The 144,179-nt window shown below is 38.3% G+C and overlaps 5 protein-coding genes and 1 pseudogene across 5 annotated transcripts in view; all 6 read right to left on the bottom strand.

The window, feature by feature from the left end:
• The window catches only part of LOC139730335 (TBC1 domain family member 1-like), a 102,112-nt gene extending 97,853 nt beyond the window's left edge, over nucleotides 1-4,259 (bottom strand). The window contains exon 1 of the mRNA XM_071641202.1: nucleotides 3,455-4,259. Coding sequence (XP_071497303.1) covers nucleotides 3,455-4,129 — 675 coding nt within the window. The 5' untranslated portion in view covers nucleotides 4,130-4,259. The remainder of the gene's footprint in view (nucleotides 1-3,454) is intronic.
• Nucleotides 4,260-17,704: 13,445 nt separating this feature from the next.
• Nucleotides 17,705-38,433, bottom strand: LOC139730334 (sushi domain-containing protein 2-like). The gene is made up of 18 exons (XM_071641201.1): nucleotides 38,400-38,433; nucleotides 37,300-37,454; nucleotides 36,420-36,737; nucleotides 35,112-35,264; nucleotides 34,308-34,479; nucleotides 32,740-32,997; nucleotides 31,687-32,017; nucleotides 30,816-31,133; nucleotides 29,965-30,278; nucleotides 28,365-28,520; nucleotides 27,403-27,570; nucleotides 25,796-26,062; nucleotides 25,275-25,523; nucleotides 24,510-24,680; nucleotides 23,279-23,426; nucleotides 21,964-22,650; nucleotides 18,231-18,277; nucleotides 17,705-17,748 (listed from the first exon to the last, which is right to left on the bottom strand). The coding sequence occupies exons 1-18, from the start codon at nucleotides 38,431-38,433 to the stop codon at nucleotides 17,705-17,707; spliced, it is 3,990 nt and encodes a 1,329-aa protein (XP_071497302.1).
• Nucleotides 38,434-49,060: 10,627 nt separating this feature from the next.
• Nucleotides 49,061-58,011, bottom strand: LOC139730299 (acetylcholinesterase-like). The gene is made up of 10 exons (XM_071641176.1): nucleotides 57,850-58,011; nucleotides 56,601-56,780; nucleotides 56,112-56,271; nucleotides 54,774-54,851; nucleotides 54,156-54,274; nucleotides 52,865-53,032; nucleotides 51,696-52,141; nucleotides 50,951-51,145; nucleotides 50,458-50,639; nucleotides 49,061-49,176 (listed from the first exon to the last, which is right to left on the bottom strand). The coding sequence occupies exons 1-10, from the start codon at nucleotides 58,009-58,011 to the stop codon at nucleotides 49,061-49,063; spliced, it is 1,806 nt and encodes a 601-aa protein (XP_071497277.1).
• A 3,130-nt stretch (nucleotides 58,012-61,141) lies between these two features.
• Nucleotides 61,142-98,861, bottom strand: LOC139730298 (acetylcholinesterase-like). The gene is made up of 10 exons (XM_071641173.1): nucleotides 98,700-98,861; nucleotides 98,287-98,466; nucleotides 73,609-73,768; nucleotides 72,372-72,449; nucleotides 71,413-71,531; nucleotides 68,254-68,421; nucleotides 67,296-67,756; nucleotides 65,190-65,384; nucleotides 63,683-63,864; nucleotides 61,142-61,257 (listed from the first exon to the last, which is right to left on the bottom strand). Exons 1-10 carry the CDS (start codon nucleotides 98,859-98,861, stop codon nucleotides 61,142-61,144), a joined length of 1,821 nt encoding a protein of 606 aa, XP_071497274.1.
• Nucleotides 98,862-103,361: 4,500 nt separating this feature from the next.
• LOC139730297 (acetylcholinesterase-like) lies at nucleotides 103,362-116,053 on the bottom strand. The gene is made up of 10 exons (XM_071641172.1): nucleotides 115,892-116,053; nucleotides 115,438-115,614; nucleotides 113,842-114,001; nucleotides 111,945-112,022; nucleotides 111,014-111,132; nucleotides 110,408-110,575; nucleotides 108,477-108,922; nucleotides 107,211-107,405; nucleotides 104,726-104,907; nucleotides 103,362-103,477 (listed from the first exon to the last, which is right to left on the bottom strand). The coding sequence occupies exons 1-10, from the start codon at nucleotides 116,051-116,053 to the stop codon at nucleotides 103,362-103,364; spliced, it is 1,803 nt and encodes a 600-aa protein (XP_071497273.1).
• Nucleotides 116,054-124,966: 8,913 nt separating this feature from the next.
• Nucleotides 124,967-142,705, bottom strand: LOC139730333 (fatty acyl-CoA hydrolase precursor, medium chain-like; annotated as a pseudogene).
• Between the last annotated feature and the right edge of the window lie 1,474 nt (nucleotides 142,706-144,179).

Raw genomic sequence — 144,179 nt, 5'->3', positions numbered from 1 at the left:
CACGTGTACCTACATATAATGATGTGAACTGCAGCCCCAATGTTATACAGTAAGTGTACTTCATTTGATTTCTAAATTATATTAGAACTAAATACGTGACTAAGATGTATACTGCAGACAAATATAATAGAAGCAAACTTGAGAGTACTCCTCTGTGTTAGATCCAAACCACATCGATCCATGCAAGTTTACTATATACATTCGTACCAAGGCACTTGTTACAAATTCTAGTCACGAGTGCTTTCCTGGTCACACAAGACATTGATAATGTTCAAAGTAAATGCACTTCCGTGTCACGTTTTAGAATGTGAGAAGAATGAACTACAGTAGGAACATGAAGAGCACTGCACACTGCTTTCAATACTGAAAACAGCTTGACATGGATTACTTTTCTTGATGCGAACAAAGAATGCTAATAAGCCTGCATTAGCACAACTACAATATATCACTGTAAGAGAGATGTGTATAAGAATCTCAATCTCAAATTCAGCTGGCCAAAAGGCAGACTGTGGCACGGTATCTTAGTGTCAGATTGTGTTTACCAGTAGTACAGATGTAAGTTCACATATTGACACTGGCTCTGTTTTGTGACATCAGGTAAACTACTATGTACATGTAACATACAAAGAAAATACAATCTATACAAATTGTAATATACACAACATGAAAAAAAATATATAAACTTTGTTTTGGTAACCTAAGTGGTCAGGACTGGTTCCTTCAAGCCCTCAATCAGTCATAGAATTGTGTACTATTGTTTATCACATAATAATAGAAAATAACAAAGTAAAAGAAATGACGAAGACACCAGGGAATATTGGATAAGGAAAATAAAAATTAAAGAAAAAAAAAAGTGCCCACACAGCATGTCGCCCATTGTTGTCTACATAAAGATATAATAGACTGCTACAGACCATAACACTGTATGAGGAAGTCTCCCAATAGCCTGTAAATGTTAAACCAGCGGGTAAACAGAGTGCCAATGAATGGCTGTCTGGACCAGAAACACGCCCACAGAAGGATTTGCAGCTCCCAAGCAAGAAAAAAAAAAAAATGGGCTGCTGGTAAGTTCCTGTTTCCAGGGCAAGCAAACTGGCATATCACACACTTACCAAACTGACCCACAAATGATTCACGTAAACAGGCAATGCGCAGAGTCATAGCATTAAGTTTCTAGTTTCGTTATGGCATGTTGAAACTGTTAGTCTATTTCAAGATAATTGATGGTGGTAGCAAAAACAAATTGAACCAAAAAAAAAAAAATTTTGTCAGTCAAAATGACGGCAAATTCACAAAATGACACCTACATGTCTGCTTTGATGCCTACTATAGAGTCATCAGAAGGTGATTTGTGTGGAGTATGACTGCATACAGTAATTACACACTGAATAAATCACCACCAAAATTCTACTCTCTGAACATTTGTCTGGAATACAGTAAACATTGATACTTTTGCGTGATTAATTTTTCTCACTGAGTAGCTAAAAACATATTCTCAGGCTCTTGAATTCGCACTGCTTAATTGTCAACCCATGGTTATGCAGAGAAAGTTGTGACAACATTTTAGTGGTTTAAGAATTCCTCCCCATGAGCAGTATGAAATACACGAAAATCAATGTACAGTGGAAATTTCTGCATTTACAGGGTTAGTTTTGTTTGATCAAATTCACACATATGCTACACTTTGTAACTCGTCATAGTGTTGATCAAGGTGACTGTTACAGCAGAGTAATGGCATTTTTCATTGCCATAAATGCACGTACTGTATACACGTTGTATGTTATCCCATTTAGTATTTATTTTGCTGCACGGAAGGCTTGGCATATTAATTATGAAATATACAATTAGAACTTCAAACACATCTACAATGTTTACACATTGTATACAGTTGCCTGCATACACTGTATGTGAGAAAGCTTACTTTGTCTATAAAATGCATTTTAAATCTGATAAACAAATAATATCATCATGTTAGAATTTTAACAAAAACAAGTGTTGTACTGTCGCATTACTCTTAGCTCTTTTACCTATGTACAGGAAAATGTACCCAAGTCTATACTGTATTAAGGAAGAAGAATTGAATACCGATACATGTACCAATAAAGGAATCATAGTTGCATTCAAACTACAGTGAAGTCAAAATCCACAGAAAATCTGAAACTACAATACAGCAATAATTAACATGTAGCAAAGATGTGTTTTTGTACGTATTATCTATCACTATCATTAACAAGGAATGACCACTTACATTGTATGATATGGTCTGCACTGCTTATTGTTGCTGACATACTTTTCTTAAAAACATTGTAACAGTGCAAGAGCATGCATTTCAGTCTGTTTTCACTTGCATCTAAACATCACTACCAGCACTTTAGTTCTTGGTCTCAATTGCCTACCACGTGGTATATGATGCGACAAAACCTTACTGCCTGGCACAACTGAAACTCACTAGCCCCAGTCAAACTCACAAAAACTCTTAATCAAAGTTTTGCCAGTCGGAACACAAACTTCTCGAAAAACTTTTCCAGAAACTTTTCCAGAAACTTCCCAAGTCTAAAACCAGGAAAATTTCCTGAACCCCCATACTAGCTAGTACTACCATAATTATATCTTCATAAAGTTTGTGCTGTCTGAATGCACACAGCTGAAATGTTGGAACTTTGTGAAGTTTGTCACATGACTAGTTGCGAGTAGTATCTAGTCACTGCATTCATCAGTAAGCTGTCAGACAGCACAATTACCTGTATGCTTTCTTTCTTGTTGCATATGGGCACCAGTGATCAAAAGTTTGAGACCTTATCAAGAACGGAAACTAAAAGTTTGGCTGCCAGTGTAAATAGTTAGAGGGTCAAACTTCACAAAGTGTTCTCAAAGTTAAACTTCTCAAAGTTTTGCCAGAGAAGTTTCATCTGGTCATTGCAACTATACTTCAGAGGCAATCCTGGGTTTTAGGGGGCTAAATTATTTTAGGCTTCTAACTTCAGCACAGCCATACATACAGACTATGGAAAGCCAGGCAAGAGTTCATATGTACCCCAGCTAAACTTGGAAACAGGGTTTAGGGTTAGAGTTTAAAGTGTGACCTTAGGGTTTTTAGGGTAACATGATGCTATGTTATGTATTGTATGGCTGTGCCTGTGTTGAAGTTATAAGCGTATAATTTAGCCTCCTAGATCCCGGGATTGTCTAAGAAATATTTGCTCTGTCTGCTCAGAAATTGTTTCATAGATACTTTCTGAGGTTTTGATGGATTGCAGCAGGCACTCTCTATCCTAACCCCGGGGCACTCCACAGTTGTAATCTGTAGTGTAAGTAAGAAATTCTGTGGGAGTGTTTCACGTTCGGGCTGATCGCAGTTTCTTATAGGCACAGTTACGCAAGCATGTTCTAATGAACACAATCAAATCTAAAGAAGGAGAGAGGAATAACAAAAGTAATATAAATTGAAACTCACCATGTCATCATCACTTGCACGGAATACAAAACATCTGAAGTTCTCATTGCTGTCTGGTCGCCATAAATATCCAAAGCATTTTTTGTCATGTCCTCTTGCAAACCTTGAAATATTGTGCAGACGATGTTCAAAGAGAATGGAGCCTTTCCTTTCTGAAATACCAAGTGCACCCTTGGAAGAAACTTGTAAGACCAGAGCATGTCCCAATCCGCCATTTCGTCGTTTTTCCGTAACAATCCATGGTAGCATTGGCTGTGTGATTCTGCGATCTAACACCACGTTCCCGTAGTAAGTCAGTTCATACACGATTGGCTTTAAGTTGTCTCTCGAATTAGTGCTGGCCCGTGGTCTTGGAAACTGGAGAGGGGATAAAGATTTGCCGTCAACACTTGACATCTTACCAGATTCTGATGCCGAAGACTGAGAAGGGGAAGAAGATCTAGATCTAGATCTAGTAGTTGTAGTCTGCTCTGCTGTAGCTGTGGTACCAGCTGCAGACGGAGGCCGACTGCGAGGTGACGGAGCGATCGCGGGCTCCTCTCCCGAAGCGACGACAACAACGGGCGGTGAAGTTGGCTGAGCTCCTGCTCGTGCGGGTGAATCTGGCTCACTTTCAGCAATTCCAACTCCACTTTCAACTGACGGGTCTCTATCCACAGCACTGCTCGAACTCATAGTGACGGTTGAAAAGGTCTCCAAACCACAGAGTAGTTAGTAATTTAGGGGAAATATTTATGTTGGGTTAACAAAAGTGTCTCGAGCAGCACAGAAACATAGCATTGCTACCAGTACGTCTACGGATCGAGCGGGCATTCACATGCAGCACCAGAGCAGCTCAGGCGCGGCGCTAGTCGTGCAACACGATAGTGGATTGATTGGTAGCGGCCGCGGCGGATCGCATCATCACCGACCGAGTTTGGTTCGTATCTTAGCTCCTAAAGGCAGTACGCATGCGTGAAATTTCCGCCAGCTGATAATGAGTGTATCGATACTTGTAGTTGTTATGTTGCCTGTTGGCAGAAGATGATGTGCTTACGAAGTGATTTAGTCAGATTTCATGGTAAAAAAACAACATCTAATGCAATAATATTCAACAAATTTAATTTCAATATGATTTATGAAAAAAATTATTTCAATCCTTTATTGACCGAGTTAAATCGAATTAAATAGTAGAGAAACTTTGTGTCAGTAGTCGGTTCGACTCTCCAAGCAATGTAACTCGACGGACTAATAATTGATTGGGCGGAATGTCTCGCGCCGAAGAATAGCTATGAGGTGAGTCACTCAACAAATTTGGCAGGGGACAGCTCACCACAGGCAAATCAGTGGGATTCCCCCCTGACAGTGAAATTGATGAGGAGACAGGGAAATATTTCACATCTGGACAATTTGAGCGCACGAATGGAAGCTCATTGCAGTGTCTCCTTTCCACCTTCTCTCTCAGTCTGATGAAAAAACACTGAGGTGACTCAGCTAAGTGCGTAGGTAAAGCCCTCCTCCAACAACCCAGACGTTCAGCGTCGTATTAAAAACAGCTTTCGATAATGATGTCATTTTACTATAATATTCTGCATAATTTATGTACCGCGTATGATGTGAACAATTGACACAGCATGAGATGTCTTCTTGGATTTAAATTATAAAGAGTCTCATAACTACATGCATCGCATAATTTGGATTACGAAAATAGCAGGAGGGGGATATGAACAGAAAAAATATGACTAATAAAAAAGACACCTCAGCTGAAAACAATTTTATAAACACCCATGGTCAGAAAATGACGTTTAATGATGATATTTGCATTATGATTAAGGCTCAGAACCAAAGAACGTCAAATTTGATGTCCAGACAATGGAAAGATGAATCACTTTGTACAAGAGCATCCAGTGTCATGAGCCTTACAGAGATTCAATAGGACCTATACCTTCCACAATGAAAACGCCTGTCTGTGTATGACCTTCTATATCGCCTATTCTTGGATTCTGGTTTATTAGTTCGCAAATCATACTTATCTCTGACCGATGTAGTAGTCAATGATACTCCAGTAAATCAAGAGGCCCGACAATAGGCACAGAATGAGGAGGATGTGAAGAAGAAGGAGGAGGTGGTGGAGGAGAAGGTGAAGCTAATAATGATTGAAATAGGAAAACCTCTCAGAATGTTTTCTAATAACTATAACCATTATACATGATGAACAATTATGTACTTGCAAAGTTAGATATGAATGAGGGGAACTACATCTTACTCTCTTTTTTTTTAGAAGGGTGGGGGATACGCATGTATTTATACTTCACACGTGTATAGCGTGCAACAAAATACACAATTTCCTTCATCTCGTTTGCCCTCTTCTTATCTCGTCTATCTAGTATACACATCACACTTTTCCTACATCCTCTATCACCAATCCTGTGATTTTCCTTTGTGATATCTATGGTGTATCGTAACATGTATGTGTTAACTCACATCATGATGCAAATAGCCTATACTTGCATGCATGTCTTTTTAATGTGTAAATAGAGCGTATATATATACAAAAGATAAACCCTCTGGCTATATGCTTCCTATCGGCTTTCTCCTTCATGCCTCCTTCTGCATTTCTCCGTCGGTTTCTCTCCCATTCCTCTCTTCTTCTTGGTATGTCCATGGTATGTCTGTCCTTCTCGCCTTCTTTCATCTCCTCTCCTTCATCGTCAAAACACTGCTGCCCGCATCATTGAAAAGCTCCCTCAATTATAGGCGTAATGAAATCTCACGTATTTACCTTTAGAATTTTATACTCAACTTCACTGGCTTCCCATTGAAAAGCGTCTCTTATATTTAAGATTCTCCTTTTTGTTCATAAAGTGCAAAATGGCATTAGTCCACATTATATTTCTCAAGGAATTAGTTATATACCCCATGCACCTGTCCCCACACGTCATCGCAGATCACAAGGCATCTACTAGTATTCCTTCTCAGGCCTTAATTCTTTCTAAAGTTACTACAAAACTTTAGGGTGATAGGACTTTTTGGTTGCTGCCCCATATAGGATTATGGAACTCACCTACTACAGCATATCCGTCAGACCTCTACATCCTCTTTGAAGTCTTATCATATCATTTGTAAAGTAAATCGTTTCTTTTTCTCCTTTTTTTTGTAAGTCACGTGAATTGACGAGTACACTTTATGTTGTGTTATTTTCTCTGTTTTTAATATTTGCCAACTTGCTTTTGTGATAATGTGAGTTTAAAATGGATAATAGTTATTGTAAAGCGCAAAGGGAACATTAATTTGTTATATGCACTAAGGAAGTTTAATTATTATCATTATTATTTTTACCCTTTTCTTTCCCTCCTCTTCTTCCTTCCATCTCCCCTTTTCCTCCTGGTATGCTTCTCCCGCTCTTCCTTTTCCCTCTCCGTGTCTGCTCCTTCCTGTCCTTCATAATCCCCATGAACTCTTCTATTTCCTCTTCTTATTATTCCACCTGTCCTCCGGTACTCCATTCTCTTTCCTCATCCCCTCCTCCTCTTTCACGTCCTGCGTCACTCCTAATCATCTCTTCTCTTATCCCCCTTCCTTCCTCATCAGCTCTCTTTAACCCTTTGTGTACCAGGGACTTTAGGCAGTGTGTACAATGCTATGAAGTTGTCTGTGCCAGTCCGCACTCAAAGCATGTAAAGGGTTAAAACGAAACTAATTCGCTAGTTCTCACTTCTGCACCACATTTTCTTTTACACCAGTTCTCCTCACCACCCCCTCCTTTTCTCTGTCTTCTACGTAATTCTCTCTTGTTACTTCTCTTAAAATCATTGGTACACACTATACACTACCTCTCTATAATCTAAAAAGAATCGTATTGGTACAATAATTGTATATCAGACACAAAATGGGAACTATGATATAATAATAATGATGATGATGATGATGATGATGATGATGATAATAATAACAACAACAACAACAATAATAATAATAATAATAATAATAATAATAATAATAATAATAATAATAATAATAATAATAATAATAATAATAATAAGGTCTTATTTACACACGGTAGCCTCTTCAGTGTTGCCACTGCTCTACCAGAGGGCCCTGCTATTATTGTACCCTATGAATTGTATATAGCTAACGCTGGGAAAGGGGAGATTGCAATAGGAAGAAGAGAAAAGTGAAGAGGAGGATTATGATAATGATTGTGATAACAAGCTCTTCTTTTCAGTTGATCACTCTTTTTTCATGATTTTATTTTACTGAGTATTTGATTATTTTCTTTTGTCGTCCTTGCAAACTATGCATTGATTCTTTCAGTATACATTTATTTGTACATATGCTTATTTCATTGTTAAACAATTTAATTTGTCAAATGTATACTTTGTACATAATAATACATATATTACGTTGTATTGGATGGAAATAAAACATTAAATTGAAGAAAGACTGCGATCATTCATACGGTGATTAGGATTAATGTAAGTTTTACAGCCTTTGTCTCTGTAGTTGATTCCATTTTTCCCATCCACTAACTTTTCATTTTGTTACTTTTATTTTCTATATTCCCATCTTCATCGTGTCTAATGTATTGAGCCGTAGCAATATCTCGTGAGATAATGGGAGATATAAGAGTTTTGTTTTGTCTTGTTTTGTTTTGATGTTAGTTTACATTTGTGTGTCGTATATTATGAAGTGAAAATATGGGGCTTGGATAACAACATGCAACCACAACAAAAACACTATTATCAATTGGACATGACTGGGACAGCTGACATTGGATGAGTTTGCTCGAATTCTAGGTCAGTTCTAATGAGTGAAGCGACCTCAGCAGCATCCTGAGCCCATAAAAATAATATTCAAACAATGCACGATGGAAACATAATATTATGCCGATGAAATATTGATGATTACTGATAAAAGTATAGGGGTAGATACTAAGGTTTTTCTGATACTTTTATCTTTGTATCTCACTAGTGATATCTTCATTTTCTTTTCTTCTTTTTTTCATGTAAAATTACTATACTATAGCTCAATGACCGCTTTATCGCACTTAACAGGGTTCACATGGTTCTATCATTATTTTGCACAATGACTGTGATTTAGTGATGGATTGGAAACGTTATTACCTTTCGAGGCACCCATATGACTATTGTGGGAAAGACAATTACTGAGCTCTGTATTGCAATGATGTATACGACCGTCCCTCTCTATGATCAATTGCTGTAGCTGACAAAACTGCAGTGGGCATCGAGAAATAGTTATTGTCACTCACCTTTTGATCTTTACGTCGCGCTTAAAAATAGACGCGGGTGATTCGGTGACCCAAATTTGATCGTCTGTCGGGCGGGCAGTGCGGATGATGGCCGCTTCGCTCATTTTACACTCTTGTTTTCGTGAACAGCGATGGCCTTTGGGGACTTTGTTCTTGAGAGGAAAGACCATAATAATGTATGTGGAATGTAGTAAGGACGTTGGGGATAACAAGGACGGCGAGATATAGGGCATTGCGGACAAAATACACAAGGTTATATTAAGATGAATAGACAGCTCAGTGATGGGTTGCTATCTTCATTTTTTTAAATTGTTGATGTTTAATCTCACTGCAATTTCTTGACTGATAAACGCGTCCGAACGATAGAGACTTTCATTACTTCCTTTGCTTTTCCACTTCTATACATCGGCATGTTTGTTTGCTTGTGTTTAGGTGTGTTTTTGTGTGTATTTTGTGTGTAGACATTCTTTGAACCTGGTATGTTTTAGACATTGAATATTGATGAACATAATGCTCTATTGTCTTCTTGAAAGATTTACCAACATAACAATAACCCACGCCTTAATCACTTTGACTCAATTAACGTGCCTTCAAATTTCGCTTCTACGTTGTTTTGTGTTTTCTGTTAAAAAAACGCTGTGAACATAGGTTGTAATATTCCATCGACATGAATTGATAATGGTGGTATTAAAATAACAGACAATTAAGGTAATTAGTTATGATGAAATTACATTCTTAGTGATGCTTACTTCACATTATACAACAGAAAGTTGTTCAAACGCATACATACACAGGTTTGTAAACGGTTGGACGAGTATACAGATTTATACTTACTTAGAAACACAAAACAAAGCAAAGCACAACATAAACAGTTTCCTTTAATGGTCTGCATGTATATCTTACTCAATGGCGAACTTAATAATCTTTTTGAATCTTTAACGGCTCTTGTTTGTTTCTTTGTTTGTTTGTTTTCGCAGTGAGGAGCACTTTAATGTTGTGTCAGCGGTGCCTATACCTGCCTGTCAATCATTTAATGATATAATTTTGATGAAGAAAATATTGGCAGTAAAACTATTTACAACCATGCATGTTTGAAAATAGAAAACAGAGACGAAAACATGGTTGCTTCCGAGCGGGAATAACACATTCTCTATATACTTTTCGATAAACGAGCAAAACGAATTACATGATTTCGACTGATAAATTTTCAGCAGAGAGCTATTTTCTCAATAAAGTTGTAATGACACAGAGGTAAGGATGTCTGTGACTTCATGATAATTAAAAAGGTGTTTGTGTGTATTCTGTTCTGTTCTGTTTTGTTTGTGATTTACAAGAATCATATGGACCTACTACTCGGGTAGTTAGTACGTATATACAGACCTCAAAAGCTATCATGAACATGCCGCTGCGGCAACATGATAAATCATGATCTCCGAGCTATAGAGTTATAATCATCGCATACTGTAAGATACATTGGCAAACTTTAACCCGTTCCTTACGGGAACCTGGTGGCCTGCGTATAAAGTCTATGGATATTTCAGAATTCAGTATGGAACAGTTTAAAACAGGTTAACTGAACGCCCTGTGCAACGCGATCTCCACAGAATGAAACCGGAAAGCCGTATCAGCCTGTTTCCTCTTGTTCTAAATGCCGAGAAAGCGTGCATCGAAATGTGATAGGGTTTCCACGTTCTTACTGGTATAATTATCTCAACGTTCGAGCCTTGGTGAAGACATCGCAACTTGGATGATTGATGGATTTAGTATTTTTCTTGAAACAAGCAGAAAAGAAACATAATACCTTCTTATTGGACCATAAAGGACCCCCCCCCTTCCCCGCGTTGACACTTATCTCTATCAACAACTGTGTACTTATTGGTTTGTGAATTGAAGTGAGATACAGCACCATGATAAAGTTGGCTTTTATTGGAGTAAAATCAGGCCGGCAAAAGAGGTTCTTTAATCAAAATTAAATATTAGCCTATAAAACATACATTAGCCTTCATACTCAGAAACAAGAAACGTGAGGACATGTAAAGTTCCGCACGTTTACATGAATCCAAGATATAAGTTTGGAAATGCAACCACATTATTCGAACTGACGAGAGGATGTCATCACAGCTACAGACAGTCTCCTTTTCTTTGACATGAGATCGATCAGACTTAAAGGACAAGTTCACTTTAGTTCGTATTCACGTGAATGCAGCACCATAAGTAGAACACATCAGTGAAAGTTTGAGAAAAATCGGACAATCCGTTCAAAAGTTATGAATGTTTGCAGTTTCTGCGCAGTAACTGCTGGTTGAGAAGACTATATTGATGATGTAACATGTATTGTGTAGAACGATATAAGGAAAATATTATAAAGAGAATTTCATAAAATGTAATTTTTAAGAAGTACACATTCCCTCCACTTGTCACTGATGCATGTTAAATTAGTGATTTCCATGTCTTCCGGAAGATGTAAGTCAAGTGCTCCAAAAGTGTGGCAAAAGTGAAAACATGGTAAATTTTCTTTAGAATTTGACATCCAACCTGTAGTAGTCTTCTCATTCAGCGATGGCGGCACTGAAGCTTCAAAAATTCACATCTTTTGATCAGATTTTCCAATTTTCTTCAAGCTTTCACTGATGTGTCAAAATATTGCTGCATTCTCTCAATTCACATGTATATATGAAGGTGAACTTGTCCTTTAAAATTATCATTCGCATATAACATTATTCGGGTCTTGCAGTGACTTTGCAACAAATACAAGGTGAAAAAAGAGGTTGCTAACTTAGCGATCATGTTTGTGATACAATTTTCTTTACAAACCAATGAATTGATCCTGTAAAACTATGTATAACAGACTAAGTAAATGTTTTGATAAAATAAGTAATATGAGTGAATGAATGGGATTAATTGCCAATTTCTTATGTATTTGGTGAAAACACTGAGAAAGCTGAAAATGCCACAACTGTTATATTCATGTCTGATTTGGGTGAAATTTCTATCATCCTGTTCGTTATATGTACAACTGAAACATAGTGTGTGGAGTTGAAGAGTTTCCATGCAAAAACCTACATCCATTTTTATCAACTTGAGATATTTGATATTGAAAAACTGCAGGAAGACAGAGAAAAATAATACAATATAAGTGATAATCTTAACATTCAAAGGTCTCTCGTTATCCACGAGTGCGCTGTCATCGAAATTATCATTTTTTTTCTCTATTTGATGATGATAACCTTATATACTTTTAAAAAAACAACTGTAGACATGACGTTTATCTGTTTTTTCTTTTCATTCAAAGTCTTCTGTTGTATACTTGAAAAGCAAAATACAAACACAAAACACAGTGATTTGAAGGTAATCATATCCTATAACAATTGCACATCGAACATCTTATCATGTGTCATGCAATATTTAGGCTACCTGTTGTTGCCTATACGGTTCTGTTCCAGAGTGTTCATCGATGACAGTTTTGGTTCTGGTATTGTAAAGGTCTTGCCGCAAAAGAGAAATAAGACGAATGCGACAAAAATAGGAGAAAAGGAGAGAAGGATTGTGAAGATAAAAGAAAGAAAAGAAATTGACGAATTAGAAAAAAAAGAATAACAGAAAAAAGTTATGACGGAGAAGAGGGAGAAGAAGAAGAAATCATGATGGTTTATTGTGGTGAGAGCAAATAACTCGTTATAGCTGATGTAAAATGGTCTTTGATGATTTGGAAATTACGATGCTATCTGATAATTGATTGCAATTGACCAAAAACCTCTTTTTATGCATTTCTCAACAATCACTTGACGCAAAGTTATATGGCTTTCATCTTATTTCTATACAGACATGTTTAATAATCTTTTTTCGTTCCTTGTTTATGAACAAAAATCCTCCTCCTTCTTTGTCTTTCTCTGTGACTCTAGCTCCCCCGGCTCCTCTTGAGGAAATTGCGTCCTAAATAAATTTGCACTAGTTGGTATCAAAAATAAAAATACCAGTTGTGTCATGTGAGATTAATCATAATCGGCAGTGTGTGGTCATCTCCTCCAGATATGACCCGCCTGGATTGTACACAACTATAGATGGCGCTGAGTAAGGAATCACAAGAGTGCACATTAAAAATACTACAGTATTTTCGATAGATAAGTTATTTTGTATTCAGTGTATGTATTTGAGTCTTCATTTAGATAATTGTTTCTATTTTCAAGCTCTTTAAAAGTGTTCTGTGATACTATACTGCAAGCTTGCTAGAATATGATAAAAAGCTAAGGCAGAAACACGATATTTTGAAGGAAGTATCTCATTATTTTATATCCTCTTTTTTAAATACGCGTATGTGTGCAAGATAATAAAACTTATGGAGCACAACGCAAATAAAACATAGAGCGAGATGTGCAAGCTGTTGCCTGCTCTTTGTTCATTAACATTTCCTTTTTTTTTCCTTTGGTACGAGGATTCATTTCAGGGGTCTTGAATTTACAAAAGCATCAGCTAATAAACTTACACTTCATGTGGGGGCGCTGTTGCATGAAGGATAATGAATCCCTTTATTATGCCTGCAATAAAGGGCTCACACCTGTAAATAAAATGGAATGTCCCAGACCCCTTCACAAATTCGTACCAAAGATACCAAAATAAATGAAGAAAAAAAATAATTAAAAATCAATGATGTAGTTTGGTAAAAAACTGAATAACTATATTGCATTTTGGTTGGAAGATGAAAGCTTTTCTGATGGAATTTGAGCGTACTATATTTCATTGGGTACGTGTACGGAAAATAGGTAATTTTTTGAGTGACAAGAACTCGCAGTCTGGCTTTGCGGACCCTTGGACAGAATTTGAGCCGAAGAACCCATCCTGGAAATTTAACGGATGAAAGGGTATATCTCACTTATCCAGGTTAGTGAAGCTGAAACACCTCATTTCTCCCTGTTATTTTACAATTTTTTTTTTTTAAATTTGAATTTTAACACACGTCTCTATAGGGAATTATTTACCCGTGTGACCCCTATAGGGCTCTGGTAGCTGTGAGAATCCAGACTCCTTCCTAATCGGAAGACCCGAGTTCGCTTCCAGCCCAGTGCTTACGTCCTTGGAAGAGATGTCTTTACCCACCATGTCCCTCTCGAACCAGGTGTATAAATAGGTACCTAGCAATGCTATAATAGGTTGTTAATAATGGCAGGGCTCTCTGGTAGAGCAGTGGCAACACAATCATGAAGAGGCTACCCTGGGCAATTAAGACCTTATTATTATTATTGTTATTATTATTGTTATTATTATTATTATTATCATTATTATTATTATTATTATTATCCAATTTGCTGCCCTTCGGCTCCCGTGCTTTGCTACACATCAACATCAGAAGGCCTTGCCTATATAATATATCTGTCTCTTTCGTGAAGCTCCATTACGATGTTTATAACCACATATGTTAAGTACTCGATAATTACAATTCTCGGAAAAATGTTCCACAACAACAACTACCACGAAGACGACGATAGCGTTAGCAATGGTTTACATCGACATACCACACGTCAGTAGTAAATAAAAGCTAGTTTTCTTCGTGAAAACACAATCTTTTTTAAAGCTTCACTCATTATTTTATCTCCATTCTACAACGACACTCTTTGACAAGCTTGTGAAGCAACGCCTGGACAAGAAAGACACAAGACTCTCAAGACACGTATCTCCCGTACATTACCTAAAAAAAGATTTGGGCTGTAAAAAGTGGATTACTTTTTATGAATTTCAGGTCTTTTGTGATGCTGAACAAAGACATGGGTGTGTGTGTGCGCGTGTGGATACCAAATCGATTTAGATAAATTGGTGTAATTCTAGACATTCCATCACACAACATCAAACGCAGAACACAGTCATCTCCTTAATGATAAAATATTTTATTTTCTACGTTGTGTCATATTTCATGGCAAATTCAGTTCTGCCTACACCCATATCAATCACAAACTATTACATCAGGCTAATATTTGGCATAATGAACTGGAAAAAAGAGTTAATACACCTAAACGTGTTCCTAGCATAATCATCTAAACTGCCATGGTATACGTTGGTATAAGAGCATACGAGAAACCCGTCAACAAGAGACCAATTAGTTATAGTGTCAACAAGCGACAAAGTCGAGTTTTACAAAAAAGGTATTATGAAGAGATAAGTTGCCCCGAAACTCTATCAAAAGACAAGTGTGTATGTATTCATATATGTTATATCAGATTCCATACAGGGAACACACGGATATCAGGAGCTCTCAGCAGCACTGCCGATGCAGTACTTTTTCCAATGGACATGATGGGGTCAAATTGAGCCATATACAAAATGGTAAGGTATTTGCATTTACCTCTCTTCCAAACGTTGTCTATGTGCCTTTGCAACACGCTTACAACATGCTTTTCAATTCAGTCGTCGATACAAAAGATGTTATGATATCCCTTTCCCTCGCTTTGGCCAGTATATAGACCATCATGACTGTATATTCTACTTTTACGGACATTAGTTGACCCTTTTGGTATATGATAGAAAACATTATCTTTCAATATACGATCGAGAAGATCTCGATCTCGAAGAGACATTACCTCCTTTTAACCGAGAAGACAGTTCGTTAACTATGTAGACCAACTATCTTCGGGAGGCCGGAGGATGTCTCGAGCTTTTGCGCCAAAAAACAAACAAACAAACAAACAGACTAACAGACAGCAAAACACACAGACATATAATATTACTTGTGAACAAATAAAAGACACAGATCAAGTGATAGAATATCTTAATTTCCTTCCCAGCAGGGGCAGCTTACTCTCTAAAAAAATCGAGTGAAAATATTCACTCTTAAAGGAGTGAATACAAAAAAGAGTGAATTTAGAGTGAAATTGGAGTGAATTTTGAGTGAAAATGTTCATTTTCACTCATTTTGGAGTGACCTCAGGGATCACTCGAAGATTTAGGAGTGATCCCTGAGGTCACTCCAAAACGAGTGAAAATGAACATTTTCACTCAAAATTCACTCCAATTCACTCTAAATTCACTCTTTTTTGTATTCACTCCTTTAAGAGTGAATATTTTCACTCGATTTTTTTGAGAGAGAATAATTGAGCTGAAATCTCATATGAAATATACTTCTGTGCCATACATCCACTCGTCATGATATCTAATATTGTTCAATCTTCAGGCTGAGTTTTTTACTGACTCCGAAAAGACCACTGCTTCATTTACTGGGAGCTTTGTTTACCATGTGTCATTTCACACGACATGAAATAAGATTAAGAAAAAGCAAGTATATCAATTCATAGGTATTCATAATATAATCATATAATCACTCTGATCGAAGAAGGCATTTTACTTCAATTGAATTGAATCAATCATATTGCACGGGTCTGAATTTCACTATGCACTTTTCAAGTCATTTAACTGTGATAGTCCTCCAGGGAATTTGTCATGCAGTAGATGTACATGTATTAACAAGAAAAATGTAATCAAATCACTTCAAAGATCGATCAGTATTTTACCACGGCACTATTCATGGAAGGGCATCAAATCATTAAGTATAATGAAACAAAATAATGCAGAGCTCACTATTCGATGCTACATGATTTTTTTTTTTCAGCTCATTGTTTTAAAGTCGATTTACCGCGAAGAAGGTTGATTACTGCTCAGATATACAGGTTTGTTAATAGCGAAAGTACAAAGAGCAGAATATCCAGCTAATAATTAACAGTACGAAATTGTCTGCTGTGCTATATACCCATTTTATTTCTAGATTATGTAAAACCTACCCCTATTACATCTCTAAAATAGATAAATTTTGGGACGCAGGTCCCATATGGAATCAAAAAGTGAACGACAGATTTCTCTGCAGGAACAAACTGACGGAGATAAATTAATAAATATCCTGATTCTTTCATATGATTGGTCCAGCCAACATCGTTAAAGTGCTCCAATTATGAACACACACCACGAAAATTAGATACACTGGCATCCTACATTTCAAACGGTACAATATTATGTAACCTCAAATACACAATGACAATCAAAAGTAACTAAAATTAAGTAATGAGTCGCGTACAAAGCAAAATAATGAAAATATTGTAAATAGCATAATCATAAAGCCATAGATAACACTATCCTTTGATCACACGTGATTGTTATTGAGTAAGTTTTAACAATACGTGCACTGTATAAGGAAGGCTATGATAATGACAGCAAGAATGTTGATTATGATCTATAGATATCTCACACTTGTAAGCAATCATTTCCAGACACACGTACTAAAAACAAAAATGAACGTTTCATGAAATACAAGAAAATTCAAATGTCTCTCGTGTTTGATATGTCAATAAATCACCTTGTTTCATTACACTAAAATGATGCAATGGGGATTTATCCCTTTAAACTTATCCGATCAGCTAGAGGCCTTTTGAGGTGGAAGACAACTATTTTACCACTAAAAATATGCGTGTCTTCTGAATCTAAGCCGAAAGAAATGCAGTCCTTTTGAGTGCAAAATGAGGATTAAGTATCTTTGGTGTGTTAAAAGATATAGTGTTTGAACTGGTCTAACCAGGTAGTCCATTCACAGGTGTGAAACCAGAAGTGCACGGAAAATGGATAGATCTTACACGCCCTCTAGTGGGTTCGATTTGTACAATGTGCAGCATTTGTTAGTGAGATACATCAAGGAGAGAGGGAAAGAATGGAATGAATCTGAGATTTCACAGGTTATATAAATCTTGAAAATTTTCATAGTGACAGATGAGATTAATAGGCTACAATTGAAGTGAACCGATTATTGGACAGTATAAATTACCATGGTCCAATATTGTAAGGATAAGTTCATTGCAGGGGCCTAGGACTACAATATAATTACAGAAGAAATACGCAGAACATTGAGATGTTTGTTGCATTTCACGAGCGAAGTAAAACGTATCAGATCCATAAAACAATTTGCTAACAGATCAATGACACAACATAATGTCATAAGTGTCCTTGAAGACGATGACTGTAGACCCAAGCATCTAGTACTGTCCATTCTCTTTTTCCATCTCGCGTCTTACTTGTGCTGTTGGGAATGCAGAAGAAGAGGAAAAAAACAACGTGTGAAGTACATGTCCTTATATATACCATAATAATTTTGTTTAATTCAACTCCAATTCAAAATTAGGTGAAAAAACTTCATTGAAACAAGCTTAAAGTTATATCATTCCAAATTACAGTGAACATGTATTGAATTCATGAGAAATTTGATTCCATCCATCAGAGAGTTATGACTTTTTTATATTCAAAATGTCCCAATGTTTCTATTCAAAATGTCTTAAGAACTTATTTAGTTATGTGCATCCCTCAAAATCTTTTAAAGGGATTTATTATGTGGCCCATACACTTTGCAGATGTGTCGGCAGTACTGTAAGGATAAAGATAAATAAACGTTGTATAGGAGCTTATTTCCGCAAGGGATTATGATTATGAGGTGTATGAACTTTCCATCACCATGTCATGCTCGCAAGGTTCAAACGGTACATCTATAATAGCGATGAGGATTACCTTTGATATTTGCGATTTCGTCGTCACTTTCATCGCTCTCATGGTCCCTGTAGGAAAAATAAGACGTACATCTGGTGAGTGAGTTCTGGTCTGAGAAGGAACATCGATGGAAAAAGTCAATTTCGCAAAATAATTAAAACGTGGTATAGACTGCAAGGTTGCGATATCTTCTAATTCATGTAAGTAGCTGGTATATTCTTTCACACTAAATCTTCGTGCAAATCATTTGCATCGTGTGAATATTCAGCCCCGAAATCTTGTACTTATATCACCCCTTGCCCATAGTGATTACATTCATTACGAATATTTCAACAACTACGAATTGGAATTAGCAGAATAAATTGTAAGGTACTTTTAATTCAAGTTATTTGCCAAGTATTGCTCTCCAAAAGGTTGATACCTTTATTGAAGAAGAAGAAGAAGAAGAAGAAGAAGAAGAAGAAGACGAAGAAGAAGAAGAAGGAGGAGGAGGAGGAAGAAGAAGACGAGAAGATGGAGGAGGTGAAGAAGAAATGTTTCATATCATCAGATCATGACACAGCGAGCTTCTCCAATGACGTCAACATCACCCATACAAGACTGCATAATAATAGGGCACAAGACACACGTGGGAACAGTGGCATAAAGGGAAAACAAATTCCTAAAAATACAGTTCGCACAGGGATCACCACTTTACAAGATTACAGGCAAATGAATATCAACATTGTCCATTGTAATAAATGGGCATCTAATCCGTAGAGAGTACAAAAATGACTTACTTATAATTTGTTACCATGCAAAACAGACTTTATATCACAAAATATATAGCATGGACTAACGTGGATTTTAGTTAAAGCAAACAAAACATTCTAAGCAACTTTTCTCTCGTATGAATTTGCTGTAAATTCTTTTAAAAGTCCTAAATTATTAGGAATGTGTAGCATTCAAATAATTCATCATCTACGTAATCAAATATTATATTCGTTTATTATCATGCGCTTATCAATATGGACACAGATTGAAATTAGGATACAAATACCAGTTGACATTACGACAAGTGGGTACCGTTCCACTATGGTTGACGATACACAAGTTGCGCAATCTGAATCTGACAAACAAATTGGTTTGTCAGATTCTGATTTATGTACCTTTTGTTTAGATACAACCGAGACAATTACACATTTGTTCTGGGAGTGCCCTTATACTCAACGTTTTTTGAGAGAGTTCCAAAGACAAGTTTTGAAAGACGAAGTTATTCTCACATTTAACGATTTCATATTTGGAATCTTAAATGGTCCTTTCACTACATTGAATTCTGTTTTTTTATATGCCAAATATTACATATTCGCCACGTAAGAACGGTACATTATCTTTGGCGTTATTTCAAAAAGCTTTGAAACATTATTATGAAATTGAAGAAATTATATATCTAAAACAAGGTAAAATCACTGTGTTTTTAGTTAAATGGAGACATGTTCAACTTATTTGAACTGTCATGTTGTTTCGTTAATATAGTGTATTTCATGTTTCTTGATGATTCAAGGATGGGGCTGATGCAACACTTTCATTTGGTTCGTAGTCAAATATATGGAGGTATTTTCTCTCGGAAACTGGTAACATTCGATTTTGTTTGTAGAAAATAATTCCATACTTGGAATCCACCTTGCATACATTTAGTTGTTGCAACGTCAGGTGGATATTGACGTGTTTACGGGTTGCCTGGAGCAACCTTTGCCGGGGAGGTATGCATGAAAATAGTTTAAAGGTCTATGTACCCGCGAGTTTCTTTTAACGTTGTTATGATGTAAGTTTATTTATGCATGCTTTCGGGCAGGGTATGTTCGTGGCAACCCGGTGGCTTTCTAGGAGCCTACCTGGGTGTGGCGTGTGTAATGTAAATGTATACACTGTACATACTTTCGGGCAGGGTGCATCCTTGGCGTTCCAATGGCTTGCCGGAAGTCCGCTGGGGGCCTGCCTGAGCGCTGCCTGAATGTTGTTTGCTAATTTCTAGATTTTCTGTCCATGGGGCCTATTAGTATTTACGAATTTCCTTTTATTAGCTGTACATTGCAATGTGGCTGTGCGCGGCCCTGTCGCTGTGCTCAAGTGTTACACTTGTGTACGGCGGCGGGGCTGTGTGTAGTCAATTGCAATGGTCCTGTGGAAGTTATTCAATGTGCACTCGTCGTCGCCATGTCGGGCGGGCCTGGGCGGGCTTTCGGACTGCCAAAAGTTATTTTATCCTATTTTCGCATTCTCGCATGTACGACCCTTTATAGTATGTTTTTTAGTAAGAAGATATTTAAATATTTGAAAAAAAAGTATAAAAACACAGATATGTGTTTAAATTGTTTGTATCAAAGAAATGTTTTTGTGTTGAAGTAATAACTTTGTAATTCATTTATCCTCTGTAAAATTATGTTGCTTCGAGAAATCAATAAATTCTATCATTTGAAAAAAAAAAGTTGCGCAACGTGAACATGCTTTTTCTAATATCATATCTTATATACGGATATAAGCGCTCATAATCTCTTTTATGACATAGAATGACCAAAGTACACTCTATTTACAATGTCCTCATTTCAGCTATTTGATAAGAGTATGCATATTGAGTGGACGGTTATGACAACATGATATTCTTTGCCTTCGTTAGCATGCTCTGAAAATAGCTGTTCTAAATTAATAATAATTATGCACTACATATTGTTGCAAAATAATATATGCTATGGATTATACACTTGATCAACTCTAACGAATAGCACAGACTCTGTCATGCACAAGTCAATACTATATAATACAGCCATTCAAAGCGCATATCAACCACACCTCACTTTTTTTCTCTCTCTATAGTACTTGGACTGACTATCATTAAAGTCTTCCATGTTACAATGATATTGCTTAACGCATTCGACATCACGCATTTTCATGTAGCAGCGTTTTGTTTTGTTTTGTTTTTCTCTTACAGAAAATAGTCTCTGCTATGAATACGCTGGTAAAAAAAAAACAAAAACAAAAAAAACACGAACTTAAATTCCTTCATAGGGTGCACGTGGATACAAAGGTACAACAATACAGTATGCAAGCGCACGAATTTGCACTTACGCAATTCTTACCTTTGGCCTTTGGAATAACTATCGGTTTAACAAAACCTTTCGAATATCGATATGGAAAGGAGAACATGAAAAGTTAAAGGAAAAACTCACATTTACAACATTTAGACGCAGCAAAGTGAAATGTGAGAATATGAATTCAATTAGGCTTTAAGCACTTCCATTCTCTTCTTTATTCTTGATTTAAGGAAGTTTCTTTTTTTTTAAGAGCAGTCGTTTCCTAAAATATTCATTTTAACATTAATAGTTTGAAATTTCAGATTTTAAAACGACATAGTTACGTGGTACTCGATCAGCGGCACAAACTCGATATTGGAAAATATTACACCCTGGAAAATATTAGTGAGTCCATAGCTCTTGCTGAAAAGTCGTAATTCCAATATATATCATGTCACATCAACGAATTTCAATCAGTACGATACAGTGTTACATCGTAAGATTAATTACCAGTACACACTAGTACACAGATCATCACACACAGAAGAAGACACACATTCATACACACATACTACATTTTATACAGCAACGGTGTATCCAGATAAAAACACATTCGTTTACTCTTTACGAGAAGTACTTATCTCAAATTGCAAATGAAATACACGCATAGGTTGTTAATGGTATTGAAAGTGCTAAATACTTACGTCATGAGTGACGGGATCTGTTTCCGGTATTTTGAAAGCGTCTCGTAGTCAGAGTTCTCCATCTTTGTCTTAAAGCTTGCCGGCAGCATACCGTAAGGATTTTCCTTCGCCTTTTTCTTTGGGGTTTTGGAGACGGGCGGCGCTTTCCCACTGTACCGGAAGGAATCTCTCGACATCCTTGGTGAGTCGTCCCGACTTGTCGAAGGACGGGCACGGCTGGAATCGTTCGCTGTGGACGCTAATGACGACTCACCCGCCTCGATGGCTGCAGGAGCAGCGGCCGGTCTATTGTCGTAAACGGCAGTTTCGTTCCTACCAGCTCTTGACGCACTCCCGTTTGACTGTGCCGCGTTTGAATTGTCGTAGATGGGTCCGTTACCAGTACCACGATGTCCGCCAGCTCCGTCAACTCCGTTGTCGTAAACGGCAGTTCCGTTCCTACCAGCCCTTGACCGACTTTCGTTTGACTGTGCCGCGTTCCGATTGTCGTAGATGTGTCCGTTTCCAGTACTGCGATGTCCGTCAGCTTCGTCAACGTCGCGTACAGTGAGTACGACGTCCACTTGTCCGTTTCCGACGCCATTGGCGGTTGGTGTAGAGCCATTAGAACCAATTTTGGCGTGTACGTCACCATTAGAGCTGTACGCAGCGTTCTGGTATTCCCGTATGCCGGCGTTAGATTTAGACCTGTACGGCCAACCAAAAAAGAAATAAAGTGGGGAGAATGGGAAATGAAATGAGGAAAAAATAAGACCCAACATTTCACATCTACCCACATGATATGTTTCGGCATATATTTTCGGCACCAATTACTATTAACTTCGCCATTTAGATAATACGAGAACTGATTCTGATGGGCTTTAATACCGGAACTGCAAAATTTGAATTGCAGAATACTCGAAGTCGAATACGCAGTTTAGGAAGCACAGAGGTGGCAATTTAAAAAAAAAAATCCCAAAACACCCACAAATCATCACAAAAGCACCATTCAGTCAAACTGAAAAATAATCCAAGCAGATCTTTCAAAAGGGAAATCTTTGCAGAGGAATACTCATCTACATTGATATTAAGACTGAAAAACAATGTTTTGTGTGATAGGTCACACTCACTATTAAACAGCAAAAATGAAATTGCTAACCCCTCCCTAAAAAGAAAGAAAGAAAGAAACAAACAAACAAACAACAACCAAAACAAAACAAAATCAAACCAAAAAACAAAACAAAAACAAAACAAAACAAAATCTATTTTCGAGAGAAGAATCGCTGGAATACTTTCAAGGCTTGTCTGGAATCACTGAAATGATTAGCTTATATACCTCAGCTCGTCGTCATGTTTATCATCTTTCCTCCTCCTCTTGACGATGCAGACGGTACAGATGAGCAGACAGGAGAGTATGATGAGGAAGGCGAGCACGGCTGTCACGATGTAGAGAATGAGTTCATCTCGTGTGTCCTCCACTTCGACTAAACAAGGAGGATCCATACATTGTACATTGGGGATGTGGTGTTACACAAAGATTTGTCTCTCAGATACAGGAAATTATGTTACAGAATAAAACTCAATATTATTAGAAGTATTTCTATTCCTTGTTCTACAGAAAACCTTAAGTGTTACAATGTGTGTGTTTTTTGATATGCAAATTATTTCATATTTTCTGCCAGAAACAAAAAGAAATCATTAAGATTTTTGCCAATTTTGTCATTCTTTTTTAAAGCAAGGGAAGAAAGCAGATGAATATAATTATGTCAGGAAAAGCTAAAGGTTTTGTATCCAATATTAAGTGGAATCGAATTCATGTTGTATAGACTGTATGTAGCTGCCTGTCATATCGGATTATTTTGTTGTATGTATCATGATTATAATGTGACCTTTGTACCTGAATGTTGACATGAGAATAACCTTTCTTTGTGAAAAAAAGGAGGATGAAAAACTATAGAGAGACAGAAAGTATGCGAGAGACAGGGAGGGTTGAGAGAGAAAGATAGATGTATAACTATATAGAGATATGTAGATGCATAGAAAGACAGAGAGAGGAAAAAAAGAGAGATATAAAATCTGTAAAGTTAAGTGTAGTCTCAAACCCGCTCTCATAGTTCTATCAATTCTTCCTAGCCTCTTCATCCTTAGACCATTATGCTCTCTCTTGAAGCTTTTTAATGTCAGTGATGTTTTAATCTGTTCATAGTGTCAACTGAATTTGCAATACCTTGCTAAAATGTATAGCGTTATGTGAGTCAAGAATATAGGAAGTGATCTATAAGAGATCATAAAGAACTTGTAAATATCTACGAGTGATGATAGTTGCAACAGTTTTATATCCTTGTTCGTTTTTATTAACCCGAGGATTCTGCGAAGTAAAAGGTGAAAGATAAAGATACAACAATATGATTACTATATATTACGTTGATCCCAGCATCCTTGAACACACATGTTTTCATCTATGACTAATCATCCCATTCCATCTTGTGTGAGTGATGACATAATAACGCCAGAAGAATATAACTCTCTCTTTTTCAATCTCTGCTCATTCCAACTACCCGACTTACCACAGCGGGTCGTATTGGCTATCCAGGCCCCGCTTGCCCCGCACTTCCAAGTTTTAGTCCCTTCCAATTCATAGCCCGCGTCGCACATCATAACGACCAATGAACCGGACAGATACACTGTTCCTTCCTTGGCACCGTCTGCAGGGGGTGGCAGGTATCCGCAACTGATCACTGTCAAAAGATGAAGACAAAAAAGTAACTTTGGTGTAAAAAGGATCTTCGTGACTACAATTTTATATGCTCATACAACCAACTGAAGAAACACAGATAGATACTTATCTAATATTTTTCATGAGTGTGGGCGCCAGGGTGGGTTTGTTAGTAAGAGGGAGAGAGATACACGAGAGACGAAATAAAGGGGGGGGGGATCGAAAAGGGTGCTTCACATTCTGGTTGAATGTATGTTATCATTATTCTCCATCACCTAAGGAAAAAAAAAAGAGAATTATATGAGTACAAGAGAACTCTTTTTATTTATCATGCGATTTTATACTCATACCTACTTTGAAAATAATGTACGACCCGACAATACAGAACATCTATACATGCGTTGTAAAATGTTCATTTGGCTAGTCAATGTATCTCTAGTCAATGTATCTCTAGAGAGAAAAAAAAACAAAACCAAATTTGTCTGTATTTTTTCCTTCCTGATATTTCAACAGAATCCACAATATGTATAGCACAGAAATTGACCACTATACCACTGAGTTTGGGTAAAAAATAAATGCGTGGAACAACAATTTGATTGACGTCTCGTGGGCCTACCGTCTTGCATGTTGTCACGCGCGCGTTTCCACGACTCGTGCGCGTACGCAGAAGCCCTTCCGAAATCAGGGTCGCCGGTTTTCTGGTAGTCGTAGCGGCAGAAGTGGTCGTCGCCGCATGCGTCGTCGAGTTCCTCCTCGGTCTGAAAGTTGGGGAGGTCGTAGACTGGCTGGAAGTCTTGCTGGTTGATGATGGAGTAACTGGAGCCGATTTCGTACCGGAAGAGCGTTTCGCTTTCGGCCACATTCCCTGTATGCGTAGGAATGTTGACGGTATATTGTAAGCGTCTAAACAGAATAAATATCACTTTGCGTCATGTCATAACGAAGAAAATTTCAATACTGATATGACTGGCATGAATATTGAAATATAATAATTTGATTGAGCATGATATCCTAGCTGTCACAATGATAAGTTCAGCAAGTATGAATTGAAACGGGGACAAAATGAATGAGGGAATGCATACAGTTTTCTTTGTCTCTTTTAAAAAATTTCCAGTGCAGATCGTTTGACACACTTACACTCCTCTACAAAGAACTGGTGGAGAGTCCTGGGAGAGGAGCCCGATATACCCCGTCCTGACGGGGCGGTGAAGTCGTCACTCGGGCGGTCGTTCCACGTGCCAAGAAGCCCCGCAACTTTTCCCTTCAGTGTCGGAGGCAGATGGACACGCACTGCCATCGCCGTGCTCTCCGGCGGCTGCTCCAGCTCCACGGCGATCCCATCGCCAAAGTTCACCGAGAACGACTTTCGGCCGTCAGTGGTTTGGGAAAGCTCAATGGTGAAACCTTATTTACCAATCGGGAAAGAGAGAGAAAGACAGGAAAGAAGACATCAATTTTCATTTAAACAGCAAATTCGGTGGATACAGGATGAAAAGTAGAATGAAGACACAGGATAAAGTAACTTCACTAGCCCTGAAGAATTAACATGTGAATATGGATTATATAGTGAGGTGCCCGCACCTCGCCAGGGGCCCGGAATACCCGGCGTCATCCTGTTTAAAACTGTTACGAGCGCACTGAACAATAATTTATGCCGGGGACTGTGTTCTGTACGCTTGAAACTTGACAGGACTACCACAACCAAGCAAATTGTGGTGAAAACCGAAGAGTCCTTCGCGAAAATATGAAATCTATATTAGGAATACGTGTTCTAAGTAATATTACGGTCACCCGCACGCATCTTTTACGTATATGTCTATGGGAGCATCATGGTCACCCGCACACGTCTTTTACGTGCTTTGTCTATAGGAGCGCGGGTGACGAGTTGCGGGCCCCTTCCTTAGAGCACAAACTACTATTCGCGTTCGCGTTTGACGACGATAACTGCAAATTTCCGGTATCGATCAGTGAACTTGTGATTCTATTGGAATCTTCAGCATTTTTCCTGTATGTGAGAGGGATTTCATAGCATTTCAGAGAAGAAATGTGATTCAAATATGCATAGATATTAACTATGACGAGGTGCGGGTCACCCAAGTATACGTTTTTTTTTTTTTTGTATGCCTGTCTGTTTTGCATTTCAATTAACAAAGTATCGAGGCATATATAAATTATGATGGAATTAACAGGTCACAGGTTTCTAGATTCGGTACAATGATGTGATTACAGTGAGAGCACTTCTTCTCGATCTTCCATGCAAACTGATTCATTAAGAATAATGCGATAAAATTATTACTGCTAGGAATCAATCATTACGTAACAGATTTATTTTTGCTGATTCATCGTAAGGTAATCACTACGTTCTATCTTCATCTCTCTCTTTCTCTCCTCTTTTTGTTTTTACTTTAATATTGTTTAACATGCTTCTGACAGCCATTTTTTTCTTATTCATCTGTTTTTTATTTTATTTTTCGTAACGGCTTTGTACTGATTTCACCCTGACCCACGAACTTGACTTTCTGTTATCAAGACGTGTACCATTGAGTACCTCGCTATATGTTTCTCCTCTCTCTGTATTCTACTGTAATTGAATTCATGTATTACACGTAAATACATCCATAGAAAAATCAAACAAACATATATCTATATATTCATACAGATGTATATCAATGTAAATATAAATATGAATATAAATACAAATATATGAATATATAAATATATGTTAAAATATCCCGCTGACGTACCAATGTCCAACCAATAATTGCTCCGCTGAAAGTCCACAGCGTCCCACGTAGAGTTGGGCGAGGGAGGACGGACCCAGGCGTCCATGGTCCGACGTTCGTTCAGCTCCACATGGATTGTCGACGACTCGGCGCTTCGAATAGCCACGGCAGTCAACCCGGTTGCGTTGACTGACAGGATAAACGAATTATTAGGTGACGAGAGATTAACATATTTGGTCATGTATGTTTTCAGCGTATGCAGGATGAGAGAGAGAGAGAGAGAGAGAGAAGAATATAAGAGAGGTAGTTTTAGAAAAGTTAAGATATATGACAGATGAGGAAAGATAGGAATATATTATAGGGAGAGAATTTGGGCGAGATAGGGGAGAGAGAGAAAGACGAGAAGAAAGAACAGAAGAGAAGAGAATATATAAGAAAAGATGAGAAAGGTAAGTACAGTCATGGAGAATGGCAGTATGAAAAAAAAAAGAATTCTACAAGAACTTACATTCTTTCGTGTCTGAATTAGATCTATTTCACACGTCACTATACGCAAAGCCTTTGAAATATCGCCATAATAAGCACCCGCAGGTGTTTGGCCCTTGTCTGTCTCAGGTCTATCTTGATCGGTCGCATAAAAAGCCTTCGAAAATCGAAAATCGAAGATGGTCGTAATTTCTCTCGTGACTCCCCGAAGGCCAGGCTAGACGTCGCGCGACCACTCCGCGACCAGCAAGGCTGGAGTCATCATTAGGTTGCCCCCCGGTCTCAAAGCCAATGAGATACCCAATCTAGACAACTTGCTAGAGGTGGATGCAGCGGATAACTATAAAAGGCTCAATTTTGCCATGACAACCCATAAACATAAGTTTTTTTTCTTCTTTTCCTTTCATTGGTAAACAGAAGACAACTACTAGTATCACAATGACAGACACAACAAGAATGTCCACCGTTCCTGAAGATCTTTGCACACTATACCGTACCTTCTGGCATGATTTGTTCGAGTCGTCCTTGAACTGTAAAGCTGCCCTCAACGTCAGAGTCAGCCGTAGTAGTCACCAGGGTGTACTCTCCGTAGCCATTGAAGGTGTAGTTTCGAGTGTCAAATGTAATCACGTGAGGTTCACCGAAGACGGTTGCTATTAGTTATAAAAGAAAGGAGAACATTTTTATTCATCTTTACAACCCGTTATTTAAAAGAAAGTGGCTATTACTGTCTCTGTATTATGTATTTCTCTCCTTGGCATTCTTTTCCTTAGACTCTCTCCTTTTTTTTCTCTCTCTCGCTCTGTCTATCCTTGTATCTCTTCTTTCTCTTTCTCTTTTGCTTTGATTAATCTACCAACGTAAGCAGGAAGATGGTCTTCAGAATCTTTCAAAAAAGAAGGGAAAACTGGTACTGAACTCCACTCTTGCCTGAAAAGAAAGCAGTAATTGGATTGGTCAAGATCAACAAGGCAGCTAATAAAGAGACATTTCTTTTACCTTTCTTTTCTTTTCTATTACGAGGGAGATGGATCAACATTAATGATATCAATTTTAAAGAATTTGTATTTTACAGTACACACACCTTCCGATTTTGCATTTCGACATGGTATACATTTGCTACACTCTTCTGTGGCAAGCTTGTAATTCATTCTTGATAACCAAACTTTATGTGTACAGCGGCGGGGCTGTGTGTAGTTAATCGCAATGGTCCTGTGGAAGTTATTCACTGTGCACTCGTCGTCGCCATGTCGGGCGGGCCTGGGCGGGCTTTCGGACTGCCAAGAGTTATTTTGTCCTATTTTCGAAATGGAATTGAATAATTATGATGATGAATAATACTCTTCTCTGCACTACGGAGGGGGGCTGTCATAATCAGCTGCTTTTGGAGGTCCCTGCCAAACCATTTTTGGTTGGGTATATAGTCATGTTTGCACTAGTGGGTATTCTCGCATGTACGACCCTTTAAAGTATCTTTGTTAGTAAGGAGTTATTTGAATATTTGAAAAAAAACCCATAGAAAACACAGATAAGTGTTTAAATTGTTTGTACCATAGAAATGGCTTTGTGTTGAAGAAATAATTTTGTATTTCATCCATCCTCTGTATAATTATGTTGCTTCGAGAAATCAATAAATTCTATCATTTGAAAAAAATAATTATTTCCATCGTCTCGATAAAAACGTTCTAGTGACCAACGTCTCGATTAAAAAGTTCTAGTGACCGCTGGGAGAGGTTGAGTCAAATTAATTACGTCATTGCTAACTTTCCGTTGCAGTATGACCACAGGACTGAGATAATCTCCAAGCGGACGATGGGTTTTGAGTTTTAGCCTATGCTTACTGTGTCGCTTGATATCAGACACGACGGGTATTAGTGTCTTTTCTTTGATTATAAAGATAGATCATAATTTTCCTGTGTGTACAACTAACTTTGACGGTTTTATCACTCAATTTATGTTATCGCAAATCATCAACCCGAGTTGACTCTAGAAGACATTCCCTGACTGGAGTAATAGAGATTTTGTTTTGTACAATGTGCACCCCAAACCCTCTTTGACCATTGGATGTGACTGCCGCGACAGGAATCGCACACCTACCAATATTTGGCGGGTCGTAATGTTTGCAATCGTCGGACGGCCGAAGCTGACGAAAGAGATCACAACTCGACGTCTCTCCGTCGTCCTCATCGTCATCGTTGCCGGATTCGTCGTTGGCGGTCTTCCCGCAGCATTCCTCCCATGGGATGCGATCGTGAAGGAAGCTGGAGAAGAAGGGAATGTGGCCGGGACTCTTGTCGGGCTGAAAGCCGCTGTGATGGTGCACCTGTACGTGTCCTCCAGCCGGCGTGTCCAGCAGGTGAAGGAGGTGGCCGTCTGGCCGGTAGCAGCACAGCTGTCCCCGCCCGAGCATGCTTCAGAGTGCAGTGACAGCAAAGAAACAAGGTCAACGTTTACCGTCGTGAGCGCGGAAGATGGAGAGGGGTTTGTTTGGATACTAATTGGTTTGTCAGTAAGTCCACATCTACGGAAGACTGCCAATAATGCACACAACGAAGCGTAAACCGTCATTTTGTATGTATCGATGCAACTTCATGCCTCGTCATGGCATGTAATTAGAAACCAGGAGAAAAGTTTCAACATGATTATCTGAAAATGTATGAAGTAAGAATAGATTAGAACTTACACGACGGGAAATGATTACATATCACTAATGTAACGCCAAAATGTAAAACGAGTCCTAAGATGAATTTAGAAACTGAGAATTTGGAAAAACACGAGATACACAGGAAATGTCAAGTCAGAGCAAACTTATTAGAGACAAGATGTTTGTTGTTCATATATAGAGATGAGTCTATTCCATGGGGGGGGGGGGGGTGGAGAAACGAAGGCAATCTTAAATAACATCCTTTAACCCGGAATGTATCGACAATATCGATCTGCGGTCTTACCTTGGTACTCTCGCCCGCACGCAGTGGCTCGCCTCCGGCCGATATTCGCAGTTTTCTGCGCCGACGCCATCACCGCCGTCACGTTCGCACCACGGGTAGGGTTCGTAAACACTCGTATCCGCCATCGCCTGCATCAGCAAGCAGGGGCAAGGCGGGACGGTGTCGCCCGTTGTATCTGCGTGCGTCTGGTCCGCAGCCCACTCTTCGCACCAGGCTGAGGCTACGGCGCCGGAATCCGGATTGAGATTGAAGGGCAAGGACCACATAGCTGGTAGAGGGGACTCCATACTTGCGTCGTCTACTTCTCCGTTGACCCACCTGCACCACCATGTGAAATGTTTGAGATTGATTTTACGTCCATCAATTGTTACGTAGTTCTGCATATGAAATAATAGTATTACTTAGGAAAGCCTCTTTAGCACTAGTAATGCTGTGGCTTCCAGAGGTCCCTGTCATTGTTATTACCCAACAATGACAGGTGAGTCCCATTTCAACAAAATGAAGTCAGGAAGGACATTGTGAGTATTCACGTCTTATCCAGACGTTCAATCTCGGACATGTCGGAGGGATTTGATTCAGGATCTGTCATTTCAAAATAGAGAGCCTTGTATATTGCACCACCAAGAAGATGTTCCTTCACAATATTTTATGAAAGTAAACTTTGCGAAAGTCCTACTTCTTTAGACTTTCTGAAATGACTTTTAAGCCAAGAAGAAGTCAGAATATTTACCATAAGGCCTGCATAATAAGGAATTAATATGCAATTGCATTCGCTGTTCAGCCATCAATGTATTTTCTTTCTAATTGAAAGAATGTATTCTGATAATTGAATTAGTCGTTGTCTGGTGTTCCCAGCACTTGACCCTCATACCTATTATTGCTGGAGAAATTGGCATGACCGGACACAGTGATACGGAACACTCCAACGTTAGCACCGCCCACTGCAGCGGTGATGGCACTGACTTCAAGCAACACGCCCCCATTAGCCAGTCTGATGCCAGTCTCTATGGGGCTGCTCACTGGTGTAATGCTGACGGTACCCGTGGTTTCGTCCTCCTCATACACGTAGAGTAGAATGTCGATGAAGACATTTTGCGACTCTGAATCTTGGTAGGGAAACCCGTCAGTGGCCCATGACATGCGCAGGATATCATTCTCTATCCGCTCCACTGAAATGGCAGGCTCTATCTGATCTAGTCCAACTGTTAAATCATTGAGCAGTAAAGTACAGTTTTTATATCGTAAAATTAATAGTTCTTCTCGACAAAGTTTTTGATATACTCAGTGACATCACTACATCATATTTCACATTAAGTTTGAATTCAGTCATGATATACAATATTGATGCTTTGCAATACCGTCCATACCCGTGGTAACGATGTCATCTTTATAGTCTCAAAATCTCAAAATGAACATTATGTCGATAAGCAACAATAGGAAACAGATGCGCAACATGGGAGAATTACTATGATTATCGATCATCAGACGGTTCTTCGTGATAAGGATTTGATAGAAGTATAAGAGCAGGCTGTTTAACTCGATGAAGTGGTCCCGCCTAACATCCAACTGGATCCCATGGAAGACAGTTCTTGCAGCTGAATATGGGCTATCCAACCATCTTCTCAGATGGAAAAAAAAATGAAACAATAACTGCGCAAGGACGTTTAACAACCTAGTTTCATTTCATTTCATTTCATTTCATTTCATTTCATTTCATTTCATTTCATTTCATTTCATTTCATTTCATTTCATTTCTCGTCCCTTCCACCATCCACGCGGTAAATCTGGTGCTCTATTTCATCGTCGGCGAATGACGACATCACTTGGAAATTTCATTTTACTGAATGGAAACAATTCAACGCATTTCCTTTTGTTGCAAATACCTCTCCAGTATCTTTCTTCACATCCTGCATTTTCTACTCACCTACTGAGATCCTCCCTGAGTAGTTAAAATTCTGCCCGTTGTCGATCGACAGTTCTACGCGAACCGGCCCAACGCGCATGAAGATCGGGGTGGAACACCTAACCGTGAACGGGTCCCTGTCAAAATCGTACACGGCCCGTATTCGCATTCCCTCGATTAAGCAGAGAATGTTGCTGCTGCTCTCAAAGCATGGCCCGGATATCGATAGGACATCGCCCCCGAGCATGCTGACCTGGTTTGGCGATATTTCGAGATCAGCTGGTGCATAAACAAAACAAAAATTTGGCAGAAAATTGTCAGTTGTTAGACTGAGAAAAAGCATTGTGAAAGCTGTATTCATATCGTTAGATTGCGTGTTGTCAATAAAATATTGCAATCACGGGTTTTACATTTTCACGTAATGTGTTGTCGTAACTGAAATAAAGATGAACTCAATCGAACTGGAACGAATTATCTAGGTGATTATGGGAATGAAATGGTAACGATAGTTTGTTTTACAAGTACTAAATTGTTTGTTTACGTTATTGACATTAGCATTATAACTACGATATTTTCAGTAGCAATTACGTAAGAACGTATATTGAAGTAAACCAACTTATATCCTGAAGGCAGATGTAAACAATTATGGGATATGACGACTTTTAAAGATGCTTTCCATATTGATGTTGATATTTACATAGATTTTATGTTATGCAATATGAATTGTGACGACAAATATTGGAAGAAGAGTTTAAAAAGATAAGGAAATCGGCACTATTTCTTTTTTTAGCTAACTTGCAATAACCATTTATTGAAAAGTAACATTATTAAACCACCGCACTACGATAGTACTGGCAGTTAACACTCAAGCCTCACTATAAGATCACTTAAGAAAAGATATGGCATATTCACACGTAAAATGCCGTTCATAAATGGATAATAAATGGGTTTGTTTGGATATCAAGCTTTCACATCTAAGTAAATTATGAAAGCCTGATTCAGCACTTATACGAAGATTCCTACCCTTCTAGTTTCTCTCAAATCTATAACAATCTATATATCGCACATTAATTATCTACCCTCCTTGACTTTTGAACAGCCCAAATCACATCGCTTTCGCATTCTATCTTTCCGACTATTCGAGAGTTACTATCGGGTGGATAATAATAATGATGATAATAATAATAATGATAATAATAATGATAATAATGATAATAACAATGGCAATAATGATAACAATAATGATGATGATAATAATAATAATAATGATAACAGTAATAATAATGATAAGGTCTTATTTACTCAGGGTAACCTCTTCAGTGTTGCCACTGGTCTACCAGAGGGCACTGCTAATGTTATTACCCTAGCGTTGCCAGGTACCCATTTATACACCTGGGTCGAGAGGGACATAGCGGGTAAAAACATCTTGTCCAAGGACGTAAGCACTGAGCGACATTCGAACTCTGGTCCTGCGATCGGGAGTCGGGAGTCTTATCCACTCTGCCACAGCGCCCCCACTTACTAACGCCGGCATGGCCGGGTGCAAACGTGCATTATTTGTCCACTATAAAGTTTTAAATCGCACTTACGATCTGTGCTGTCACCGCATCCCCCAGCCCTAATGGCGCGTCCGTCGATGCGAAATATCCACCGGCCCGGAATGAGCACATTGCTCGCCGATACACTGATATTCAATATTTGGTCCGTCTGTGAACCTGGCACTGAATAGTAATTGCTGCCATCACCAGCGTTGAAGCCGACCTGCAGAACATACACGAAACCAAGACAATGCAGCCCACAATAGATGTCGATGTTTTGTATGGTTTTGTTCATCGTATATGCATCACGATTGGCTCACGACAAATGAACATAATCATAGTCTGCTGTAAAGTTTGGAATAACATGAACACTGATGAACGAGATAAATCTCACAAAGTACAGCCTCAGAATTAAGTTACCACACACAACATCAATCGTTCTCTGCAAAATAAAGCTAAAAGATGTGTTCAGTAGCACTGAGCATTTGTAACACAATGTGGTATTATGTTTTCACAATTGCTCGTCGAAATGATATTTATGATTTTAATTATGATTATATGATAAATTGATACATAAGCGTCAAAATCACTTGTCTAATCTTAATATCAGTATCTGCTCACCTTCTACGCTCTTAAAGAGAAGAAATAAAAATAACTCAAATTCATTGAGGTGAGGTAAGAGAAGATAGAGGGATTATTCTTCTCTACCCCTTTCCACTCCCTGCAATTAACTTTACCATCGTCAACCTGCTTGTAAGCAGTATCAATGGCTTTGGGACATGATGAACCCGAAAGGGTTAAATACCCAGCTGCCTTCTCGGCCCGACGGCCACGGTCTTTGTAGCTGTGGCTCACCTGTGCGGCAACTGCACTGGGGTTGTCGTTCGCCAGCCCCGTTTCCCTGTTCCCAAAGCTGGACGAGCCGGTCGTCCACTCGATGCGATCGTAGTTGAATATTGTGAATGAATACGTCCCGTCCGACACGAGTACGGCTTGGAAAGTGTTCAGCTGAGCAAAGCAAAGTTTATTGAACAAGGTTAGAAGTATCTCGACGGGTAAAACAGCCCTATCATGGCATAGGAAGGACGGGCTACATACATCGAACGAATGGGCAAGATGAATCGGTCATTTACGTCAGTATAAAGGACGAGGAGTTCGAGTCCCGCAAGACGCCGTTTTATTTTATTTTATTTAAAAAAGAAAGAAAAATATTAGCGCATTTAATAAAGTTGTAATGATATCTTTCAGTAGAATGAGTGCTTCTGCTCAAACTTCGGCATTCAAGTAGAACTTGATGAGTCAAATCTAGTCATAAACACATCCATCAATGTCTATAATCAAATCGGGATGATTTATCACTTGTTTTCTTTGGCTAAAGCAGGGCAGTACTTCGGTCAAATTTTATGTAAAACTATACACAGAAAAATATGACGAAAACAACAATGACAATTGTCATTCTAGGCTATAAAGTCATATCAAAAATAAATAAGGACTACTTTAGCAAGATACGGACATGACGGATAAGAAAGATAGGGACTATAGACCCTAATGCTAGAGTCACACACGGCCGGGTCACAAAACGGATTTGATCCGGGTGAAAATGAGCCGGATAAGTCCAGGAATGGAGGGGAATTTATGCTACAGTCTCACACGGCCGGATTTCGAACCAGGTCCATAAGGAATTAAAACCGTATCATCCCGGTTTGAGCCATAGAGCCCCGTAATGACCCGTATCCAACCGTACAAAAATCCACTGTAAAATCCTTAACTGAATCCTTTTCGACCCCTATTGACCCGTACCGACCCGGATGTAAACCTTGTCATCATCCGTTGCATGAAGGCAATGCGGTATACGGCAAGGGTCCATACGGTTTTACGCTGCGGGTTGCAGCGGGTTGATGCGAGTCAATGCGATTCGAACCGATTCAATTCGGATATCAATACGGAATTGAAATCCGAGAGAAAATTTTGAACATGACTGAAAAAAATTCACTGCCGTATCGTAGCCCCCGGAATCCATCAGGAATTGACATGGGTTACGATGCGGGTCAATGCGGGTCACTACGGCTCGAATCTTGTCGATGCGGTTTTGATTCCTTATGGACCCGGTACGACATCCGGACGTGTGTGACTCTAGCATAAGTGTCAGCTTCAAGAACTCACTGGAACTATTTCGCCAGGCAACAGCTTTCGATTGTTGTAAAACGTCACATTCTCCCAGGTCGCCAGGAACGCAAACTTCGCGTCGAAAGGCTGGAAGCGAAACTCGACGCGGAAAATGCTGGCGATCTGCTCCGTCAAATTGGCGAGGAGCTCCGTCTCATCGGTCGTCTGCCGAAACCACACATTCCCCGTCTCCTTCGACGCGTCCACGTCCGCCCAGAAGGGCGCAACCACCCGCCGATCGTCGTCCAAGGGAAAGCTATCGGGTGTGTACTGGGATACGTTCTTGAGGAACGATATGATACCATTAGTGTTGACCTATTGTTGAGAGATTGGAAAACAACAAGAAGAATAATCATCTGACTGGGAAATCTAGAGCACAAGACCATTTGTTGCTTGATCAAAGTATACACACATACGCTGCTGTACGATGGCTCATAGCAAGTCAAACGCTTGTTCCCCAATGTTTGATACTTCCGGCATGGTAGGTATGATACATGTCGGTCCTACCTATCCACTACATTAGATAATAATGCGACTTGAACACACGACTTGCTGATGTCTTTGTCCAAGCTTTACCATAATATCACAATACCATATGTACACATTACAGGCATGTTTAAATTGGCTGGCGTTACCTGTACTAGCCTGCATCTACTGTAGGCCTACGTAATATCTGGGTTCTTATTTCAAGTAGTATAAACATTTAAAACTCGATAAACATTGATAAATGACAGAAACGTAATGATCAAAATCATACAGAAGAACCATTTGAGACACCAACGAAATAATAGATGAAATTTGACCAATGATTGATATCAAACACTTACTGGTAGTTATTTTGACAAAAATAAAGATGTGGGACGCTTAGAAAACTTACTATTAAGAATTCATGATTTTGATCAAAGTAAGGAAACTCAAGATCCAGCACAATTTCTCCAGATCCGCCATCGTCGTTCCTTGGCAACCTTGAGTCCCCGACAGACTCTCCGTAAGGGTAAAGAATATCGTCTGCTGGGAAAGACGTATAGGTGACTTTTATTCATTTTTTTAAACATAAAGGTACATCATGAATAGGTATGAAAAGTAATGCATCAAAGGTATTATGAATAAAATTAATAACATAGAAGTATTCTGAAAAGTGAAATGTGAAAACTATGTTGTATGGAGATTCTTTAATGACTAACGGACGGACGTGGTTGGATTAGTGTTTCACCAAGCATACAGAAGTTATAATAGACCCAAGCAAAACCCTCAAAATGCCGAACTCCGGCATTGGGGCCGACGGATCCCCGTGGAACAGGAGCATTTCACAACGGGCAACACAGCAACTGAAGGAACTCTCCACAACCTTTCCACAGCTATTAAGAATGCTAACTGGAAGCTACTCGCCGACGACAAAGTTGTCTTAAAACTGGTGATATCCATCGAAACTAAGCTCATGTCCACCTCCACGATGCCTTCTGCAAAGACTTGAATGAATGACTGCTTGACATCGAAAGCCACGATGCTTAGATTTCCCCACTTTCACAAAGAGTGCATCACCACCAGGCCGACATGGAAGAGGCAGAGAAATACTCAAGGCAAATTGCCTGATATTTGCCGGTATAGAGGAGAATAGCATAGTGCACCGACGACTTCATTCTCAACATTTGCGGGCCTAGGAATCGACATCAAGAGCAGCGATACAGACAATAGTCATCGTCTGGATCCCGTCCTCAAGAAAAGTGGCACCAACGGGAACACAAGGGTAAAACGCCATCGGCACATCATCGTGAAGTTTGCCAGCTATCGCATGAGAGAGAGAGGGTCTATAGCTCAAGATTCGGTCTTCGAAAGAAAGGTATGAGCAACATCTACATCAACGAAGACCCCACGAAAGAGCGATCACGGCTCTTTTGGAAACTGAAAAAGGAGCCTGAAGAAAGGAACCCACAAACTCTGGACGCGGGATGGTAGGATCCTTGTCAAAACACGTACCGGCGAATGAGTTACCATCACGAGGGGAAGCCATCTCCACAAAGTCGTAGAGTGAACATTACATTTTGAACTTTTGAACTCTATTTCATAGTGTATTTTGTAAGATGATTCAGGACATAGGGACTATTCTATGTCACCTTAGAAATCTAGGATCGTGTTGTATTCATGTTTGTATGGGGGAATTTGCATCATGCACTCTATCAATTTTCCTAGGTATAGAGGAACGAAAATTGCTCATCTGAATATCAGAAGTTTGAGATGCAAGAAGGATGATTTGTTTCAATTCTTACAACAAAGTCCATATACGATATCATATCGCTATCAGAAAATTGGCTTGACGATAGTATTAATCTTAATGTAATATCACTTGAATCTTGTAAGACAGAAAGGAAAGACAGGGGTAAAATTGGTGGAGGTGTTGCATGGTATATCAGAGAAGAGATTATTCATTTAAAAAGAAGCGACTTAGAGTATGACAACGTCGAAATTCTGTGGATAGAAATAGGTATGACTTTTAAGAGGCATACAGTGGGGTATAATATCGTGAACCTGGGATTGATAATGTTTTCTTTGAATATCTGGAAGACTGCATTGACAAGATGGACAACTTAGAACGGACGATATAATACTCACTGGTGATTTTAATTGTAATATGCATGCTTACTTCTCATCCTCTTTCACATAAAATGAATGATTTGTGCAATGCAATGACCACGTCTCAAATAAATAGAGAATCTACACGTATATCTCCCGACGGCACAACTTTGATAGACCTGATTTGTATACCTAAAAATAAGTATAGACATGGAGCTGCTTCCATCTGGAGTTCAAGTTCTTGGTCTGAGCGACGATTCACTCATTTTTTCTTTTTTAAACAAAGCCTTAATCCCACAGAAAACGAAGCCTCGGTATTCACTTTTCGTTCTTTCCGATCCTTTGATGAAAATGTCTTTCTATCTGACTTAGCAGCATAGATTGGGAAGATAATCTAGCAAAACATCTTAAAGGGATTGTACAGTTTTGGTTGAGACCTAATTTCGGGTTTCTAAATTTTTTGGTGAAATAATGAGAAACCTCTTATGAAATATGAAAGGTATCTCGCAAAAAGTTAAAAGCCCAATTCTCATCTCCACCAATACTGTACCATCCCTTTAAAGTAGACATAATCTGGCAAAAAGATTACATATACTGTTAATTCTTAACAATGATTATAAATCACTTTGTGGTTTTTGTTTTCCATGAGTTTAACTAATCACCATTACTTAATTTTATAACAAAATTTGTGTGTGTGTGTGTATGTGTGTCTGTTTTTGAAATATTTTCATATGTCTCATGTTTTGATCGTATAAAGCAAAATTGTTTCCTCTTATTCTTTTTGTTGGGAACTACCCAAACAAGACCCTGGTCTTTTGTAGTTTCCATGTTTCAATAGCTATTAAATGTTATGTATTGCACGTTCATGTACTTGTTCCCTGTCCTCAGTTTGTTATTGTACAAATGATATGTTTTTTAAATGGAACAAAATAAAGTTCATGAACATATAAAGAGTAAGTGATAAACACGCCCCATCTGCCATGAGGAAGGTCATGGGAGCGCCCTGGATTGACGACGCCTCCAGCTTGCTAGGAATCGGGACCACAATAAGCAATGATTTGATTAACAAAATAAACACATGTATATCCAAAGAGTATACGCTTACAGATATATAAGCTGTGTGTGACTGGCATGGATCTTGGGGCACATAGAGTATACTATGTGATCATGAATGATATTCATAATCTATTTAGTTCTTGAGTCATAATCCTTAATGGTGGGTGAATGACTCTTGCTCCTCGAGTAAGATCATGGGCTCCTTTTCATGGCCGGCGGAACTGTGGGGCCGTGGGGGCTCGGATCCCCACACTTTTTGTGCACCATACAAAGGAATACATAAGGTGTCATCACTTTGGGCACCCACATTTTTTTTTTACCCGGAAGTACGTAAGTGGCACTAAACAGAAATGTAGAAATAGATAGAGATCCTGTATGAGTGCGGTAAGGTTGCGTTTTTCCTCTGAAAACCTTTGTATTTTTTTTTTTTTTGTCCCCAAGAAATGAAGGGGAGAGATGAGCTGAGGACCCTTTTTTTTTTCTTTTGCTTGTGAGCTCATGGAACCCGGAACTGGGCCCCCACACTTTTGAAAACGCTCCGCCGGCCCTGCTTTTAATAGACCCTATAGGCGATAACTACAGCGTGATTTGTCAGTCAACGATAAGAAACCTCTAACACACGAGTGACGAATGGGACGCTACTTTTACTTTAATATCTTTTTATTCTTCTTTTTCTTCATTATCTTCTTTTTTACAATGGCGTAATGATTCTATGTTTGTCTCCGAGGTGCAATGAGAAAGTATTGAAAACTAGCTATTATAATTATCATTATCATATTATTACTATTTTTGTTATTATTATTATTATCATCATCATCATCATAATCATTGTTTGTCATCCTGACTTTAAGATATTTTCGTATCAAGCCGATTTGATAACGATTCGTTTATTTGTTTGTTTGTTTCCTAAATCAAGACGCCTACTAGGCCACGCAAAAGGTTTTTAATTCCGCAGCGCTATTTCTTTTTCTGCCTCTATACTGGGCCTACCACGGTATTGGAAATTTGTGAAAGTGTGCTATCTATGTGTATTGTGCTTATGTAATAGATACGTTAAAGGCTTGCAAATATTCTCTGACGTTAGAAAAGTAGCCCACAAGATATTAAAAGGGGCACGGTATAACGTTTATTTGACAGACAGGCAATTACTGGAAGCACCATCAAGCGGTGAACTCCGCTGTCTGCTCGCTTCAAATATAGCCATTGACGGAAACGCTATAAAAAGAGTGCAACCGGACCCCGAATTCACACACTCCAGTAACTCTATTTGCAGTCAAGAATTCTAAGCCAAGGAGAGAGGCAAACGGACTCGTATTCACCTCCCATTGAACCAAACTAGTATACGAAGAAAAAAGGAAATGAAAGGATGGAAAAGAGAAGTTATATTCCCTGCGTCTCGCTATTGAAAGCAAGTTATATTTGATTAGTCATCCTGATGCAATGGGTAAACGCTGTGACGTGATCTCGCTCTGTCCTTTTAAGGTAAACGAAATAGATCAAAACGATGCTATTTGGTGTCTGTCGCTTCTCCTTTGTGAGCCCAGAGCGTGCAGACGAGAAGGTGAGGGAGGGGTGTCCCCGTTTGTTTCGTTGTTTGCACCATAGTGTAATTATGCCTGGACTATGATTTTGCACCGAGGAGGTGCAGGTACATTATTTGCCAAATCGTCTCGATTTTTTAGTTCGACCCAAGTATCCCGTATCTCTATAATAATACATGATGGTATGTCACTGGGTCACATTTTTTTGTGTGCTCGGTGAATAAAGTGACAACACCATTCTTTCTGAGTGTGAGCAATGCTTTCTACGGATACTTCGTGATGAGACCGCCCAATAGTTTTAATAATCAAGAAGATGCTGAATAAGCAATAATTTTGATCGCCTGCTTGACAAATAATCCAGGTATATCCAGAATTGGGGTACAGGCGGTTACACAGGTGATGAACCCTCCTCCTCCCGTTTGTTTCCGTTGTTGTTCTTTTGTTTCTTCTCTACTATATCACACTATTGCTCTCTTTATTGTGGAAATGGTTATGATAGCGACGTTCATAAAGAGTTACTAGACGTTTTAATCGAACAAGATTTGTAAGACGTATTCTTAGGCTGCGGAACATTTTTTTTTTTTTTTTTTTAGTGTGTGTGTGTATGGGGGGGGGGGGGGCTGCGAGCTGTTTAGGGGTCAATGGTACCCCTCCCCATCCTTTTTTCTAGGTTATTTTGAACATTCTTCAAAATAAGAATTGCTTCTCATGGAATTGCTCACACAAACGTTATGATTATAATAGCTAAAGTTGCGAAAGCTTTTCAACATTTCTTGGAATGCCCCGACGACTCACACTACCTACATGGATCATTGTCACACATGAGCGGCGTCCGTAATGAATGGCAGGAGCGGTGTATCGTGGTCATATAAGGCAAATACAATTTGTAAAATGGATGGGGTTGTAATCAGACTTCCGTTGCCAGCCCTCCTGTTTACATATTCGCCATATCGGGCGTATTATTATGGGGCATACTTATCAAACCCTGATATTACCACACCTTATCCATTGCAATGTTTTCGGGGGGGGGGGGGGGGGAACTGTGCACCATGTCATTTGAATAGAATTTCAAATCTTCAGAAGCAAATAGGAAAAATTTCACAACAAACTCAAAACCACGTTGCATTCTACCCATCTGTTCTGAAAATTAAGTCTTTTGAAAATATCTGATCTTAACAAAATTTCAACTATTGGTTTTATGTATTTGTGTAGAAATAATACGATACCATTATCATTTCATTTTTAAAAAACATAATGAGGTTGATATACTGTACAAGAGTGGCGGAAAATTATAACCACCCAATTTTAAGTATGAATTTTCGCCATAAGATATTTCGGACAAAAATAGATGTGGAAAAAAAAAATGCGGAGTGGAATAGTATTGTTTTCCAGATTCTATAAGGCAATGCACTTCTATATGTCTGAGACAAACTTTTGGTTCCCAGAATCTTCATTATACATTTCGATGAGCGTGATGTTAATGATAAAGGCAATGATGACAGTGATTATGATGCTAATTATAATGATGATAAGATAATGAGGACAATGTCAATGAAACTTATACGATATATCAAGGACCTTCATTTGTATTGACATTTAAATCATTCCCATTTACATAACGTTAGATACAGTCTTTCTTGTTACCTCGGAAATCAAGTCCTATGCTGTTTGTTTGCTTTTTTACATCCAATGTAATTTGCACAGTCACGGTTGGAATGCCTCTAAATGTCAATGTTTTTATTGTTAATATTTTTGTTGTTATTATTACAACAATGACTTATGACACCTCCTATTCTTGTTGGATCCTACATGTACATTGCATATGATCCAACAACATTATAAAGCATCTTAAATCAAATTGAATTCACTTCCATCAGCAACAAGAAATAAATATATTACAACATGCAAATTTAATTCGATCTAAAAGAGTCTTACCATTCGAAAGAAAGTCACTGAGTATTACTATACGATTAATAGGCCATTATGAATTGTTATCACTGAGGAGGCCTATAAACGCTTGTACCGCTATCTCTAATGATTCCCGATCTGACCTTGTTCTAAATGGCAATTTGTTTTCCTGGGATGAAATCCCAAAATGGAACTGCCAAATCATATTAGTACACCATATCAATTAGCTGATTGATTCTCCATTACAAGGTGGATGATAGCCACTTTCTACGACATTGTCAAATGATCATGTTGTGTTATATTAATTGCGTGTTGGCGACGATAATAAAATACACTAACGCCCGGTTCTCTCGAAACGTTGTCTGAACAAGAACCCGAATAACAATAACATCAACCTGCACCACCATCAGCAACAACAACAGTACTCGAGATCTAAGAAGAGTAAGCCAACTGAAGTGAATGTGTAGTTGTAGCTATTGCATACAGATACCAGAATTCCCTTTCCTTCCAAGTTTGCTTCACAATCTTGATATATTCTATTAAGCCAATGTTATCGAGAGCTTGACCTACATAAACATACACTTGTACTAGTAACGCCTTGATTACCTTCAGAACAAAACAGGGCTTGTCGCTTTTTCGAGGTCACTGAACAAGCAAGTAATCGATAATCCGTTATCCACTAGCAGGTGTAATTTGGGCATGGTAAATCATTCACACAAGAAAGCGAATGTGTATTTGTTTGTGCGTGAGGACATGTCTGTGGTTATATTTGATGTGTGTTTATTCCATATCCTATATACCTAAACAGGCTTTGACGCTGCTTATACAAAGCAACTATTCATTTACTATGACTAAAAACACATATAAATTGGAGCCATTGATATCTTTGATAATTCGTACTCAGAAGGATGAATATAATGGAGAATTTGGCATTATAGGCGGGAGATCAGAGTTGGAAGAGATTTTAAAAAGTTGTCTTATAATTCCCCTTGTAACACGGAGGTCATTTTTATCAGGTGCACAGGTCACAAAAAATGGTACAAAATGAAACAAAAAGTATATACAATGCTGCAAGGTATAGATCATACGACAGTAACAATATCGTATACAAGAATTACACTTCAATCTGACGCCATGATTTGAATGAAGAGAAAAATGCACAAAGTATATTTTCTCTCCCAGTATTATTGTTGCGAGCATATTGAATCAATACATGCTATTGTGCTCTTCTCCGGGTTGCTCGCCAGCTGTGGTCCGCGAGTTATCAAAACCGTCACCCTGCGATTCAGGTGCGAAGAAGACAAACACCGATGTTTGGACAGCCATCTCGCTCGAAAGTGTTCTTAGTGCCAGAGACATATTTGTTATGTACAGTCACACTTCATCTCGGAGCGCTCGTCCCTATAAATTCTTGAGATGGAGCCCCGAACTGGCGTCATTGTGACCGAGAAATTATTGTCATAAATGACCATGAACTGCGTGATTTCGAAGAAAGCTTGCCGATTTGTCACATAGGCCTACACGTAGTGTATGTGGAATGGGGAAATGGCGATACGATAAAGCCTTAATAAACTTTGGCAAAACTTCATGTCACTTATTATAGATTTATAGGTACGAGGAATTATGTTTATTCGTACATTCACTACAGAAATGAAGAAATTGATAAATATGAAAATCTACGTAAATACGTATATTATAGACTAGACAGAACAGTGCTCCGGCGTGTGCATACGTGTATAATACCTATATGATGTATATGATGTATATAATCCATCCCGTATTTTATGTAAGTGTATTTTGACATAACGATTGTCCAATACATTCACATCGCGTGTAATGAATGGTGAATGATATCGTTGTAGCGAAGTCAATGTACATTTTAGTAGACCTATACCTTTTATAAATACTGTGCAGAGCCGTAAATGAAGATGCAGTCAGAACGATGGGAAGATCACATTAAACTTGACGGAGAAGACAAAAAAAAATAACTTTTGATAAGAAAGTAATATTCGATAGTGCATGGCTTTTAAAAGTCAATGCTGCCCGATAAACACAGGGAATTGACAAACATTGAATGTAAAATATGACGAAAATTGCTAGATGATAAGAAGCGACTAAGATCTTGCAAAATTTAGTTGGTGACGATGAATGAATGTTGATAGAAAGGATACATAAGTCATTCCGACGAATCATCCACAATCGAAACTGCAATTTCATAGGAAATCGAGGAAATGATTGCGTAATTCACCAGCTTATGCTGTTAAGATAATAGATATGTGTGTAATATTTACAGTACTTGAAAATTAATTGAAATTGCTGTAGTCTCATTAAGTGGCCTTAAAACAGAAGTATTTGATTTTAACCCAGTGCAGGTTTCTGATTAGCGAACAACAATATAATTGCTGTGAAGTATACATTTACCAGGTAACTGTATGGTGGAAAAACAAAACAAAGCTTTCTTTCTTATACTTTTCTTACACCTTTAATTCATCTGTGTGGCTTACCTGCTTGATGGGACTGTCTACACAGCGTCAGCGCGAGCACGAAAATTAGCACTGAAGTCTGACTAGTTCGCAAGGAATCCATCGTAAGCCGATGACACAGTATAAACACCGACCTCAGCTATTCACCGTCTTGTCAGTCAAATCAATGGGCATGCTATAAAGATACAAAATCCAACATTTGCCAAGAAACCCTTATCAAGCAACGCAGGACAGATATCTAGGCAAAATTTGGACCGGTCACCTCGTAGCTTTCATTCCATAATTCGTTTGAGAACTCTAGTCGACTGCATGGTATTGAATCCTGTGCGGTTTATCTAGAACGGAATTCTCCTTCGCTGAGAGGTTGTATTTTGTCCACCTGTTGTGCCTTCCGCCGTTCCGTCGTTACGCTTAGCAGCGGTTTCTCTTTTCACGTGTGTGCGTTCCAATGGGTTTCTTACTCATTGGGGCGCTCTGGACCTACTGATGCATTTTTCCTGTAGTGAGAAAGCACTCCTAGCGTGCGTGGTTCGGAACAATGGACGATACATCACCGGGAGCATTGTCTCCGAACGGGGGCCGTTACATTTAAATTGGGGTTAGGGCGTAGACACTCAATCTTCTTTGGATGAGAAAATGGAAATGTTATTGATCGCAGTGGGTGTTGACCGGTGGGGGAGTTACCCATCTGGTCAACAAGAAGCATGAGAAGTATCGGTGCCTTCCACATCGGATAGGGCACGTGGAATTTAAGAGGGAAAACAAGCTAACATCTCAATCATTTTTGTCAATTTATTGAAGTTAAGGAGTTGGGGAAATTACGTGGTACGTTTAAGTTATTGCTTTTTACTCGCTGTGTTTGCATGTGTGTGTATGTTTTTTGTGTGACGTGTGTGTAAAATGTGTGTGTGTGTACTTAAAAATACTCTGGATTCCCTAGGAGGAGGCATTTTTACGTTGGTGGGGGAGTGTTGTGTACATAATTATCGGAAATCACTAGTATAGTATATTGTTTTACTGTGTGTGTATAATGTGCGTAATTGTCTATGTGTGTCAGACGTTCCTTCAAAATATGCGCAGAAGATAAACGTGTAAATAATATAATCATATATATATATATATATATATATATGATTATATACACATAAACATCAATATCATATAGACGTATGTGTATGTATTTGTGGTAATTCATCGAAGTCTAACACAGACCATTTAAATAAAAACAGCAGCAATAACAGAGGGGCGGCATCACCCAACGGAAACAAAACAATCAACTTGCTAAAGCCAAATATCAAACCAATAGTAAAGACGGGACCGAACAATGATAACAACAATGACAACAACAAAAAATAATTAATGTTTCTCCTTTTCACAACGGGGAAAAAACAAATGGCGTGAACATCAACTGGAGGATGGAAAGTTCATAAATGGTTACGTGTAACAATGGCAATGTGAAAGAAAATTACTCACATTTTGCATGGCCTATATGTTTCTTTCGCTGTTTCTTTCTCTCTTTCTCTCAGGCTAAAGCAGTACAATCTGTCGTTTGTACATGAACATATGGGTATATAATCCAACTATAGATAAATATACAGTATATATTTATATGTATACATAAAATCATATATGTATACATGATATGAACCATATTTGTGTTCATGTGTGCCATGCGTGTTTGTGTGTAAGAATGTGAGTTCTTGTATTTTGATTCATCTCTTTCATATAATTATAAGAACTCTCAAACAGGAGAGTATAGACCATGTAGACAGTGATTGATTTTGCACTGAATTATCTTCAATTTACCTCTATTTTGCATGTAAACGATGTCTATAAATTAGATTACCAAATGATGTTTTTTATTTTATTTTATTTTCTTTTTCTTTTGGCTGAATACTTGCCATTTTGAAAGTGGGAATTCAACAAACAGTTGTTTTTTCGGTCTTCCGTCATGGAAGAATAACCTCAATATCATTCATATTATAGTTTACAGGGAGTACATGTATAGTCATTACAATCAGAACAATGCACGAAATAGCCTTACGAACAAGTATTCACCAGAGTACACATTTACAAAGTATAACAAAAGCCGGGCCGTCATAAGTTCCAGCACCCACCGGTTATACGCAACCATTGTGTCCACCTTCTATATGCTAGAAACCTTTAAGGTTTTTATTCTTATTTGTAGTTTTTCTAATTCTTGTTTTTAAACGCCTGTAACATCGAGTTTAAGAAGTACGTGGTTCTGTAAGTTCACCAAAAAATTCTTTAAAAAATTTAACATAAAGTTAAGTAGAGACTAGCATTCCAAGATTACATGCACCAGACATGTTTAAAGTGAAATTACGACTATAAACTAGAAAACAAATAAATTGGTTATCTATATCTACCTGTTGAAAAGGTCTGAAGACAATTTTTCAAATGGCATGATTAAATATTGACGTCTTAGTGATTATTTTGTGTTTGGTGTGTTGGATTCCGAAAATGGCCTCTAAATTATTAGCTCTCATTTGACCATCGATCAAAGACACAAAATGATTCTGAATTGTGCGGATTAAACTTATGGACAATGGGAAAATGGCATCAAAATGACTGTCAGTGAGAAAAGCACTGTTTTCTGTCCATACTACAAATGAGGACAAAAGAGAAATTGTTTATCAGATAAGGAGGTATAACAATTTCATTATAAATATATTTTGGTAGTCAACCAATCGGACTTTTTTCGTATTTGAACCAAAAGTGTCATTCTTGAATCAGAAATTGCTTTGTGTCATTAATTCAAACATTTCTGTCATGAATTTTAATCAATAACTTGTTGTGTCTTAGCAATTTTTCCCATGCAACAACCGATGCAACAAAACATTTTATCTCTAAAATTAAAGTATTCCTACACACACTGTATTCATCTCTTCAGAGGGTACCTTATGACACGTTGGCTTTCATCCGTATCAAACCTTCCCTACCCCTCTCTGGTTGTTAGCCTTTACTTCTCATTTTCCTTTTGAGTCACTATAACCCAGCAATAGAGCTGGTCGGAGATTTTCTGGTCCAGGCCTCACTGGTTTTCAGTGGTTCGGCTTCAATTACATGTGGTGCCATCCTTGTAATCTTCGAAAGCCCTCTGCCATTCCACCATGTCGTCCTTCCAGTCATCATAGCTTTCCCGCCATTCTGTCTCATCCTGGTCGATGTCGCCTGTAAAATAGAAGTAAAATAGAAATAGTAGTCGAAGTAGAACACACAATATTGCAGCGATTTTGAGATTTTTCAAATCAATGATAGAGTAATATGGTTCATGATTCATGCTCCTATTACTTATCAGCAGAGACATTTGTAGCTGGATAGAAAGGCAAAAATTCAACGCAGAATGAATAGCACCAGAAGAAACTGATTACGATTATCATGACGAAACATTCTTAAATAGCTCTCAATACACTTCAACTGCTAGACTTATAACAGCACGAAATAATCAATGTCAATATACACACAAACGATACAGAAGATTCCTGTGCTGTGGTACATGATTTGTTTTCAGAACACTTGTTTGGTGGGAACCGGGAATGTTGAGTGTAAATGAAGGAGAAACTTGGAGGAAGAGCACAGTATGAGATGGTTCGAAATTATTTCTATGTGTGCGTGTACCCGAATGAGAGGCTGATGGAGAATGGGATGATGGTGAGAAAAATGAAAGAAGAAAAAAAGGAGAAAGGGAGAAGAAGAAACCGAGAAGGTGCCGAGCTGATCCAAAGCATAAAAACAAATGCAATATATTGAATGTATTTCTGAAAACATTCAAACACGTCGATATCTGCTTAAGATTAGTGGTGGAGGAGGAGGAGGAGGAGGAGGAAAAAGATGTGGAGGAATAGGAATGGTAACGGAAAGGAAGTAGGTGACTTCGATGAGGATGAAGATGATGATGATGAGAAAGGAAAAGGTAAAACATATATAAAGAAGAATAAAAGAGCAAAAGGTTTGTCATAAAACAACATCATTTTAAAGCTATGGGGGTTACATGAGTATTTCGGTTCAGTTCACTACAGTTCATTAATATCATTTATTTCTGCAACTTTTTCATCAAACCGACATTAAAAAATACGTGAGAGAGAGCAAAAACAAACACAAAAACAAAAAACAAACAAACAAACAAACAGACAAAAAACCGACAAGTGCATAATACATAAACGACGTTTGCAATTAAATATTCAAAGACATAAATAATATGTTATACGAAAATACGTCATACGTTGATTCTGTTTCTAAAAAAATTATTCGTATGAAAATCCAAATTGTTTGATTTTTCATGAAATAGCCTAATATACGTATAGTACTGTGAGAATCGTATTAAAGCTTGTAGCATTGGCTGTCCCGAAAAGTATAGTTTCTTGATGAGATGACCGCTTTTTGAAATACATCTATAAGAGGTTAATCTACGTAAAAGAAATCAAAATGTAGTCACGAGTTTCACGGACTTACTGGTAAAGCTAATGAGAGATGGCATGTACTGATTCCAGAAGTGACATTCACTCGCTCTAGCGGCTCTTCCCACTCCCAGTTCGAGGGACATCTCTTTGTGACTGAGCTCAGGGATGGTGTAGAGAGGCCAGAAATCTTCCCCGTCTCCTCGAGGAACTTCCTCGCTGGGTCTGCTGGGATCTCTGCGGATAGTTACAAGGCAAAGAGTACCGTTATTCAATCCGATAAAAATCTAAATTGATTATGTCATCATTAGGGCAATTTAGGTCACTTATGCTTGGAATCTTACGTGCATATCACATGAGTTCTTAAAACCTATCTTTGTACTGCTCATCTTAACCCCAACCTGTTGAGCAAAAAACAATTTTAAAGTCAACATGTCTCTTACTCATATATTGTGTGCAGTTGTTTAACTCATCCACTAACTAAATGCAAATATGGTCGAAACTTTGGGTAGAGAATATCGGGGGTTGTTATGTGAACAAGATCTTACCCTGACTTTGCAAAGTTTGTCCAGAATTCCATGAACTTAACGGAGAGGGCGTTTTCTTCCGCGGTCATATTGTGTGCCTTGATGTTGTACAGCTCGTCTATAAAGGGCATCCCAAAGACAAAAGTCAGATCTTCTGCATGGCCTGCTCCGAGCCACGGAGTTGAGGGGTAGATTTCTCCATACTGAAGATTGCTCCTAGCAATGGACATGGTCATGAAAACAAATAGATAATGGATCAATGTATTGAAGGCATGATTCGCTACAACTGCAAGGATAGGTCAGAAAGTATACACACGTAAAGGTATAATTGTCATCAATTTCCAAGGTGATTTTATTGACGTCCATCAAGGATTACAGGTATTTTATTTGATTTTATGTTAACATTGGAAAACTATCTTCAAAATAGATAAGCACTTGAATTTTTGCAACAACCTTTTGTATGGTCTGCCTATAGTGCACAGATCAGTAAACTGTGCAGATTTTAGATTTAGCTTGATGTGAGGATTAGGATTGGGGGGTTACGCTGACGTTTGGAAGTAGAATTTATTGGCTCAGTTTGGCTTAGCGTGCAGATATTTCATGGGAACAATTTTTGCAGGGGCAAATGTCATGGAACCATAAAAGGGAGGTGTTGGGCACACACACACACACACACACACACACACCCACAACACACACACACACACACACACAGAGTAATCAGTCTACTCGTTTTGACAAGAAAAGTGTGAACCAGACTGCGTACTTTGTTGGCACGTGGGTCATGTAATATTTGTATACCGTCCCCCCGGCGGTTACATGCTCCCTGATTACGTAATCTGTGGGGGCGGCGAAATCGATGTCGGTTCCCAGATCGACCAGGGATGAGAAGTAATCCGCGTCCGGGTCATCTGCGATGGTCCAGTCAATGTACTCCTGATTGATGGCATCCCCGAGAATATCATCGTTGAACCCGTAACTCCTGAAATAATTTACGAAGTAGTCGAAGGCTGTACGGTTGATCACAGGCGGGATTGGGCTGCCCATATAGTCAGGTAGAAAGGAGAACGGAACCAAAGTCCCCTCGTCTTTGTTGAACCCCGCGAGTAGCGGTACCTTCGCAAAGTCTCCCATCTCGTAAAGGTTCGTTGGAGTGTCTTCCAGAAATGTACCGTCAAGGGTAACTGGGCAAAGCCCGCCGAAATTATACACCTATCAAGCCGTTGAGAGACAAGGGAAGAAAGAGAGAGAGAGAATACCTCATGATGACGAATGACAGTACATTTTAACAAATATATGTTTCTTATATATAATAAGCACACTTCATTTATTTTCAGCCATCGTTTCGATACATAACTGTCCAAGAAGGATTTAAGACATCCTTGCAATGTTACCACACATTATTATTTTAGCATTTTCTTTTATTCTCTCACATTCATAAAGAATATCAAGGCCTAACCAATGTTTTTGTATGCGCTATGTATTAAGAAGAACGTTGATATTGATCATAACAAAATGTCTTTCGATGAATGATTCCCAGAAGGTGGAATGAAGAAGTGTAAAAATGCGTTATGAAATCTTAAATTCACACATCGGTATAGGTCATGAATACATGAAAAGTCATTACACGTACGCGATGTACTAAAGAGTTACAAAACATCTTCAATAAGACATGACTTGTATCTTTTTTTTAAACTTGTAACTATTTGATGACATTTCCTGATACAAACCTCTTTTCATGGAATTTGGTAATGTGTATGTACGTAATGTAATCGAGTAGCCTTTCAGGCATTTATATCGGTCTAGTGGCATTTTATTTTCCTAAGGATGGGACTGTGATAAGGACTGCAAAGGTCTGATTTATGACGATATGTAAGTTGTTGTTTTTTTGTATCGCATAACTCTTACTCGTCAATTTTTTAAAACATTGTTTACCTCATTGGCTTTCATTCTTAGTTCGTCAGCATCTTGGAGTTTTAGGCAGGCAACCAAAACTTCGGAGGTGGACGTATCGCACCCGAAGGCGACCCCCAACTCTCGGGATAGCCTCCTTTCCCTCTCTGGATCGTGCTTAAAAGCCCAAGTACTGAAAGCAGTGCCGCTCTGTTTCAGTAATAAATGTACAAATAGACACATATAAACAAAAATATAAATGCTAAAGGCGTAGTTTTATTAAACTTTTTGCTCTAGTATCATCGAAATGCCAGATAATCAGAAACCTTGATTCCACAGATCTATAATACGCAATGCTGTCAGCACCTGGCAATGCAAATTTAAATGCATGGTCCTCATTTGCACACCAGCATTATTGTTTGATTTTTAAGTGAATATTTTGGTCTATACTTATGCACAGACACAAAACACAGGAATGATAAAGTCTTATTTATCCTTTATAGCCTCTTCAGTGTTGCCACTGCTCTACCAGAGGGCCCTGCCATTATCATTACCCTATTAGCGTTCCTAGATACCCATTTATACACCTGGGTCGAAAGGGACATGATGGGAAAAACATCTTGTCCAAGGGTGTAAGCGCAGGGCGGGAATTCAAATCGGATTCTCCAATTCGGAGTCGAGAGTCTTAACCACCAGAGCCTTCTATTACAGAGTTTGGCCAACCCTGTTATAAGTTTTCCGATCTACGGTGCCCATTGTGTGCCCACCAAAGAGGTTGTATAATATCATGTAATAGAGTAAGCACTCACCATTCAGTGCGTACAAATGAAAACGGGGCCAAGTGAACAGTGGCACGCGCGCACGAAAGAGGTCGACTACCAGAAACGTATGGTACCCTCGCGAATGCTAGACTTCTCGACCACTTTGCTAGTCGTTCAATTGGCCCCGCTTCTATATGCGAGCGCGCACTCTATCACATTGTAGAACCTCTTTGGTGGGCACAAGGTGGGCACAAGATGGCGCCTGCGTTTAAGTTGGCCAAACTCTGTAATAGAAGGCTCTGTTAACCACTATCAGAGCGGGTTGATAGATATCTATCAACACGCTCTGACCACTATGCCACAGCGCCCCCACATAACAATCACAAACATAACAATTATATTTTATGAATAGACATAGGCCTACATATTATTTGGATTGTTTGAGCGAAAAAAGGTCGTATTTTCATTCCCCTAAAAGCCTGTTATATTATATACCTAGATATAGCATCATGGTGGTCAAAGGGTTACGCACATTTGGTTTTGTGCCAATAATGCCATTTCTATTTACTCACCTGTAAGATGGCTTTATTGAAGAAGCCGCGGCTGAGCTTGGATAGGAGATGAAAACTGACGCTCGCTGACCCGGCACTTTCCCCGAATATCGTGATGTCATCTTTATTACCACCAAAAGCTGAAAAAGATTAAACTTGAAGTTGATTTGTAGCATTTATCTAAAATTGAAAGCCGCTATATTGTATTTTCCCATTTTATACATGGAGCAAAATGAGACAAACTAGGAAGGCGGCATGCCAGCTGAACGTCACAGGCTCGAGTACAGCCCACGAGTCATTTACAACAACCCATGCGTTCTACAGCTCATACGAGTCATTTTACAGCACACTAGCTATAGACAATTGTATATTCCGCAAAGTTGTAAACTGTTGTTTTCTTGCTCGAAGTGAAGATCTGTGGAATGGACATACACATTCATGTTGCAAAGACATTAATTTCGAACGCCAACAAATGGGACTGCTGACAGATAATGCATTGGCACTCGATGAAATTGTTTTCGATGAATTTTCCGATTTCCTCAGCTTTCATTTTTGTCTCCTGCAGCAAGGAGTCCAGACACCTGGAAATGAAATTGTATATCTCTTTTGCACTCGATTTCCTTAAATAAGAGCTCTTACCCTCGATGTTATCATAAATCCACTCCAGTGCAGCGACCTGATCCAGCATACCATAATTGCCTGGTGCCACATCGTCCTCTGGAGAAAAAAAAAGAGAGGGAAATAAGAAGAAATAGATAGATAGATAGATAGATAGATAGAAAGATAGATAGATAGATAGATAGATAGATAGATAGATAGGTAGATAGGGAGTCAGTGGCAGAGAGAAGTGAACAGAGAAGTGGGGGATGATACAAGAAGGAGAGAAAATGAATAAGAAAACAGGACAAAGAATATGGTGGATTCGATTCCTGCATCTTTAAACTGACTTTATAACGTAACAGCTTGGAATATGCGCCGACAAACGATCATGCGCGTATATTGTGTTGGTTTTTACCCTTTAGTCTCATACAGTGATTCCAGTGCTGTACCTGGTCCATGTAGGCCTAATAATGATTGTAGGCATTTGTTTTCAATGGATACCAAAAGCTCATGTAATAGAATCACTGGCTAACCAATGCTAATTACAAAAGAGGCTGATAACCTAAAAGCCTCACATCAAACTGAACCCCACGTAGACCAGCTAGTGCAGCTGAATATGGGCTATCCAGCAATCTTTTCAGATGAAAAAAAAATGAACAAACAAACAAACAAACAGACGTAAGACGGTGATTCTTATTGTTTTTGATATCTCAAGCGCGTTTTTTTTCTTTTCACACGTAATGATAACAGGAAACAATAAAGGATACACACTATATAGTAATGCTATGATGAGAGACGCAAACAAAATATGAAATATTTACAGGTTCTTCTCATGGAAATTACGATATGCATTGGCTGGATGAGGCCCAGACGATCGGATCAAAATATATAAAGCTTATAATTAGTTCACATAGTTTAGTTCATAAAGCACAGTCTATTTTGGCTGGAGTAGCAAATGGATCATTGCCACTTACTTGGGCAATACGGTGAATAGTTATTAGTTTGTAGAATGTGTTATAATGGTTTAGTAAATTCAGGGTTAGGCTACTTATTGTTTCCAAACTGCCTGGTATATTTTCATTTGATGTTTTTTTTTTTGCATAAAGAGAGTTGGTCCAAGCGAAAGATAAAATGAAAACATGTGAACATTTAACTTGCTGTATTCCACATCTGATAGATAGGACCATGGACAAAAATGAAAAGCCTTCCCAGAAAATGCTACTGAAATTGAACGTGTTTTGCTGGTTCGGAAGCAATGAGGAAGCATGCCCATACTAAACTACTATTCTATAATTTACGCAGGTATAAAGTAACAAGAATCCACTTGCTACTACAACGTATACGCAAATGCGTTCGTAAACATAAAGGGCGGAGTACCTGTTGAAAATTGCGCAAAGATACCCAAGCGATAGTTTATCGCTACTACTATGACGTCACCAACAGTAACCAATGGTACACCATAATAATCATAAGCCATGGCCGTTCCACCACTGAAACCTCCCCCGTGAATCCACACCATCACAGGAGTGCCAGGTTGCTGCAAGACAAGAAAAGTATATGTATGACGTCACCTGTTACACACGTGCACAATCAAAATGCGCATGTTTAAAATTGGATTTTTTTTTCAACATTAACCTATCGTTCATTAACACGTATACACACGTGGCCTCCATATAAACACCTATTTTTTTTTTGAAATTATAGTCTCAACTGAAGCTGGCACGGATGTAAACATTTGACTTTTTTATATTTACATTTTTACTTTTTTTTATCATAAGTACACACACACACACACACACACATTTTACAAGTGTGTAGAGGGTGTACATGCAATGTTAATGCTATCTTTTTTTGTAATGTTATTACCCTTTCACTTGAGGCATATATGTTCAGGTACAGGCAGTCCTCTGACAGAACGGGGTACAACCCCTCATACGGGTCTTGCACACAGGCCGCTGAGAACTCGGTAGCATTTCTTTCTCCTGTCCACGAAGCCTTTGGTAGTGGGGGATCGAATCTCTCTGGCGGCTCGGCATAGGGCACTCCCTGCAATCATAGAAGAAATAAATGTCACCTGATTTTGATACTCATATTGATTTTTATTACATATCTCAATTATGAATTCAGTTCAGTTCAACTCAATTCAAATATATATTTCCATCAAACAAAAAGCAATAGATAATAGTATGCAAGGATTTCTTTTCATCTCGTATCGTTGAACAATTAAAAAATGTAGAAGTCATATAAGATATTATATAAATCATATGAAAGGAATATTACATAACGAGAGAGCAACACGCACTTTGCTATATGGTAATAAAGTACAGATACGTAGTGGAATACAGCGATCTGCCGAAAAGCGGAGCTTGTAAAACGTAGATCACCCAAAAAACATCATCAACCACAACAACAAAAACACTCACACACACAATATACAAACAACATATACCTCTACATGCAAAATGAATATAAGTATGTACTGTTAAAGCATTTATTTTGACAATTGCTCTTTATGATGCTATGATGTACACCACATCGCAGACAGATTGAACTTATTTCAAAGTAGAAGGAAGTACAAGGAAAGTACAAGGAAATGTTAACTTAAAATAACGCAACGACATCGCAGAAACTGTATACATATATACTGTAAAGACCACAAACGAGAGTAAATGCTCCTATTACCGCATTATTTTTTCGGGTGCTGTTCGTTATTTTGAAGGTTTGTTATTCCGAAGGTTCGTTAATCCGAAAATGAAAAAAAGTTCAATAATCCGAACATTTGTGGCGTTATTCCGAAGGTTCGTTTTCGTTAATTCGAAAATGAAATAGGGTTCGTTATTTCGAAGGTTCGTGGATATGAAATGATATAGGGTCCGTAGTGAACCTTCGGAATAACAAACCTCATCACATTTTCGGATTAACGAACCTTTGGTGTAACGAATCTTCAGAATAACGAACCTTCGGAATAACGAGCTGTAACCATTCCCCCCCCCATAGTCTCCTTTGAGAACTTTTTCGTTGTTTTCATTATTCTTTCCTTTATTTTTTTCTACATGAAAAGAAACACAAAGGAAGCCTATTGAGAAGAACATTATGCCTGTTCATGATGACTTACCAGAAAGACGTCGACATCGCGCGTCTTATTGATGAACGTGTCTTCGCTGAAGCTGACAGTCTTTCCGACGAGGATTCCCTCATTGACTGTCACTCGAGGATTTTGTGCATCCACCACCTCGAGGGCAGTGACAACTGCCAGTACAAGGACAAATGTCTTCATTGTAAAATCTGAACCAGGTTCAATCATTTACTGTTGCACCATTCATCTGAAGCAATATAGGTGGTGATAGTGTAGCATACATCCACAGCCGCCTAGCGCCGAATTCCTTGAGACAGGGCCAACTCCGATGCTATGTACCTCGTTTCACGAGCACGAGAACTGTATAAGGAAAATATGGACCTTTGATCCTTCGATCATCCACACCCCTGCATGGTCTTATGTAAGAACCGCGTAAGCAAACAGAGTTGTCTGATACCAATACTGACTTGTAACTTCCCACGCTCAACATTCCTTATTCTCTGTCATGACGACTTCTGATCCAAATCTTCAACATCTATCATAAAAACACTCCATGAACAAACACATCAGCATATACAAGCACTCACACACACATACATAACAGATTCATATCGTATTATCTTATTCTTAATTCGAATACCATTAACATACAGTATAACACATAATTGTGTATAGGGTCACGACATTCTTTCATTCGTAAGGTTATGAACATTTGCACAAAGTACAATCTAATCATTCAAGCATTAATCCTAGTGTACACTGGACGAGATAGATTAATAGTTTAAGATCAAAGTGAACTGAAACTCGACTTTGTATTATAAACGCATTCTTGCTGTGTAATGTTTTCTGCAAATATTTAGCGGACATTACATTAAAGTCAGAATATCTGATATAATTTTGCTGAATCATTCACTGTTAACGGGTTTCTGGAGTTTAACTACAATACTGATTTTGATATTTGCTTTCCTCGACATTGAAATCTGTTAAAAGAATAACCCATCTTTTGTTTGTCAGCATGATTTCCAAAGAACACGCAGTTTCAAAGATTTGTCCTGTGCAAAGGGGAAAAAAAGATATTCCTGTTTCCTCCCTAAACGACATCACCTTTTTCGAAATAAGGTTTTTTTATCATAGGATCACGATGACGCCATCGTCTTGCAAATGTAATAGAGATTTTATCTCTTTGCTTTTGATGGAATAGCACGTGTGGGTGACGCAACGACCTTTACTGAAGGTTGGGCACTTTGTTTTTTCAGCAAAGCTGTTGACGTGTTAAATATGGCCACATCTTAGTGTTAACCTTACTAAGGTACCTCTGGATCTGTCTTTAGGACAACGCTGATGTCAGCTGGAAAGCGACATCTCAAAGAAATCTTCATGATTGATTTTGCACTGCAGTAATTGGTTTTAGGGTCCAAGTTAGCTCCATGGTCCAAGAAGTAAAGAGCAAATCATACTTACAAACGCATACACACACACACACACACACACACACACACACACACATATATATATATATATATATATATATATATATATATATATGTGTGTGTGTGTGTGTGTGTGTGTGTGTGTACATATACGCACACACGCACACTTATGCACATCAAGACAACAACAAACACACCACCACAAGACTCGACTGACCTCTGAGAGTGACCCCTCACTTTCTACCAAGAGCATGACGGCAGGCACCGAATGAATTAATGGCTATACATGTTATATTTGTGTCTTACTGATCATAACATTGCGATAGTTTTAATACAACAACAGTTTATAATGTATATACCAAAGTAGGCTTTATATGCAAATCCTGTTCTACTCCGGAAACCAAAGATATCTCGGTCACAGTAATGGTTCACATTTTAGTATAGTTTTTTTTTTCTTTCTCTAATCACATGGGCATACCCCGCTTTTCTTATTTGGTACCATTAAATCACGCATCATCTTATATCCGTTCTCCGTTTCTTTGTCACAAACACTAATTACTCGGGGCTTACAGCCAAACAAGCTAGCTTTCATGTAGGTCCCGTCATACTTTTCTTTGTTCAACCTCATTTCGATTTTGACCAGTTATCATTACAATTGCTGTGTTATCACCATGTATATTGTTTGTTTTCTGCACATTGTTTACAAGGTAAAAGAACTTATATTATTATTTCTGTTGTAATGTTCATAAACGAGAAGTATGGAAATAAATTGAATTGAATTGAATTGAATTGAATTGAAATAGTTCTGTTTTTATTTGATCTCGACAACTACACAATGATTATATATCATATAGTTCCAAACATTGTATTTGCTCCGCGTATAGGCACTCATTGGCAATATATACAATATCAGATACATTTTGACATGATTATATATGTATGTTTTATACATGTATGATATAAACATGTATATATAAGGAATTATTGCGTTCATGAGCACAATTGTTTTATTATGTGAGAATGTTTCTATTCATTATTCATCTCTCTGACGCTTGAATAAACATCTTACAAACAGGAAAGTTTCATGACACAAACTTGTCGGATTTCTATTGAATTATCTTTTATCTATCTCATTTCCCATTTAAACATTCAAAAGATGATTACATGGAATGAAAAAAAGTATAATTCGGTTTTTCATTAATATGGCATTTTACAGGGGGTGTTACTATTACAATGTCGTTGTGACTAATTGACAAAGGTATAGAGATTATCAAAGTAGGCTTACAGGAAAATCTTTTATGTTCAAGAACTCACCGGATTATACATGGAATCTAAGAACGACATTATTATCTAAGTCCGCCGAAAAATATCAAAAAATTTCTAATAAACGTTAAAACATGTAGACTAGAATTGCAGAGTACAAATCTACACCAGATTTTTTTTTTTCGCAACATATTTGGTAAACAAATAAATTGAATTTCAACATCTGCCTATTAAAAATGTCGAAAGAAAATCCTTTGAATCATGCATTGAAATTGACGTCTACGTTTATTTCTTGCTTTAGAATAGTGTGGTAGATTCCAATAATGGATTCTTTGATAATAATGATCACATCCCATGAGTTCGACATCGGTCGAATAAGGCCCATGAGTTCGACACTATAGGTAAAACAGCCCACGAGTTCGACGTTACAACACGGGGCTCAATGTGTCGGCCTCGGGAGTCTTGTTTGCTTACTGTGGAACTCATGGGTTGGATGACCCGTGAGGTGTATGATTCGTGGGTGTCAAACCCGTGGCGTACATCCTGTCTGGTTGTTTATTTTTAACTTTCCTTTTCAACCACTATTTAACCCGGTGACAGATTTTCTGGCGGTCCAAGTCTCACTGGTCGCCAGTGGTTTAATTACACGTGGTGCCATCCTTGTAATCTTCGAAAACCGTCTGCCATTCGACCATGTCGTCCTTCCAGTCATCATAGCTTTCCCGCCATTCTTTCTCGTTCTCGTCCATGTCGCCTGATTATTGGAATGAAATCGTTGATAGAATTATATGATTTTAATATAAAGTTAGAATTAGAAGAATCATTGGAAATTAGATATTTAAAAAAAGAAGAAAGGGAGAAGAAGAAAGGAAGAGCAGTTAGAAGAGTAAGAATTTGAGAAGGGGCAGAACAATATTGCGCTCAGAATAAGGTTGAAATATGAGGAAAGGACCATATTAAAACTTGAACCGTGGCTTGGAAGGACATTAAAATCCGCTGAAAGTGAAATTTCAGACTGAGATAAAAGTTTGTCCGGAAAAGAAATGTCAAATGTAACAAGCATATAATAGTGAAATTCTATTGGTCGAAATCGGATTAAATGTAAGAAAGTTTGGAAATGAATTTCCGTCAAAGTCATACATTTTTGTAGAAAAAAAATCTTGAACAGTATATTACAGATGTCGTCACCTCACAAATTCTGGTTTGGAAAAAAAAACAAATCAAGTTTTCTTATCAAAAGTTCAAAACATAATGCTTCTCCCTGTTGAAAAACTTCAAAATAATGATCAGTCATCAAAATATCAAAATAGATTCCATCACAGGTAGATGTTTTTATGTTTGTTTACATATATAAAGAATAGGCCTTTGACACAATCAACCATGAAATATTATTATACAAATTACAACACTATGGGATTCGTGGGAGGGCCTTGGAGTGGTTTAGAAGTTACCTTACTGGAAGAACTCAATTTGTTAGTTTGAATGGCCATGTGTCCAGTTCACAGCCTATAACTTGTGGGGTACCGCAAGGATCCCTTTTAGGTCCTTTATTGTTTATTCTTTATATGAATGACTTTCGCAGTTCGTCCTCTCTGCTCTATTTTCTACTTTTTGCCGATGACACCAGTATTTTTTATTCAAATCGAAACCCTCATGTTCTACTGAATACCGTAAATACTGAATTAAAATCAGTATCTAAGTGGATTCAGGCTAATAAATTGTCATTGAATTTGACCAAGACAAAATTTATGGTTTTTAGCAATATAATCAATATTTTACCGGGTAAGTTGGTTGTAAACGACGTAGAATTGAACCAGGTGGAATATATAAAATTCCTTGGTCTCTATATTGATTGTTAGTTGACATGGAAAGTTCATGTTGATTCTTTGCGTAAATTATTATCAAAAAATGTAGGTGTTATGTATAAGTTAAAACAGTTTTTTCCTAAACATGTTCTGCATTCATTGTATTCTACTCTATTTTTGCCTTATATAGGTTATGGAATCCTGGCAGGGGGAAACTGCTGTACAACTAGACTTAATTCTTTATTATTGATACAGAAAAGAGCTATACGGATAATTAACTTCGCCACATTTTTCGAACACACTAATGTCTTATTCTTTTCCAGTAGAACACTTAAGATCCAGGATTTATATCATTTTAATATCGGGTCATTTATGTATCAGTTAAACTCAGGTGGTCTCCCTGATGTGTTTTCTTCGATGTTTGTCAAAAATACTGAAGTTCATTCTTACCCTACTAGACAAAAAGATTCTTTTCATCTTTCTCCTGTACGAACCGTATCTGCTTAAAAAACGATAACCACTACAGGACCTAAATTTTGGAATGAGTTGGATAGAGAAATAATCCAATCTCAGTCTCTTTATTCATTTAAACATAAACTTAAACTAGTTTTTCTGAATTCATATCTATAGCTATTCTTCAATCCTCCTCGATATTCTCTGTTCATACTTCACATTACTGACATTATCGATTATGTAACATGTGCCTCGCTCGTGATTTCTGTATTATCTCCTGAACTTCCTTTGTACACATTTGGTATCTCTGCTATTGTACACTGCATCTGACTTGTACCTCGCTCGGGTGATCACGCAACACTCAAGAAGTCTGTGCCGCGGACATTGTTTTCATTGTTTTCTTTTTTCTTTTTCTTTTTACTTTTTGGCGTTTATATTTCTCCAATTCAGAAATTGTCATTCCTTTAATTACATACCCAAGTAAGAAATAATCTCACATCCGCATCTGGGAATCTACACCCTACAAGCAATGCTTCTATGTAGATTCCTCATATTTCACATGTTTTATTGTCTTATAAGCTGTATGTGACAATTCATCCAGGCTTTTGTATTGTGATGTTTATGTTTTATGTATTTGTTGAAATGTGGAATATGGAACAATAAAAAACAAAACAAAAAACAAAATAGGAAAATCGATTGTTTTTCGTGACATTGTTTAAAAAATTGCATCTTTTCTTTCATCACAATTACAAAAGGTAAAAAAAAATGTCGGTGGGATGTCACAAAGAATAAAGTTGTTTGATTGGATGATCGTCCTTACAAATTCACTTACAAAAGGTTAATCTACGTAAAACAAAAACAAAACAAAACAAAACAAAAGAACAAACAAAAAACATGTAGTCACGAGAATGACAGACTTACTGGTAAGGCCAATGAGAGTAGGCATGTAGTGATTCCAGAAGTGACATCCCCTCGCTCTAGCGGCTCTTCCCACTCCCAGCTCAAGGGACAGCTCTTTGTGACTGAGCTCAGGGATGGTGTAGAGAGGCCAGAAATCTTCCCCGTCTCCTCGGGGAACGTCCTCGCTGGGTCTGCTGGGATCTCTGCATTCAGTTATACGACAAAGAATCATGATTCGTATTCATTTTATTCTGAATGCCGTTTGTCAAGCAAATGAATATGAAAGTAATCATTTTGTCATTGAGACCACTTACTCGTAAGTTACGTTTCTTTCAAAGTTTAACTGAATATCACTCATTCTGCTTAGATAGATATCTTCATAGATTGTAAGCATAACAGTCACAAATCGGTGTTACCTTCAGACAAACCAAAATTTCATTTTTTGTTCGTCTAGGTGCCGTCTTTCTCATTTCTGCCTCTCTTATCAGACTGCATTTTAAGGTACATCATTTTTACTCTTTATGACTTATGAGGTACGATATGTTGGTATATATTTATATATATACACATATGCAATTTTGAATCTACTGTATATATATATTTTTTTCAATTCATCTAAAGTATCTAAAGACTTTTTAAAGTACATTTAGTAATATTTTGAAAGTAATGAAGTATGATTGTATATAATGTATTTGATGTATGTTTTAGTATTATACGAGACTTTGATATGCTTAGATAGGAGATTCTTGATTTCTGCATTATGTATATTGCACCGCATATACATGTATTCATTCTGAAACTACAACACAGTAACTGGAAAATGTAACATTTGATGAAATATTATATTTCGTGTGGTTTTAGTGCATAATAATTTGATTGAACTTCTCAGGGATTCTGGATATTTTAATTGGATGGTTGGTAAAGAGCCTTATATTCTCCATGCAATGTCTCCTCCTTCCCCTCCCCTTGTATGGATATATATATATTTTTTTGTGCTCAGATGAAATGTTAATCCTGAGTGCTTTCTTTTTTATGTATATTTTTGGTTTAGATTGATATATGCATGATTTTAAAATGGTTTCTGAATATGTTTATTCTTATTATTTGTGAAGCCCTGTAATGTCACCTTTTTGTAAACTGAATGTATTCTAGCCTCTGGGCTGCTATTTTCAATAATAATAAATCTCATCTATTCAATTATATTCAACACCTGAGGCATAGCACTTGGTCTTGGACTTAAAGCGAGCCTAGCCAAGAGCGACACAATCCCACTCGGCTGTTCCCCCTTCATCATACAGCGAGAAGGCCTTGGTAAAAGGCTACTAATCCCCAGCCAAGGAGATAACCACTTTAATCGACTTTTCCCTACCTAATGAATGAAGAACATTGCACAAGTCATCATTACTCGCAATTTTGTATGTGAGCTATTGTTTTCCTCATCTACATACGATGACAAACAAAAGTACAAGCTTGATCAGAATTATAAGTTGAAGAGTTATAAAAAGGGAAGATGTGAACGAGAGCTTACCCTGACTTTGCAAAGTTTGTCCAGAATTCCATGAATTTAACCGAGAGGGCGTTTTCTTCTGCGGTCATATTGTGTGCCCTGATGTTGTACAACTCATCAATAAAAGGCATCCCAAAAACAAAAATCAGTTCTTCTGCGTGGCCCGCACCGAGCCATGGAGTAGAGGGGTAGCCATCTCCGTACTGAAAAACGCTCCTAGCAATAAGCAAAACAGGTTGATACTTTTCAGTGAAATGAAGAAGTGATTCGCCGTGACTGCAATCATTAATTAAAAGTCAGAAAACGGAGGTCATAGTCATGAATTTACATACTGATTACATCGATGTTTTGAAGAAAAAATTTGTTTTTGACATTATGTTATCATTGGAAAATTTTCTGAACAGAACATGATTATTTCAAGTATTAAAAGTATTATACATACATAGCCAAATAACAATTTCCTCTCAATCGATGGGGCATAATTTTGAATAGTAAGCAGCTGGTAAGGTAGAATTATTTCAAAACATTTTGACTATTAACTTCTTTGTAAAAATCGCTGTGAAAAGAGAGCGAATACACATTAAAGAAAAAAATGGTCATAAATTTTTACAAAATAACATCAGTCTTGTTAGCGGTCTGTAAAAAAAAAATCTGTTTCTGGTAAATGTGGGTGTAAGTGCTGTTGTTCTTTTATCATCCATTGTTGACTCCATCTTTTTTTGCCTGCACAGTACTCTTTTGTACTGTATGTCATGTAAGGTACAGCACGCTAACTACCTCTTGTGTTTAAACCTAGCAATATCGGTTGTCAATTCTGTCAATATACTGAATTAATTTTGCAGTTACGGGAGGGTTGAATGTAACCAGCTTCCCCTAAGATTGTACCCACTTTAAACAATGAAAACCCCACAAAGTTCAGAGGAGGTGTGAGGGGGTCAAAGGATGGGTGATAAAACCGCAACAGCTTTTGAACATGCAACAAAAACAGGTTTCGGAAACTCCAACCCACATCCTGCCAGAAAAGATTGTAATTCGTAATGATATGACATTTCATAGTCACTTTCACAGAGAAGTCAGGCAATGGATGTAGAAATACCCCTTTAGAATTATCTTGCTCAAATACTATTTGCGACCCTGCACCTCAAAACAAACAAAAAGTCGCCAGACATGAATTTTTAGTTACGACCATATTCTGAAAGAGCAGACTTTAAGCTTTAAAATGATGTATAACTCAAATCAAATGAACTCTCCTAACCTATCTAAATATTGGAAAGAAAGCACAAACTCAGGAAAAGTGTGAACTGAGAAAAGAGGCTCTTAAGTACAGTGTCTATTCAAGCGCTTAATCTTTACCAAACCGTGCTGGCTGTGCGATGAATGGAACAAAAAACAGGAAGTAAACCACCAGAGTAACAACAATGAAGGGATTATCAAATTAAAGTGAAATTAAGCATGCCTCATTAACAAATTCTGTCCATAATTAATGCCAACTTTCAAAGCAGTAGCACTATCCTTTCAAAAGTTATGATGAGTTGAAAGTGAAGAGTGTGGACAAGGTTTTTCAGAAATGAAAAAGGGATTCTAAAGACACACCTAATCACACTATTCTACCAAAAATGTTCGAGATGAACTGCTAAGAAAACACACTTTCCTGCCCGTTTTATCATACCAAATTTTAGCATAATGTAAAAGAAGACCCGCTCTTTCAGAAAATATGGAAAAGTCAAGTTCGGCTAGGTTGACCCATTTCACTTATTTTCAGTCCTCACGCAAAATCAGTGTGTGCGACTTTATGTTCGTTTTGAGGTGCACGGTCACATTTGTTCAAAAAATTACGTCTTATAGAATATTAAGATGAGTGTTCTTTTTTTTTTGCTGTTAAAAATAACGTTATATGATATATCAAAATGAGTGTTACATTTTTCTTTTTGCTGTGTGTATTGTTACTTTTTTAAAGTTCATATTATCATCTCAAACGATACCACCAAAATGTAAAAAGGAAGTCAAGGAAGGTACAATGTAAACACACACACATATATATACACACACACAAACACACAAACACACACAAAAATCAGTTTACACGCTGTCAGGTTTACACAAGAAAGTGTGAACTAGACTGCATACTTTGTTGGCTCGTGGGTCATGAAATATTTGTATACCGTCCCCCCGGCGTTTGCGTGCTCCCTGATTACGAGGTCCGTTGGGGCAGCGAAATCGATGTCGGTTCCCAGATAGACCAGGGATGAAAAGAAGTCCGCTTCCGGGTCATCGGCGATGGTCCAGTCAATGTACTCCTGGTTGATGGAATCCACGAGGATATCATCATCATGACCAACCAACGGGTTCGCGTAAAGCATGAAATAGTTTACAAAGATGTCGAAGGCTGTACGGTTGATCACAGGCGGGGTTGGGCTGCCGATATACTCTGGTAGAAGGCCAAATGGAGTCAGAGTCCCCTCGTCTTTGTTGAACCCCGCGAGTAGCGGTACCTTCGCAAAGTCTCCCATCTCGTAAAGGTTCGTTGGGGTGTCTTCAAGAAATGTGCCGTCAAGAGTAACTGGGTAAGCCCCGTCGAAATTATACAACTATTAAAGATTTCAGAGGAAACAGAGAGGGAGAGAGATATGATTATAACAATGTTATTGTGACTGTGAAAAATATGCGAATACGTATTCATAAATTCAAAATTTCAAGGCATTATTAATCATTTACATGTTCAACCATATAGGATCGAAGGCAGTGACTTGGGTATAATCATCTTTTGATAAAATTGGAATTTCCTCAAGATCATAAGTTGGTAATCAGTAGAGAGTGATATATGATAAAGATATGTTTCATGAAAAATCATTAGCTTAAAAAGTTAGTGTCTTTACTATCCCTTTTAAGTTTTCTAGCAATCTTTTTTTTTATTCTAAAGTTGTGACCGTTTGTAGTATTTCACATTTGTCTGTTGCCATTTTATTTGCCTTGGGATAAGACTGTGATTACTATTGTAATAGTGCGCATTTTTTTTGGTGAAGGTTGGGATTTATCATTAGATCACCTACTCCACAATAGTGTTTAATTTTAAATCATACTTTACCTCATTGGCTTTCACCCTTAGTTCGTCAGCATCTTGGAGTTTTAGGCAGGCAACCAAAACTTCGGAGGTGGACGTATCGCACCCGAAGGCGACCCCCAAACCTTGGGACAGCCTCCTTTCCCTCTCTGGATCGTGCTTAAAGGCCCAACCACTGAAAGCAGTGCCGCTCTGTTTCAGTGATAAACGTATAAATAAACAAATAAAAATGATAAATGATACATAATCATTACTTAAGTGAAAAGGACTTCATCTAACTTTGTGCTCCCATTGACATTGTTCAAATAGAACGGGAACTTTGATTCTGCTGATACAGAATTCTGTTTGCAGTTTGCATGGGCTCTGATATTTGACATCGTCATTAATATTGAAAATCTTTCAATGGACAGCAACTTACACTATACGCTCACACTTCTATGCCCGCACATGCAATCACATACAAACACGCACAAAGAAACACACAAAGATGCACATGTATTAGCATAAATTTACAGCATATAGTCAAGGCGCAGGGACCCAGAAAAATGACTTCGTTCAACCCACCCCGCAGAAAAGGTTTGACTGCATGGGGTGGTCGGTTGGACCCTCTGGAACACCCCTAGGTAGTATGTGACTCCAAATTGTGGTATCAATAAAATTTTACAGGCCACTTAAGTTGCGACTAGACCTTATTCTTCGAGAAAGAGTCTGCGCACGCTAAGACTACTACACGTACCACTAGCTCTGCTACAGGCGCCAATGCCAGTGGTGCGTGTAGTAGTCTTAGCGCATACAGACTTTTTAGGTCACAAATGATGGTTTTTGCCTGCAAACTAACATTTCACGCTAAGCTGGGGTCGGTGTAGTGTAGTTTCTAGACGTTTTTATTTGGTGTTTATTTCTCCGAGTTGAAGTAAGCAGAGTGAGAGCACATACCCAGTGATTGCGACGCCACAACCGTTTTTGTCGCAATCACTGGGTATGTACCCTCACTTGGCTTAGCGCAATACAGCGGGCTTCTGCACAATACACAAGTTGCAACTCAGAGAAATGAAGACGAAATAAAAGCGGCTAGAAATTAAGACTAGGGTCAGTGATGCTTGTCGCTATTGGGGCACTGAAAATGACAAACTTATCACAGTTCTTGCACTTATTTCATGAAAAATTCATCAAAACTGCATAAAACTATATATGTACACGTTGCTAGAGATGTCAGCAAAACAGTGGGATTCATTGTAAGTTATAATATTGTGCATGGTAACCATGGTAACGGGATGCCTACAGGTGATTGGTAACCCCTCCCCCCCAAAAAAATATATATATTGGATACATTATATATATATATATATATATTGGATACATCATATATATCTGGAATTTAGACAGATTTGTTTCTTTTGCCTTTCGTGCACATTACCCATTGTAGACCTACCTCAACACTGTTAAATTAGCCTGGATAAAAGGGAAAAGACGCCCAAGAGTTTTCCCTCATTGTCTCCTTAGCATTAATTCATTACTGTACGTTTTGATACAAATTTACATATCATGATTTTTTTGTTATATATATATATATGTATATATGTATATATATATATATATATATTTACAAAAGCTAACGAACACAAAAGTACGTTTAATTCTTTGGTGGATAATCCAGCGCACGTGTGTATTCCTTCTTTACAAAGAAATTCATCTGCATTCTTGAATAAACTTCCTTTACGAACATGAACAATTCTTGCTTTCCTCTGCTCTCTTCCAGGATTGTTTTGCATAACCATCACTCTGTTAATGCTCAAAAGAGCTAACATTAGAATATAATTGGCTTTGCTCTCTGTATGCACCTATATTTTTAAGGGAAATTTGTGTCCATACATTACTAAAAACTACATTTGCTTATGTACTTTGAAGTCAAATTTGTGTTGAAAGTACGACGGATGCAACTTTTTCATGCATTTCACTATTCGAAAATTATATCTTTCTTTCAATGGCCGTTTATTATGCCTTTGTTTACAGATATTGCAGTAACTTGAGAATGCTTCAGTATATTCTTCACATAAGTTGTACACAAAATATGCAAAAGGAAGGACATGCTCATTGAGCTTTTTGAAATTATGGGCTTTAGTTTTTGAGTTATTGACAGCTGAATCATGATTGGATAATACTAGTTGCCTTGGCAGCAGAAGACTTTTTTTAAACAATAGTCAATAAAATATTTTTTTTAATTGCATCTATAAAGCAGTAGGAGGCATTTTGGGGGTTACCAATCACCTGTAGGCATCCGGTTACCATGGTAACCATGTATAATATTATAACTTACATTGAATCCTACTGTATTGCCGACATCTCTAGCAACGTATACATATAAAGTTTTATGCAGGTTTGATGAATTCTTCATGAAATAAGTGCAAAAACTGTGATAAGTTTGGTATTTTCAGTGCCCCAATAGCGACAAGCGTTACCGACCCTAGTCTTTATTTCTAGTCGTTTTTATTTCGTCTTTATTTCTCTGAGTTGCAACTTGTGTATTGGGCAGAAGCCCGCTGTATTGCGCTTTGCCGGGTGAGGGCACATACCCAGTGATTGCGATTCGGGCGTCGCAATCACTGGGTATGCGCTCTCACTCTGCTTACTTCAACTCGGAGAAATAAAGACGAAATAAAAACGTCTAGAAACTACACTATACCGACCCCCAGCTTGGTGTGAAAAGTTAGTTTGCAGGCAAAACCCTTGTTTGTCGAAGAAAAAGTATGCGTGCGCTAAGACTACTACACGCACCACTGCACTGGCGCATATAGCAGTGCTAGTGGTGAGTGTAATAGTCTTGGCGTGCACAGACCCCATTGCGTTTGTTCCAACAAATAATGATGAAAAATGGCCAGTAAAATTCTACTGACACCACAATTTGAAACCACATACTACCTGGGGATGTTCATGGAGGTCCCATCTACCACCCTGTCTGGTCAAACCTTTTCTGCGGGGTGGGTTGAACGAACTCCTTAATTAAGCCTCCTACAGGAATTAGCGCCTTGACTAATATATTGTTTGTTTAAGGAAAAAAAATAATCGACTGATTCGCAGTATTACCTGATACGCCTATCAATCACTGGTGGTCAATGGATAACAATAGACATGCGCTCTTTGTATGCTATAGATTTTAAGTGATGTTGGGACTGCAGCACTCACCTGTAAGATCGCTTTATTGAAGAAGCCCCGGCTGAGTTTGGAAAGGAGATGAAAACTGACGCTCGCCGACCCGGCGCTTTCCCCGAAAATGGTGATGTTATTCTTGTCACCATGAAAGGCTGAAAAAAAAAATCAAACTTAAATTGATTTTGACGAATGATGTAGTGAGGCTTTGGCTGGCGCACATGCTCACCTTTGAGAGTGATGATTTGTAGCACTGATTTAAAGTCAAAAGCCAATACATTTTCCAGTTTATTTTGTATCATGGAGTAATATAAGAGGAACTGTGGAGATGACATTCAGTTTATTTTATTCATTTTTGTTTCACGGAGTAACATCAGCCAGATGCTGTTTTCAGCGAGTCCGTGCCATAAAAACTCATAGATACAAGACACAAATATGATACATGAAACTCAATCGCGAAACACAATCAAAATAAATTACATGTGAAATTAGTTTTGTATCATACTGGATAGGAATTAGAATTAGCTCATAAATATACCCAAAATATTCCTTTAAAAAACTGCACGGTTGAGACTTCAAGGCTGAACATAGCACTGGTCATAAATAATAATGGTGTTTCGATACTATCTATAGGACTTGCTTGAGGGAGACTCTTTCCTACAAAGAAAAACAATGTTTAAGGAGAGAGTGTAATGTAAATTCAAAGCATTCTTATGACTATATACTTATTCGAGTCTTCTTTGATGTCCTGTATGCATGAATCGAAAACTGTACATTTTTACAATAGACATCGCATTAATGTTGCCAAAATACTCTGAACGTCCCATGAGAAAGCTGATAGATAATGTATAGCCTGCTGGCTTTCAGTTGGTTGCGATATACTGATTTCTCAAAAGTGCTCAGTTTTACACTTTTTTCCTACGTCAAAGAGACGAGAATATACCAATGAAATCGACTGTCTCTTTTTGGAGTGAATTTCTTGAATAAGTTCTTACCCTCGATGTTATTATAAACCCATTCCAGCGCAGCAACCTGATCCAGCATACCATAGTTTCCTGGTGCCACATCGTCCTCTGGAGAAAGAAAGAGGGAAGGAAAGACAGATAGAGTAAGTGGTAGATGGAATAAGTGACGATATAGACGGGGGGAGGGGGTGGAGGGTAAACGGATAGGAAAACAGAACATGATAGTGGATTCGATACCTGCATGCTTAGGCTCACTATAACTTGACATCTCTAATAACCATGCGCCGAAAGATATTCGCCTACATGCACATTATGGCTTTTATCATTACATCTACAGTGACTCAACAGTGCTGCCAGGCGGTCCCCATTTTAGGTATACATTACGAGTTTCTAACGGATGCCTAAAGCTCGTGCAACAGAATCACTTGTGCATACGATTAATTCGTTTCTTCTTCTTCTTCTTCTCCTCCTCTTTTTATCTCTTTTCCTTTCCGAAGAGAAATTATACACCTTTATAAAAAAATACAAAAGAGGCTAAAAAGCTTTAAAGACTGAACACCATCTTTGGTTTTGTTTTGTTGTTATTGTTGTTGCTGCTGTTTTTTAAGGATTACTTTAGTGCGAGGATAAATATTATCCCGTTGTTGTTTACAGGATTCAGGGGTTTCTCTTCAGTCGTTTGAAGTTTAGGACTTGCTCACGTTTGACTTTTCTCCTCGCAAAGTGAGGCTGATAGAAAAACAATAAAACGGTCGAAGGGTCAACATATACTGGTGATACGATATCAACAGACAGAAACAGATATCATGAACTGAGTACACAAGCAGGTTCAGGTTTTATTTGAAATTATAATTTGTATTTGGCCGTATGTAGCAAAAGTGATTTGATTGAAAGATATATATATGTGTAAAGCTTAGCTCATATAGTTTACTGCTTAGATTGGAAAAGAAAATTATGTCTCTGAGCAAAATAACAGCAGGGAGGTGCACCTCCCTGATAATAGGCAGGAAATAAGAGAGGTAACATTGTTCTCTAAGCATTGAAAATGTAGGCAAAGTACTTTGACATAGGAAAACTAAAGTAGGCGTCGTCCATATATAACTCGCATCAGTCCACATTCTGTCACATAGGATTATCAACAAATAGCATGAAAATGGATGAGGAAATGTGCACAAGTTGTAGACTATACTCTTCTTTACTAATCACAGAAGTAAATTGGTTATGATCCACAGTAGGTACTATCGCTACAGATACTTAAAGGGCGTACCTGTTGAAAATTGCGCGAAGATATTTAAGCGATAGTTTATCGCTACAACTATGACGTCACCAACGGTGACCAATGGGATGCCGCTATAATCATAATTCATAGCCGTTCCACCGCTGAAACCTCCCCCGTGAATCCACACCATTACAGGAGTGCCAGATTGCTGCAAAATAAAAGAAACAAAAACACAGGAGTGTATGACATCACTGGCAACACATTTTCACAATCAAAATGTGCATGAGTATGGGTAACATGAATTTGTCGTTTTCATTAACCCTTTATATAGGGTATACAGGCTATCATTGTAACTCCATGGGAATTACCATATTTAATGATAGTAAACTCAACCATAAAAAAGGTTGAATTTCAGTTGCTTTCCATTTGATACCGACACAAACTGTATCATTTTGTTCCCTATAGATTTGAAAAACCTGTTATCACTGAGGAGGGGGAGCTCGATCAGTGTTCATCTGAGCCTGTTTACAAACACAATCTATCTCAAAATACGTTGCTTTTGTTTCATCTGATTGACAATTTGCCTTACATCGAAGTGTGGTGGTCTTCAAGGGTCTCTGGAATCATCCCCTCCAGAAGGATAATAAAGAGTACTGGACACAAAACACACCCTTGTCTTACTCCAACTATAGTCATGAAGAATTGCGTTGCTGGTTATCTAGGGTCACTGCGCTGCTGGGGTGTTCACATAGTGAGGACTTTGAAGACTTCAACTAGCCCCTCGTCAACGTTGGAGCCTCTTAGAACTTGCCACACGCCTTAGTGTCGCACCCGATGAAATGCCTTCTTAAGATCAATAAAGTTGGCGAGAGGTCCTTTTGGTGTTGCAGATGTATTTTAATGAGGACTCGGTAGTTGAGATTTGCTGCACATTGCTCCGCCTTCATCTAAAACCTACTTGTTCTTCTGATAGCAGTTCCTTAGCCTTACGCTTAGATTTCGGTGAATTGAAGGTTATCAAGGTTGCCTTTCTTGGGCAAATGAATCACTAGTGATGGAATGCACTCTGTTAGCCACTTTTTTTGTCCAGATATTCTGACATAGCATTGTTAGTGATTCTTTAGTCTCGTTCCTTCCATGCTCCAAAAGCCCAGCTGCACATTTTCCAAAAGTTGGGATTTCCTTGGTTTCATGTTCTGTATTGCAGCCTCAACCCCTTTCTTCAGTACTTAGAGAGTTGTTCTCGTTATCTGCGGGTCTCAGTTCATCCTGCAGTATGAAAGTGTCTGAGTTGAGATAAGAATTAGAAAGGCCATCACAGTATTGCGTCCACCTCTCCAGGTCTTTTTCACCCTCTTATGTAAGTAGCTTGCCGTCTTCATCTGCAGTGAATGTTGATCTTGACTGGTTGGTCTGTTTTTGAGGGTCTGGAGTATGCTGCATGCCTTTCCTCAATTGTTTTTATCTGTATCATGACATCTTTGTTCACCTGTTTCATTTTTTCTCAATTCTCTCCTCTGGTAGCACAAAATTAGCACTTCAATTTGAACCCAAGGTTGGACTTTTTGTTAATGTTGCTTTGAGCAAGACTGTTTACGTGCCTGTCCACTAAACTGAGGACACAAACGTCCCACCTACTTGTGGCTGTAAAACTTCGGTAATTTCGGAATCCTTCAACTTCCCTAAGGCGAATCAAATTGTGCTCTTTGGACGATGATTGCACTTCAGCTTAAGCTTGGAAGTCACCAGATGCCAGTGCCTTGGAGCTTTCTTGTGTTTTGCTTTGCTCTTGAAGTCCGCCTGCTTGTGGACTTTTCCCGTTCGGTGAGTACCAGGTCGCTTTTCTTGATAGCTTATGAGGATGGAGAGTGTTTGCTAATGTACGGGGGTGACTTTTTAAGATCTGTAGCAGTCTCAGTCCTTTGTGGTTGGTTTTCCCACTGCTTAACTTTCTACTGTGCCTATATACCCAATTCTTGTATGCATCCCGGCCAACCTCCCCATTCCAATCTCCCTAAATTATGAACATTTCTTTCTTTGGACCAGTAACTATAATATGATGGCGTCGATCTGTTGTTAGACCTCAGTTTCCTGGTCATCGTTGTTTGACGTCGGAACACAAACCTGGGTGATTGTCAGATTAAAGTGAGGTTTGCAGAGATGCAGATGGCTATATATAACTGAGTCTGCTTGATACGGACATGCAGCTCATGACACTATTTGCAATTTCCTTTCGTACAGTGAAGGCCACGCTTCTCCTCCCACCCCTAACCCAGATCTTACGCCCTTCTTCTGTTGACGTTTCGCCAAGGCAGGCCATTTGATTTCAGACATCCTATCGACATCCCAGCGATAGCCTTTCAATTTCTCTTGTCGGTCCATGTATCTTGTCACACGCATAAGGGGTATGAACGTTCTATATGCTCCGATATCTTATGTGGTTATATATAATGTAGTTTAATGATGTTTATTGATGAAGGGAGTGGTACGCCTCATGTACACTTAGTCGCGGAATAATCCCGTCATTCTGACCCTTCTGCCTTGATTGCTGCAGCTCTTCCGCAAAGTGGTGCAGTGTAAACATCACCCCTTGAGCAAACTCAAGCGGTTTACATAGACGTGGCGTCTGGAGGCAGCGCGTTAGAGATTTAGGGTGTGGATGAGAACCACTTATGCCCGTCCACCCTACTCAGTAGGGAACTTTTGCAAGCACGACGCGGCCACTAATTGAGCGTGCCGTGATCAAAATTTGTTATGCGCATGCTCAAATCCGGAAAACCTCCCGTCCTTGGGAAAACAAGAACCGACCTCGGCCAAAATAGCGTCGGGTACCGCTGGTGGGCACGATTGAGTAGCCAGCCAATCAGCCATCTTGTTGTGCGTTTCGGTCATATACCAAGCAATGGTTTACATCAGGCAAAATCGCTTTAAGTGTGCGTCTACACAGAAAAGCGAATAGAAATAGGGACGGGTGTCCGAATACAGAGATTGTCACAGCTGATTGCTTCCGGGTCCTCCCGGTCTTCCCGTCGTGTAGCGAAACTTCCCTATTATTCTGCAGGAAGTAGCCTGCCAGACATCAAGATAGTACCCCTATATACCTACACCCTTACACCCATACACGAACAAACAACTCTCATGTATATTTTACCTCAGGCACATCAGAAAAACTGTGTTAGGGAGATATCTTCGTCGCGACGATATGAGACAAAAGATCGTCGCCAATCGTCCCCGACGATCCAAATTTTGGGCCTCATGTGCTCATTACTGCGCTCTTTTTGGCTCATTATAAATATCAACAAAAGATGGTTCCGACGAGTCGGAACGAAGTCGTCTCTTTTCGTCGCGACTAATCAATTAAGGAGGTCTTTTGTCGATCGGCGAAGCGTTTCAGTGATTGTTCAAACGTCGCACATCGTCCCCGACGACTGCGTATTCAACTTGACTAACCGTTTTGTAAAGGTTTTGGTGATGGTTTCGCGTCGCTCATCGTCCCGACGATTGACCATTGAATTTAAATCACCGTTCCGTGGCGAGTTTGTTAATCCATAATTGTTCAAACGTCGCACTTATCGTCCCGACGATTGTCCATTCAACTTGAATCACTGGTCAGAGACGCGTTTAGTAATTGTTAAAGCGTCGCGCATCGTCCCTAGGCTTGCCCATTGAACTTAAATTACCGTTTGGTATGAGTTTGAAACGTCGCACATCGTCCCGACGATTGCTCATTCAATAATAGAAATTGCTCGATGCTGAGGTGTTTATTTTTTCTAACATCGCGAGTGGTCCCGACGATTGCCCATTGAATTGAAATTGTCGTTCAATGATTGCCACCAGGGTAATTCATCTTCTATGAAGCCTTGCTCTCATGTTTGCCATACTTGTCAGTAAACAACACAAAAACATCGTAACGAGATCCGATGGCTGTCAGACTCCCGAAATTCTTGAATGAATCATGAAAAAAAAAGTGATGAACGTACATTATAATCTTTCCACAAATCCAGAGCTTGAAAGAAAACATCCGGCATTTATTTCATTGTTATTCATTTCCGAACGTCAAAGCAAATTTCCGACACTTATATTAACATCTTTCAGAGCTGAATGTTATTGCTATTTACTTTCGAACGCATAAGCAAATACCCGGCATTTATTTTATCATCGTACGGAGTTGTATATCATTAGTAGTCATTTCCGAACGTCAAAGCAAACATGCGATATTTATTTAATCACCGTACGGAGTCGAATATTACTGTTATTCATTTCCGAACGCAAAATCGAATTTCTGACATTAATTTTAGCACCGTACGGAGCTGAATCTTACCGTTATTCAAATCGAAAAGTATAAGCATCCTTGGTATAAGCAAACATCCGACATTTATTTTAGTACCGTACGGAGTCGAATATTACCGTTATTCATTTCCAAAAATAAAAACAACATCTGACATTTATTTTAGCATCTTATACGGAGTCGACTGTTACCGCTGTCCATTTCCAAAAGTAAAGGCAAACATCCGACTTTTTTTGGTGGCCCGACGTGCGTTTTTGGTGGCCCCGGTCCACCGAGCCACCGTTAGTGTCGAGCCCTGGTGTACACCTCACTAACCTCAGCTTGTTGGGGAAACTTACTAGTATACTGCCATACGAGGGGAGATGCTTTCATCTCTTCTAGAGAGCTTCCCTATGAGCGAATGAAAATCTTTGTTTGGCATTTTCATTTCTATACTCCATAATTATTCGTTGTTTCCAAACATTTTCATGATGTCGGTATTTCAATATCATAATATTTTTCTTAATGTATTCTATTTTCATTCCTTGACCAAAGTCAGTATGTCCGCCACAAGTACGGTAATCGCTACGTTTCGCACAGTGCAATATGTGCCGAAGTGCGAAACACGTGGTTATCAAGTTCAATGAAACACGCCGTCCATGCGTGCTTCTTGTCTGGTTTCGTAGTAGCTCCATGGTTACGGCAAAGACAATAAACGGAGGAGGCACTCCGTATAGTTTTTTTTTTTTCGTTTACAGTAAACAGTTTACATTCGATACAAATAAATTAATAGTCACGTCTTTTACTGTTTGATGATCGCCAAGTCGGGAAGAAGTATCTAGAGGAACTTCTCAGTTGATATGTCCGTGATGTTCATTCTAATTTTCACACGCAGTGGTACGCAGATTTTATGAGTGTGAGATCGAAAGAAGTTTCAATATATGTTGCCATGATATTATGTAGGCCTACTGTTGTGTAATTGGGTAGGTATAGCTCTTACACTATAAACTTTAGGAAAGGTTGTCAGTTTTTTTTCTTCTGCCATTATTTCCTCTGATATGATTTGTCGTGGCCATTAAGTTAGTTTCAACCTAAAAGATACGTGTCACGTAGGTCTATTGGTTGCCAGCACGCATTTATCTGACTTGTTGTGCGGTTAAGTCTGTTGTTGTTGTTGTTGTTGTTGTTGTTGTTGTTGTTGTTGTTGTTGTTTTTTATCATTCATGGGAGGGGGCAAACAAGAGTGAGAAATGAGGGAGAGGTGAAATCAGAACAAGGAAACATCTGTTCATTTAGCTGTCACTTATGCCAGCAGTAGTATTGTCATCACCATTGCTATTCAGATCAGTTTTATAGTCATATCCTATAACATTGCACGACTATCATCATCATGACTTGAGAGAGAGAGAGAGAGAGAGAGAGAGAGAGAGAGAGAGCAAAAAAACCCGCCACCCGTTCAAGGGCGTATACAAAGCAAACGAATCGCAAAGTAGATCAACGGGGGGGGGGGGGGGGGGGGGCGTTTCATCAACGAGTTCGTCGGAGGTTTTCACCGACAAATTTGTCATCAGCCAATCAGACGCAAGGATTTCAGTAGCTTTTAACAGTTGTCAGTGTAAATCACTGACAAAAAGTTTCATGAAACGGTCCCCAGGAAGGTGGATTCATGGTACAATATTCCGTATGGCATACCAGCAATACAAACAGACACGTTACTGCAAAATAAATGATAGAACACAGCAAGCGAGCAGGCTAGAATCAAACCTCCTTTTGTAGGAAAGTCCAACAAAAGTCTTACAACATACCTGTAATAGGGGGTTCACACGTACACAAATTAGCATGTTACAGAACTCAATTTTTGTTACCCTTTAGCAAACTCCAGTCTTTTGCACATGTGGACACACACACACACACACACACACACACACACACACACACACACACAGAAAATTAGTGCGAACCAGTAGCGCGATGCATAACCTCAGAAATCTTGCTGATATTTCTGAATGAGCGCGGTATTTGCCCCGGCAGTACTTGAACGGTCAGGTTTAGATACTTGATTGAGTTCTTTTATTCTCATCATTAACAACAGCGTGCTCTCCACACCACTGTGAGGCACAAGAACAATAGTTTCATCGATTGGCAATTAGCGGGTTATTTTCTGTACGTGTGAACGGTTGCAAAAAAAAAACCCTCAACTTTCCGAGGGTGGCTGGAGCGTCTGAACCAAAAAGTGTACAATCCTCGCGTGTACGCTCTTTTGTCTGAGAAGTTGGAAAAAAAAAAACCTCGAGTATTGGAGCATGTTCAGTAACGCACTATTTTGCACAATGTGAAGGCGGGTATTGATATATCAGACTCAGCATGGGGGGGGGGGGTCTGATGAAATCTAGCATTAAAAGAATGAACTACACTGACATACTAAAAATGATAAAACTGGACATGAAGTTCATGACCTCTATCCGAGTGCCTCGGACACGGGAAGTACTATGCATGTATCTACAAGCTACATTAAAGTAAAGCATAATGATATAATAAACGCTGCGATTCGAAGTGTTCTTCTGTTTTGCTTTCAGCAATAACCAAAACTGTATTTTTACGCTCGATTCACAGTGGAGCACTAAATAAATCGAGTGTATAATATCAATACTAACTCTTTAACTCTTTATGTGCCACGTTCGCACCTCCGACTCAGTCGTCCTCGACGGCGTGCCAACTTCGCATAGGACTACTAGTATTCTGCTCAACAAACAAAGCCGCCAAGACGGATCAATAAACCGCTAATTACTTCTAATCCCGCGGCACAATGAAAGCGTTTCTCGTGCTTTTGTTCCTCTCATACTAACAGTATACGGCTTGCATTCTATGTGGTGAACGACTATCAAGCGATGTTCCCAACTAGATTTACTCGTACATTCTATGTTTCTGTCACGGTTTAATGTGCAAAAGTCATGCCTTTATAGTAATGTAGCAACTGGTCATTAAAAAAAAAAAAATTGAAAATAGAGTCGGCATACAATTTATATCGAAACAAAGCTTGGCATTCCTCTTTAACTTTGCCTACTATTACGCCCATCTTAACAGAAATTTGTAGAAGTTATACAAATTGGAAAAACAGAATTCTTTCTCAAAGCATGACTACCTTTGTGTTTCAGAATAACGTGGCACACAGGGTGTTTCCACCATGGCGCATAAAGAGTTAAGAAGCAGGCCTGTGATTTCTCTATTTAGTCTGTTGAAGTATCTCATTGATATGATTTTTTTTTTTTCAGTCAATTGTGCACCCCTGACTAAGCTATCAAGAGTATAGCTCTTGTGTTCGGAAACTGGATTTACGCAAAGCATACATTCACCATGTATAGTACAATGCTCCAATATTGATGAAAGCGGTTTCGTGTGTGATACGTATTCCTCTTTCGGGTGAGTGTGCTGTGAAATCCGGTCATTTTGTTTTATTTTCAACTGCATCTCCTTATTTTGTAACTGTGGATGAGACTTTATTTCATTTTCTAAATCATGCAGGATGAGCCATACGTTTATTTTTCGGCATAGATAGATAATTCGCCTTTTTGAATGACGAACCTTCGTGTAATTTTTGGATTAACAGATTTGTTACAGTTGCACTGGGATGTCTTCTAAATTATATTTTGAGGCCACTGAGATCAAGATGATCATGCGTAGGCGTATATAACTCTCTACACTTTAATGTACATGAAGTTGATCACTTAAGAAAAAATAACATATTTACTTTTGCTTACAATCCAGCACATTACAACGCATCGCACATCAACCTGCCAATGCCCAATAATCTTGGTAACAGCTCATTATTCCGAAGGTTCGTTATTCACAAGACTTTAGTCCGAAGATTCGTTTTTTCGAAGCTTCGTTATTCCGAATTTCATTTTCAATCTAACGAATCTCCGGAATAACGAGCCGTCGGAATAACGCAATGTTCGGATTAACGAACCCTTTTTCATTTTCGGATTAACGAACCTCGGTATAGGAAATTTGTGCGTTTCAGATTAATGACCCTTCGGAATAGCGAACCTGGGAATAACGAACAGCACCAATAATCTTATAAAGAGAAAGGATACCCGATATATACATTAAAAATATTGAGGTATAATTAAGATACAGCATTATGTACATAACAGCAACAACAACAACAACAAGATTAGGATTGAGTAAGCAGACAAGTTTTCAACAATGATTTGAACATATCAACACTTTCAGCTATACGAATATAGAGAGGGAGTTTATTCCAAAGGGGTGGGGAAATACAGAAAAGGTCCTATATCACCATAGCGGGTATGTGCGGGACCACGTGATAATTGGAGAGAAGAGAGAGAACAGGCTGAAGTGGAGGAGCGGAAGGGAGGTAAGATTAATCCATAATATTTATCTTGTAAACAATAAGGATGATTTTAAAGGTGATACGTTGATGTATGGGGAGCCAGTGGAGGGATTGGATAACTGGAGTAATTTGGTCAGATGTTTTTGTCAGGGTTACAAGCCTTGCAGCTGTATTTTGAATTTTGAATTTGGTGCAATACTCGATGCAGGGAGACCAACAAGAAGGAAATTGCAGTAGTCAAGATGAGAAGTAACAAATGCGTGAATTAGACGTTCGGTGGAAGACTGCTCCGATAACTTACGGATATTAATAATGTATTTTTACAAATACCCCTGAAGCAGCAGAACGACATGAGTTCTTAATGTGTGTGTTATTTCGTTTGTTCGTTTGTTGTTGTTTTTTAAAGTTCAGATGCCTATCTACCATAACTCCTATTAGATCTCTGACGGGCTGGGAGATAAATTTTTGTGAGAAAACTAGCCCGCCTGACAATTCTGATTTATCAGAATTCAATTTCAAATGATTATCGCGAGACCATCGCTTAATATCATCAACACAACTATGAAGTTTGCAGAGCTCTTCGACATTGGGTATTTGGTAGTATGATTATGTAAATTTGAGTATCGTAAGATATCTTCACGATCTTTCACAAATATTTCTTAAAATAATGATCAATATTGGATGCCCGCGTTCTACAGCTGATCTAAATTACAGCGAATTATGTGTCCTGTCAATTGGAAACCTTCACAATACCGCAATTTAACCGTCAAACGCAATAGAAATGCCACAACCTAAGGATTTGAATCCTCGTTCATCATTATGGTTTCTATTAATGAAAAAGAAGGGACAGAACGAAATGAGATTAAGACTTTTATGTTAGTGAAATTGATCACTCTCAGCTGCATATATTTTGAAGGAAAATTAATGATTTCGGACATGTGTTAAAAGCATCGTCGACAGCGCGATGCTGCTCCATTTGGCATGTTTGGTAAAGCCTATTATCCCCTACTCCATTCCCCCTTCTTTATGAATTTTGGGGATCACATAAGGGTACGCGCTCTTTTGAAATGAGTCAAGTCTTAGTTAGGCATATAATCTTACCTTTACAGTGATCACACTAAAGAACCCGATTCCACATCATTCTATCTAATCAGAGAATCGAAAAAGATAGCTTTTCTAATTGATTGTTGATAGACCAAATCAGTGTATCCGTCCCGTGATTGCCTATCAGTGACGTAACAGCGCGAATACTATGCCCATACAACTGCTTGTGTTATCATAGGCCTAATCAGTTACACTAAAAAGCTGTTCGTGATGTGTGGTGTTTGCACCAAAATTGGTATGTAAAATTCATACAAATTTTACACTATTAAAATGGCGTACATGATTTTTTAGCTAGTTGGCAAGAGGGATACCCCAACTCACAAGCGAGCGCACCCTCTGCGAGCTGTGTCTAAAACGAGTCTCGTTGTGTGTGTTGTTGAATCAGCGTGTCTTATTCGATTCTTCTTGTATTGTTCCGCCAGGATGGTGTCTTTCAAGACAGCTGGACACTGCTTTCATTGTTCCTGGGAAAGGGTCATCTTTCTTTTGACGGTCAAGCCTTTCATTATTATCGTGGTGAACTTCAATAATCGTCCCCACGCTAACGTACAAAGGAAGGAAATGCTTTTATTATGTATCAATGCACGCGTAATACCATCAGTATAGGCCTATAAAACGAAAGTTTGACTCTATGTCCCGAACTGTAGGCCCTGTAATAGCAACTATACATGAAGTCAAGTATGGAAACGATGGATTCCCACTGCCAATCAAATCTCTCTCGACAAGGACGCGATCGGAATCGATCTGGATGTGATCGATCTACCTTGATCGACATTGGTTTTGGCTTCCTCCTATACACGATATTTTTTAACACTCTGTCGGACTATAGATCATAACATGCAGATTTGATCGGCAGTGGAACCCAGCCTTAAGGCGGATTCTTGTTCGAAAAGTAATAGCAGAAAATATCCTACACGAAATTCAGCATTGCATATACCGAAGGACAGATAGAGAGGAAAACATCGAGAAAGTAGTTCCAATCTAGGATTGAATGGAAGGTATATATGTAACTGAATGCCATAAAAAGATAGATAAATAAATAAAGAAATACAGCTCCAAAGTTATTGGCTTTGCGACGACCGCCACGTACACAATCTGAAAGTGAAGTTGGCTGTATGATTACATATTGCGCATAATGTCCGTTGGTCTGTCGAGGCGGTTGCTCAACCAAAACACGTAGCATTACACTCTTAAAAAGAAAAGGGTAAAACAGCGTTTTAAAAGGGGCGAGGAGCGACAGCGTTTTCAAAATGTTGTATTCACCCTTTTTCTAGCTGTATCTAGCACATCTAACGTTGGATTCAGCTGGATAGATAGGGTGAATGCAACATTACCTTAAAAACGTTGTCACTCCTCAGCCCTTTTAAATGTTGATTTACCCTTTTCTTTTTAAGAGTGTAGGAGGCTAATTTCAATTTCAGATCGAACAGATATAGTCACGAGTTGTTTTGATCGATGTCATGCAATTTGCCGTAATTCGCGATAACGGGTTCGGTTCAAATTTACGAAGGTGATCGGAAATTCTATATTTAGCGTTCTCGTCATTTTGGTGCAAGTTGGTACTTGTTTAATTTGATAAGTCCCCATGGGTATGAAAATAGGCCCTACACTAGCGCCTGATTCTCTTTATTCGAGACAGTGTGTATATTGGTATTGTGCCATCATCACACTTGTGCTTGTTTTGTTCAAAACAAACTGTCTTTTTCTCCATCCTTTACACGTTACTTTCAATACGCAGTAGTTCAAATGATGTTTTGATATACAGGAAGGTAAACGAGTAATTGCTGTTCGATCACCGCGACCCCTGACTTTCAGCTAGAGCCGCGTTGGCCAGCACGCAATGCTAAATCCCTCTTACCAAAGATTCTACGGAACAGTATTACCCAGTGATGAAAGAAAAAATCCAACAAATCTTTATTTCCCGTTTTTTGTTGTTGTTTTTTCTGTCTCAAACACTGTCATTTCTCATTGTAAAGTTATCTTTCGACATTATTGCAATAGTCGGGTAACGGGAAAACAAAACGTAAGGATTTTGTGTTTGATTCCGCACATATTCTCTTTATTTTACATATGTAGAGAAAGAAAGAAAGAAAGAAAGAAAGAAAGAAAGAAAGAAAGAAAGAAAGAAAGAAAGAAAATGATCCCATGCTCGTCTAAAGAAGTTTAAGCTTTTCACGCTGCAACCTATATTAGGTGACGTCTATTCGGTGTGGCGCTCTCTCACAATGAGTACTATGTCGCACGTGGAGTTTTCCCGTAATGAGCCAGAGATGAAGGGGATGCACTACTCGGGTCAAATAGGGAAGTTATTTTATGACGGATAATGATTCCTTGGTGTTTTATTTATCTGTTCAGAAAATTTCAGTGTGAAAAATTAGTAAAAGTGTCCCAAATCACGGTTGCTTTGAGACATTTTTTTTTCCGTTACAATTTTTTTTTTCCAACCATCGACTTTACGGTGCGCTTTGCACCTATTGTTCTTGCCCGATCGTAGCCTTTTGTCAAGGCCCTCTCGCTGTAATGGGTGAGCGAAGCGAGCGAAGCGAGCCCAGCCGACCGCGCCAGCGCGCAACCCCACTCAGCTACATTTGGGCTTTCTTCACCATACGGCGAGAGGGCCTTGACAAAAGGCTGGCCCGATCGAGACTCCGCTTCCGTTGTAGAGCATAAGATGCTAATGAGCATTGCTCTTGACCCATTGAAGACAAAAGGCATAAAAAAAGAGCGTGCGGCGGCGAGGGCTTTAGAATTGCGCAATACTGATGAGCTGAGCAAGACTGATCGGCGATATACACGCACCACATTTCATGAAGTGGTGATTGGCATGACGCACAATTTATGGCGTTTGAAAAGTGTAGACACAAAGTACGATATGTGTATATATATATATATATATATATATATAATGTGAGATATTTTATAACAGCTAAAACACAAAATAGCGAACTTACGACAGCTCTCCGTGTGTACATTTACAAAGGTTATTGGCTTCATCAATAGATAATTCATTCAAATAATGATAATAATCAGCTGTTCCCTACTATGTGACAGGCTGTTCAAAGTTTATCTTTGGAGATATACAAGGTTAATTTCCTTTTCGCAAAGACAATTCGTGTAATAATTCATTCGCTAATTCGCCAAATGAATATATGTGTACTTTTCCCAGTCCAAAGACTTATTGAATAAGTTATTGCCGGCAGGGAGAGAAATCGGAACAATAACTGATGCCCATTTTTAACTCGTGTTCTCTTTGTGAAATCTCTTCATCTGAGCACTTTTAGAAGTAGGGCCTATTTGAGAAAATGACAGAAAGCTTTGTCGCTACACAAAATGTGTTTGTTAAATAAGAATGTTTTTCGTGTAGTACGTGTACCTGACAGTTCAGAGGTCAAGTGTGCAAAGAATTTGCCTCAACAGCTTTGCGAAACTCGAATCAGTTGCCTGTATTGAAATGTGTAATCAGAATGAAAAGACTCGGACCTTCACGCCTTATAACTGAGTACCACAGAACGACACACAACGAAACACACACACAAGAAAGGTGAGCTTCCTGCAATCTCAAGGAATGGATAATCAAGCAGCCATCATCCTTTCTTCGCCATTGATAGCAGGAAGTGACGTAATGGAGCGATGCTGTTGGAGAATCTGCATAAAATAATGTCTGCTACAAGTACTATGTACAAAAAAAATTTCCGACCCCCTTTGTGTTCATGTTTTGCCAAAACAAAAGAACCCAGTCAGTGAGACGCTAACTTACTTTATGTCCTATAAACCAGGGCTCCACACTAACTTTTATTTTTGGTGGCCCAAAGGTAAACATCCGTCCTTTTTCGGTGGCCCGATCAGGCCACCAAAGTCTTCATTTCTGAAATTTTGGTGGCCCGATGTGCGTTTTTGATGGCCCCGGGCCACCGGGCCACCGGGCCACCGTTAGTGTCGAGCCCTGGATAAACTATGGTTACTATAAGTTGAACGTTGAAACTGCCTTTTGCCTCCAGGCTTTTATAATAGCATACAAAGCTTTTATTGTTTGCCTGTATAAAAAAAGGCGGGAATACAATTACACCCTTCTCGCAATCATCCTGATCTGATAACAGAGTGATACATTTTTTTTTTTTTTTGTTATCTTTCCCCCGACCAAGACCGATGCCATTAAAAAAAACAAGATCAATGCCATTAAAATAATGACCAAACAAACAAATAAACAGATCCATGCATATAACGAACAGAATATGCGTTTGTTTCATGTTTGTATAGGTTATCTCTTGATAATTGTTTTTATACCGTTTCCTAATAAGTACCTCTAGCGAAAACCCGACTTTTTTTCTTTTTCTCAAGGAGGGAAGTTAACTTCAACGTAAAGATAGCTTACAGCTACATGCAAATGGGGCAATCATACATTCGCATTGTCAATTGTAAATTTGTCGGATGACGCTTATAAACGTTTGATGATTTTTGTCTCCTAAGGCATTTTGGTTATGATTACAGACGTATCTATTCACAAGACATAAGTGATGGTTTAAAGAACTGATCTTCAATTTAGCAAGGATTAGTCTTATAAAGTCATGAATTCCCTTCACCCATCATGGTTAATGGAACTGCGACATCGTTGAGGTAACCACACCTTTCAATTTTCATAGTTCAAACCTAAATCGTAACATAATCAAAACACAAGCAAAATATCTCAAAATGCTCAGAGGATGGCATGAATCAAAACTTTTTACGGAGATTGGATATGGCAATCTTTATTGACCTATATTTAATACAAGTTTTCCACAGCTATAATTTCCGCCTATGATAGCATTCTGATGATTTCGATTGCGTTTTGAACTCGTACCGAGCTATACTATCGAAACAGATTTGACCTTTATACATGTAGTTCAATATGAACGAGTGTTTCGGACTCATAATCAACGTTCGTAATCGTAACCACACAGTAACAAATCAAACGAATATTGAGTAACGACTATCTTTATACATAGGCTGCCTAACTGATCACATGGTTTGACTACTACTTCAAGCAGGCTGAAAATAAAAGAAGAATGAATTCACTTTTAATAATGATACGATGCTTTACAGCGTATTCACAGTATAATGTTTGCTTGCGTTTCTGTGTGCAATACGGACGGAAAATAAAATGCAGATGGATGCTATTAAATGCTAACACCCAACGCATCCAAATGTTTTTGAAATACATTTCATTGTTTTACTATACTGTTTGAAACGTCGAATTTACGAGTCCTTTAAAGGGTTACTACTCATATTATCAGGCAAAAATAAAAGTATTAGGATTTCGATTTGCTCGCAAGACTAACGATGCTATGGCAATCGTTCGCAGCAGTGACAATCCGCTTCAATAGATCTATTCAATTATTCTGTTTTCATTGAAAGAGGAAGGAGAAGTCAACTTTAAACTTCATTAGTTTTCTCGCCTTTTAAGCATGTTTTCATGTATCATGCGTGGTATCGCTATTCCTTCTCATGGTAGTGCGTGAGATGGAGCGTGAACGCCGTCGCTAAGCAGGACTGCCTTAGCGTTTCGTCCGAGAAAAGAAACAGGTTGTAAGCCTCTCTGATATACAATTCAATGGTACGCGGCAGTTTCTTTTTGAATGGACTCCTATATTGTACTAGCTACTTTCAGAAGATTAAGATGACCACGCGCTTAACGTTTCACATAATAAAAGAACCTTCTTCATCCCCATCCCGACAATAGAAAGCGTCGCCTAAGCAACCACATCCTGTGTACCACCGATGCTTTTCGTCCCGTCTCTTTCGCGTACGAGTATACTGCTGGGAATGTCTAGACCATAAAGTCTTTATAGATCCGAGCATGAATCATACGAGGGCTTGCTCCAGTCGATTTGAGCGACATCATTAGTCGTCTTTAAGATGACAATAGCCTTTCAAACACAAAGTTCAAAATTGATGCGCCCCTCTAGCCTGAAATAACTATCATTCTCATATTCTATATAGACACTGAGATGTCCACCGCGTACAAAAAAGAGGGAAATTTGGCTCTTGCATAAAATGGGCCAATGGTGCAATTCTAAGCATACTAATTCTTAGTTGTAAACTTACTAGACATTTGATAGAATACATGGTACTGAAAAAAGCACTTTGAATATGTTTAATGTAACAAACCGTTGTCAAGAATAACTCTATTTGATATCTAAAGTCAAGAATAACTCTATTCAATATCTAAAATGGCGCATGTCCATTTTGATATACTGAAAGTTAACGTAAAAGACGAAAATCGCAAAATTATAATTAAAGATTACAGGTAACAGTGTATCGTATTAGACTCGATAACTTATTATGATAACATCCATAAGTCGGCTTTCATTGCACACTATTCCGCTGCTATCAAAACGAAACTAATCTAAACATGTAAAAAAGTACAGCCTCAGTATTGCAGTTTCATCAAATCAATGTGCTACATGCTGATAAACTGTCCGCATTTTTTTTTTCGAGGGGCAGAGAAGCATATTCAAGGTGTTAAGCATGAAATAGTATAATTGGTTGAGATGAGGATTCAGCTATTAGCCTTTTTACAGATACAACGTACTTTAAAAAGAAAGAAATATTAAAGAACATACAATTCTGACAGGAAATCAAATTTCATTTGGTGAAGATCGGTTCTGAACTGGTAGAGATATCCAGAAACAAAGTGAAACATAGCGATCCTTGTAAAAGGCGGGCGCCTATATCTCAGCCATTTCAAATCGCACTTCTCTTTGGGTTTTGGATTCACGATGAGCCCCTCCTGTCATACTAAAAAAAAAATAATCATTGTCTGATTATGTCAATTACTATCGCAGTATTTCAAAGTGAAATGAATATCCCTACTAACTAGTTACTACCTGTAAAAGTGGAAATTTTCGCGGGTGTTGAAATTTTCGCGAATTTCGCGCAACCAGAAACTAGCGTGAAAATAAAAGCACGTGAATATTTTTTTGCTTGCTGTATGTTCCTGTGCGTGATGTCTTTATTCCGCGGAATTAAAAACACGCGAATCTCTTCTTACCCGGCCAAACGTGAAAAATTAGTCGCGCGAAAATATCCACTTTTACAGTACATGACACAAACATAATGATGTCTTGAAATTTGTTGTGAAGATGATAGATGAATGTTACAAAGAGATAGGAGGTAGAACATATCCTAACCGCATTCATGCAAGACTAATGATATTGTAGCAATAGTACCCTCCCCCCCCCCCAAAAAAAAAAAACAACCCCGCAATAATCATAATAATAACAATAACGATAACAATGATGATAATTGCAAAAAAAGTCTTCTCTATTTAGAGTAGCCTCTTCAATGCTATCAGTGCTCTAGCTATCAGAGGGCCCGCCTGACATTATTATCGTATACAGAGTTGCTATAGGACGGAATAGGACGTAATCGCTGCGGGGAGGGAATTGAACTCGGGTCCTTCGACTGGGAGTCGTGAAGCTTAAATATCCACCGTGCCACGGCGCCCTCGCCCCCCCCCCCCCCCAAAAAAAAAGAGGAAAACCAAAAAACACCCCCCCCCCCAAAAAAAAAAAAAAAAAAAAATGTTATTTGGCATAAAACAGTCATGATTATGCTTGATTTTTATGGTTCATCCCTGCAATACTGAAGATTTGCGATTCTTAATATCATTAAAGTATCCGTGGCATAAATAATAATTATGCTTATTGTCGCTGGCATTCAATGCATATAGTGTAGGCAAGAACTTCCACTTGCATGCTAATCTCTTGGTTCTCGGGAAATTTGCAAAATTATCATGCCCGCAATTATTCCTCGTTTTACAGTAAAACCTTGTGTTCGCATGTTGCAACTTAAGCGGTAAAACAATACAAAACCAAAGGCAAGGTTAAACTTCGTCTTCTTTACACATCATTCTTAGGATGATCACTGACATGACAATTTTGTGTGTCCACCGCTTCAGAAAGATTAACTGTTTTATAATTTGATCGACATTGTGGGATTAACATCTGCAGGAAGAGAACCTGAAGCATATTCCAAAATTCGGTTCAAATATATTAGGCGCCAAATCTTCAAATTTCATTCTATGTTGACGAATTCATATACACGGACGAAAGGAGAATGGTTAGCAATGTATACAAATTTCCGTCAAACTTCCAATGGCCCATTTAAAATATTATGCAACATGTAGGTTAATTGTCAGATCATCAAGTGATCAGCAACAGTGTGAATACCGCTGTGCCAGCGTGTAGTCATCACAACAAGCAAGAATAGCTTTTTCGTATAAAGTACAAGCTCGTCAACAGTACGCGGCAGTTTCTTTTTGAATGGACTCCCGCTATCTACTTTCAGGAGATTAAGTTTGCTACGCTGAACGTTTCACGTTATAAAAGAACCTTCTTCATCCCCATCCGGACAATAGAAAGCGTTGCCTACATCATCATCCCCATCCCGACAATAGAAAGCGTCGCCTAAGCAACCACATCCTGTGTACCACGGATGCTGATGTTGTTCTTTTAGTTTTGTGGAGCTCTCTGCCGGGTGTGCCGGGTGTGCCGGGTGGGCAATTTACTCCAAAAATATATTCAATTTAAATATACACTTAAATTCAATTATAAAAACCTACACTATACTTCTAATTATTTACAAAATCTAATAATAATAATAATAATAATAATAATAATAATAATAATAACAATAACAATATATATATATATATATATATATATATATATATATATATATATTTACAAACGAGATATTTACAGAGGAAGAAAGGGGACACGTTTTAAGAAAAGATATCGCCTGCCAATACTCCTGCACCGACATGCAGGGTTACGCCGTTCCCGTCGGCAAGCAGGTAGAGGACCCGCCCGCCGACGCCGGTGAAGTCTCGGCCTTTCCCGGGGGCAGGCGCCTCTAGTGTTAGCCTATATGATAGGCGGGGATATCTTGGAAGAGGAGGGATGATAGAAGAATAGAGGAAAGGGTGAGGACAGAACAGAGAAAACAGACACCGATGCTTTTCGTCCCGTCTCTTTGTTGGGTATGTCGGAGCACTAGACCATAAAGTCTTTGTAGATCCGAGCATGCACCGTAAGAGGGCTTGCTCCATTCAGTCGATTTGAGCGACATTATAAGTCGTCTTTAAGATGACAATAGCCTTTCAAACACAAAGTTCAAAATTGATGCGCCTCTCTAGCCTGAAATAACTATTCTATATAGACACTGAGGTGTCCAACAAGTTCAAGAAAAGGAAAATTTGGCTCTTGCATAGAAATGGGCACATGGTGCAATTCAAAGCATAAGATACTCATTCATAATTGTAAACTTACCCCAACGTTTGAAAGAATGCATGTAACTGAAAGAAAATATCTTTAATATGTTAAATGAAACAAACCATTGGAAATCGGAGAAATCTCTCCGCCTGAAGCTTAACAATATATTGTTATATCAATAACAGTCAAGTTTCTTTACAACTCGTCGTAGCTACCATTAACCTTCTTGGCGACCATTTCTTCGCACTCAGCCGGAAAAGGACAGCTGAAACAAGTTCTGCAGTCGAATTCCCGTTTGAAAGCTGGACAGAATCTCTCCTCCAGCTCTTAAGTATTACAGGACGACATAGATTTTAGCAATTATATTACAACCATCACGAAGGCCGACGACCAGTTGAAGTAAATGCCGCAACAGAATAAAAAGGCAAACCCGGTGTTAAAATACAAAGATTTGATTCAATGGTGTGTCAAAGAACACAAATATCAATGTATTCTACAGCAACAAAAATGACAGAAGTTAACGGAGTTTGACAAAGAACGACGACCAGCTGAAATAAGTATTAGAATGTTAGTCTAGTTCCCGTTTGGAAGTCGGACAAAATCTCACCACCTGATGCCAAACAATATTATATCACTAACAGTCAAGTTTCCTTACAACTCGTAGCTACCATCTTTTAATATCATCACAAGCCCCTTTTTACACTTTCACGGATTGCTTCACGGATGACCACGGATCGTCATCCGTGGTGTTCCGGCATGCAAAATATCGATTTTCCTTTCAATGCCGGTGTGAATACAGTCCCAACTGGTTGTCTACACGGACAAGTACGGAAGCTACAAGGACAAGTACGGTGCCTACACGGACAGACAAGGAATGAACGCGGACCACAGCGGAAACGATACGGAGCTAGCACGGATATCAAGGAAGAGCACGGATGCAACTGGGTCCCTTCGCGGTGTTTACGCGGATATCCCCAAAAAGTTGACACATTACATTTGCTTTTTCTTTTGATACTTTATCATTCTTGGGCGACATGCTTCCAGAGCTAAGTAATATGTAACAAGCACACCAGAAAATCTACAGCAGATTACATACGCATCTGCTTGTCGACATCATAAAGGCATATCTCTTTGTTGCAAAATCTCATTTTGCGGGAACATAACAACATAAACAAAGCAAAACAAACTAAGACAAATCAACCCCCCCCCCCAAAAAAAAAACAGCAAGAAGATGTGTGTGGGTCACTTGAAGATTCTCATGCGATATAAACTATACTAGAGGAGTCGATTGGCTGTACTGATGGGTGAAGATGTGAGCAAATTTCATTGACTTTCTGAGCTTGTATTGGCAAGATATACACGAATTTCTCATCCCGGATGGAGCCGATGCTAATACGGACGTTCCGATGTCTTCACGGAGGCAACACGCTGTAGTCGGTGCCTACAAGGAAGGAATACGGATGCAACACGGAGTAGACGGTGCCGACAAGGAAGAGTTTATATTGATTTCCATCCGTGATGTCCGGGATGAAAAATTAAGCAAGCTCATTTTTTTTTTTCGGCGGACATGCCGGATGATCAAGGATAATGTCGGATGACTTCACGAAGTCAACACGGTCATGCCGGAAACATTACGGATGATCCCGGACCGACGATCCGTGGTCATCCGTGATGCAATCCGTGAAAGTGTAAAAGGGGCTTATAGCGACCAATTCTTCGCACTCGGCCGTGAAAAAAAGAGTTCCGTGTGTGTGTGTGTGTGTGTGTGTGTGTGTGTGTGTGTGTGTGGTTTATTTTGTATGTGTGTGTGTGTGTTCCCGAAGACATCATCTCCCGAAACATAATGGCAAGTGAAAACATTTGCATAATTTTCCTTTGGTGCTAGTTTCTGGTTGCGGAAAGTGGGCGAAAAAAAAATCCGCCTTTACAGTAAAGTTAAAAGGTGAACGCAGATGACATTCTATGGTATGTTGACAACATGAAATCAATTTTTTCTTTGTTTTGTTTCTTTTTCTAAGAATAACAAACAATAAGAACAGTTAACAGGGATCGACAATAGCGGGATGGACAGCTGAAACAAGTTCTTCAGTCGAATTTCCGTTCGAAAACTGGACGGAATCTCTCCTCCCGCTCTAAAATTTTACAGGACGACATAAATTTTAACAATTATATTGCAACCATGACGAAGGTCGACGACCAGTTGAAGTAAATGCCGCAACAAAGTAAAAAGGTAAACCTGGTATTAAAATACACAGATTTGATTCAATGATGTGTCAAAGAACACAGAAATCAATGTATTCTATGCAGCTACAAAAATGACAGAAGTCAACGGAGTTTAACAAAGAAAGACAACCAGCTGAAATAAGTATAAGAATGTTAGTCTAGTTCCCGTTTGGAAGTCGGACAAAATCTCTCCACCTGAAGCTAAACATTTAATTCGATAACAGTCAAGTTTCCTTACAAGTCGTCGTAGCTACCATCAACCATCTTAGTGACCAATTCTTCGCACTTGGCCGTGAAAGAGAGTTTCGTATTTTACCGAAACCAAGACATCATCTCCTGAAACATAATGGCAAGTGAAAACATTCGCATAATTTTCTTTTTGCGCTAGTTTCTGGTTGCGCAAAGTGGGTGAAAAAAAATCCGCCTTTACAGTAAGGTTAAAAGGCGAATGCAGCTGACATTTTTGGTATGTTGACAACATGAAATCAATATCCCTTTTTTAGCATAACAAACAATGAGAACAGTCAGCAGGGATTGACGGCTGAAACAAGTTCTGCAGTCGAATTCCCGTTTGAACGCTGGACAGAATCTCTCCGCCCGCTCTAAAATTTTACAAGACGACATAAATGTTAACAATGATTACAACCACGCGAAGGCCGACGACCAGTTGAAGTAAATGCCGCAACAGAATAAATAGGTAAACACGTTGTTAAAATACAAATATTTGATTCAATGTTGTGTCAAATAACAAAAAAAAAAATCAATGTATTCTACAGCAAAAAATATGACAGAAGTTGTCGGAGTCTGACAACGAACGGCGACCATCAAATAAGTTTTGTAACGATGGTCAAGTTTTCGTTTGTAAATCGGACAAAATCTCTCCGCCATGTTTCCTACGCGTAAAGACAAGATAATACAAATTCAATGTCTATCGACTGCGGTCAAGTCTCCTTTCACATCGCCGTAACTACCATTTGCACAAAAGACGGAAAGTCAGCCTGTTATTCACAATTATCTATAGCAGCGAGAATACCTTTTTTTTTCTCGTGAAAACACAAAACTTCCCATTCATTATCGTACTCGGAATTGCAAATCATATCACCCAGCGGATTAGCTGTAGCCACGCGTTTTGGACGTTGCTCGACGATGGAACAGAGACGGAATTTCGGTGGTACAGTAATGGAAATTCGTCGGGACGATATGCGACGTTTTAGATCACACGGATAACAGGCTTTATGCTGTGACAAGTAAAGCTGAACAAAACATAAACTTGAACACGAACGGCATTGAAACGAAGCCATATAGTCAGAACGTCTCCCGACGGTTGAACAATGATTCGTCGGGAACGATATGCGACGTTTTTAACAAAAGAAACGCAAGGCACAATAGAGGCCGAACTTTGAAAATAGCTATAAGTCGGGACGAAGAGCGACGATTAGTGAAAGGGAATCCTTTCTCTATCGTCGCTTATCGTCGGGACGAATAAACAAAGGTATGAATAGAAAGTACGTGTATTCATATGCACGGTTGCTTATTCATATGCACGTGACGCCTGTTCATATGCAAATCATCAAACATGCACAATGCGACATCGTCGCGACGAAGATATCTCTCTATCAGCTTTTTCTGTGGTGCCTCAGTTGATACTACCTTTTGCTTCAGGCTCTGTTTTAAAAAGTTCGTTAATGACAGGGAAGTATCTCTTTGCTCTTGCTCTTGCTTTTTATTTTCTTCGGACTTTGTACGAAATTGTCAGACTGTCGGTAATATACAGGGTATAAAATTACTATGCTACCAGCAGAATACGAATTCAAGATTGTTTCTCATTGCTGACCCATCAAGTAGTAAAGAATTGATGAAATTCCTGCGTTGACTTGTTTTTATGGCAACTCATTGACAAACTGCCCTACATCGATGCTAATCACGTCGATGTAGGGCACTTGCCAATCAGTTGCAATATTACGGAATTAGGGAAATTGCATGCCACGAAATTATGAAGCGTAGCCACCACCAGATTGAAGAGAGATACTTAAATATGATTCAGCCGTGGACAGTTTAATTTCGTTCCGAAACCGTTTTCTCCCTAAAAAGTCTTTGCTGAACCGAAGACTACAATCATTTAGAACAGATATCGGTGGTAAACTTCATCATATCTATAATACACACACAGCAGCCTTATCCCTTTGATGAAATGCAGGTGTATAAAGAATAATTAATTTTATATCCCTCATGTAAAGCTTCTTGCCATAGGATTGTACAGAGCACGAACATGGTGTAGTTTTACTAGCTAGCTACGAGCAGCTGGATGCGGTGCAATTGGTTACTAGCCAGCGGGATATAGTACTTTTGGGAATCCACGATCTGCACCCGATCGTGATCGTGTGATCGATATCTACATTTCCCACTTAAGAATGTACGCAGTGCGCGTTAGTGTGATCAATGCAGTTCAGCTCATTATTGACAAAGTGACTGCGCTTCAAGTAACGGAGGAATGATCGCAGCAGAAGGACACCATATCAGATCAGGTACGAATTAGGAATAAACTAAAAGCGAGTTTGAAGATGATGTGGGTAACCAAGCCGCTTTTGACCTACTTCTAACGTAGTCCTGGACCTCCTCGATCTTTCGGAGTTTTGCACGCTGTAGTGTAGCTCGTGTGTAGGAACCAACGGTGTCGTTCGCTACGTGCTGCACGCACTGCTGCTGCACTGCTACGGCCTAACGTTAGATTTAACGTCAGGAAACCTGCACATTTTTCCAAAAGGGAACCATCATCACTCTAGTAAAATGCTCGAGAGGGATATAAAACAAATATCGACTGCTGCAGAGGGAGATGGTAAAACTATTTGACCTCGGTGATTTCTCAACAGTGCCATGTCCCTCGACTTCGTCTCGGGACATAGCACTGTTGAGAAATCACCTCGGTGCAAATAGTTTTACCATCTCCCTCTGCAGCAGTCGATATTTGTATACTATGAATATAATATGTACGTTTTTCTGAATTTTCTACATACTCGCACATATGATAAAGAAAACATGTGCATGTGTACACGTTGCCTCCAGATAAACGTCCTTCTGATTAAACATTATGAGCTTCTCATTGAAAAAAAAACAGAAGTCAAAATAGAGATGAAGCACACGAATGTCTCAATAGGAAGATCATGATTTTGTCCCACCTGTCTGATAAGTAAAAGGGATAGCAAGGTATTGGTATGAAAGAAATTCCATGGACCTACTATCGCCTCCGGGAATGGTATCTTCGCACACAGAAAAAAAAAATGGATTCGCTGTCCCCTATATTTGGAATGACTGCCGATGGTGCGAAAGGCAAATCTGACTTTTCACATGTCATTTCTTTCATAATAGTTTACAAATGATATATACATACATATATATATATATATATATATTCATTTGTGTTATATATATATATATTTATATATATACCCACAAATTATTTGCATGTGTGTGTGTGTGTGTGTGCGTGTGTGTGTGCCGTGTTAATTGTTCTACTATACGGTTATTACCCGTTGGCTAGGGGCATAGATGTTCAAGTAGAGACAGTCTTCTGACGTGAAGGAGTATACATCCTCAAATGGGTCTTGCACACAGGCCGCTGAGAACTCGGTAGCATTTCTTTCACCTGTCCACGAAGCCTTTGGTAGTGGGGGAGCGAATCTCTCTGGCGGATCGGCAAAGGGCACTCCCTGTAGAAGCGATAAACGTAACCGTCTTTAAATTCACATAATTATATTATCATACGCAAATATTGTAAAGACCATCAGAGATATTAAATGCTATATATAAAAACCGCGTTCTTTTGCCCCCATGCTTTGAGAAAATTTTATTTTCTCTATTTTTTCTCTCATAAAAAAGTTGTTAACGAGGAACGCAAAGAAGAATAGAAAGTATGACTTAATGTCGGTTCATGATAACTTACCAGAAATACGTCGACATCGCGTGTCTTATTGATCAACGTGTCTTCGCTGAAGCGGACAGTCATTCCGACGAGAATTCCCTCATTGACTGTCACTCGAGGATTTTGTGCACCCACCGCCTCGATGACAGTGACAACTGCCAAGGCAAAAACAATTACCTTCATTGTAAGATCTGAACCCGGTTCAATTCTATGCTGTTGTACTATTTGTGTGAAGCATTATAGGTTGCGACAGTAAGACATACATCCACAGCCTCCTAATGCTGAAGGCCATGAGACAGGGCCAACTCCAATGATATAATACCTCGTTTCAATGCACGAGCCCGAGAACTATAGGGGAAATACGGACCTTTGATCCTTCGGTCATCCACACCCCTCCATGGCCTTGTGTAAGAACATCGTAAGCAAACAGTCATCTGTTACTAATTAATGCTAATACTGACTTGTAATTTCCCACGCTCAATATTCCTTAATTTCCGATGTGATAATTTCTGATCCAAATCTTCAACGTCTACCACAAAAAGCACTCCATGAACAAACACATTAGCATAACAGGCACTCTCACACACATACAAACAGACTCACATTACTTTCTTATTCTAAATTCGAATTTCATCAACATACAGGATACCACATAATTATGCATAGGGTCAAGACATTATTTCTGTCTTTAGGTTATGAATATTTGCACAAAGTATACAATCTAATCATTCAAGCATTAATCGTAGGCTACAGATCTTTTGATAGTTTAAGATCAAAATATCTGAAACTGGCCTTCTGTTAAAAACGCCATCTTGTGCAGTGTTCTCTACAATGATATTTAGCGGACATCGCAGTAAAGACAGAGTTTGTGATGGAATTTTGCTGAGTCATTCGCTGAAGTATTTTACGGGTTTCTTGAGTTTGACGACAATATTGATTTCGATATTTGCTTTCCTGAATTTCATAATCTGTTAAAATGATAACCCATGCTGTGTCTGTCAGCATGGTGTAAAAAGGACATGGAGTTTCAAAGACTTGTCTCGTGCAAAGGGAAAAATGTCAACGATATGCCCCCAAACGAGCTTCCCCAAATGACATTGAGTTCTTAGACATTAGACTTGTTGATCACATGATCATGAGGACTCTTTCGTATTGCAAATAGGATAGAGATTTTATATCTTTACTTCCGCTGGATATAGCAGGTCTGAGTGACGCAACGACCTTTATCTGAAGGTTGAGCAATTTGTTTTGTAACAAAGCTGTTGACGTGTTGACTGGCCATATCTGAGTGTTTACCTTATACTTAAAGGGGGTGGCTAGTAAACGATCAGTGGGAATCAGTGGGAATGCTAGGGGATGATTGTTCCAATTCTTGTGGGATTCATTTGAGAGTACATTACATATCTATTGTGTGAAAATCATTTGCATCAGAACGGTCTCATATTGAAGTAATGTGCTGTTTAATGCCCCGTCACTGTACAGGCATGCTACCCTGGAAACATTAAACTGCACATTACTTGAATATGAGACCATTCTGAAGCAGATAATTTTCACACAACAATAGATATATAATGTACTCTTAAATGAATCCAGCAAGAATTGGAACAATCATCCCCCAGCATTCCCACTGATCAATTACAAGCCATCCCCTTTAAGGTACCTCTGGATCGCACGCTGCAGCACTGATGCCAGCTGGGAAATCGATATCTCAAAGAAATCTTCACGATTATTTTGATTTTGAACCGCAGAAATTGGTTTTAAGGTCCAAGTTAGCTACATGGTCCAAGTAGTTAAGAGCAAAACAAACACACACACACGCGCGCGCGCGCACACAAACACACACACCAACACACACACACACACACATGCACACAACACACCCACGCACAAACACAGGTACAAAACACAATACCACACGACTCGACTGCCACTTAAATACTTCTTTTTTTTATAGATAACTTGTCTACTGTGTAGCGGAGACGTCTTATAATTATTTTGTTTTGGAAATTACATTTAATGTGAATATGTCTGACGGAATATGGAAATATTATGCTCCTTTTGATGGATATAAAAACATTTCAAAATGATAAAACTTAATGACATAGGAATAAAGATTTATCATTTCACTCTTTCGGGAGTCTCATATTCTCTAACACTAATTACGTAAAGTAAACTCTCTTATAAATATACGTGGTTACTCCTCTTCAGGTAATGTCGAAGGTATTTAAACAAGGTCTCCTATCATCGAAAATCATCTTCTCATGTTTCCTACGGATACACTCTAGACTTTCCAATGCTATTGAATATATTAAACTTTCTTTCCAAAACCCTACCCGACAGATATCAAAGTGGATCACCAAATTAATACAGCCATGAGAAAATCGAATACGAAGTTTGTAAAACATAATCAAGTATGCGGAGGTTATACAGTATAAAAGCATCTTTAGGAATCTTTATGATCATACTTGATGAATTCCAGCAAGCTTCGAATTTCAGGACAATTATGGACTCACGCCTATTGCACTTGAAAGCTAATCATAAATGTGCTTGAATATTCTATAAAGGTTTCTGCAAATTAGGAGAAAAACTTAAGATTATAGGAGAGGATTAAAACATTAATCTTACGATATCTGAACACAGAATACGCAATATTCACTTTTTTATTCGCTTTTCATGTATCAATGAGGAAGAAAAAAAAAGGACAAATTTAAGACAGTAAGAAACGCATATTAATTTGCAAAAAAAAAACCAATCTGCTTATGATCTTTAAAATATATCTATATCCCCCAAAGATAGAGAAAGGCAAAAAAAAAAAAAAAAATGGAGGAAAATGAATAATTTTCCGTCAAATCCAAGCAAATTTTCTGTCAAATCTAAGCGAATTTCCTCTTAAATCCAAGCGATAGGAACAAAGATGGAAGAAATTTGAAACGTTCTATTCCAAATTAAGAAAATGTTAAATAATATGTGGTTCTTCAATTTGTCTCACGAATTCTCAAATTCCTAAATTAAAACAGTGAAATAAAGAAATGTCATTTTATCCCCTTCGCGACTTACTCCCTATGTCATTCGAAAGTGAAAACTTATTTCTCCTATTTCACGAATGTCTTCACTCATGCGTTAATTACCTTTGTACTAAGAGGTAAAAAACAATTAAATAACCTTTAATACAGTATATGACAAAAAGATTTTTATCAAACTCTTCTATGAAAAATATGAGCTGGAAAAAGTGTTTACTTTCTTTATTTCGCTGAGTGTATATAAAAACATTATATCTGGTAATTGAACGCAATTGTGTGTGTGTGCGAATGTATCTTTTTATTATTCATTTCTCTTGCCATGCTTGCACTCGAATAAAATCACCTTACAAATAGAAAAGTTTCATAACACATTATGGAAACAAAGTCTACAAAAGATGATTTATCGAATGAACGACTGATAATTCGACTTTGCATTAGTATTTTGTTTTGCAGGGATTGTAGATATTAGAATGCACGTAGTGATGTTGCGAACGATTGATCATGGAAGATATTCACAAGGTGCAGCATTAGCTCATCATTAGTTCCAACATTCAGCCAGTGATACACAACTATCATGTTTACTTTCTATCCTAGAAACCTTTGAGACTTTCCTCTTTTACTTGTATATTTCATTTTTGTCTTTTACAGCCGGTCAGTAACACGGGAACTAAGAACGACATCATTCTGTACGCCTGCCAAAAATATTTCAAATTTCTAATAAAGGTTTAAGTAGAGACTAAAATTCTGAATTACAAATCTACACCAGACATCCTTTTTTTTTAATTCAGCACTTCAAAACAAATACACTGTAATCTGATTTCAATATCTACCAACTAAACATGTCTGAAGAAAAAACCTTCAAATCACACAATGAGACTGACGCCTGTGTGATTACTTCGTGTTTAGTGTGATACATTCCATACTTGGATTCCAACAATGTTCACATCCCATGAAGTCGACACAGGGCGAATAAGGTTCATGAGATCGACACTATTGATAAAAACAGCCCACGATTTCGACGTTAAATCACGGGGCTTATGTTAATGTGTCGACCTCGTAAGCCCTGTGGAACTCATGGGCTATATGACTCGTTGGCAGTATGATTCGTGGGTGTCGAACTCATGTCTCGTGGCGTGCACCCGTTTGATGCAATATCTCATTGAATTTTCCATTTACAGAAGCAACAAAAACCCAACATTAGTGCTTTGAAATAGATGTGAGTTAGAGATAAAAACAACCACTGTAAAAATTTGAATTTGTATAATCGATGTCAAGTATTCTTAAATACACAAAATATGAACAATAAATACGATAAGAATGTTTCCAGACTAAACCGTCTACTTTTAAGGTTGAATGAGAAGAATGCTGATATCTCCTTAGATTTTAGGCTTTATTGCAAAAATCTTATATGGTATAGCATGTATTGTGATACAACAGACCTACACATAATTATGCATCAAAAGTGATATCTTGAACGCTTTTTACAAATTGTTTTAAATCACCGCATGCTATCAAACATTAAACAGGAACTTTAAACCTTGCCCATCCTGTCTGATTCTTAACTTTTCATTTTCCTTTTGGGCCACTATTTAACCCAGTGACAGAGCCAGTAGTCTGATCAAACATTTTCTGGGCGGCCCAAGCCTCACTGGTCGCCAGTATTTCAATCACACGTGGTGCCATCCTTGTAATCTTCGAAAGCCCTCTGCCATTCCACCGTGTTGTCCTTCCAGTCATCATAGCTTTCCCGCCATTCTTTCTCGGTCTCGTCCATGTCGCCTGATTATTGAGATGAAATCGTTGATAGAATTATATGCTTTTTATATAAAGTGAGAATTAAATGAATCAGTAAAAATTAAATATTATCAACGACAAAAAAAAAAAGAGGAGAAAGGGAGAAGAAGAAAGGAAGAACAGGAGAATAAGAAGTTGAGAAGCGGCAGAGCTGATCAACGATATTGCACTCAAAATAGTGTTAAGATATCAGAAAGGATCACATTAAAACTCGAGGAGAGGGAAATTTCAGACTAGTTAAAAGTTTGTCTGGAAATAAAATGTCAAATGTAACAGGCATAACAGTGAAATCTTATAGGTCGAAATCGGATTAAATGTAAAAAAGTTGGGAAATGAATTTCCGTCGAAGTCATAAATTTTTGTGAACAAAAAGTTCTTGAACAGTATACTAGAGATGTCGTCGCCTCGCAAATTCTGGTTTGAAAAAAAAAAACACCAATTCAAGTTTTCTTATTAAAAGTTTACAACATAATGCTTTTCCCGGTTGAAAAAAAAAAATGATCAGTCAAACTCTCAGGATTATACACTGGGCATAGCTGCGCCTAAACGATTAAGTAGAAATTTCACAATCTTATTTTCTAACCCATGTAAGTTGTGTGGGATTATATCATGAATTCACATTTGTGTGCTTCATTGACTGGTCAAGAGCTATACCGAGAAAATAATCAAAACATCACAATTTCATAACTCCCTTCATTTTCATCCGATTCGGATCAAAATTTCATTATTGCACTAAACAACTTAACCTTTTTCAGGTATACCATTCAAATGATGTGGAATTTCATTTTAAGATGAGTGATTAGGAGAAGGCAGTAGAAAGTATAGCGAGTGCACTGAAATATTTCAGCTCAGTTTATCTTCTTTCCATGATACAAACTCGAAAGAAAAAACTTATCAGACAGAGCACAAATACGTAGAATGAAGTGGCAGATACATAAAAATGGTTTGCAATGATGATATACATTTAAAACTATACACGAACATTTTATCAAAAGTAGATGTGTAAATGTTTGTTTACAGGTAGGAAGAATAGTTATAAGAATTGCTTACTTTTCAGGACATTATTTTCATAAAGTATCGCATTTTCCTGTCATTACCATCATAAAAAAGATTACAATTACCAAATAGAAATTGTTGAAGCGGCTTTCACAAAGAGCAAAGTTATTTGATTGGATGACTGCCATTACAAAATGTATTCTGAAAAAAAATAAATCAAGGAAATCATGGCCTCACTCGTAAAGATCATGAGAGTAGGCATGTAGTGATTCCAGAAGCGACACCCTCTCGCTCTAGCGGCTCTTCCCTCTCCCAGTTCAAGGGATAACTCTTTGTGACTGAGCTCAGGGATGGTGTAGAGAGGCCAGAAATCTTCCCCGTCTCCTTGGGGAACGTCCTCACTGGGTCTGCTGGGATCTCTGCGTTCAATTATACGACAAAGAATCATGAGTCATATTTATTTCATTCTGAGTGCCGTTTGTCAAGAAAGAATTTCGAAATTAACACTTTTCATCATTGGGACCACTTAAGTTACTTATTTTTGAAAGTTTATCTTCTATATGAAAATACATTTATGTCGAAAACTTATATGGATTACTGTATAGGGTCATACGTATAGCTAGCTCTAACGAAGAGCAAAATTGGGCGCCATATTATGTCCTTATCTATCTTCTTCATTTCTTTTGTCGATTCCTCGCGGTTCCTTGTGACATGACGGTTCAATACATACTTCTTGTCCAGAATAACGTCCCAATGGTTCTCCACCTCAAGTCTTGTGTCTTCTTCATATCTATTATGTCTCGGCTTGTCTCCCTCGGCATCTTTGCTCATACGATGGCGTCCATATAGCAATAATTGGGAGACGAGTATATCTTTTCTCCGAAAGCAGCACGTGTTCTGCTAGTTTCAGCCTTCGCAGGCTTATCTTATGAAAAGACTTTTGGTAGATGTCTATATAGTTCTGCATTGCTTATGTGATGATCTGCATCTACCTAGACACTGACGACTGCACAAACTATCCCATTTCTTGGTATGTTTGTTGGTTATTGTCCAAGTTTCGCATCCGTGGAGTAGTATTGATTCCATAGTAATAATTGCTTGGAAGAGATTGATTTTCTCTTTTTAATCATTCTGGATTTCTACACCTTCTTCATCTTGTCTAGAACTCTCCACGACTGTACCTATACACATATATCCGAACAGGAGATTTGGCCGGATATGGGAGACTCAATGTTCAATGCACGCAGCTGCCTTTAGATATCTAAGTTATTGAAGATAGCGTACTAAGACTCGATCTTTCTTTGCTGTCAGTGCAAAATTTGACGATCTGAATGCATGCTTTTTGGATTAAAATCAGATGTGAATGCATGTTTACTTAAATATGTTGCAAATTATATTTAAATAATGAGAGTTTGTGTAGGAATTACATTTTAGCTTGGAATCTCCCTTTCCCCCGTAATTACTAGATTAAAAAAAATCACGGCGAGTTCGCGTCCGGATAGTAGAGAGATCCTTATAAAGAGAGGCTGGATATGAGAGGTCGGACTGTATATTATATGATAACTTATGTAAATATATCTGAGTTTATAAAAATACCTTGACCCAATGGAGAAATCCTCAACTAAATTACAACAAAAGCCACTTGTTATCAAGGGCCAGTTGGACCTCGCTCCATCTGTTTCTGTTTCAAATGCTTGGAGTACTTTTAGCGATATTAACCCTTCCAGGACGGCCAAATACACAAAGGATCTAGATAATTAGAAAATTAGAACAGTTGGTGTGGTTCTGCTTGGAATTTTATATCATCCATTTTAGCACGACACCTGCCACTCGGTAACACCTGAGACACTGGGATTTGGTTATTTGACTAAATTCTCAGCAGGGAGCCAAGCTTTTAATTCTGCTTCTTTGGGACCATTTCAGTTTAATGATTACAATATGATAGGAGATCCATGTATACTCAATTTAGACCGAGTTTAGAAATTCCAAGTTCTACCACCAACTCCTTTAAGAGCCTATCTCACCGGAGGAAGCTTCGAAGCGACTGCCGGCTACTCGTGTGACTGAAAAGACTAAAGTTGAATGGCTCGTCCTCTCACTAATAAGGCGACTCTAGACCGATTTCGACACATATCCAAACGAAATGACAACTTATTCGCCCAGAAGTCCCAGAGAGGTATCCACAACGTCATACCGACGTCTCTGAAGCGTCTTCTCAGTAGCGGAGATGTATCCGAGACATCTCCGGTAGGTCACCAAAGGGTATCCGCAAGGTCGCAGAGACGTCTCGGAGAACTCGCTCACAAACTTAGTTTGAATTGGCCACATTGTAGGAAACGTCATGGAGACGTCGCGGACACGTCTCTAAACCATCTGGATCGTGGCTACTGATAAATGTCTGAAAAAGTCGAATATGTTCGCCTCTTTTGCGACTCCCTGGAGACCAGGCTAGTCCCAAGGAGACGTCACCGTGACGTCAAGGAGACGTCTCTGTCACCACTTAGCCACCAGTGAAACTCGAGTCGCCAGTATGCCGCCACCTAGTCTCCAAGCCAATGAGATACCTATTTTAGCCTACTTCTCATCATAAACCCCCACCTGTTAATTGCAATTGTATGTGTGAGTTATTGTTTTACTCATCTTTATACGGAGCCAAACCTAATGCAAATTGAATTATGACTTGAGAAAATATAAAATTGGGGAGATATGAACAAACGCTTACCCTGACTTTGCAAAGTTTGTCCAGAATTCCATGAACTTAACGGAGAGGGCGTTTTCTTCTGCGGTCATGTTGTGTGCTTTGATGTTGTACAGCTCATCAATAAAGGGCATCCCAAAGACAAAAGTCAAGTCTTCTGTATGGCCTGCTCCAAGCCACGGAGTGGAGGGGTAGATTTCTCCATACTGGAGATTGCTCCTAGCAATGAGTAGGTCATTAAAAGAAGTTCATATATTACAATGGATTAAAAGAGTGATTCACAATGACTGCAATTGAAGGGGTCGGTGCAATATAGGCTAACCCACAAAATGGTCATTTTGAGATAATCGCTGTTGAATGTTTGGAAAGTCCATACATTGTACATTAATAAAACATGAATGCATGCATTTTTTACCATCTTATTGGTTGAATTCAAATATGATATTATCACGGAGGTTAGAGTGAAGGATAAGGATCATGAAAATGCATGTAACTCAATTTTGACAGAAGTGTGGGTTAGCACTATATTGCACCGACCCCTTTAATTGATAAAAGGTCAGAAACAGCACAAAAAGGTAATACCCAATTTGCACGGTGATTATGTCGACATCTAGAAGAAAAAATATGTATACGATACCACGTTAACACTGGAAAATTTTCAAAAATACATGAAAATTAGAAGTATTTTTATCATTTTTATACACAACAGAATAGCAATTCCCTCCCAATCAACGTGGCATTTACTTTTGAACGAATATTTTTTTTTTTTATTAAGTAGTATGGCAGGGGTATTTCTAAAAGTATTCGCCAACATCTGTGTGAAAATAAGAGTGACCCGCTGAGTCAAGCATAGGTGAACACACATTAAAGAGAAAATGGCCACTTTTAAAATTTCACAAGAGTCTTGTTAGTGGTCTTTGAAACATTGTATTTCTGGTGAATGTGTAAGTGTTGTTGTTCTTTTATCCCCCGTTGTTAGACTACCTTATTCCATTATTATTGATAGTACATGTACATTTTTGTATCTATAATTGTTCCATCTTTGTATTGTGATCATTCTACCACAACACAACGACTCGCTCTTGTGTTTCAATACATGATCATTATCTTCTGTTAATAAACTGAATTGGTTTTACAGTTGCAGAAGGGTTAAACAAGGCCAGTTTCCCCTAGATCTGTTCAGAATTATCGTCCTATACTATCAAAAATACAGCAGGAGGGTAAAATGAGGACACACACACAAATCAGCCAACACGTTTTGACAAGAAAAGTAAGAACCGGACAGCATACTTTGTTGGCACGTGGGTCATGAAATATTTGTATACTGTCCCTCCAGCGTTTGCGTGTTTTCTGATTACGTAGTCCGTTGGGGCAGCGAAATCGAAGTCGGTTCCCAGATCGACCAGGGATGGAAAGTAATCCGCGCCCGGGTCGTCGGCGATGGTCCAGTCAATATACTCCTGGTTGATGGAATCCCCAAGGATATCATCGCTTAACCCGAAACTCCTGTAATAGTTTACGAAGAAGTCGAAAGTTGTACGGTTGATCACAGGCGGGATAGGGCTGCCGATATAATGGGGTAGAAAGGCCAAAGGAATCAAAGTACCTTCGTCTTTGTTGAACCCCGCGAGAAGCGGTACCTTCGCAAAGTCTCCCATCTCGTACAGGTTCTTTGGGGTGTCCTCCAGAAAGGTACCGTCAAGAGTAACTGGATAAGCGCCATCAAGATTATACAACTATATCAATCCATAAAGAGACAAGGGCAAAATGAGATTGTGAGAAAGTGAGATAATGCAGTAATGTTATTGTGACAAATGACAATACGTTATTGTAGATTCCAAGGCCACATTTTGAGGCATCATTTATTTTAAAGATATTATAGCTGTCCAACAATGATTGAAGCCATCTTTGCAAAGTTACCACACAACATTGTTGTAACTTTTTCATTCCTTCACGTTCTTTTCAATTTTCCCTGCACTTTAGAAGAACTTTATATGAACGTTTACAAGGTAGTCTGGGAATCACTTATATGATAATGATATCAAAACATAAAACAGCTAGATGTTTCGTACTGTATGTATATCATGTATAATCTTGACGTGTTTTCAAACGACTAAATAGGGTTCGGTGTATGAGAGATATGGCGATTTCGTGCAAACCTAGCCGTTTGCTTTTGTAGTGAAAGTATATCATTCTGTTGTATTTTTTTTGTACAATCTTCCAAATGATGTTATTCTATAGTAAATCAATGCATTGTATATCGTACGAAGATGATATTATGGTAGGAAATGTTTTAATCTATACAATGTTGCAATTCCTTTATCTATGAAGAAGATCACCACAATGCTCACACGTGATTGCATAATGACATATGACTTTCGATTGCCACGCCAAGAATCAGATATAATTATTTGTTTTGTTCTGGAAAAATACCATCAATAGTAATATTTTGTGTTAAATCTACCTTTCTAAGAGTTGTAAAAAACATATTATGTTTTAATCATATTTAAAGATAAGCGTTCCGTTGAAATTGTATAATGCTGCATTTTCAATTAAAATTAGTTTTATTTTATAATCAATTACTTCATATACTATTAGTCAATTATTAAGTTTTTGTAGATAGCAACATGCTGGTAAATGAAATGAACGAAAAAAAAAACCCAGAAGAACAGTAAATAATATCTTTAATTTCTTTTCATTTTATTTCCAACAACACAAAATATTTGCGTACACATAATTCCATAAAATCAGTACCATGTTGTTGCAAAAAGAAAAATGCTGTGAATTGTCAAACAAAAATTATGCCCTCCGTAATTATAGTTTATGAAGAAAAGCAATTTGTTTGCTAGTATCGAAAGCTTTATGGAAGGTCCATTTACAAAGCAAACATAATTTGTTTTAAGAGTTTATTAATTCATCTTACAGTTTAGGAAAAGCAAAATCGGTAGAGAATTTGTTTTCCTGAAGTAAAATTGATTTGGGTTAAGAATCTTATTTCATGAAAAAAATAAAATCCCTAGAATTTTACATAGAGTTTGGAATATGGTTCAAATGGATGGAAAACAGAAATCGGACAATAATTTGTAAGTGTGGAATAGGATCATCCTTATTATGAACTGGAATTCCCTGCGCAAATCACAATACATCTGGACAATATCGAGTGGAGAGTGAGGAGTTGAAATATATTCTAAAGGTGAAACTTTTTCTTTACGAGAGTGTACCTCATTGGCTTTCATCCTTAGTTCGTCAGCTTCTTGGAGTTTGAGGCAGGCAACCAAAACTTCGGAGGTGGACGTATCGCACCCGAAGGCGACCCCCAAACCTTGGGACAGCCTCCTTTCCCTTTCTGGATCGTGCTTAAAGGCCCAAGGACTGAAGGCACTGCCGCTCTGTTTCAGTAATAAACGTAAAACAGTCCACATGATTTTCATCTGACTCATGACCTCACTTTTGTATCAATGGAACAGGTACAGAAACTTTGATTCCGCTGATACACAGTTGTCTGTATCCCATACCATGATTCTAATCTGAATACGTAACGCCCTCATAGTGTTGAACACTGTCATTACTGGTATTTTTTATACATTCATTTAAGCATGAAAACACATACAATCACGAGTATATACGCACATATAAATAAAGGCACATACACGCACACGAGCACATAACATGTATGTGCATGTATTGCTTCTTTGAGGAAAAGAATCTAATCGACTTATTACGCCTTATTGTCTACTACCTATAACTATTGGTGGTCAATGAGATAGAGATAGCCTGTTTGCTGTGACAAATGTTGTTAAAATGCTGTTGCGACCAACAGCGCTCACCTGTAACATCGCTTTATTGAAGAAGCCCCGGCTGAGTTTGGAAAGGAGGTGGAAATTGACGCTCGCCGACCCGGCGCTTTCCCCGAAAATCGTGATGTCATCTTTGTCACCATCAAAGGCTTGAAAAGGATTAAAGAGTGAAGGTGATTTTTCATGACTGATGTAGTGAGGCTTTGGTGAGTGTACATGCGCGCAGGTTTCGGGATAGTGATTCATAGCATCGGTTTAAAACAGAAAGCCACTTCATTTTCACATTTGTTTTGTCACATGGAATAAAAATCATACAAATCGGGGGTGGGGGGGGGGGGGGGGGGGGGGGGTGGCAGACCACCTCAATGATTACTCACTGGCCATGAATAAAAGTTGTGTCTGAAATTACTAGCTCAAGTGAAATTATTTTCCGAACAAAGACAGCTAATTTCAGGATGAAGTGTTAAGTATAGGCTCCGTACAATTCTAATGATTCTGGACAAAGAACATCGCCATGACCGGCCTCTAATGCCTGCGACTTGGCTTTCCTGCTCACTTAATTTTCTTTCCCGAGACACAGAAGTTAACTTTCCGTTTTCCAATAAAGAGAAATATAAAATATTAGTATTATCCTTCCTTGCTTTTTGATCGCACAATTCAGCAAAGTAGAGGTATTAATCGTTGTTTTTCTTGTATGATTATACACATGGCGACAAAGCGGAGATATGCGGAATTGACGTGCCGTTCATGTTAAGATAGGCCTACTTACTTCGAAAGTCCAATGAGTCAGCTGCATATAGATGACGTATTGTATTTAAGTGGTTGCAACCTATGAATTTTCCGTTTCGCTCAAATTTTCTCTGACACATGTTAACGAGCTGAGACACCTGTCTATCACATGGGATATCTCTTCTTAGTATTATCTCTTTTAGGGTGAATTTTCTTCGATATTAGTCCTTACCTTCGATGTTGTTATAAACCCATTCCAGTGCAGCGACCTGATCCAGCATACCATAGTTTCCTGGTGCCACATCGTCCTCTGGAGAAAGAAAGACAGAAAAAAAGAAGGAAAGAGAGAGAGAGAGAGAGAGAGAGAGCAACAGAGAGAAAGAGAAAGCGAATCAGTGGCAGAGAGAAGTGAAGAGAAAAGGGGGATGACACAAGTAGAGAAATCGAATGAAAAAAGGGGACAAGATGGTGGATACCTCCTTAAATTCACTATACCTAGCAGCTTTGAATAGGTGCTGACAAACACTAACGTATAGATATACAGTATAATAATTATGACCTTTACCCTTTAGTCTACAGTGACTAGGGAGTGCTGGCAGATCCCTATTGTAGGTATTTTTTCCAGCGGATTCAAAAAACTTGTATCAAAGAATCATAATTATATACTTTATGTGTTGCTTGTATAAGTCATGGTAATGTTTTTCGGTCTCTGTGTACAGGATGTTCTATCTTTTCAAACACCTAAAAATGAACCACTGCAGACACTGTGGCCACAATAAGTGGTTTCCCATTTTTCCTCGACCAGAAACTGTGACTCTACACATTTGCATTTTACTTTTCTACCTTCGCAATACTCAACTAACTGGCTATGTCGTATAAGTGTACAGTAATTGTATATTATGTTATCTTTTTATGTGTCTACAATGTGTGTATCTTGTATTGTACAGTTAGTGGGTACACTGTATGTGTAGGGCCTCTGAGAATAACAGTGTTTGTAGCCACAGATAGAGCTCCCCTACTGAAACAAAACAAATTAATAAATTGCTAGATAAATAGATTGATAAAAAAATACGTACATTCCTTTCCCTTTTCCCTTCTTTCCAGTGTAACATTCCCTTTGATAATTCCAAAATGTTACTTGCTTGAATAGTGCAGGCTTTAATCTACTACATTATTCGTATTGTATGCATACGTTTAGTATTTTGTCATGAGCAATCACTACCGACAAACTGATTCTAACACAAGCTTTATAGTTTGTTTGTTTTTTATGTGTTATTTTTCACAAGCTATGTTTATCATCACGTCATGACAGTTCGAACCCTACAGATGACATTTTGTTACTTCCCGACGGGAAGCAGATTCCCTACGCCACCCCTTTAATTAACATCTTCCTTTTCACCCCTCGTGTACTAGATATGAAATGGAAGTATATTGATTAATGGTGGTAAAGAAAAACCAAGAAGAAGCAAAATAATATAGAAATACTACTTTGTACAAGAAGAAGTACAGTACTTACTTTGTAGTTTTTATATATCCTGAAACATGATTCGGTGTTTGTTTTTCTATTGAGAGCCGTTTAACTTGCTCATGCTTATTTGCTGTCTTCACTCGCGATGATAAGAGAGAACAATAGCTTAGGCAAAGGGCACACTCGTGAATGTGATGATAAGAGATGGGAACAAAAATTACAAAGAGTTTATAGGTTCGTTTTGAAATCATGATATTTAGGACTATTTGACCGCATGATCCCTAAATGATTAACAATATTAATCATTAAGCCTGATTAATTATGTAGTCAAAAAATTAAAACATGCATGATTAGGTCTACGCGAAATAACAGGCAGAAAAAGAAAAATCACATGGACAAAGTGTATCGACAAAGACTAAAAATAACTGCAAGTTCATTTATTTGGCTTCATTCCAAAGTTGATAGATAGGACCATCGACAAAACACCTTCACAGAAAATTCAGTTGAAATTGATTTGTTTTACAGGTTTGAAAACAGTGAGAAAATGTGCAGATACTAGTAAAACTTTACCATTCTTTAGCATAATCATGAAAGATATTGACACTAATCCACTTGCTATATTAGCGCCAAAATACGCCGCCAAAAATTGTAAAGGGCGTACCTGTTGAAAATTGCGCGAAGACACCTAAGCGATAGTTCAGGGTCACGACTATGACGTCACCAACCGTGACCAATGGGATACCCCAGTATTCATACGTCATTGCCGTTCCACCACTGAAACCTCCCCCATGAATCCATACCATCACAGGAATGCCAGGTTGCTGCAAGGTAAAAAAAAGTACATGTTAATATATACATATATATATATATATATATATATATGTACACATATATATAAATAAATAAATTATATATATATATATATAGGCATATATATATATATATATATATTTATATATATATATATATATTCACAAGCAGGTTAGTTTTGAAATCCGTCCGACCAGGAGCAGACGTATTCCCTTGTGTGTATGTTCTGCTTCAGAAAACGGATTTTATTCTAACATCACATCGCATCCTGGTCGCTGATGAAGAATGCGATGACTAACCTGTTTGGTGTCTTGTTTCTAAAACATGCGCTTTCCTCGCCAGGATAAAGCGTTTTAATGCCATATTGGGTTTTAATCTCATATATATATATATATATATATATATATATATATATAATGATCAGCTGTCACACACGCCAACAATAAAAATGTGCATAATGAACATTTTTTTTTCACCATTTTCAGCATTAACTTATTGCTTTTAATAACCGGTCATGCATGATATCATAGTAGCCCCGAGTGGAATTGCCATATCTAATCTATAGAATGTCACGATTTTTCGTTAATATGTAATCTAGAAGGAAGCGATAATGATTCAATTGTTGTCCATTTATCTATATTGATACCAACACAAACTATGCATAGTTCCTCATATTAAACCATTATATCATGGAGGAGAATATGGGGGGGGGGGGGGTCAATGTTCATCCGCGCCTTTTTCTGACACAATGATTTATCTTTGTGTTTGTTTTAATTAATCAAGATTGAATGAATATGAATATGATTAGCGTATCCGCAACATGAAAACAAGTTGATGGTGGGAATCTACCATGACTTAAAGGCAAAACATTCAAAATCTAAAACACAGATGTTAAAGGGGAAAGGCTTTTTAGACACTTATACGCACACACAAATCAGTCATCGGTTAATTTCACACCATGTTTTGTTTAAAGAGTCAATTAACAATAGAGAAAATTGTCTTTGCCTCTTCAGTTTTTGGTTGTCTTTCTTTGTACGAAGATTGCCATTAATATACAGAGTATTGACAACTGGGCCTAATAGCCCACCTGCTGAGTTTGAGTTCCGATTGTTTCTAATTGTTGACTTGTTGATATTATGGAATTGTTATACCGGTTTGCTGGAGCACGGGTTGTATCTAAAAGGTTAAAGACGTGAAAGAAAAAAAGGACCAAATAAAGAAAGACCATACTATCCTATCCTGGTATCGTTCCCAAATGTTGGGAAAGATGGTCTTGCTGTGTCCCGTCCTTCCCGTCCTTCTCCCGATCCGGTAAAGGCAAAATCTGACTTTTGCAAGTCATTCCCTCTGATACACACACACAAATGATGTGTGTGTGTGTGTGTGTGTGTGTTTGTGTGTGTGCGTGCGTGTGTGCGTGTGTGTGTTTGTGTGTGTGTTTAATTACCCGTTGACTGGGAGCATAGATGTTCAAGTACAGGCAGTCCTCTGACATATCGGGGTAAAACTCCGCGAGATCTTGAACGCAGGCCGCTGAGAACTCGGTAGCATTCCTTTCGCCTGTCCATGCAGCCTTTGGTTGTGGCGGGGAAAATCGATCGGGAGGCTCGGCAAAGGGCACTCCCTACAAGCGACATAAACGAACAACTTGATCAACCTTTATATCATTTGTGAAGACCACAAAAAGGAGTAAATACTATCACACCGCATGCTTTCGCTGTTTACACTCAACTGCTTTGAATAACTTTTCTTTATTTATATATTATTGTCAATTCTTTAATATATTATATATATATATATATCTGAATATATATATATATATATATATATATATATATACAGTGCTTTGTAAGGAACGCAAAAACTGGAAAAAAGGTAGTTGTCGGTTCATAATGACTTACCAGAAACACGTCAACATCGCGCGTCTTATTGATGAACGTGTCTTCGCTGAAGTGGACAGTCTTTCCGACGAGGATTCCCTCATTGACTGTCACTCGAGGATTTTGTGCATCCACCACCTCGAAGACAGTAAAAACTGCCAGGGTAATGAGAAATGTCTTCATTGTAAAACCCTATCCCGGTTCATTTACTACAGTCGTTTTATGGCTGTATACCATTCGCATTAGGCAATTATAGTGCGGGCAAGGTCGTGCACGCACAAACTCTAAGAGATGTGTATGTGTGTTTAGTTACCCGTTGACGAGGGGCATAGATGTTCAATTACAGGCAGTCCGCTGACGCATCGGGTGTGTGCATCACATCGCACTGAAGCAGGGCCAGCTCCGTTCTTCGCTTCAATAGACAAAAGTCACGATTGTTATGCAAAGACGGAACATTGATCCTTAGAACATATACACCCCTGGTCTTTATAAGGCACCGGCACATCTTTCCGGGTAAGCTACGCGGGCTTGTCGTGAGTAGGGATTTTCCAGCACGCAGGAGAATTTTCTACTGGCAAACAAGGATGTTGGCGAGTTCCAAACTTGCGTCTTACTGCTAGAGGCGTGCCATTTACCTGCTACTTGCGTGTATTCCGTGTGACCTAGGTCAGAGCTTTGAAGCTGATCCATTTTCAGCTACGAGCGACATACGGGGACTGCGAATTAGTACTTGCGTTACAGTTGCAAAGTATACCTGAGTGGGAGTTGCCTGCGAGGTGCTGCAGCTAAGGGCCTCCTACTGGTGTTCTGCGTGTGCCTCTGCGGGCAACCCCCCGCTACTCATCCGGAACGAGTTTTGAGCATGCTCAAGGCCTTAATTGTCACACTGTGTCTTGGAGAAGCCTTGCGGGTTGACTTGCAGAGGGGGAAAAAATTGCTACCAGCACCTCCCAGCAGTTGGTTCGCACCTGACAGCACGTACACTTTAGCACATTATCTCGCCCGTAGTTGCCCGGAGGTGCGCACGCAGGTCCGATTTACCAGCAGCCAAGTTTTGAGCATGACCAAAACTTTTTTCCTTGTGAGTCACGGGGATTGCCCCCAGAGGTCCACGCAGAACGCTAGTAGGAGGCCCTTAGAGGCAACACCTCACAGGCAACTTCCAGGTAGGTAGGCTACTTTGCAGCTGTAACGCAGGTACTTCTCAGTCCCCGTATGCGGCCAAGATAATGACATTCTGTGGGACTTCTGCCATTCCTTAAGAGGAATTCCTTCACTGAGGTATCAGCCCCCACGCGCCTGGCACCCAGGTCACACGGAATACCCGCAAGTAGAACTTAAAGGGCAAGTTCACCTTTATATACACGTGGATTGAGTATTAGTAGGACACATCAGTGTAAGTTTGGGACAAATCCGACAATCCGTTCCAAAGTTATGAATTTCTGAAGTATCTGCGCAGTCACAGCTGGATGAGAAGATATCTACAGTGTATGATGTCACATGCGTACAACGATGTAAGGAAAATAAAAAGAGAATTTCACAAAACTTTGCTTTTTGAATAAAGTGCACATTTCTTCGATTTGTTACTGACATATCTTAGGGGTAATATTACTCCCCCTGCCTTCTGAAAAAGAGAAATCGAGTGTTCTTTTGTTATGCGAGAAAAGTGAAACTATGTTGAATTTTCTTTATTCTTCCTTTATATTGTTGTACTCATGTGACATCACATGCTATGATAGTCTTCTCATCCAGCCGTTACTGAGCAGAAACTAAAAAAAATTTGAACGGATTGTCCGATTTTCCTCAAAATCTCACTGATGTGTTCTACTAATATCGCTGCATTCACTCAACCCACATGTCTATGAAGGTGAACTAAATTGTCCTTTAAGTAGAATGCCGCCAGCAAGCAAAACACATTAAAAACTCAGAAATTGTTCGGTATCTCCACAAAACTACCCACACGCAACAAGCCCACGTAGCTTGCCCGAAAAGGTGTGACAGGTCCTAAACATGGTAGCGGGTAAACAGGATCTGCGTGCGCACCTCCGGGCGACTACGGGTGAGAAACGTGCTAGGTCCTGTCATGTGCGGGTCATGTGCAGGGACTTCCGGGTAGTAAAAAATGTTCTTCGCAAGTCGCACGCAAGGCTTGTCCGGAAAGGTGTTACACGGCCTTTATGTAAGAACTGCGTATACCACCTAAAGCAAACAGAGTCGACCGATACTCATAGTGACTTTTTTAAATTTCAACCGCTCATCATTCCACAATCTCTGTCACGATGATTTCTGAACCGACTCCATCAGACACTATCACACACACACACACACACACACACACACACACACACACACACACATGCAAATACGCCTAACACATGTACAATTTATTTTCTTATCGTAAATTTGACATTCATTTACACACAGCAGCACAGACTTGCAGAACTTATCACTCTCGGCCAAGGCATTTTTTCTGTCTTAAAGGTTCATGAATATTTGCACAAAGTATAATCTTATCATCCAAGCATTGCTCTTAGTGTACAACGGACAATATATTTTGATTGTGTAATATCAAAGTCTCTGAAATTGGACTTTGTGTTCCCTACGTATAGGCATATCTGTATAGTGATGTGTGTTTTCTACACGTATATCAGAATGAAGACACGTATATCAGAATGAAGACACGGAGAGTTAACATGATTTTGCTCCATCATAAACTTGAATCATGGTTTTACGAGTATCCTAACTTGAAGTGCATTCAGTATTGGACAATGATTTTGAAATCTGTTAGAAAAGATGAATGTTTTGTTTTTCAGCATAGCTTCAAAATTACATGAAAAGGCAAGGATCTGTCCCGTGCAAAGGGAAAACGGCGGTGATATGCCTGCTTCCCCCAAAATGACATCATCACAATGACGCAATAATGATGATGCAAATCTATAATGCCGAGAGACTTGTTTTGATTGGAATAGCTGGTCTGTGCTGTGCGGAGAACTTTGTGTGAGGTGCGCAATTTACTTTGCGAATGAAGCTGATGGCGTGTTGACTGGTCACACTTGAAGGTTTGCTTCACGGAGCGCTTGTACCTCTCCGGTTTGATCTCAGGCAGCTTGTCAGGGAGAATGCTGATGTCAGATGGGGAAGCGGTCTCTCAAAATTGATTCTTTTTATGGGAAACTCGGTTATCGGTTTAACGTCCCAGACAGCAAAGAACGAACGAACAAACAAACAAACACTACACACACACACACACACACACACACACACACACACATCACACAATCACACACAATCACACACACAATTACACCCAATCATGCACATACATGCAAATCAACACAAACAATCCGAAACGCGCTAACACGCCTCGGCTGCTACATACACTGATATAGTCCAAGTGCCAAATTCAGTTTCGGGCCTAACTTTGTCTTACAGTCCGCCCATTACTTTTAATGAATTTAACCTATTTGGAAGGTGCTTGATCCGGATAGTGATAAGGCAACTATTGCCCTCACCCCCTCCAAGAGTTTTGAGATATCCAAAATGATTAAAAATTGAAATTTTGACTTAAGTATTTACACCAATAGGTGGAAAATTCAAAATGAATTGATAGTTTTACCCTATTTCAAGGCTGCCGAATTCGAAACTGATGGAAGCTATTCTTGCATTCCTGAGAATTTTTTTTTGATATCAAAGATGTTTACCAAAAATGTATAGTTCATTGTTAATTGTTCCTTTTAAATGGTGACAAATGGAAAGATTTGATGTTCATACCCTAAGAGGGTGCTGAATTTCAATCGGGATATGCAACTGTTGCCCCATGAGGGCCTTAAGATATTCAAAAATGGCCCTAAAAATTGAAATTGTAATATTAGTATTACCTTATACAATGGCAAAAATGAAATATACATATATATATATACATATATATATATATATATATATATATATATATATATATATATTGAATAATAGTTTTACCCTATTTCGAGGATGCCGAATCCGAATCTGGTTGACGGAACTTTTTCATCCTTGAGGGTTTATGAGATACGTTTTTTTTTTTTTTTGTGGCATTTTTTTTTCTCTCAGTATCATCTTTTACGCCCTCGAATGCAGGAGGAGACGATCTTCGACTTGGTGTTTATTTGAATTAAATCTTGTCGAAGACTATAGGAGACTACCCAGCCAAACTGTCATTATCTTCACTACGGAATGATCGCTGTGACCACTTGTTGACAGCTAACAATATGAGTATGTATTGTACATGTATATCTATAATGAATTTAAGTATGTATAAGGATATATGTATTTATGTATTGATATATATATATACATATATATATATATATATAACATATGTATATATATATATATATATAGATATATATATAGAGAGAGAAAGAGATAGTATACAAATAATTGATGTTTGTAAGTGTAATGGACAGAGTATTTCGTGACATGAAAGATGAAATCATCCATTACGAGACACAGCCGAGTTGAATGGATCAATATGATTTCATCTTTCACTGAATGACTGTCCATTGCACGGATGAAAACATCTATTATTTGTTTTATAACACCTAGAAATATATCCTTGTCATGTGATGTTTGAAAAGATTTAGAAAATATAGATTATATAGATAATGTAGATAATATTGCTTGGATAAAAGCAAATAAATTATTTTTAAATAAACAAAAAACCAATAACATGTTATTCAGTAACTCTGTTAAACAACTTCCTGACCAAGTGGTATTTGATAATTCTGTCATTAAAGAAGTCAAGACTACAAAATTTCTCGGTATTACAAGTGACAATAAGCTAACTTGGAATTGTCATATTGATAATATTTGAAAGATAGTTTCAAGAAATATTGGCATCATTAATCACGTTAAACGGATTCTCCCCAAGTCAGTGCTTCTTATGTTGTATGCAACTCTTATTCTTCCTTATCTTAATTACGGCGTAATGGCATGGGGAAATGCAATACAAACTAAAATGGACAGGGTGCTTCTCTTGCAGAAAAGAGCGATGCGTTTGATATGCAATACCGCTTATAGATCACACACTGATGTTTTGTTTAAAGAAAACCGTATTCTTAAGATTACTGATTTATATCGTCTTCAGCTGGGTTGTTTTATGTACGATGTAGAAATTAACGCTACTCCTGTTGTATTTAAGGAAATGTTTCGAAAAAATAATGTTATACATAATTACTCAACAAGGTATGCGAATGATTATCATCTTCCTAAAAATAGAACTACATGTAGTTTTGCAAACAGAAATTTCATGTTTACTGGTCCTAAGCTTTGGAATTCCTTTGATCGTTCAGTAAAACAAGCTCAGAACTTGAATAGTTTTAAGTGTAAGCTAAAAAATGTGTTTCTTGATAAGTATTAATAAACAGTTTTATGTTAATAAAACGTATGTATATTTAAATCATTGTTTTCTAGAAGTACTTTCATTAAGTGTACTCGGAAGGTTATCTTCTGTTTCATTCGTTATTCTAATGGTACACTGTATATAATGTACACTGTAAACACTTTATACATAAACTTGTGCTTTGTAACATATACATGACTTGTTTGTATATCCGTAGTACGGTTCATGTGCCCTTGTAAATAGTGTATATATGGTGTTTTTGTTATTTCACTCAGCCTTATCTTTGATATCATTTTGACTACATTTGACAAGCAGTGCTTCTAAGTAGTCCCCTCCACATTTGTATATGGTGTTATTCTATCTCAGAATATCACTATATTTTGTATATACATGTAATATACTCTGTATAGTTTTAATGCCCACTATGTGTTATACCCTGTATATTTTATCATATAATGTCCACCATGTGGAATATGAATAAATTTCATTTCATTTCATTTCATAAATTTCATTTCATTTCATTTCAATGTGCGATCTGACATCGTCTGAGATCGAGAAAGTGCTGAGCTGATGACGTACTCAATATATATATACTGTATATATATATATATATATATATATATATATATATATATACATGGTGTCCCCCCCCCCAAAAAAAAAGCGGAAAGGTGGATTTTCAGAACGTTGCGTTCTAAAAGTGATACATTTTTTTTGACATCATTAGAAAGAGATACCAAAATAATCAAATTTGGTTCAGTACTTTTATTCTCTGCCAATTTCTGTAAATGCAGTCATTTTCAAATTTCGCTTGATTTTTGCGACGTATGAGCGAATAATTTGGGTGCGACAGGCGTTCCATATGGTGAATATACTATTGTGTGAGCCTGTTGATCCATGTCAACAAAAGATACAGCTTTTACAATGGGCGCAGGCCAGAATGAAACCCCTGAAAACGTGCCAAGCCAGTTTTCCTCATACAGACTTCGCTGCAGAGAGCTCCGGGTCGCTCAATACTGTTGTTTCTTTTGTCTCTGGCATTCTCGCTTTAGGCATAGCAGACATAACAATGAACTGCTGACGATGGGCTGACAATTTTGCTTTTAAACGGAGAAAACATCAATAAAATATGGTTATTTCCTTAAAAGTTGCAAACAGTAACATATAACATATGAGCGGAAAGCTTACGTTATTACAAAAGTGATCGCTTAAAATTTAGTGTTACAGTCAAAAAGGTTACATTAATCAATGGGAAATTTCAGCTTTATTTTGAATATCAAAAGTAACTTTTTATTCTATCAATAATATCTAGCAATGTGATTTAGGAAACTATTCTGAAAGAATATGGCTTATCCGGCAAATTGCATGACCCCAAAGATTATCATTATTACGCATTTGCAGTAAATGTTCACGATCTTATTTTTGTTAGCTTTTGATAAACTAGCATGATTATAATAATAAAATTCAAACTTGGTTGGCGAAATCCGATTTTAGTGCACTTTGGCGTAGTGGCATCGTTTAGATGTGGCATCTAGCACAAAGCGTGTCGAATACTCGTATTGGAGCATTGAATTTTGGTAGGTACGGAACGAGTTTGAGCAGTTTTGAGAGCAAAAATGAGGCGCTCCAGAACGAGCTAGCAGCCGTTTTGACCCAATTTGAGCGTGAAAATGCTGCTCTAATTTGCGTCTACGTGCTGTCGACCTACTCCGCTGCTTACCCACGAGGCTGCGTTCGGAAAATGGATAGTCATCGGAACGGCAAGGTTTGTCAACATTATATTATGTAAAATGGCGATTCTGCGGAGCGAATTTTGAAGATGGTAGTCTTTGGAACGGCAGAATTTGCTCAAAAAATGTACAATGGTGATGCTCCGAAACAGATTTTGGGAAAATTTGTGAAAATGATATGCTCAGGAACGAAAAGTTATGGCCGAAAATGAGGGTCTCCGGTACGTCCCCAATATGCATACATATGGGAGTACCCCTCCCCCTCCCCCCCTCCCCCCGGATTGCACGGTGATTTTTTTTTTTTTTTTTGGGGGGGGGAGGCACGTCCGCACACACACACACACACGCACACAAACAAACGCACACACAACACACACATGCACACACAAATGCGTACACACACACAGTGTGAAAGCTGTATTTTTTTTTGACATTATAGATCAATGGGCTTACACAATACACCGCTGTATGGAACGCCTGTCGCAACCAAATTCTTCGCTCATACGTCGCAAAAATCTAGCGAAATATGAAAATTACTCCATTTACAGAATTGGGCGTAGAATAAAAAGTTCTGAACCAATATTAATTATTTGGAATTATTGTCTTCAGCGGAAGATGCATTTTCTAATGATGTAAAAAAAAAAATACAACGCAAGATACTGAAAATCCACCGTTCCGCTTTTTGGGGGGACACCCGGTATAATGCATTTTTGTGTTCATGGGCATAATGGTTTGTATGTGAGAATGTAGCTCTTTTATTTATGTCTCTTACATTAAAAAAAAAACCCTTAAAAAACAAGAAAGATTCATTGCATAGACAATTCCTTAGTTTGGATTGAATTTTCTTCTGTTTATCTCAGTTTTTATGTGATGAACAACGTGTACAAAAGCTGATTATATGCTGAGTTTTAACTGAATACTTATCATGTTTGAAAGTGGAAATTGAACAGACAGTTCCGGTTTGAATTTTTTTAATAAACAAAGGACAATTTCAATATCAATTTTGACTGCATTATATTTTGCAGGGACTGTAACAATATCACAATGTACAAAATGGCGGATGGTGCACGACGAAACTGACCTTTGTGTGATTATTTCGGGATTGGTGTGACAGATTAATGGCTTCTAAATAATGATCACACATTTGGCCATCGATTCTAGAGACAAATTTGAATTGTCGGGATGAAAGTAAAGAATAATGGGAAAATGCCATCCACATATTAAAAACTGTAAGCGAGAAAAGCTCTGTTGCTAGCCGTAATAAAAATCGATGACAACATATCAATTGTTTATCCGATAAAAGGTATTACACCCTAGTTTCATCATAAATGTATTAAGGAAGTCGACCAGTTGTCTTTTTTCTCTTTTGACCTGAAAGTTGCAATCGTGAATCAGAAATTGAGCTGTGTCATTAAACATTGCAGTCTTGAAATCTAAAACTGGTGTCTCAGCAGTTTTCCTGTACGTATTAAAGTAATGCCACTATCAAAGTATGTTATTTCTGAAATTAACGTATATGTACACAATATTCATCTCTGAGGACATTTGTAAGAAGGTACATTATGACACGTTTGATTTCATCCATATTAAACCTTCGCCACCCTCTCTTGTTATAAGCTTTTACTTTTCATTTTCCTTTCGAACAACTTTTTAACCCAGTCACCGAGCCAGTAGGCTTGTCCATGATTTTTTATAGGTGGTCCATAAAGTCTCAATGGTTCAAAGTTCAAAGTTTATTTCATTTTTCAACAAAAACATATGTTTCACTTCATTTAGTAACAGAAAATAAGGTAAGTAGAACATAGTGAAATAAAAAGACTACAACAATTGAGGACCTATAGTAATCATACATTGTATTGCAAGAAAGAAACAGAAGTGATCAAAGTGAAATACATGTATACCGTTGTTTTAAATGCGAAAAATGGAGGGACCCACTAAAAAGACAGAGCTTGTAGTATGTGGGTCCCTCTGGTTCTCAATGGTCCGCTTTCAATTACACGTGGTGCCATCCTTGTAATCTTCGAAAGCCCGCTGCCATTCGACCATGTCGTCCTTCCAGTCATCATAACTTTCTCGCCATTCTTTCTCCTCCTGGTCAATGCTGCCTGATTATTAGAATAAAATCGTTGATAGAGTCAGTTTAGCCTTATGTTAGGTAAAAATCAGGAAAACTAAAAAAAAAAAGTAAATATTAACAAAAATGTTCAATGAATAAGAGGTTAAAACAGTGGCGAACAATTTCATAACTTCCTTAATTTTCATCCAATTTGGATCAAATTTTCATTGTTTCACCTAGAACAGTTTTTTTTTTTTCAGACATACCGTTCAACTGATGTGGAATTTCATCATTAGTGATTAGGAAGAGAAGGACGTAGAATATAGGGAGTGACATGGAGATGTCAGTTCAGTTCCTTTTTTCCATGATACAAAAACTCGAAAGTAAATATAGTGTTCAGACAGAGCAAAAACACATAACATTAAGTGGATGTAAACGAAGACATGTATGTAGACATGAAAGGAATTAATCACATGTAAATTAAATGTTAGTATTACAGGTTAAAATAGAATACACAATTGCTTATTTTTATGACATTTTTGTAAAAAGTTTTATATTTTCCCTTTCATTTCTGTCATAAAAAGATTGCAATTACAAATCAGAACTTGGTGCACGAACTTTCACGAAGAGAAACATTGTTGATTGGATGACCGCCATTACAAAATGCATTCAAAACAGGTTAATCAATGTAAAAAAAAAATCAAGGAAATCTTGGACTCACTTGTAAAGCTAATGATAGTAGGCATATAGTGATTCCAGAAGCGACATCCCCTTGCTCTAGCGGCTCTTCCCACTCCCAGCTCAAGGGACAGCTCTTTGTGACTGAGCTCAGGGATGGTGTAGAGAGGCCAGAAATCTTCCCCGTCTCCTCGGGGAACGTCTTCACTGGGTCTGCTGGGATCTCTGTTATACAGCAAAGAATCATGATTTGTAGTCATCTTAAGGGCCCCTGACATCGAAATGCATGTTGATTTTTGTTGATTTATGATATACACCCTCAACATCACCTTTGCGGTGAAACGAATATCGAGAAGCATTCCATATATTTTTCACAATTTTTTCTTATATTTTTCGTCAGATTACTTGGGAACGCTCACAAAAATCCTTCCAAACCAATATTCCTTTTGTGACCTCATCTGTCAATCATTGCTAAAGTACTGATATCGATGTTTAACAAAAGACATTGGAATGCACCTTCCCCTCGACTCAGCATAACTTGCATGTTTCTTCGCCATGTCTTTTGTTAGTCACATTGATATCACAAGTATTCTGAAGAAAAATAGAAGAAAAAATCGTTAAAAATAATAATATATGGAATGTTTCTAGGTATTCGTTTCACCGCAAAAGTGATGTTGAGGATATCATAAATCAACACAAATCAACATGCATTAGGATTTCATGGGCCCTTTGAATACGAGTGCCGTCATTCAATCAAAGAAATTCCATATTGATAATTTATTGTTAAGACCAGTTAGGTTGCTTATATTTGAAAGCCTAAGTGCATATCACTAGACTTCATCTTCATGAGTGTATGAAAATAACTATATATGTTATAAACGGTTCCATGACATTTGCTGGTGCGACAATTGCTCCCATGACATTTCTTCACGTTATAAAGCCAATCATAAATTCAACCCACAAACATAACCCCAACCCTAATCCTAATCCTCATATCAAACCAAACTTAAAACCCCATAACAACCATAACCGTAGTACCCTAAGTCCTTGGACAAAAAAAGAGAACCGGAGCAATTGTTGCAGGAGCAATTTAATGTTGTGTCACCGTCGTGAATCCGCATGGATTATTGCACAACCATGCGGAGATAACTCTACCACAGAACAAAGTAGGGCGCCATATGTTTATGTATCTTCTTCTTCATTTCTGTTGTCGAATCCTTGCGGTTCTTGTGACATGATGGTTCATTACTTTTTGTCCAGTACAACGTCCCGAAGATCCTTCATCTTAAGTCATGTGTCCCACCTAATGGGCCGAATGCATAAAACAAGCAATTGCTTGTAAGCAATTGCTTCAAGTAAAAGCACAAGCTCGTCTAGCAAAAGGTCTAGCTCAAGCAATTGCTTAAATCCATATGCATAACCTTTTGCTTATGCTAATACCTTTTGCTTGTCCCGCACAAGCAATTGCTTGCGTTTTCAGCGAAAGGGACGTCACGCCTGTGCGAACACAAGAACAAAGGCGAGTGTGGCAGCATGTATTTGAAAGGGCATGTCTGTGTGGAAACTTTCCTGACATAGCAGAAGAGCTATGAAATACACACACAGACACACACACACACATCTATACACAGCGTTTATGCATTCGGCCCTATATGTCTCGACTGCATGGTCTCCCTCTGCCTCTCTGCTCATGAGATGGTGTCCGTAGTAATAATTGGGGACTAGTTTATCTTTTCTCACTAAAGCAGTGGTCATCCAGTTTCAGCCTTCACAGTGTTATCTTATCAAGATTTTTGGTAGATTACTACAGTTCTGTATTGCTTATTGTGTGATGATCTGCATCTACCTTGACATTGGGGGCTGATCTGAGTAGTTGGGTGCAACAACTATCCAATTTCTTGGCGTCTTTGTTGGTGACTGTCCAAGCTTCGTACCCGTAGAGTAGTATTGATTCCACAGTAATACTTGCTTGGAAGAAATTTATTTTCCTTTCCTTACTCATTGTGGATTTCCACACCTTCTTCATCTTGTCTAGATCTCTCCATGCGTGTGCTTCTTTTTTTTTTTGGACACAGGTAGGCCTATCTTTTCCTGTGCTGTATAGGTGGCTACCAAAGTATCTGAAGTAGCTCATCTTCATTTCAGCGGGGGTATCTCACGACACCGACACCCATGAGTAATACATCCCACGAGTCATACAGCCCACGAGTTCGACACAAGGCAAATAAAGCCCATAAGTTCGACACTAGGTAAAAACAGCCAACGAGTTCGACACTAGGTAAAAAAAAAACCACGAGTTCAACAGAGACAACACAGGGTTTAATATGTCGGTCTTAAGGGCCTTGTTTGCTTAGTGTCGAACTCATATGGGTTGTTTGACTGGCGGGTGTCGGTCTCGTGACGTGCGCCCATTTCAGCTTGAAGCATACAGGTGATTTTCCTGTATGGATAGTTAAAAGACATGGATTTTGTCCAAATTCTTAGCATTTAGATGCAGACCCACTTCAGCAGCTTCTTTCTCAACCTTTGGAAGAAGGGATAGTGCTAGCTGAATTTCATTGGAGACCAATTGAATATCATCAGCGAAGTCAAAGTCAGTAATGAATGTTTGACCAAGGGTCTTCCGCTTCTTCGTTTCCCAAAGTGAGTCCAACTTCATCTTCCATATCACCTGTTGCTGCCCTGAGAACGAAATTTAAGACAATCAGAAACAGTTGGGGTGCCAGTATGTCGCCTTTAGCACTCCATTATTTACAGTGAAGAGATTTCATTAGATTGTCCCTAGGAGTCTTTGCTTTAGCTGGAGTGTTTTTGTATACACCAGCTCCATTGCTTTAATTAGTGTTGCTGAGATTCCATAGGCTCTCCGTATTTCCATCACCTTGCCACTGTTGACATAGTCAAAAGCTTTGTTGAAGTCCATACAGCTGGACGTTTATTTGCTTTGATACCCTCTATTAGTGTCCGTACTGCCGTACTGCTCCTTCCAGCTCCGAAGCCGTTTTTTGTTGGTCCTGAGATGATCACGTAGCTTCCAACGTATTCTATTCAAAATCATCTTGTTGAAGAATTTACCCACCACAGATGCTAGTCTGATTCCTCTATAACTTCCGGAAGTATACTGAGGTTTCCATTCTTGTATCGGGATAATATTAATAATTGACCATAAATCCGGCTTTTCCACTTCAAGAGCTTGGTTGCAAAAGTAAAGTAAGATGTTGTCTATGTGACATCTCTTAACAACATCTGGTTGTATCCCATCTTCTCAACTTGAGATAAGTTCATTGAGCCAAAATGGATCTTCACTGATATCCAAATAGAGGACTTGAACAAAGTCTCCCTGATCATTATCTGTACAGCACGGTACTCGCATCCTTAGCTCCATCCAGTATGTTGTTGAAGTGATTATATCCCTGCTTCTTTCTCTCTTCGACAGAGTTCCCTTTGATGTGACCCTTTTTGATGGTTTCCGTGTCAAGTCTGATTTCCGTCATTGATAAAGTTTCTTTCTTCATGTGTGCAGTTTGCATATGATGAGTAATATAATGTGAACGCATATCTAATTTTGACAAATTATGCCAAAGGGTGTTTTAGGATGATTATATATATATATATATATATACATATATACATATATATATATACAAACAAATGTATACTAGAATTGTATACATACACATACATTGCAACATGTTGATATGATATATTTCATAAAGACAGGTTGACGAAACGGAGAAATCCACTCCTAAATTACAACAAAAGGAGCTGCCTCCATCTGTTTCTGTCTCAAATTCTTGGAGTAGTTTGAGTGATATCAACCCTCCCAGGACGGCCATTTCAAAGGATCTAGATAATTACAAAGTAGAATAGCTGGTGTGGTTCTGCTTTTTTCATGAATTTTCATGTATCGGCAATGCGCAGAAAATGTCTGCGCTCGCTGAAGAGCTCTTTCACAAATGCACTGTGGGATTCCTCGGTGCCCTTGTTCGCTTTCTGTTGTCTCACGCGAGTTGCACTTCCCATACGATTCAATGGAATTGTTTGTCTGCTTTTTCGTTGTCCCCCCCCCCCACACCTTTTTTTATTTCTTGGCAATAATTCAGATTAAAAGAGTTAAAAGTTTCTAAGTTGTACTGATTTGCGGTCACTGGAGTCATAGTTCACTACTGCAAGGCTTCAATGTGCTGATCACATGATGGAAATCGAAGAAATCTTCTACCAAAAATACCTCTGGATAAAGACAGAGCGTGATCTGAGTGCATGTGCAGCCAAAACCGGGGCAAGTTTGTCCCGTGAGCTATCCCATAATGAATCTAAAACGCTGCTCTGCGCACGATACCGAGATATTGGCGATACCGAGCATTGTAGCACAACACCTCCCACTCGGTGACACCTGAGACACTGGGACTTGGTGATTTGAAAAAACTCTCTCCAGGGATCCAAACTTTTCATTCCGCATCTTTATGACCACAACAGTTCAATGATTACAAATATGACAGGAGACCCATGTATACTGTTAATTTAGAGTGATTCAGAAATCCAAGTTTCTACAACTAACTCCCTTAAGAGCCCTGTCACTGGAGAATGCTTCGAAGCAACTGCTGCGACTCGTGCGACTGAAAAGACTAAAAAATGGCATGCCCTGTCACTAACTAGACGCCTCTATGCCAATTTAAGAGAAATCGCTGAACGAGATGGCGACTTGTTTCTCTAGAAGTCACAGAGACGTCGCCACAACATTATCGAGCCGTCTCTGAGACTTCTTCTCAGGAGCGGAAACGTCTCCGAGCCAATTTCGATATCGATAAAAGTATTAAAAAATAACCAATACCATTCTTTCGCGAGTCCTTGGAGATCAGGCTAGTCCCCAGGAGACGTCGCGGAGACGTCTCCGTCACCTTTTTCCTAACAACTGAGATTCGAGTGTATAGTAATAGGTTTGCGCCTAGTTTCAAGCCAGTGAGATACCCACTTTAGCCTAATTCCCCCTATTTGTTGACTGTTGAGTGAAGAATACTGCACAAGTCATCATTACTCGCAATTACGAAGCACATTACAAAATGCAAATTTATCGGAATTTTAAGTTGAGAAATATCAACTTGAGGACATGTGAATGAGAGCTTACCCTGACTTTGCAAAGTTTGTCCAGAATTCCATGAACTTAACGGAGAGGGCATTTTCTTCTGCGGTCATATTGTGTGCCTTGATGTTGTACAGCTCGTCAATAAAGGGCATCCCAAAGACAAAAGTCAGGTCTTCTGCATGGCCTGCGCCGAGCCATGGCGTAGAGGGGTAGATATCTCCAACCTGAAAAACGCTCCTAGCAATGAACGGAACAAGTTTATACATTTCAGTGGATCTAAAGAGTGATTCGCAGTGACTACATTTAATAAAAGGTCAGGAACGGAAGATCATCGTCACCACTTTACACACTGATTATGTTGACATTTTGAAGAAAAATAATTTGTTGCCACTACATTATCATTGGAAAGCTTTCTGTAAAATACTTCAATATTTCAAATATTATTACTATTATACACACAGCCAATAAGCTTCCTCTTAATCGATGAGCATAACTTGGAATAGGTTTAAACCAAACGTATGGCAGGAATATTTCAAAACATAATTATTGACTAACTTCTCTGTGAACATCACTATGAAAATGAGAGTAATCTGCTGAGGCATGCATGAGTGAACACACATTTAAGACAAAAATGTCATTTTTCAAAAAAAAAAAGATGATAACATCAGTCTTGTTAAGGGTCTGAAACATTCTGTTTCTGGTGAATATATTGGTCCTGCTGTTCTGTTATCATCCATTGTTTGATTCCATTTATTTTATGCCATATTCACAGTACTCTTTTGCATTGTATAGTGTGATCACTCACCATTAATAGGTACAACACGACGACTCCCTCTTCTGTTTATAATACACTATCAACATTTGTTATCAATTTTTCAATAAAATGACTTGGTTTTGCAGTTACGGGAGGATTGAACGCGGCCAGTTTTCCCCAAAATTGTGCCCGCTGGAAACAATAAAAACACACGAAAGTTCCAAGAGGTGTGAGGGGTTAAAGGATTGGTGATGAAACAGCAACATCACTTGAACATGCACCAAAAACAGAATATTTCACAGACCCGAGTCCCCATCCCGTCAAAAAAAGATTGTTACTCGTACCTGATTTAACATGTCATTGTCACTTTCACACAGAAGTTGGGAAGTAGATGTAGAAATACCCCTCTTAAATTATCTTGCTCAAACCCCATTCATTCAAAAAGTAAGTCATATATATTAAGAGGGGAGTTACATTTTTTTTCTGTGTATTATGCTATTCAATAGCTCATATCATTCTCATCCTATACCATAAAAAGTGTAAAAGGAGGGTACAATGTAAACACACACATACACACACACACACACGCACAAATCAGTCTACACGTTTTGACAAGAAAAATGTGAACGAGACTGCGTACTTTGTTGGCTCGTGGGTCATGAAATATTTGTATACCGTCCCCCCGGCGTTTGCGTGCTCCCTGATTACGTAATCTGTTGGGGCAGCGAAATCGAAGTCGGTTCCACGATCAACAAGGGATGGAAAGTAGTCCGCGTCCGGGTCATCTGCGATGGTCCAGTCAATGTACTCCTGGTTGATGGCATCTACAAGGATATCATCATTTAACCCGTAACTCTTGAAATAGTTTGAGAAGGAGTCGAATGTCGTCCGATTGACCACAGGCGGGGTGGGGCTGCCGACATACTCTGGTAGATAGAGGTACGGAGCCAAAGTCCCCTCGTCCTTGTTGAACCCCACGAGTAGGGGTACTCTCGCAAAGTCTCCTATCTCGTAAAGGCTCATCGGGGTGTCTTCCAGAAATGTACCGTCAAGAGTAACTGGGTAACCCCCGTCGAGATTATACAACTATTAAGCAGTTGAGAGGAGAGAGAGAGAGAGAGAGAGAGAGAATACAATAATGTAATTGTGACACATTGTAATATGCTATTAGGGAACACATATATCTAATTGCACATTTTAAGGCAACATCGTAATAATTGGACAGCATTATAATCATGCCCAATTAGGACTGACGGCGTGCTCGCAATGTTACAGCAGATTCTACTTTTTCTTTAATTATTTCTTTTCCGTTCATCCAGTTTTCTTTAATAAAGAAACTTTATCTGTTTTGATTTAAACAGTATCAAAATACATATATTGTATGTTCTTGCCCATAGGACAGGCTGATGTCCATGCTTTCCAATGCCTAGAAATTTAGATATCTCGCAAGTGATTGACAAATTACCTTACATCGACGTAAATAATCGTCCCACAATATAACATGTTTGAACGTCAGTGGAAGGCATTTGGTCAGTCAGTTGCAATAAAAACATCTCGACGGAAGAATTTCATGAATTTGAATTGATATCTCATTCCTTTTGCTCTTAAGGGAGATAATCAATGGCAATACTTTGTGGCAACTCTACATATCTATTCGTAGTTTGAAAATGCGTAACATGATTCCCTGTAATAGTAATTAATGTTATACATTGAAAGATATGACACTTAAATAACTAAATATTGTTTTCAATTCTTAATTCATTACATTGATTAATTATCTTATATTCATACACGCATTGGACAACAAAATGGTAGTAGGAATATCATCAGCGAATAAAATGAACGACAGGAGAAGAATTAATAATGTCTTAATGATGTATAGGACAATATGCCCGGTATTCTTTATAATATGATACATGAAGGAAGACATGATGGTCGATAGTATCGTAGGCTTTATATTTAGGTCCAAGAGTAAACCAGTTCATCTTTTTGGAAGAAAAATTAATGATAAAAAATCGTAGTTCAACTGGAGAAAAATCTTCAGATATTTTTTTTCCTGAAGCCTAATTTTGTCTAATGACAAAAAAAAAATGAAAAAATCAGATTTTAGAATTCCTATTTCCCTCCAAAATATTCAAGAGTGCATGTGGCTAAAGAGAACTGGGACTCTAATTTGCAGCTTGGGTAGGATCAACCGTTTCATAAAACTGGAATTTCCTATGCTAATTTTGATAAACGGAGATATTATCCAGTACAGAATGGTAATATTAAAGTTACGTTCTAGTGATGAAACTATATGACATCTTACTCGTTTTAAAAATTTAGTACGTTTGCCATCATGCATTATCCGGTATACATAGCTACTTTTTTTGTTCTAACACTTTGAGAATCTTAAGTATTCTACGTTGGTCTGTTGCCATCTTCTTTTCCTTGGAGTGAGAATGTGATTGCTGCTGTAAAAGTGTGATTTTTAACAATTTGTAAGGGTTGGGTTTTTTTTAAAAATCAATTATCATCTGTTCCACATAGCATTTGTTGTTATTTTAACCAGAGTTTACCTCATTTGCTTTCATCCTTAGTTCGTCAGCATCTTGGAGTTTGAGGCAGGCAACCAAAACTTCGGAGGTGGACGTATCGCACCCGAAGGCGACCCCCAACTCTCGGGACAGCCTCCTTTCCCTCTCTGGGTCGTGCTTAAAGGCCCAAGGGCTTAACGCACTACCGCTCTGTTTCAGTGATAAACGTATAAATAACAAAATTAGAATAGAACAAAATACATAGATTATGTTAAGTCAAAGGGATTCCATCTGACTTCGTCTCTGATTAACATTGTTCAAGTGGAACACGAATAGCAACTTTGATTCTGCGGATACAAAATGTTGTTTGCATTTTACATAGGCTGTAATACTGGACATCGTCTTCACTGAAAATCTTTCATTGGAAAGTTACTTACGCACGAACACATATACGCTCACATTCGCATAATGCACATAATGCATTCACATACAAACGAACACAAACACAGACACACATGATTATATAAATTTACAATATATATCGCTTGTTTGAGCAAAAAAAAAAAACACATAATCGACTTATTTCGCCTTATTGCCTGGTACTCCTATCAATCACTGATAGTCAATGGGTATTAATGGACATGTGCTCTTTTGTGCCATAGAAATTACTGTTCGGACTGCAGGTCAATTTATGTATATGTATGATAACAATTTACTCCCACCTATCTTTGATTTTATGTTTCAAAAAAATCAATCCTTCCATAATTACCCCACCCGACGTTCTAACGAGTTTCATTTACCACTTCTTCGAACGATTTTAGCAAAGAATACACTTATTTACACTGGACCAAATTATTGGAATTCCCTGAACCATGATTTAAAATCTGCTCCATCTATATACTCATTTAAAAGGAGATTAAAGCCTTTTCTTTTACAATCTTATAATGACGACTCGCAGAGTCAGATTAGTTTATAGGCTTACTTTGCTACTCATCCGCAATATCGGCATTGCCGTTCTCTTTATTATTGTAACTATTGCTCAAGCCTTGATTATAAGATTTTCGTTAACCTATACTTCGCAGTTGCAGGGTTTTTTTTTTCTATATTCTCTTTTCTTCTTCTCTTTCTTCCTCAAACCCCCGAGGATCGTCATCTGTGTTGAATATTCCTGTCTATTTTGTTACCTCTTTATCACGCTATAGTTTTGTTTCCTCTTGTGTCGTCATGTCAGTTTTTTTTTCTTGTTTTTCCTCCTACAAGTAGTCTTGTTGCTGTCCCAGTCCTGTTGCATGTTCATTACTCTGTTTGTAGTTGTTCTATGTATAACTGTTTGTTCGTCTGTCTCTTAGTGGGCTGCCAAACTTTTTTTGTGACGAACTTTTTGTGCGGATTTTTTGCTGTTTTCAATTCAATTTTTACATCGGACTTCTAATAACGAGGGGCCCACACTCTACAAGCTCTGTCTTTTTAGTGGGTCCCTCCGTTTTTTTCACACAGTGCATAATTATATTGAAAACTATTTCACTTTCGTTGTCTTAGCAACTATTGCAATGTATCGATACTGTTAGTTTTTTTTGTGCTATTATTGTTGTTTTCTCTGTACAATTGTATGCATTGATTTTGTCACTTAAGAAAGTGAGATTTATGTTTGTGTTATGTATTGTGGAAAAAACGAATAAATATAACTCACCTGTAAGATGGCTTTATTGAAGAAACCTCGGCTGAGTTTTGAAAGGAGGTGGAAACTGACGCTCGCCGAACCGGCACTTTCCCCGAAAATGGTGATATCATCCTTGTTACCATCAAAGGCTGAAAAAAATAATCAAATTTAATTTGATTTTTGACGAATGATATAGTGACGCTTTGGTTGGTGCTCATGCTCACGTTTTAGAGTGATGATTTGTAGCATTGAGTTAAAGTCGAAAACTACTACATTTTCAAGTTTACTTTGTAGCATGGAGTAAAATCAGCGGAACTCTTGAGATGACATTACGTTCATTTTTCTTTCACGACACTAACATCAGCCAGATGCTGTTTTTTTTCTACCGAATCCGCGCTGCTAAGGTACAAATTCATAGATACAAGACACAAAATGATACATGAAGCTACTAATAATTAAACAGTTTACAAACATTTAAAATCCCACGTAGTACACAATCAATGTCATTTTAATAAATTACAAGAGTACAAGAATACCTGGAACATATAGCCCTACATCATTGATTATGCAAATTCTTTAAAAATTGGTTCATACCTGTACCTAACATAATCTATTCCTTTAAAAAATCCGGCATGGTTGAGCCTATACATGGTTACACATACACAACATAGACGAAGTATTGGTAAGGAATGAAATGATTTTCTATAATACTTTTATAACTTGCTCGAGGGAGACTCTTTTCCTTAGTATATATATACATATATATATATATATATATATATATATATATATATATATATATATTCTGAAGGAGAGAGTGTAAAGTAGGTCCTCCGTAGAGTTCGAATCAATATGTCATGCACGCATGAACCAAAACTGTACATTCTTACAATAGATATTACATTAGTGTTATCAAAATATTGATTCCGAACGCCCCATGAGAAAGCCGATAGATACCGTATGATTGGTATTCACTTAGTTGTGATATATTTATTTTTCATTGTGCTCAATATTACACCTTTTCCTACGTCATAGAGAACATATCAATGAACTCTCTTTATTGGAGTAAATTTCTTGAATCAGTTCTTACCCTCGATGTTGTTATAAACCCATTCCAGCCCAGCGACCTGATCCAGCATACCATAGTTTCCTAGTGCCACATCGTCCTCTGGAGAGAGGAAAGGAAAGAAGGTAAGTCAGTTGCAGAGAGAAATACGGTAAGTGACGATATTGGGGATATATAGCGTTATGCATGGTGGATTACATATACACACACAATGTACATACCTGCTATAATACCCCCATGCCACAGAGATTTGTTCTCATCGGTCACTCGTCGGAAGAAAAATTTGTTGCTTCCGACCAATCCCCGAAGTGTATCTAATGGCAGTCTGATGAATCCGACTTGTGTTGGTGCACATGGACCATCGGGTCATTGTCAGGCATGTCGGGCGTGATCCGATGAGGCAAGATTGTCCGGTAAAGATCACGCGCTGACACTGACTCACCTGTAGTCGACCAAAACGAGTCGTATTCAACAGACTGCGATCCGAACACTTCGGTGGGTGGCCGGAGGCAACAAGTGACCGATTGGATGAAATCTCTGTGGAGTAGGGGTATTTCGCTTGATCACTATAAACCTGACATCCCATGATAAGTGACCGATTGGACGAAATCTCTGTGGAATAGGGGTATTTCGCTCGATCACTGTAACCTGACATCTCATGATAACATAGGCCGAAAGATATTCGCCTAGATGCATTTTGATGGCCTTTACTACTTAGTCTACAGTGAAGAGAGAGAGGTACATGTCCCTGGTTTCGGTATGTTTTCAGCGGACGCCGCGGCGCGCCGGTGCAGAAGTGATTTGAAGGAAATGATGTATAAAGCTTGACTCATATATATAGCATATTCCTGAAACTAAACATAACTATGTCAGAGGTTACATTGCTCTCTAAAGACTGAAAACGTACACAAAACGGTTCGACATAGGCCGAGAAAACAAAAATAAGTGTCGTACATAATACAAACTTGCATCATTTTACATATTCATAGGATTATCAACAAATAGCCTTCACAGAAAATTTAGTTGAAAATGAATGAGGAAATGTGCACTAAACTATAAAATTGACATTTTAATCCTTCATGTAAAGTTTCTTGCAATATGATTGTACAGAGCACGAAAATGGGGTAGTTTTACTAGCTCTCTACGAGCAGCTGAATGCAGTGCAAAGGCTTACTATCTAGCGAATGTTCACTTGGGAATCCACGATCTGCACGCAATCGTGATTCTGTGATCGATATCTAAATTGCTCACATTAGAATGTACTCAGTGCGCGTAGTTGTAGAGATACTAGCTAGCTACTGTGGCTAGCTAGCTAGCGCGGTACGGTGCCAATGGCATCACAGAAATCTGTGGTGCGATGGCGTGTGTGTGTGTGATCAATGCATTCATCTCAGCTGTGATATAAAGTGACTGCTTCATCAAGTAACTGAAGAATTTCGTAAATTGCAGCAGAAGTAGGCCCTACAACATATCAGGTAGGGTTTAAGAATTATTTTAGGAAACTAAGACTGATTTTGACGATGATCTGGATATAACGTAGCCGCTTTAGGCCTACTTCTAGTCCTGGACCTCCTTCTCTCGCAGTTCTACGTTGTATACTATAGCTCGGAGGAATCAAAAACGGTGAATACACGGTAGCCTATTACATTACACAGCGCAGCGGTGTCGTTCGCTACGCGCTGCATGCACTGCTGCAGGCCTTAGTAGTAGAACTAATGTTAAGACTGCACATTTCTAAAAGGGAACATTGTCATCACTCTAGTAAAATGCTCGAGAGGGATATAAACCAAACATCGACTGCTTTCTTTCGGGTCATGGTAAAACTATTTGCCCTCGGTGATTTCTCAACAGTGCCATGGCCATGCCCCTCGACTTTGTCTCGGGGCATGATAGCACTGTTGAAAAATCACCTCGGTGCACGTAGTTTTACCATCACGTTACCTCCGTGAAGCAGTCGATATTTGTATCTATGCTAATCACGCAAGTAAATGACGATGATCCACTACGTAATCCTACTATTGCCAAAATACGTGAAGTGCATACCTGTTGAAAATTGCGCAAAGATATTTAAGCGGTAGTTTATGGTCACAATTATGACGTCACCAACAGTCACTAATGGGATGCCACTGTAATCATACGTCATAGCCGTTCCAGCGCTGAAACCTCCCCCGTGAATCCACACCATTACAGGAGTGCCAGATTGCTACAAGATTAAAGAAAAAAAAACACAACACAGGAATGTATGACGGTACTTAGCACACATTTTCACAATCAAAATGTGTATGTGTATGGGTACTTTTTTAAATACTGTATCTTCAACTAATCGTTTTCACTAACCATTTAGAGGAAATGCATGCAATCATTCTAACTCTGTAGGGATTGCTATATTTAATGACAGTTATCTACACTAGAAGAAAGAAGTTGAAATTCAGTTGTTATCCGTTTGATACAGACAAAAAATGTGTATCATTGTGTTCGATGTAAAATAACGATATGAAACCCTGATATCATTCATGAGAATAACAAGGTGTGTGTGTGTGTGGGGGGGGGGGGGGGGAGGAGGCGTGGATCAGTGTCCATCTGGGCCTATTTCAAAACACAATCTTTCTCAACTTAATGGATTGCTTGTGTAAAGCTGTTTTTGTTCCAACTGATTGACAATTCGCCTTGTTATACAAGCACCGAATGAAGCAGTGCTTTACCAGGAGCTATATACAAGCACCGAATGAAGCAGTGCTTTACCAGGAGCTATACGAGAGTATTCCTAAAAAAAAAGGTAACAGAAGCTTAAAGGTCAGCTTTGTAAGGAACACTTGGTTTATTCTTGTGAAATGCTTACTTCAATACGAAGTAACTCATCAGCTTTAATTTGACATCTTGACATCTCAACATCGTTACGGATCACAGAGTTTGGGTCCTTCAAAGGTGAAAGGCAAAAAACCTACTTTTTCTATAATGCAATTATTTGAATAATTAGTTTCATAATATATGCATTTTTCTGTTGTTGTGAAACATTGTACTTTTTGTTTTATTGAATTTGTGCAACAGCAAACTTGTATTATTGGAAATCAATTTATTTGGATTGAAATTTAATTTGAATACTCCTAAGTTGCAAAAAGTGGTCCTGTTTAGTGTTATCTCCAATCCTTGGAATGACCGCCGATAGTAAGGAAGACAAAATCCGACTTTTGCACAAGTCATTTCTTCCAGAAAATACCACAAGTATACACACAGACACAGACACACAACACTCATTAATGTCGTGTGTATGTGTGTACGTGTGTGTGTGTGACATGTTAAGTGCTATAATTATCATTCGGTTATTACCCGTTGGCTAGGGACATAGATGTTCAAGTACAAGCAGTCCTCTGACGTGACGACGTATAAATCCTCATACGGGTCTTGTACACAGGCCGCTGAGAACTCGGTAGCATTTCTTTCGCCCGTCCATGCAGCCTTTGGTAGTGGGGGAGTAAATCGCTCTGGCGGCTCGGCAAAGGGCACTCCCTGTAGAAGAAAGAAACGTAACCATCTTTAGATTCTCTTATCATTATACGTAAATATTGCAAAGACCACCAAAGAGATTAAATCATATATGTATCTTATTTTCATTATCTTTTTCTTATAAAAGAAAATTAATGTTCAAGAAGATTATACAGAATGACCGTTGTCGGTTCATGATGACTTACCAGAAACACGTCGACATCGCGAGTCTTATTGATGAACTTGTCTTCGCTGAAGCGGACAGTCTTTCCGACGAGGATTCCCTCATTGACTGTCACTCGAGGATTTTGTGCACCCACCGCCTCGAGGACAGTGAAAACTGCCAGGGCAAGGGTCTGGGCCTGCTCCGATCTTATATACCTCCTTTCAAGAAAAGAACGTGCCGTCGACAACCACAGGGTAAATATGGAATTTCGATCCTTCGATCACCCACACCCTGGTCTTACGTAAGAACTGAGTAAGCAAACAAAGTGGACTGATACTGATTTGTAACTGAACATTCCTCAATTAGTCATGATTTCTGACTGCAATCTTCGTCATCTAGACACACACACACACACATACACACACGATCATTATTTTCTTATTCTAAATTCAGATTTTATGCACAAACGTGAATGACTCATCAATCTGGGTCACGACATTCTGTCTTGAGGGATCACGAATGTTTGCTCAAAGTTCGATCGTATCATCCTGACAACGCCTGACAGTATTAAGCTTTAATAGTGTACACCGGACTACAATGTAGCTTGAAGTTTATTAGATTAAAGCGTCTTTAATTGGACTTGTTCCTTACGTATTGTCTTGTGCGTTTTCTGTAAGTATTCATTGGATATCAGAGTTCTAACATGAATTTGTTCCATCACAATCTTGAATCATTTCATTTGATTGTAAGGTTTAACCACATTTACCATGATTTTCGAATCCGTTAGAAAAAAAAAATCCCTTGTTTTGTTTATTGTTTCCAATGGACATGGCAGACTAGGATCTGTCCTGTGCAACTGAATGAAGGCAACATTTGATATTTCTGCTTCAACAATATATATATATATATATATATATATATATATATATATATATTGCATGCGTTTCAAGGCTTGTTGATCAGTGGATCAAGATAACGCAATCACATTTTTAATCTGGCAGAGATTTATCTTCTTGTTTGGATTGGAATAGCAGGTCTGTGCGGTACAGTGAATTATATGTCAAGGTTGGGTTCTTGTTTTGGAAACGAAGCTGATGGCGTATTGACAGGCCATATCTAACGGTTTGCTTCATTAGAGTTACCCCCGGCTCGAATATATATATATATATATTATATATATATATATATATATATATATATATATATATATATATATATACTGTATAAATATTATACACACTCATACCATCACAGTCACGCACATACAGGAAAATCCACATAAACTAACCTGTTTGGTGTCTTGTCTCTAAAACATGCGCTTTCCTCGCCAGGATAAAGCGTTTTAATGCCATTTTAGGTTTTAATCTCATTCATTTCTGTTCGTTAATTATTGATCAGTGACTACCAGGAAAGGCTGGTTGACTATCAGGTAAAGTCTGATTGACTATCAGGAAAAGTCTGATTGACTACGGGAAAGACCGTTGACTATCAGGAAAGTCTGATACAGTATTCCATCACGGACACAACTACTGGCTGGGATGTCTCTATGGGGGCCGGAGGTGTGAGTTTGCGTCAGTGAAAGACAAGATTAGGTGGGTCTCTGAACCGTTTATCTTCGTGATAGTAAATCGGAGCAAGACGTTGGCAATGTAAGTCCATTGAAAAGCTATCAGGGATTCATGTTTGTCATGTTTTTTAACACTGATTTCATCCTTTCATCTTCGGCTCTTCGTGGAGGGAACCAGTCCATGGATGCGTCGTTGCTACGCCAAACGCGCACAGACACACTGCGCGGTTACCATACCAGTCTAGACGCATTCCATCACAAGCAGGTGAGTTTTGAAATCCGTCCGACCAGGAGCAGACGTATACCCTTGTGTGTATGTTCTGCTTCAGAAACGGATTTTAATCTAACGTCACATCGCATCCTGGTCGCTGATGAAGAATGCGATGACTAACCTGTTTGGTGTCTTGTCTCTAAAACATGCGCTTTCCTCGCCAGGATAAAGCGTTTTAATGCCATTTTAGGTTTTAATCTCATATAAATATACTGTATAAATATTATACACACTCATACCATCATTACAGTCACGCACATACAGGAAAATCCACATAAACAGAAATACACCAGCACGACTTCCTTTATAATGCCAAAGTCAGATTTAAGGCCTTTTATCTTTTGAAGTTCGCCCATTATTTTTTTTTTAAACAATCTACCATTTTACGAGGGTGCGATATCCGATTGTACATTACGCAACTTCTGCATTCTTGAGGTTTTGAGTTAATCAAGATTGCCTCCAAAAAATTAAATTTCAATATACATCCTGATAAAAGGTGACAAATTGAAAAAAAAACCCAAGATATGTTATATCCAATTTCGAATGCGCTGAATCCGAATCGTGATGATGCAAAAGTTGCCCCCAGCATACAATGTCAAAATTGCCCCCCATGAAATTCTAAAATAATTTGAAAGTTTTCCCTATTTCGAGGGGGCCTAATCCGAATCTAGCTGAAGCAATTCTTGCATTTCTGATAAGTTTGAGATATCAAAGATGGTCACAAAAATTGAAATAAGCATTTCTTTACAAAGGTTGAGCAATAAAATTAAAAAAAGATAAAAAGTTTGTGTTTTTACAATGCCGAGGATGCTGAATCCGAATCGGTATGATGCAGCTATAGCCCCTCAAGGATTTTGAGATATCCAGAATTGCCCTCAAAATTCTATTTTTCAATATAAATATTTCCTGGTGAATGTGATAATTGGGGAAAGTGATAGTTTTACCCTATTTTGATGGTATAAAATCAAAATATTCTTGATGCAAATCTTGCACCCTTGAGGGTTTTGAAATTTTTCAGATGGCCGCCAAAATTGAAATGGTCATATTTCGTCTAAAACAGTGAAAAATTGAAAAAAAATCTAAAAAAAGAAAGTAACACCTTTTCGAAATAATATTTTTGATAGAAAATTTTGATGAAAATCAATGTATTATATACCACATTAAAGGTAACTAATTTGCTATCAACGTAGTAGGTCCACATAAAGGGAAACTGTACGCAAAAGTGAACACTTGTTTTTTTTTATCCTCCAAGGCAGAGAAATAAAAATTGAAAATTAAAAAAAAATATGTGTTCGTTGTCTTTATCGAAACAAAGTGGGAAATTAAAGGGGGAAAAACAATTTTCTGTCAATTCAAACTTCAAAATGACATAGGGAGTAATGGCACAAATATGATCAGAATACCTTTATGTCATTCATTAAAATTAGCAATGTAAGAATTCATGAGACGAATTCAAGAACCAAATATAACATGTTTTTTTCTGATTTGAGAAATCAATTCAAATTCCTTTTTTTTTTACTTCTTGTCTCATTTCATTTGAATTTTGATGTGACATAAAATTCCTCATTTTCCTCCATTATTTTTAGCCTTTGTTTATCTTTGGGGCTTCAAAGATATTATAAAGATAATAGGTTTATTTTTGCAACTGAATTCACGTTGTTTTAATTGTGTTATAAGTGTCTTTTCTTCTCATTTTTTACTTGGAAGAGCATTTACGAATGAATGACAACTCGTTCATTTCTGTAATTTTTATTTTTTATTTTTGCCTTGGGCGAGAAAAACAAAGATGTTCACTCATGCTTAAAGTTTTCCTATTATTGACTTATCAAGTTGATTGCCAATTAAATTACCTTTCATATAGTATATAAAACACTAACATTTACGCAATCATTCTATGAGAAA

This window comes from Diadema antillarum, unplaced genomic scaffold (assembly GCF_040938485.1).
Source record: "Diadema antillarum isolate AM-2024a unplaced genomic scaffold, OU_Dant_1.0 seq00000301_RagTag, whole genome shotgun sequence".
Taxonomy (NCBI): Eukaryota; Metazoa; Echinodermata; class Echinoidea; order Diadematoida; family Diadematidae; genus Diadema; species Diadema antillarum.
Note: the sequence above shows the minus strand (reverse complement) of the source record. Positions and strands in the feature narration are given on the sequence as shown.

What these genes read in the sequence shown, in the direction of transcription:
- LOC139730334 (XM_071641201.1), bottom strand. Translation starts at nt 38,433, where the DNA reads ATGGCTTCCCCTCGTGATGGTAACTCATTCGCCG. An exon ending in TGCCTGGCGAAATAGTTCCA is followed by an intron (nt 35,265 to 36,419) that starts GTGAGTTCTTGA and finishes TGCTTTGCTCAG; the next exon opens with CTGAACACTTTCCAAGCCGT. An exon ending in TTACGACCCGCCAAATATTG is followed by an intron (nt 28,521 to 29,964) that starts GTAGGTGTGCGA and finishes TATAACTAATAG; the next exon opens with CAACCGTCTTCGGTGAACCT.
- LOC139730299 (XM_071641176.1), bottom strand. Translation starts at nt 58,011, where the DNA reads ATGAAGACATTTGTCCTTGTACTGGCAGTTGTCACTGCCCTCGAGGTG. An exon ending in TATATGCCTCAAGTGAAAGG is followed by an intron (nt 56,272 to 56,600) that starts GTAATAACATTA and finishes CTTGTCTTGCAG; the next exon opens with CAACCTGGCACTCCTGTGAT. An exon ending in CTTTGCGCAATTTTCAACAG is followed by an intron (nt 54,852 to 56,111) that starts GTACTCCGCCCT and finishes TTTTTTCTCCAG; the next exon opens with AGGACGATGTGGCACCAGGC.
- LOC139730298 (XM_071641173.1), bottom strand. Translation starts at nt 98,861, where the DNA reads ATGAAGGTAATTGTTTTTGCCTTGGCAGTTGTCACTGTCATCGAGGCG. An exon ending in TCAATAAAGCGATCTTACAG is followed by an intron (nt 68,422 to 71,412) that starts GTGAGTGCTGCA and finishes TCACTGAAACAG; the next exon opens with AGCGGCACTGCTTTCAGTGG. An exon ending in TAAGGGTGAAAGCCAATGAG is followed by an intron (nt 67,757 to 68,253) that starts GTAAAGTATGAT and finishes AATCTTTAATAG; the next exon opens with TTGTATAATTTCGACGGGGC.
- LOC139730297 (XM_071641172.1), bottom strand. Translation starts at nt 116,053, where the DNA reads ATGAAGACATTTCTCATTACCCTGGCAGTTTTTACTGTCTTCGAGGTG. An exon ending in CTTCGCGCAATTTTCAACAG is followed by an intron (nt 112,023 to 113,841) that starts GTACGCCCTTTA and finishes TTCTTTCTCCAG; the next exon opens with AGGACGATGTGGCACCAGGA. An exon ending in GGTTTATAACAACATCGAAG is followed by an intron (nt 111,133 to 111,944) that starts GTAAGGACTAAT and finishes ATCCTTTTCAAG; the next exon opens with CCTTTGATGGTGACAAAGAT.